The 144,179-nt window shown below is 37.8% G+C and overlaps 6 protein-coding genes across 6 annotated transcripts; 3 read left to right on the forward strand and 3 right to left on the reverse strand.

Annotated features, from left to right (window-relative positions):
* Positions 1-28,145: 28,145 nt before the first annotated feature.
* LOC140242181 (cytosolic Fe-S cluster assembly factor NUBP2-like) lies at positions 28,146-35,655 on the forward strand. The gene is made up of 9 exons (XM_072321949.1): positions 28,146-28,199; positions 28,678-28,741; positions 29,463-29,546; positions 30,706-30,767; positions 31,958-32,061; positions 33,095-33,246; positions 33,753-33,958; positions 34,538-34,627; positions 35,512-35,655. The coding sequence occupies exons 1-9, from the start codon at positions 28,146-28,148 to the stop codon at positions 35,626-35,628; spliced, it is 933 nt and encodes a 310-aa protein (XP_072178050.1). The 3' UTR covers positions 35,629-35,655.
* A 3,305-nt stretch (positions 35,656-38,960) lies between these two features.
* On the reverse strand, positions 38,961-39,821 carry LOC140244529 (uncharacterized). The gene has a single exon (XM_072324159.1). The coding sequence runs from the start codon at positions 39,819-39,821 to the stop codon at positions 38,961-38,963; it is 861 nt and encodes a 286-aa protein (XP_072180260.1).
* Positions 39,822-51,874: 12,053 nt separating this feature from the next.
* Positions 51,875-82,704, reverse strand: LOC140244540 (DCC-interacting protein 13-alpha-like; the record flags this gene model as incomplete). The annotated part of the gene is made up of 16 exons (XM_072324169.1): positions 82,497-82,704; positions 77,221-77,319; positions 76,363-76,422; positions 72,358-72,429; positions 71,129-71,258; positions 68,164-68,279; positions 66,489-66,664; positions 64,782-64,952; positions 64,158-64,239; positions 60,951-61,057; positions 59,465-59,564; positions 56,900-57,030; positions 55,218-55,465; positions 53,890-54,076; positions 53,142-53,228; positions 51,875-52,112 (listed from the first exon to the last, which is right to left on the reverse strand). Coding segments are annotated over exons 1-16 (2,058 nt in total), but the record flags the coding sequence as incomplete, so codon positions are not given.
* An 815-nt stretch (positions 82,705-83,519) lies between these two features.
* Positions 83,520-92,630, forward strand: LOC140242194 (N-acylglucosamine 2-epimerase-like). Its single transcript, XM_072321952.1, has 10 exons — positions 83,520-83,635; positions 84,153-84,350; positions 85,071-85,146; positions 85,972-86,047; positions 87,251-87,420; positions 88,129-88,353; positions 89,098-89,179; positions 90,072-90,379; positions 91,042-91,129; positions 92,315-92,630. Exons 2-10 carry the CDS (start codon positions 84,238-84,240, stop codon positions 92,380-92,382), a joined length of 1,206 nt encoding a protein of 401 aa, XP_072178053.1. The 5' UTR covers positions 83,520-83,635; positions 84,153-84,237; the 3' UTR covers positions 92,383-92,630.
* A 12,422-nt stretch (positions 92,631-105,052) lies between these two features.
* On the reverse strand, positions 105,053-124,028 carry LOC140242210 (uncharacterized). The gene is made up of 5 exons (XM_072321957.1): positions 123,747-124,028; positions 109,566-109,683; positions 107,790-107,969; positions 106,690-106,735; positions 105,053-105,876 (listed from the first exon to the last, which is right to left on the reverse strand). Exons 1-5 carry the CDS (start codon positions 123,996-123,998, stop codon positions 105,657-105,659), a joined length of 816 nt encoding a protein of 271 aa, XP_072178058.1. The 5' UTR covers positions 123,999-124,028; the 3' UTR covers positions 105,053-105,656.
* Positions 124,029-124,532: 504 nt separating this feature from the next.
* LOC140242221 (DNA-(apurinic or apyrimidinic site) endonuclease 2-like) lies at positions 124,533-134,509 on the forward strand. Its single transcript, XM_072321968.1, has 8 exons — positions 124,533-124,647; positions 127,759-127,767; positions 129,508-129,591; positions 130,003-130,198; positions 130,776-130,922; positions 131,722-131,794; positions 133,199-133,293; positions 133,378-134,509. Exons 1-8 carry the CDS (start codon positions 124,533-124,535, stop codon positions 134,456-134,458), a joined length of 1,800 nt encoding a protein of 599 aa, XP_072178069.1. The 3' UTR covers positions 134,459-134,509.
* The last annotated feature ends 9,670 nt before the right edge of the window (positions 134,510-144,179 follow it).

Consider the following 144,179-nt stretch of genomic DNA (forward strand, 5'->3'; position numbering starts at 1 on the left):
GCTTGGTGCTGTGTGAAGTTAAAGGAGACCTCTGGGTGATTTTCAGAATTTTTCTTATAACAACTATGAATTAGTTATACCGAGTACAGAGTTTCAGAATCTATAGTGATTGGGTTGAGGAATAAGAATGTTTTCAAAATTTACAACAAATTGCAATGAACAAGGATGATGACGTGGCAGCCTCACCATGAGAATACATGCGTTGGGGCTCAAAGACGCAGAATAAAGGAAGATAGCATGCATACATTCTACACAGGTGAACTTGTTAAGCAAGTGGTATTGTAATGGAATTACACTGCTACATTTCTGCAATATGTGAGGTTCCTTTGTCATCAATACTGTTCAGTGTAATTTGGTTAAATTTTTTCAGAGTATTGTTTCTCTGCTCAAACCACAATAATTCTACAAATCTACATATGGAGCTGTCAATTTATGTACTACATGATGTGAAATTATGAAAATCGTCTGGAATGCCCCTTTATCGACTCGTCAGTTCCCCACCACGGAAAATTATTTTGTTAAAAGTGGAATATCATCTCCTTTGAGTTGGGTTGTAACTACTTTGACTAGGGACGTTAATAAACGTCTAAATTTAATCTATAATGGGCTTACTCTGTCATGAGCCGGGTGATCAAGGACTAATTTAAATTTGTCCAGAGCGAATGATATGTGTGATGTTCTGTTTCACAATCACGACAATGATTGCGTTGTGGATGGGAGTAATAATTGGCAAGAAACAGAATCAGCATCGCTTGTTGGGAACGCCTTTTAAAGGGCCTTTTAAAGGGGCACTCCAGACGATTTTCATAATTTCACATCAGAGTACATGAATCGACAGCTCCATGTATAGATTTGTGGAATTTATTGTGACCTTTGAGCAGAGAAACCAATACTCTAAAAAATCTTAAACAAATCACACTGAACAGTGCTGATGACATAGGAGCCTCATGTATTTCAGAAATGCAGCAGTGCAATTCCATTACAATACCGCTTGATTGACAAGTTCACTTGTGTAGAATGTATGCATACCTTCTTCTTTTGCTCTGTTTCCTTGAGCCCCAACTCATGCATTCTTACGGTGAGGCAGCCATGTCATCATCCTTGTCCATTGCAATTTTTTGTAAATTTTGAATACATTCTTATTCCCCACCCCAATCACTATAAATTCTGAAACTCTGTACTCAGTATAAGTAATTTATCGTTGTTCAAAATCTGAAAATCATCCGGAGGTCTCCTTTAAAGTATCACGATTTTTTGCCGTCCGCGTGTTTATGCAGGACCAAACAAGACATACGCGATATATTCACCAAGTTTAGTTTCCGTTCTAAATTCATAAAACCACAAAGGCAAACAAAAACGGGAAAATTCGTTTAGCGGGCAGAGGCAACAAATCTATAAAGAAGAATAAGCGGTCTGAGTGTGTGGTATGAATTGCGTGTGTCGAAATTTGTTTTTGTAATGAGGCAAGGCCAATTAAGCGCCCTTGCTGTCTGTATGGTAGAGTGTGAATTCTGCATCACTAACCCTTAAAAGAAACATTCTCAGAAAATCAAAGTCCACCGATATCCCTTCCCACGCACGACTTAAACATCACCCCCTTTCAATGTTGCGGTTACGGTCTCTTAGTACATGGTACATCTCGTCTTCCGTAGAACCACACACCTGTACCCATAATATGGGCAAGCCATGACCAGCTTGGTTTGTCCCCGCTGTCTGTGATGGGGGGTAAAACGCCCACGAACCATGACGGAACTGTCCCGTCTCCCCTCGATCTTCCACCGAAACTGTCGCTGATTCCTGCTGAAGGAAAGGAATAGTTGAACCGACTCTGCCAGGACAAAATGTCATTCCCCCCTATTAAACAAGAATATGCCTTGCTCGTGATCTGAACATTTTATCACATGTCTTAGTTCCTCTTTGTTTCCAAGGTTGCTGGTTTTTTTTTTTTTAATGTTTGTTTGTTTGTTTGTTTGGGGTGAGAGTGATTATCAGAGAAGATAACGTACTCCTCAATTTGCGCATGATGTGTACTCATCGATATGAGCTTGAGTGTTTTAACCATGATTCCTATAAGCAAAATGTAACCATGGCAACAACCTGTAGATTGTCTCCTCGTCCCCCCCCCCCCCCCTTGAAGAGCAATGATATAAAGTCATAGTTCTGAAGTATGCTGCATTTTAGTTGAATGTGGTGCAGTAGACTCCCGTTATAACGAAGTCTTCGGGACCAGCAATTTTCTTTCGTTATATCGAAATGTCGTTATAACCGAACAAAAAATAAAAATCAAAGAGCGGGTACGGTAGCAGCCTGAATTTTCACTTTTTTCATTTCCTTCAACTTCATTTTTACAGGAATTTCGTTATAACCGTGTTCGTTATAACGGGAGTGCACTATATATAGGGGAAGAGGTACTTCAAGGTTTACTTGCTTCGCTGACTCGGACTTTTTTCCCTTAATTTTCTTTCAATGCGATGTCGTTTTTGTTTTTATTTCTGCGTCTTGTAGCGGAGTAATCTACCAGACTATCTACCTGTGATGCACCTATACCGCTAAAGGGAAGTAAATGGTTAAGTCGAAGCCCTGCACACTGCGGAAGATACAGAGCTGATGGGATTCTGGTCCTTGGTCGAAGCTGATTAACTTATTCATGCTAGGTCTTTGTTCTACGGGATTACTGACGATGCAAAAGCGTGGTTTAATGAAGTGATCTGCCTCAGGCCGCCAGACAATCTAAAACATGGCGTGTATGAGTAATCCTTTGTTTAAACCCTCTTGACTAGGGAACTCTGGCTTGATGTTGCTTTGTTTGAGCCCGTTTTTTTTTTTCAGACCGTTATTATTGACGTTGAAATGCAAACGGAACTACTATCTAAATCGTGCCAAAGCCCGAGGGCACCCTTGTTTTTGTTTAATCCCTGTTCGATCTTGTTGACTGGGATTGTTATGCAATTCACTTATGTATCTCTAGGGTTACATCGGAAAAACTTTCTCAGATTAGATTTCATCTCAGTCACTGAGAAGATTTTGAAGAATTTTTGGAGAAGTGCTTGTCAGAAACTTTCGAAATGGAAAGACAATATTGTGCGTAGAGTCACATTTAGTAACGCGATGAACCAACTGTTTACTGTATGCATTAAAATTGCTATATTCAAAAGTGCGTTTGGACACCTCAAATTAGGAGCAGTTATCATCAAAGATGCTTGTGGTCATCATATGATTTTTGTAGTAACCTTTGTGACATCCATCTTAGGGTGTGTTTTTTTTTTCGGGGGGAGGTACATGAATTATTTTTTTTCTTTCTATTTTGTCTGCCATAGAGTGAATGTTCAAGTCGTTTCTTACGGCATCCTCAAATTCCCGCCGACTTTGTACAACCCCCACCAGGGTTCAATATGTAATTTGTCAAATTTCAAATCATTATTCATATACAAAGGCAAAAGGCAAAAGTGAGTCAATCCCTTCACACAAGGGGCGGGCAGAACTTTTTTTTTGTGTGTGTGTGTGTATCCATGTAGGCCTAATATCATGAGCATTTTCAAAATAGTGACGTTATACAATCACATGATCAGAATGGATATTTCGGCATGCTATACTATGATGAGTTACAGACATTGAAACCGATCTTGGCTTTCTTCGTATTGTCATAATTTGAATATCTTAGCACCTAGTTGGTGTTGCACGTGTATCATATTTACTCCTATGTCGGCGATTCCAATATTCAGAAAACGTTTAGCACAAGTCTTCGAAAAATTTTGTTTTGCTCTTTGCAGCGATGTGATGATAGGCGGGTTTATAAGGGATATTAACAATGTCTCGAGAAAAAAAAAAGATGACAACATTGCACAGTTCATTTAGACATGCGGGTCTGTATCATTCACGGTCTGTGGAATCACTGTCACAGGGGGTCTACGTCGGCGCCGTACTCTCTGACTTTCGTTCGCTATCCCGCGTTTCCGGATTGAAGAGATAACGCTTGGAAAAGGTGCGGGGAATTATACGTGGATTAGCAATGGCGGGACCGAGCGGCGGGAGAACCCTTCGGCAGATGTCGGCACACGATCAAGTCTGTCGTTCGCACTAAGACATGTACGACAATGAGGAACGATGCCGCATAACAATGGATGAAGCAACAGCTGCACTATAAGCTGCATTGATGCAATGCGACTATGACTTGTGGCAGAAAATATTTGTATAAGCTGCGATGGAAGCATTACTTTATGAAAGAGTATAGACCATTAAAATGTATGCATAAAATATAATGCCGAATTTTGTAGGCATAGTATGATATCAGAGGCATGTCTTACCGCCGCGCAGGAGTAGCAGAAGATGCGAGTAATGCATTTCAATGGTAGCAAAATGTTTGTTTTTTTTTTCTGAAGACTAAATGTGAATGTGTAGGGGGAAATTAGGATCTATATCATTATTATACGCTGCAAAGCATAAAACCATTACTCATGCTTCAACATGTACACGATGTAAAACAAAATCTATCATTGTAAGATCCGCGTCATGAAGGCAGAATCCTGTAATTCATTTGGGCAACACATTATCATTCTCTGACGCACACACACACACACACACACACACACACACACACACACACACATAAAGTACTGTATTAGAATCAGTTCTTGGAAGGAGAGATTTGAAGGTATGTAGTAAATTATCCATTATGTCTTAGCACAAATAGAGACGTTCCTATACTATCTTTTCTTCTGTTTTGTCAGTTTTTGTACTATAAAGCTTTTCATGAATTATCTCCATTGGATTGCCGCTCACCATACAGGAAATAAACAAAAGCGCAAATAAGGTAGGGGAGGAAGTCACGAAAATGCGCTCAATCTTATCGTCGCGCTCAGGTCTGTCGGAAGTTTTAAAGAAATAATCCATCGTGTTACGAAAATATTGCATGAGTAATGTAGATGCATCGTTGAGCAATGCTGCTATTTTGGTTCATCTGAACGCAACCAGTGATGCTGCTGTACGTTGTATCATACCCGCATGTCGTAAAAATAGAACGATTTTGGTCATGTAACAAAAACAAGCTAATACTGTATCTTTCTCCAATCTCAGTGGTATAGAGTGCCAACTGGCGAGAGAGCAAAAGTAGCGGCATGACAACGTGTACATTTTTTTTTTCAAAATGAAAATTCGGGAAAGTCTGATACTTCTCAGTGCTTTTTAGCTTCAGTCAGTATGTTATATGCACACGTAGTGAAATCAAAACAACAACACACAGGAACATTGAATTCCGCAAGTCACTTTCTTATGGATTGCTCATTGTTACTCGCAGTTACTCGATGATGTCTAGACATTCAATTTTGCAGGAACTATCAATCGGAAATGTAGTTTCGAAAAGTGCTCGTTTGTTATAAATCGGTGCTTAAGGAACCTAATATAACCATTGCATTAATTTTTCGTTGTTTTGGTACAGGACTGGCGAATGACTCCCGTAACAAACTAAACTGCAGTCTAGGGAATATATCAGGGAACGCCGTTGCTTCTGAGGTGCGTGACGAAGGATTGAAACAAGTGTCTCAGTTTAACGTACAAACACTATAAAGTACAGCAGATCTTAACCTTCTTAAGACGTCGTGATGTAGATCCCTGTTCCGTTCTTACCTCTTTTGGCAAGATTTTTTTTTTAAGCAAACAAATTGCAATTCCTCTTCACTTTCCACTCATAAGCCCTAATTCATAGCCCTGTTATTTGAATGAAAAGACTACCACCACACGGTGGAACCGCAAATCTTCGACATTCACGATTATAGATTCTGATCTCTGTAAGTAGCAATCGTTTAACAGATTTATAAACCCTTCTTTGTCTGAAAAGTAGTAATGAGATTCGTTACAATGCAACAGCTGTACTCTCACCATAAAGGTTCATGACGCTGTTGTGGGTCTTTTTACAGTAACCATGGCAACCTAATGAAAACACTCGGGGAAAACATAACGGATGGGCTGGTGCATGAAAACGGTAGAACTCGAAGTGCATGTCCTTCCTTCGAAATCGAGTGTTTTAGTTCAAAATATCTCGTACTATAAGTAATTTCATTATGAAGGCCTTTTCCGGTAATGTTACTTTTAGGAAAGTAAAATGGACCTGACTGTTTCCCATTTCTTTGACTTCAGATTAAGCTCATTAATTGCGTGTGAGTGTGTGTGTGTGTTTGTGTGTGTTTGTGTGTGAAATTATAGAAATCAAATAGAGATTAAAGAAAAACAAAAATAGTGTGTGTGCTTGTGTATGTGTGTGTGCGTGTGCGTGCGCGCGCGCATGAATGATACTATCAACATAAGCAGTTTTCATTGTGACATGATTACGTTGTAGGCCTACTAGTGACAAGTATGAACCGTCCATCGCAAAACATGGCGCGTATGGCGTATGTCCTTTTGTACAGGCAGAAAATGAAGAAGTCATAACAGAGCATCATTTACTTAGGCGTTGTTAAGACAAGATTAATTTATCACGATTAGATTGAATCGCTCTTTTTCTAAAATATTTACTTCTTGACAGCAGTGTTTGCAAACGTGAAAATCTCTTACGAGCCTATATGGGCCTAGTTGAGCAAAACTCTGTTCTTTACCAACAACATAATCAGTGTACATGACTACCTTGGGCGCTTGGATGAGAGGGCCAACGCCCTCTCTGCTCAATCCCGTGGCAGCCAACAAGTTGGTACGGAATTGGTGGGTGAGCATTTTCCTGCTCCTCAATTTGTCACCCTGAGTTGACTGTCTAGTGGTCTAGTGGCCAGAAGAGGCTTTCCATCGCTCAATTTAGACCGGGTCGTTTGATAAATCGACTAAACAACTACACACCAACAACTCATGTTGTGGCGAGCGAAGCTGCATCCATCTTGAATCTTATAATCCCTGAACACGGAAATTATAGGGAAATATAAACACTTGGCGTACAACGTATAACCCATAGGTGAGTTACTCATCAATACAAGACAAAGGGAGTGTAGATTAGTGCAAAGCCACAGGTGTGTTTAACAGAACTTCACATCCTATACTTACAAGACTCGAATACATAAAACCTGACCTTTAGTGAAGAGAAGGCAGCGCGTATACGGGTGGTTTACAAGACGTCCGTCTGTCTGTTGGTCATCGGTGGGGACACTGACCACTCACTCACTCACTCACAACACTCATATTACCACAAATCCTGCATCCAGGGACTAAGAACAGACAACGGACTCAAGTTTACCAGCGTAGCATGAAGGACGGAGTCCGAGCCGCGACCCGCCCCTATGACACAAGATGCTCCATCAAGTCCCCCTCACATCTTGCACTGCCCCACTCCAACCATCGTCACTTCTCAAAGAGAAGGGACCCGGGGAAATTATAGAGATCGTTAGGATCATCATGATTTTGGAATCCCCGACAGGCATCTCCCATAGCCGAATTCACACAATAATTGCCTCAACCCTTAACTTCCGATTGCAAGCTATAAGTATGTGATTTAAACCCCCGAGATCTTGTGTTTTGATTTGTTCTTGTTTGTTTGTTTTGATTGTTTTTGTTTGTTTGTTTGTTTGTTTCCTTCCTTCTTTCTTTCTTTTGCTTGATATGTTGACCATTTGATTCGATCAGTCTATCGATATTCACTTGTACCCACTAGCCGAACGCAACAGTGGTTTTCAAAACACATCCACTAGGTCGTTCACTGCTCCTACTCGTCGAGGTAGAGAAGACGGGTTAACTGCTTTAATTCAATAAGGATCTGGTTTGTTACGATATTACGTGGTAATTATCGTCCAGTTACCGTCAGCCTCGCTCCAACGGAATATAATCATAACGCGCTCGCAAAGGTAACTTTCTTTCTCTCTCCTTCTCTCGTTATCTCTATCTCTCTCTCCTTATCAATCAATCTGTCTATCAATCAATCAATCAATCAATCAATCAATCAATCAATCAATCAATCAATCAATCAATTCATCTATCTATATATATCTATTCACCTATCTATCTACCCACATATCTATCTATCTATCTATCTATCTATCTATCTATCTATCTATCTATCTACCTATCTATCTACCTATCTATCTACCCATCTGTCTACCTATCTACCTATCTATCTCTCTATATATCTATCTATCCATGTACCCCTGTTTACCTATCTATCAATCTATCTATCCATGTAACCCTGTTCAGTACTGGATCTGTACTGGGATACACCTTCCATTAGGTCTTTCAGGCAGGAAGTAAGCAGGAACCCGAAACAGGTGTAGATTGTGTGCCAGGGGGAGAAGGCCGGACAACGAACGCGACGGTCAGTTTAGTGGTCATCATAGCGGACTATCACAGTGGACTGACCCAATCCACCTGATGACCAACAGGTCTCAAGGCACGTCTATAGATTACCAGGGGCTTTACACCATGTATGTTATACGAATAGAGGGACCCAAGTGGCAAATGCCTGCAAAGAATGATATAGGATGAACGGATAAACGTGTAATTAAAGCAAAACTGCAACTGATACCGCTACTGATGATGACGACCATAGCAATGGCAATGAAGATAACAGTGAAATGATTGGAATAATAATTAGAATGATGACGCTATACAACATACTTCAAAGGGATCGTATAGTTTTGGTTGTTTCTAGCATTTGTTGGTGAGATAATGAGAAACCTCTTATGAAACATGAAAGAGCATGTAATTCAAAGAGGAATTCAACATTTTATTTGATGAAAATTGATTTTGAAATAGCTGAGATATCCAAAACAGAACATACTTAATCTAAGGTGGGATCCACCTTTAATTACGGTCGCTTTGTTTCACTTTAAGTGTGGATGTCTCAGCCATTCCACAACTGATTTTCATCAAATAAACTTTGAATTTCTCTTATAATGGTCATGCTTTGTACTATATCATAAGTGGTTTCTTGGCATCTCGCAAAAAGTTAAAAGCCCAATCTTCATCTCCACTAATACTATACCATCCCTTTAACTCGTCATTCGACAAGGAACAAGCTGTACTTGGGGGAGGGGGGTAGGAGAGTGGGAGGGGAAAGGGGGACAGAAGTCGCGAAGAGGTCAGCTCGACACGAATTCTTACAGATACATAAACATGCTGGTCTTGAGCGCAATGGCAGCTTCAGTGCCGTATAGAAGTTCATGCGAAGGTGCCTCTGAGGATGATAGCAAGTGTTACCGAGTGAAGTTTAAAAAAATAATTAAATCACAATGTAGAAGCCTTTTTTTTTTTTACTGCGAGTATGAAGTTTTAAGTGAAAAGTCCACGTATTAAGTTTTAAGTGAAAAGGAGAAATGTCTACAAGAGTCAGCAGTCTTTGAATGAAGATGTGATGAGGGAGTTTCACAAGGATGATGAGATAAACTTTAAATTTGTGCACATAGTTACAGCTTTTAGGTGTTACACGTCCTTTTACTTCCCCAGCACAATCTTCGATATGGTTTAAACGGGGAGGGAATAATACACAGGTAGCATTGTGTGTTTACGCTCACTCTTGTATAGTGGGAGGGAGGTATTTTTCAGCGGTACTAACTGTATAACAGTAATTGCATGAGTCCTTGGTTTAGTAAAAACCTATCCATGTCAATACAAATATTTTGAGGAACGATTAATTTGGTGTTATACTATACGCAATGCTCTCCGACGATAGATGTAAAAGAAAAGAAACACGAACCTGATAATAAAAACATTTTGAAGGTACCTGAACGAACGACTTATTACTGTTCTAGAAATAAAACCGCGCTCACTTTGGAAGAAGACGAGTGAAATTGACATTGTATATTTTGGATGCGTGTCTTCTTGTGTTATTGTTAGTAATTGAGTTGATGTTGAAGTGTTGTAGTTTGTCTAGTCTTCAGCCTTGCGCGTCCGCTTTGCTTTCCATCAAACTGAGTGATGTGCATGATGTGAGTTGATGCAGTATCATGTGTAGATCGGAAGTTAGTCATTAACGCAAGCCAGTGGAATAGCATGTACGGACTATGGGAGAAGACCATGAAAAATATACCTTTGACGTGAACAAAGACTTATAAGTACCAGTGCCGATATGACGGAGCAAATTCATCAAGAAAAGATGGATTCATATCACCAGATCAAGGAGAAAATCGAATATTTTTATTTCATCCAAATAGTGCATGTTGCCATGGCAGCATAAAGTGAGACCGTCGCGATGTGAAATTGCGTGTATCCTGTGCGGGGCCCGCGGGCAGGCCAGTCTCCCAGCATCATACACTATTTTGTATTTCCCTGAGCAAAGCGCCGATGTATTATGACACTGAGATTCGGCTGGTCCAATTTACTTTCAGACTTACAAAATCGCTACTCGATTAGAATGAAATGAGTTTCTAATGACTTCTACAAACGATTTCTGCCAGTACCGATGAAGGGGCAATAATCAGTAGCAACTATTCCGCTTCCTGTGCATTTAGACCTGCATGCGCTCCATGAAAAGATTTAGCGAACCTACAAATTCTACTTAAAATCACTCATTAGAATCATGAAATTGGCGCATCTTAAAGGGATGGTATGATAATAGTTGAGGTGAGAATTCAGCTTTTAACCTTTTGAGAGATACTTAAAAACCACCGTATAGTCAATGTTCAAAAGCATTCAATTCTAAGAGGAATTCAGAGTTTCGATTATTTTGATGAAAATGGGCTTTGAAGTGGCTGAGATATCAAAAATTATTAGGATCGCCGTATTGTACAATATTCTCAATCATTTTAAAACCACTTTTCATCAAATAAACTTTGAATTCTTCTTAGAATGTATTATTTTTTTTTTCATATTTCATGAGGTTTCTCATTGTCTCCAAAAAATAATCATAAAAAATTGTAAACCTCAAGCCTCATCTCAGCCGAGACTGTATAATTTCTTTAAGTTCACAAACCCTTGCAACTTTGGTCAAAGACGGCTGGTCTGCGCTTTCTTGGTTGTTTTTTTTTTTATGAATACAGTGAACGACAGTAATCAGTAACGGTGGAGACGACGAACATACACGTGTAGGGGTATATGCCTATATAAACGGATTTTTTTAATGTGCGTGTGTGTGTGTGGGGGGGGTGGGGGAAGGGGGGCTGGTCAAGGGTATAGTAGTTGAGTCACAGGTCGATGCCCCCCCCCCCCCCCGGTCGGAGCGAATGGCATATCGTTTCGGAAGCGCTACACTGGTACCATTATGCTGTTTGTCATATTGTGTAGAATAATAATTTATAGCATTAATGATACCGTTGATCCTGAAGTCTCTTGGTTTTTTTTTTCTCTCATTTTTTTTAGCACATACAGAAGATAGCTAAAGGTAATCATTTTTTTTTTTTAACTGTGTGCAAAATCTATGATCTAAGTCATCCTGCATTGTCCTGTAAAAAAAAAAAGAGGAGATGATGTTATGTGCTGTCATTCTCTTAATACATAACATTTATCAATAATTATCTATAACATTAAAAATGATATATTATTGCCAAAAGCCCTGCGCCACAGGACGTGATTCGTTACAAGCAATTAGCGTGAAGGTAAACTGTTTTAAGGACAAGTTCACCCAAATATATGTGTGCATTGATTGAATGCAGCAATTAGTAGAACGCATCAGTGAAAGTTTGAGGAAATCGGACAATCCGTTCAAAAGTTATAAATTTTTAAAGTTTCTATGCAGCCATCGATCATTGGATGAGAAGACTCCTACAGTTTTTGATGTCACGTCTGTGCAACGATATAAAAAGAGAGAAAAAACAAAGAGAATTCATCTTATTTTCAAACTTCTATAGCAAAATGAAAGAGCGTTTGACTTACTGCTTTCAGATCGCAGGGGGAACAAAATTACCCTTAACATGTGTCAGTATACAGGTCAAGAAATGTGTACTTTCCGAAAGAATTTTTTTTTTTTTTTTTGTGGAATTCTCTTAATATTTTCTTTTATTGCATATACGCGACATCGCAAACTGTATAACCTTCTTATCCAGCGACGGCTGAACAGAAAGTTTAAAAAATCATAACTTTTGAACGGATTATCCGACTTTCCTCAAAAACTTTTACTGATGTGTTCTACTAATATTGCTTTATTCACAATCTATACACATGATAATTTGGATGCACATAATCCTGTAAGAGCATAATACTTCCGAATGCATGAAAATCAATTAAACTGCAGTGAGTCTTAGTATACTTGCAAGTAGTTTGACGTTTCACGCATGCGCATGGTATACATGTCTTATGCTTATAAAACTAGAATGATGTACTGAAATCATAGGGGATTCAATGATCCATAAACTGCCATGAATGCCCTGTGAAATGTATTGGAGTCTGCTAAGTCTGCAACTGAATCATAAGATTTTACAGAAAATGTTCTATTGTAAAGATACCTGTTTTAGGTTTGACATCCATGCATGTAGTAACTTTGGGCAGCGCTGCGCAGCATGCATGCAGGATGTGCGAGCAACATAAATTATGATGGATATTGGCCGTATGAAAAGTTCATCACGATCAGAGATTATCCTATTAAAATGCGGTGTTCACTTCCTTCTCTGCATGATACTAAGAGGAAAAAGATTGTTTTGTATTTTATCTTCTCAATTAAAAAAAAGAGAGAAAATGGCAAGGAATTGCGATAAGACCATGTCAGCCAGCTTCTGTGAAATGGAAATCACATTTTAGTTTGTGTGCTGGTAAGAAACCTTTCCCCATGCAGTCATCATGTACCCTCCCTACTCTAGCGGGGAACAGGGCTGCAGCAGGCCTTGGCGAGTGGCCAAATTCATGTTCCTTCTCCGTGCTTTCGCCTCACAACAGAATGTTTTGTCAATGGGGTGCAACTTGAACAGTTTCCTCGTCGGCAATCGAGGAGGCCCTTCTAAATTAATTTCCGGTGCATCCAACCTACTGTTTTCGAACACACACAATACTGCACACGCACGGAGGAGGTCATAGCATGCCTGTCTACTAGTCAACTGTGTAATAAAAGTTTTATGCATCGGTTTATTATAAAATAAAGGCTGCGACAGAATCATAATTATGATGCATAGGTCGACGCAGCTAATGTGCCCTAATTCTTCCTTACTTCTTTGCGTTTTCTAGCTCGTAAATGATTTCAATTTAACCCATTACAAAAAAAAAGAAGAAAAACCCTTACGGATTGTGAACAAATTCCAAGACGATTTCCTTATATTGAAGGTAATTTTAATTTTATAGTTACATTGCTGCCATGTCTGGCTTTCAGCCAGTCTGTCATGTCTGTGGCATACTGAGCTATTCCATGTACACTGCTTGAGGGGCCAGTCATCATTGCTTTTTTATTTTCTCATGGGCCTATTGCCCTGGTGGTTGATGCTGAGTCAAGCATATTGTAAGTGTCCATCATCTCTTAATTCAGTTCTATCTGGTCGATTATGGGTTCAGCAAAATGCCATGAACGAATAGTAGGTTCTCGAGATAACGTACATGCATATCTTATTCAGAAAGCTTGGGTGTACGAGCAATGCTATCAATCAGTGCTTTGGTGGTAGTTTTGAAGTAGAGAAAATGTCAGGCTGTCTGAAAATGGAAAACGTATACCGTATACGTGTAAGCGAAGTCTGATGTCTATAGCGAGTGGATATACAGTTGTTATCTATGCTCACTGTAAGTCCAATTAAAAGTGTACAGGTAAAGGTAATGAGAAGTTCGCATACGAACATGGCAGAAAATATCCGAGCTGTATAGAGGACGTTCATGTCGTTTGAGAATCTCTACGAAGAGGATCACCTATAGCCTCATGTTTGCCAAGTTCAAGTCCAGTTTGGTCGAGTTATGATTTTTTTCCTCTCTGATATTGAGAAAGATGGGCGTCCCTCGGTGACAGGCCTAATCAAATTCCGCCCTTAGTCACTGCCGTTTTAGCGGAGGCTCTGCTTGCGGAAACCTCGGGATCAAACAGAGTGATAACGTAAACACACGCACTTTCATATTTACGCACACACGCACAGACTATGTTCGATGCTCATTCAGAACAACTTGCTGTTCAACATGGCGCTAAGATTTTCTTCTTTTTTTTTTTTTATTTGGCTGTGGTGAACAACATCTAGGGGGATTGTCATCCGCACATGTCATGGTCAAGCCATGTCCGAATCTGGGAATTGCTCAAGAATATTAAATTCCATACGAGCAGCGTAATAGGAAGACCCTAACTACAACGCGATTTCACTCTGGCGCCAAACAAAAATAAATGTCAAAAGTGCTTAAATGTCGTAGGCCTATATTTGCAAACCCGTCATGCCCAGAGCAGTGGCCATTTGTCCTTGCATACAAGGACCATTTCCCCAGTGCAAAGTTCACTTTATACACGAGATTTTCCTTTCTGTAGAGTTTGCAAAGAAGCTTCACGGCACATAATTTTGTCGAGAAAATTTGTCTCATTGAAAATTAGTAAACATAAATCTTGCTTGACAACAAGATGGGGTGATGGATTTCACCAGGTTTCAGTTTACACAGTGGCGTTAACGTTATCATTGATATGTCCTTGTCGGAAATATCAATCCTAATTGTACATCATTTCAACTTGTTTTGGTAATCCTACTTTGCCAATTTAAAGATATCAGAATAGAAACAAGCATAGCCTCTTGCGCGATCTGCCGATAGCATGGAATCGGGCATTTTCGACGTGTTCTTTGTCACCAACAGTAACGAAAGGTATTTCTTCTACCGGAGCTGTTTGTGGCGTTAATGTTATGGCGTATTGAGAGGAATGAGCACCAAATTCTTGGTGAAGATTTTACATAACGTAAACGTGGAAGGGCTTTACAGGTAATAATACCATATGATACGTCAATGTCTTGCCATCGCAATGTGTGTCTGAATAATACCTGTATGCGTTGCAGCTTTGCAGTGCGTTGCTCCATTGCTACATCCGCTGGACCTTAACCTGATAGTGACCAATGGACAATGAAAGCCGACGAAATTGTTTTCTCCTTGAAGAATGTCAAAAGGATATCAGCCCTGAGGGAGAACACAACCGATGACTAACAATTTGAGCCAAAGTCACGAACATACATGTTTATGAGTCACAATATGTTATGACATAATTAATAATTACTTCACCTCAAAATAGAACGTTAGTGAGGTAAATTGTGTCGTCACCTGCGTCAAAATATCAAACCTTATTACGTTTCTTTCGTCATGTATACCTGTGCTATAAGATATCCCTAAATCAGACATCTCCCAAGAGATAAGCTGGTGCCCTTGCATATACTGGAGAAGATTCATTCTTTTTCAAAACAAAAAAGGATATCCTCGAAACACAAGCATCATCTGCACTGTCACGCGACTTCAGGGGCCTCCCTATATTATAGATGACATGAATTATGAATCAAAATCTCGAGTTTTTATTGTTCCTTTTTTATATGGGTTTGATATCTTTCGGCACTCCTAATTCGATATAACTGATTTTATGAAGCACAACAATTTTCTCTTTGAGCTGCACTTTCCGTTATTCTTTAATTTGTTTAGCAGTGAGTTTTGTTTGTTTGTGTCTTTTTATGTTTTAAATTTTATTGCGCGTGTGTCTTTGCTGCCTTTCCTGCTGCTGCTGCTGCTGCTACTGTTGAGGCGTTGGTATAAATTTATCGATGCGCCGCTGTTGCTGCAACCGTTCCCCTTTGTTGCGAATAATTCTTTAAAGACAATTGTTCAATTTGGCGCCATTTTATGATTTCTCTGCCAACTTAACAGACTGTGCATATTCGCGGCCAACAGTTGGGGCCAGAAGTTTCTTCGCAATTCTTTCCGACTCACGTCTAACTTATGATACTTTGAATTTCACAATAATCATATCAACTGTTTCTGCGCGAGAAGAAAACGAAGGGATTATTCATTCCTTTGTGGATGAAGAGCCAAGAAATTGTCGCTGTCAATCCGACCATTTCAAAGTCTGAACTGTTGTGCGTGGGGGTACCCCAGCGTAATATACATATAACGCGGCCATTCCTCATGAGAATATTTCGGCAGGAAGTTTGGGGGCACACGCATACTGGCTTGGAATTTTCAGGGCCTTTTTCCCTTTGCCAGATAGAGGACATGTGGTCACAATTCACACAAAATGAATGCAGTGTGTCGTTCGGTCCCGAGTGATTACCATGTAACCACAGAATATTGTATTTCCAAAATGAAATCTCGCATGCATAGTTTATGATACTTATATGCAATGTTAAGATGGTCGTAAATAGAGATAATAGGAGATTTGCTCTGATCTGAAAATGTATTAAAAAAGGCTAACCGAAAACATTCCTGCCCATGGGAAAAACTAGTTTATATCAAAACACAATTGATATCTCTACCGACAGGACAACGGTTTAGTAGAAAAAATAACAATATTCATACTGATATAGTATATAATACTGACATTAAACACCAATATGATGAAAGCGTCACTCAACATATCCTGGAGAAATATGTAGCAAATCGTATCAATTTTGCATTTTCGCATAAATCTTCGATTTTGATTTTGACTTGATTCATCTTCCAATATATCTTCCAATCCCCTTCTCTCTTGTACGTACACAGTAATATTATCAATGTATTGTGTATGTACATAGGCGCATATATATATATATATATATATATATATATATATATAATAGTTATATATTATATGTATATATATATTGCATTAGCATGCAGGGCACATCAGATGCTCGTATAGCATTCCAGAATGTCATTGATTTCTATCATAGTAGATATATAGTGTTCAAAGAACCACCATGATATATATATATATTTTTTTCAAATTAAAGTACGAGTAATCAATAATGATTGTCGAGTTATCGAATAAAATCCATTTCCCGGTAGGACCTCTCTTGGCTCTCTCAGCAAATCTTATTGTGTATAGATCACCCATACGAGCTTGCAAGTTCATTAAAGAGATTCAGAATATCGATAATCCTTTTCGTTTTGATTACTTATTAAACACAGAATTTAAACACAAATTCTGTTATGTTATGCAACATATATTACAGACTCGATAAAAATCGAAATACGATTGAGTTTTGCAAGATTTTGGTTTCTTACCTGGAGTTTGAAGTGAGGGATTTCACATTTTATTTTCTTTACACAATCCTCTGATTTTGGGTCGACATGGAATAAACAGTGGCTGCGAACCGAATCCTGTGACTCTTATGTCCAGTTATACAGAAAGAGAGAGGATGCTTCCTTAAATGTGGAAGGTCTCGCGCCGTCTAGCGATGCATTATCGGCTGGCTAGCAAAGCGAAAGTGGCATTGTCTTCGCCCAAAACAATCACAAACAGACCGACCTAGACTCGGGCGCAGTGTCGCTAACATTCCTGCTTACCATGCTCACTCTCAGTTACTGCATGTCCATCCGCGTTTTAAGTGAGCGCTTCCCATGCATACTTGGACAAGTTGCGCCGTTTGACGTGTACGGCTGACTATCCTATACATATCCGTGAGAAGGGATGGGAGTTGGGAAGGGGGAAGGGGGGGGGGGGGTCTTTATCAGAAAGTCTCTTTCCCCTAACTCACAGCTTTGTGCAGGGATCGGCTTGGATTCCACCATAATGTGCAGTTGGCAAAGCATCGCTTCACGAATACTGATCACATCAGCAAGAGTAGCGAACAGCTGATTTGGGATTTACCGGTTTGTTTGTTTGTTTGTTTGTTTTTTGTTTGTTTGTTTGTTTGTTTGTTTGTTTGTTTGTTTGTTTGTTTGCTTGCTTGTTTTTTAGTAGACAAAGTGAAGCCAAAACATATTTCAGTTACTTCGATACATTTATGGCACAGCAAATTCTAAATTAGTCCTTGAAACATGATCCGGATGGGAACATTTTGAATGATAAACTTGATGAGGATAATGAGGATGATGATGGCGACGACTGACGATAAATGATGATAATGTAAGTAACACAAAGTTTTGATTATGATTACGATTGCTTATATATCTATCATTATTACTCCAAAGACTTCATCATGACGAGAATGACAACATCCGTGATAATGATGAAAAATATCATCAAAAATCATAATTTTCAAAGTCATTATCAGCATCACCAGCATTTTCCCTGAACAAACAAAAACACACACAAATACATAGGCATGCGTATCTCGGTTGACTTGACTCGACAAGCTTTGCAACTGGTTGACAAACACTGATCAATTCAGTGCTTATTTACGTCGATGTTGGGCAAATTGTCAATCAGTAGCAATGAAAACATCTCGACGGAAGAATTTCAATAATTTGAATCGACAAGCTTTATTATCATACAAATAGGCACATTTTAAACCACTTGTATGAATCGTAACATGGAAGTCCCCTTCAGGTCTAGACTGTCTGATTCATGTGACTTTTTCGCTAGCAACACCATAGCTTTCTGCTTGATTTTGATGTTGACGCCAGTATTTGTTTTTGAGTTCATGACATCATGTGTGGACAACAATATAAAGAAAATATGAAGAAAATTCAACATCCTTTCACTTTTCTAGAGTAATGAAAGAGCACTTTATTAACCGCTTTCAGAAAGCAGGGGGAATAATTACTATACCCTTAACATTATGTCACCATCAAGTAGATGGAACGTGTAATGTTCATGAAAAATGAATTTTTGTGGAATTCTCTTCATATTTTCTTTTTATTCAATTGTTGTCCACACATGACGTCATGAACTCTAGTAGTCTCCTTTTCCAGTCATTACAACATCAAAATTTTAATAATTAATAACTTTTGCATCGATTTCCAATTTTTCTCATACTTTCACTGATGTGTTCTACTACTTTCACTCAATCCACATTACTCTTTGGGTTTTGGTTTCCTTTAATGCGGGAAACCGGAGAATGCTTCCAACTTTTTGGCCTGCAGTGCCTGGCTGGAAAAAAAAAATCGTATCGTATTCGGCGGAAATGACTGTTGTGCTGTACTTTGAGGCAAGAAATTCTTATCGCATTGCGATCTCAAGCCACGTCTCTCCAAGCATGCCAAGGTTTGCATGCTTTTATCCTCGTCATCATTGATGCCGCCAGCGTCATCAATGTTGCAACAAGCCCGAAGATACACACGAAGATACTCCCGGGGGCGGGAACATCTCTACCTCAAGAAACAGGCATGCTCCGGGGTCGGGGGCCTGGAGTGGGATCGGCGGAGTACTTAGTATGCAGGAAGTACGCCAGTCCCTGGCTACCTTAAACCTGTGGAGATACGCGGTGAGTCACACCTTGTGCTCTCGGCACACTCACTTCAAGGCGCGAGGGACGGTCACCCTGGTCGTGGTTTGATGGCCCATAACACCACAGTCAAGTCAGCGACTCGCAGGTCAGTGGGAATAGCCCGTCCAGGGGTGTACACTGATGTCACATAAACATTCCTGCATAGTTCTTAGTGAAAACCTTATGAGGAGACACGGGACTCTGCCACAACTTTGAAGAGAGCATGGAGAAGGGATGACAAGTTCTTTTCTTTTTTCAGTTCGTTATAATGTTGTGATAGAGGAATGGGGGTGATTGTAGCTAATATTCAATTCGTTGCAACTTTGTGCGACATTAAAGTCTTAAAATACGTTGACGCATAATGATTCATTATCAACAGTGTAGCTCGACAGGATATACAATGTGTTTTATGATTAATAGTGTGATAAAGAATCAAAAATACACTGCAGTAGCATATTCCGATTATTGTGATTATGATGATGTCATAATACGTCACTAAATATGATATTTTAATGAAATAACAGGCACCAATGTCACAGGAAACATAATTATGATATGGCATTTTTGTTTTGTTTTGTGTTTTTTTTTTTTGTTGTCGTGATGACAATGCTTCTACAGTACTCGATTTTCTGTCTTTTTCAAACGTTTACCAACTGCTAAAACAGAATTGCCTTCACAATTAGTTACAAACAGGATATAAAGCGTTAATCCGATCACAGAAGTGCAAATTCATTTGAAAGAATATCACTCTGCATCCAGAGCGTACTACTTTCTCCACTTAATCCTTGAAGAGTAAAGTCCTGTGATTGCTCCCGCAAGGTTGGACCATATAGACATAAACAACACGTCTTGAAAATAACAAAATTACACACACACACACATTATCATCATCATCATCATCATCATCAAAAACAAAACTGAAACTAAGTTCGTGCTGTATTTATCAACAGTTTATTTCGGCACGCATTCGTTCTTTCTCAACACTTAATTTAAGAAAAAGTGAATCGCTCGAAAATTTGTGTGCCGAAATAAACTGTTACTGAATACAGCATGAACTTGGTTTCAGTTTCGTTTTTTAAGATATTATCACGCCAACACTTGGACAACTTACTCAATTTATATATATATATATATATATATATATATATATATATATATATATATTCATTCATTCATTCATTTATTTATTTATTCATGTGAAATAACCGTAAGAATCTGTGTTAATACTCACATCATACTTCAGTCCTTTGGGTGAAATAAATCAGAGTTATTTTTTATTACCCCCTGATTCCCTAACTTAAGAGACTATTCTGCATTTTTCTTCAGATAATTCTTTATCAGGTGTAATAAGCAATGTCTGTAATCCTTTGAAAAAACCCCTACATGACCAACACTGTGAAACGGTCAGGAAAACGTTTGGCATGATACCAAGGATCCCGACTTCGATTTCTTGACAAAGCTACTAATAGCTCGCATCCAAGTCTTCAGTAAATCCCTCTTTTCCTTTTACGTGACTTCGAAGAGAAGAAATCTAATCCTTCGCACCGAAATATTGAACGAGATTGGTATATGGTAGGGCCTAAAGCACGTGCAGAAAGATCAGTAACTATAACTTTTTACAGAGGGATTACAAATACTAGTTTTCATCACAAAGATGACGTGAAGCTATTTTCATACAACAAAAACAATAAATGTGATGCATCAACCTCATCAACCATTTAATTTTGGATCCCGCATTTGATGGTGACCAAAATCATCTTGAGCCATTGAAAGCATTTGTGTCATTTTAGACAAACAAAACAAAAACAAAACAAAAACAAAACAAGCATTTACTATCTTGTTTGTTTGACTTGAATACTGAAAGAATCCACTTTAATCTATTAATTGCTCTGTCTTTTTACACTTCAGAAATGAATGAATGTGTACATATCAAATGTGGGCATTTGATAAATGGATTTGAAAACTCTCAAACAAGCCATAATATAATCCGTAACAGCACAACACATTGGCTTAATATCTAAAACAAAAAACTTATTATGATACTATATCATGGAAATTATCATGGTATGCAAGTTAAACCTTTGGATACGGTTTTCTCATGTTTAATATGCATATGGCTTGGTTGCCAACGTACATTATCTAAAGTGCATTTAGGAAAACATCATATTCAAAATCATAAATTTTGTTGTAGACTTCGTGTTCCCCTTTACCCAGTAACGTGGGAGACACTTATCAGTTTCCATCACGATTGAAGAGACAGAAAGCCTGTTCAAACCAAAGTTGAATTACTGACACCCGATGACGCCACTATACACCCATGCCATTGATGGCGCAATTAAGCCGAGGCCACACCTGTCTGGGGCTGAGAATCCCCGTTTGTCTGCTCCAGTCCTCTGAACCAGAATTAGCCTCTCGTTATTTTGACTAGCATCCAACAGTTTAGCTCACTACTTTCGCTCGATTTTAACTGGGACCTACGCTCGACAAGCTTGCTTGTAAGTACGTTCCTTCTTTCTTCATCTTTCTTTAGCATTCATTCTCAGATTCCAACTTTCATAGATCGCCCACTATTATGTTTGCAATATTATGTACGTCTCCTGGTTTGATAGCATATTGTATTTCATTTGGTAATATTATGCCTCCTAGCTGATATCATGTATTATTAATTGTGTTATATTTGATGTATTTTTTCATCGAGAAATATGAAAATAAAATCGAAATTGAAATTAACGAGATGATAAGTAGATATATCAATATACCCACATCACCTACACACGTGCGTGATCCCCCCCCCCCTCCCACACACACACACGTATAATAGCAGCAACAGTCTCTTTTCATCAGAATAAAAGTAGACATAGTTATTATAAAAATATCACAGTGAAATACAGGCTTACTGACAGTCTGGGAGTATCTCTATGAAAATAATAAATTCATATAATTATATGGTATGTTTATATCAAACAAAATTTGATACACTTGTGGATATTCGGATGTGTTCAGGTCTATACTGAGTATATTTGTTGTTTTTTTGTCTTTTTCTACTGTGGCTGGAGTTTCCAAAGAATCTGACTTTTCTTACCGCATATTCACCTTAGATTCACCCGTATTATTTGAGAAGAGGGGGCCATCACCAGAAGAACTGAAAATAGTGAGTGTTTACCAAGGTATAATGCTATACCACAATGATAGAAAAAACAAATAAACAAACAAAACAAAACAATATTATACAATATAAATCAAATCTCTAGAATACTTGTTTAAAAACATTACGGCAAGAGCGACTATGGTCATCGCATGATAGGAAAGAAAAAAACCCGCACCACTCTTTAATGTCTATACATTCATCAAAGGAAACAACTTCATGGCAAGAACTGTATAGACGACTAAAATGGCACCGAATATCACCGGGTCACGTGATCCCACAAAGTACTCGCGTTTTGGCAGACTTGCCTGAGAAATAGAAGCTCTACGAGTAGACTAGCGTTAGGCATATGGAATTGAAACATTGTTCACTCAATTCCTTCCCCTTGTTATCCTCCCCCTCCACCTCTTCCCCCGCTTCCTCCTATTCTCCTCCCTTCCTCGACTACCTCAATTTCGTTTGCTCTTCTGCTATACCGTTCCGTCTTCTTTTTCATCGAATTTCTTCTCTCTTGTCTTCATAATACAGCTGATTGTTCCCTACTCATCCTGCATGTGCTTTCGACGTGTCACTGGTCGTTAGAGCGGGCCATTTTATAAGCGAGGGGAAGAAAGTTGGATAAAATGTCATGATAAATCAGGTCGCAGTGAGAAAGTGCTTGGCAAATGCCATGCCCCTTGAGTGAGCTTGCTGAGGTTTAATGACGCAAAGGATGCAGTTACGGATATACGTATTCTAACATTCACCCTCAGAAATTTGTCGTCATGGCAACGATGTTTAATGGAAAATAAAATGATTGGGAGTCAATAAAGTGGGGCTGCCGCGGGCATTAGGTAACGTACGTTAGTATTAGACATTTATAAATGATTATGTTCTGGCACTATCGACATGGTAAGTGTTCCTGCGAATAGAAGTTGTTTTTTGACTAATCATCCATTAGCTGGGAGGGTATGATGCAAAATGAAAGGAAAGAATACTCTGTGCTGATTGAATGAAAATAAGCTGTTGAAGATTTACCTCTTGAAAGATGATATTCTTACTATGATACAATTTAGATGGATTGCAATGCGTCCTTCTTCTTTTTTTTAAGAAAATGTTTTTCAAATTGGCCCGGAAATGATATGAAACTAAGAAACAACAACAACAACAACAACAACAACAAAACCTTCAAGAATGACTGAAAGGAGTACAGCGTACGACATGTAGAAGAGTGACACTGGATAGAAAATTGTCATCGATGATGGTGCAAGCTTTATTGCAGGCTTTCCATAATTTATAATGAGTGTTATAAAGAGCATTTCAGAAGGCACTACACAGCGTTATTCTTTATCTAAAATTTTCACCGCCTTGAGAGATAATCAGACTACTTATAACCCATTATTTCCTTCATTTATCCCATTTAGTTCTTTCCAACAAAATGCAGTTCCTAAACGTCTGAATACATATCATTACACAAAATCTACACAACCTTGTATAAAAGAATATTTTATGAATTAAGATGTTATTATGCCTTTTATGACAAGTACAAAATTAAAATAGATCTTGCCACGATTTATAGTCCCCATATTCTCTCCAGTCCCCCCCCCCCAAAAAAAAAAGAAAGTGGACACATCGTGCTATAGTCTCATGGATCCACGATTTTCATAATGTGAAAACAATTTACAACCGTGTGGCTTCAAGATCATTATAAATTTGTGTGCGGAGTCGGTAAGTCAGAACAATGGTTAGTTTGGCAAAGTCACTTTACTTTATATAGACAATGGCTTTAAGTTTATTAATTTGCATCATGCTTTGTGAGAACTTTTTATCCAGAATTTGCCATGGACCTGCCTATAGGCCCTCGTAAGTAATGCGACTATACATCTAATGTAAGTTGCATATTCACATGCTGTCGTCATGGTAACATAATTTATATATATGTATATATATATATATATATATATATATATATACATACATAACTTTGATAATAAATAATTTGCCACAGTTAATCAGTAGGTGAGAGCATATAAGATGTTTGTGTTGGTTTTTTTTTTTTTGCATAAAATCTGCTTTTAATAAGTGTTTCAGAGAACAAGCTTCAGGCTACGAATGAGTCCCTGACGCTATTTCCTTTTGTTTCTTATTTACTGTCAACACATCGAATTTCATTAGGGGAAAAATGTTCAAAATCGCAAGAAGACAGCCTTCGCCTTTTCTGAACAGTAGAACAGTTTTTGACTTTGGCTATAATGTAAGAATTAATAACAATTTGTTATTTCCGGAAATAATCTCTCTACCCTGTAACTATTATCTTTTCATGAATGTACGCAAGACGTTTGTCACTTTCTTTTCATAAACTACGATGGTGAAAGGGAATTGTCTTTTAAAAAGAAAAATAGAAAAGAAATACATCATTTCTGCCCTTGATGAGGATTTCCAGGCTTGGCTGCTAGGTTTCAAAACATTGCCAAAGTTTCTGACCTCGTTTTACTCATTGAGTGTGTTGTTATATATTTCTCTCCAAACTCGCCTGTATAGGTGTGATTACAGTGGTTGTGGCGTGAAAGTCGCAGCCAGTGCCAAGATAAGTAACCGCGAACAGACGTCGCTACATTGGCATACACTCATTTAGCTAAACAATGATGCTGCGATGGGGGAAAGGGGTAACGCTGTCCTTATTTCACAAGGGGAAAATATCTGAAACGACACCTGTCAAAAACAAACAAAGCAAATGGATGACGATGGCAAATCCCACGACACGCAACAGCAGTAATTGTAATTAGTTGAGTGATTAATGGTAGGATTGAATCGTGCGTCATTTTCGATTGTCTCGAGATTAAAGTGAGTGTTCAAAGTTTCACTGGTGCAGGAAAACGCAGGATATGTACAATCCAGTGGAATCTCACTCTAAAAGATGCAATGGTATTTTTTAGATCAACATCGCAAATATTGTTGCATGGGTTTTATGTATAATCCTCCAACCTATATGAAGACCTGCATGTAAATCAACACTCAAAATGTTGGATTTACCATTTCTAAAATGGTAAGTTCAACATTTTGAACGCAAAATTTAACATGATGAGCGATATTCATAATTTAACAAAAGGTTGGAGGAGTGATACCTATGACTGCTTATGAAATGCAAATCAACACAGACAATAAAGCCCTCGATGTTGCAATCTCACGAACTTTTAATCAAAATGTTGATTTCCCATATGGACCACAAAATATATGCACCAGCACAATATATATCAGGCATATACATTAGATTATAGAATGAAACAGATTCATCACTATGCAACTAAAGTGTGGCTAGGCTTATAATTTCCTTGGATAGAGCGAGTAAGTGCCTTTTTCAAAACATGTTCAGGGGGGCATTTCATGAAGCGATTTGTCAGACATTTCGTCTGACAAACTGTTCAAGCTACTGAAATCCTTGCATCTGATTGGCTGAGAGCAAATTTGTCCGACAACTTTGTCAGACAAAATGCTTCATGAAATGCCCCCCCCCCCCCCCCCCCCCCCCGTCTGAAGAATTACCCAGCTTCAAACTTTTTGCAGAAGTAGATATGTATCTATTTTATGTATTGATTCATTGATAGAAGATTATAGAACGGTATGATATGCCAGCATTCTTCGAAATGCCAATAGGGTCGATTACCTAGGCCTAAATAATCGGTGACATCGTCATACCTTCAGCTGTTGCCTATGGCTAGCTAGAACGATCTAACAAAGGTTTTTGTAAGATGTTGCTTGTTTCACACTTAATGTAGAATTTATATCACGTTTGCACAGAAGTCTGTTATTCTGTGTGTTTTGTTTGTTTGTTTGTTTTTGTTTTGTTTTGTTTTGTTTTGTTTTGTTTTGTTTTGTTTTGTTTTGTTTTGGTTTGGTTTGGTTTGGTTTGGTTTGTTTTGGTTTGTTCTTTTTTGTTTTGTTTTCTTTTCTTTTCTTTTCTTTTTTCATCTCAGAGTATTTGCCGGCCTAAATACCTAGCGCACTTTCCTCTGAAATGCTGTTTGGTCATGATCATGTACAGCTTTCCATAATTGATAAGAAACACTTTGGCATTCCATACTTACGGTAACTCCTTCATAATGCCATGGCCTGGGACTGCGACCGACTGACGGCTGTACCAAGGAATACTTTACTGGTACGTTTTCAGTATTCTCGCTGATTATTCCACTCCCATAGCTATCTAAGTATCGGCTAGCCTATCTTTCAACCCACAAGAATGAAAATGTGCTGTGTTGGGGGAACAGTTCATGCGATCAGTCGAGTCCATTTTGACAACGTGTAGTCTAATCTGCTCCCATAATACTCTAACCGGGCGGATATTGGTCGACATCCCTGCCGAGGTGTCCGGGCGCGCGGGCTGGCCAGTACTGTTCGACAGGTGGATACTGCTTGGTTGGTACAATAGTACTCAGACTGGTCATAGAGAGCTTTTTTTTTTTTTTTTTTTTTTTTTTTTTTTTTTTTTTTTTTTTTTTTTTTTTTTTTTTGTGGGGGGGGGGGGATGTCAATAACAGTTATGTTACACACGTTACTTTGTGTAAGATAGCTAGAATTTCGATGTCTTGATTTGTAATAATTGGAATGATTACTAGTAAAATAGGAATCAGATTACAGCCTATACAGGGCCAAGTAGGGGATCAATCTATATTGGTCTATGGGGGGGGGGGGGGGGGGGGGGGGTGTACCCGGACACTTAAGAAGTGAGATTTAGATGAATTTTTCACATTGCCATTCTCAATAAAAGTATTCCAATACACAATGATGAGGTTCTGAAAATGATACTTTAACAGTTCTTCCAAAGCAAAGCGAACAAAATCAATTTTTGTCGTAATTAGAGAACTTAACTGAAACCCTTGCAAATATATTATATTTTGAACGTTGTAGCCAGCCTGCATGTATTGTCTGTGGGAACGGATTAACACTGAAGTTTGTTGTTTCTGACTTAAACATGCGCACAAGTTTCACATCGCGCGTGTGATAGAATATTGCGTGCTTCTAGTTGACAGATCATGAAACAAATCGCCGAATTCTGCTTTAGAGAAGTTACAGTTGTTCCTCAAAAATTGGTATAAAATATTTATTCAAAAGCCATTGCATTTTTTGCTTATTTTGTGGGATTTTATTGTGTTTGTGGAAGTAAATTTTTAGTCCGGTCCCACAACTTGTCCCGTCCGCGTCCGACCACGTATGGTCATACTTGTTGTACAGTTGTATAACGGCAGATTCTATTAAAACCACAGTGTGTCTATTGAGTGAGTGATCTAGTAGTCAGTGTTATCTGCTAGTAATAGTAGTACAGATCCAATACTTTTGTGTGCCATCAGGATCATTTTGCAGGCAAACATCATTTTCCTTTAAAATTCCCCCTTCTCCTTTTTAGTCATTCTTTTCTATTAATTATGGAATCTACAGATATCCAGTTTTCATGTTTGATCTTCAAGTTTGTTGGCATATTTGAAATTAAACAAACTAATCCCATACATAGTGATTTGTCAATAATACCTCTAGAATGCAATTTGATAACTTCCTGAAACTCAGTGGGCAATTAAGTGACTGACGTTCTAGACTAATTGCAGGAGAAATATTGGACAAATACTAACAGTTTGCATCTGATTTGCTTAATTGCTGCTTTATAGATATGTGAGAAGACTCAAATAGAAATAGGTAAGATATTCAAAGCAGAATGGCATTTTTAAACATCCATACTATGGCATTTGATTAAAACGTCCAAACTACCTGTCGCTGTAGGGGTGAGGGCAATGATTAGGTAATCTGTCTTTAATTTCCCCTAATATAGATGTGTTGAATGGAACCAAACTGCTGAGAGTGCACAAATGCAGCATCAAGAAGTGGAAGAAGGCAGCCTGGAAGGCTGTCCTTCCGAAAGTGTAAGTACATGTAATATGATTGACTAGGTCTTATATATATGCTGAGCTTGCTCCACACATTTGAGAAGTGGAAGCAATATTAATTCTTGTCATAATACCTCCATGATATAAACCAGTATACTGATGTATAGGTTATATCAATACAATATTTATTTTTAGCTTGTGAGTTCTAGTAATGATGTATGCTCTACCAGTTTATGGAAATGCAATTAAAGGGTACTCTACTGAAACAAACTTTATGACTTCACCCAACTACTTGACAAATGGCATCATTAAATGTAATTGCTATGACTATGAGATCTATTGGAATATTAAATAAAGTTTATTTCTTTTCAATTAGGAGCATGAAATTTCTATCATTTCTATCATTTGATTACACTGTATCAGTGAGTTTATATTTAATGGAAAGTTTCAAAAATGCATTTACATGTTTTGTAGTGAAGTTTATGTTCAGATAGTATTTGCTTCTTGCACACAGGCCATGGCTGGGAGAGCATCAGTGTGTGAAGGATGTCCAGGGCAGGCTTTGTGTCAACAGCAAGGTCAGTTCAAATAATGCCTCCATCATGTTTCATCAAAATATAGGACTTTGTAACATCCGTTATTATAAAACAGAAGTTGTGTGAATAAAGATAATGTGTGTGTGTGTGTGTGTGTGTGTGTGTGTGTTGGGGGGTATAAGCATAAATTCTTACTGTTCAAACTCTCTTTAATATTCAAGTTTTACAATATATGTAGGCTGAATACAAGTTAATACCAGGTGATCAGTACAAAATGTAATATTTTATGCCAATGTATGTTCTTGCAGTTAAGTACATGTATGTGAAGTTCTCTAGCAGAAGGCTCAAATGCTCTCTGATGTGCGCATCCATTATCTCAGCTAGATTTCTGTTTAATCTAAAAATGATTAGTAAAGAGCATCTTTTGTGCTTGTGTCTCTTGTGACCATTTGTTACATTTCTTACCCAAATCTTTAATTATTCATATGTTTTTTTATATGCATTTACCTTCAGTAGACTGTGATGTAGACCCAATCTTGACTAGTGTGAAAATTCAGGTCTCATTGAGGGCCACTAGGGAATGACTGTCATAATGCAATATGCCAAGTGGAACTGCAAAAGTAAAAACAACATCCACTCATCTGCCAGAGGTACTTCAAAAAAAAAAGAAAAAAAAATTGTGAAGAATGAATAAGTGTCTTTGCAAGTAGACATGATGACATGATTGGTTAGATGAAGTGTCTGCCCTTTTTCTGACCACCAGGGGCTGTGGATCCCGACCAGGAATCTATCGATGTGAGGATGGGTGCCATCAGGCACAAACTACTGGTGGTATCTGGGAAAGGAGGTATGATTTTGCTGCATTGTTCCACTACAGACACCCTCACAAGCTATGAAAGGAGTGACAGTTAAAGAGGAATTCCACCCCCCCCCCCCGAAAAAAAAAAATAAAAATAAAAATAAATAAATAAATAAATAAATAAATAAATAAATAAATTTCAAGAGAAAGAGAAAAATATTCCCTACAGAACGATACGAAAATCACGATATGACATTTTGAAATTTCATATTTTATTGGAAAACATTTCTTGACCAGTCCTTATGAATATTCAAATCAGCAAGTTGGTGATGTCATGCTCTCACAATTTCTTAAGTTCATATACAGAAATGACAAAAATTTCCTATTTCAGCTACAGGTGAATATAAAACTTTTCTCAAAACCACCCAAAAAAAAAAAAGAGTCAATGTTAACTGATATATCTTGGTATGGGACATGCTTCTACCTGTATTAGTTAAAAATAACAATTTTTCTGAATTTCATCTATAACATACATGAAAAATTGTGAGGGTATGACATCATCAACTCACTCATTTGAAGTTTCATAAGGACTGGTCCAGAAATGTTTTCTGAAAAAATGTGACATTTCAAAACGTTATATCTTCCTTATTTCCTATCCCATTTTGTCATTATTGTATCATTCTGCTGCAGGAAATATTTTTCTCTTTCTTTTGAGATTTATTTATTTTGGGGCAGATTTCTTCTTCAAGAATGCAATGCTGGTGAACTGAGTATTCTGTAGGCTTTGTTGAGTTGCCTGTGATACATTGTGCAGCTGTTCTCTGAATCGTTACACACATTGATTAATTGCTGTTTTGGATGAGTTCTTGTATTCGTTTTTGTAGTGGAGAGGACCTGTCGTGTCCTTTCACCAATCAGTGACACAAAATGAAGATGGGATGTGCTCCTTCAGTTGATTTATCCCTCGACCATGTAGAATTGTTCATATATTTTCTGATGTTCCTCTTTCAAGAAAATGCAGTGTAAAACAGCTTTCACCCAACATATTTGGCAACGAGTTTCAAAACGTACATATTCAGTGTATACAATTATGACAAATTTGCTGATTGGATGATCAGATTGAACCATTAATTATTGTGGCCTACATCGTATGTAGGTCATACTGATTGGCTTTACTCACACAGCATTGTATGCATTGTGTTGACAGGAGTTGGAAAATCAACTGTGACTGCCACACTGGCCATGGCACTAGCAAGGCAGGATAAGAAGGTAACATGGAATCTGCTGCCAAGAGTTGAACCAGAAATCAAGACTAATTTGTCAATCCATCTGCTTTAATTCCTTGGCTATGTAGTTTTGACTGACGCATTAGACCAGTTTTTTTTTTTTTTTTTTTTTACATTTTCTTTTGTGTTTTCTCCTGCTCGTGTAATACCTAAGATTTTAGTTTTATTTGATTGTTTATTTGTTTGCTTGTGTGTTGTTTGTTTGATTGTTTGTTTGTTGGGGGGGGGGGGGGGGTCAAGGCGAAAGAGTAGAGAGTAAATTTCACAGCTGTTGCAATTTCTCCTGTAAGAATTACATTAAGTATATAGGATGGAACTTCAAGCATAGTTGTATGTAAAAGTATGTAGTGAGGGAAGGTGACAACATATAGTGTACAGTGCACTCCCATTATAATGAGCATGGTTATAACAAAATTCCAGTTAAATGAAGTAAAAATTCACGCTGTAACATTATCTGCTCTATGTTTTTTAATTGCTTATTTGTGCGGTTATAACAGAATTTTGATATAACAAAAAAAAACTGCTGGTCCCAAGGACTTCATTATAATGGGAGTCCACTGTGTATATCAAAATGATTTCATCTAATATATGTTTCACTTTATACTTCAAGGTTAAAATATTTGTTACTTGCTAGCAACTGCAAAATGCAGGGGCACAAATCTATGTACCTGTCTGACAAGAGGTGTGTCTGTCATTCAATCTTTCTTCTTTTTTTTTCACTAACAAAACATAAAGCGGGCATTTTGCTGTCCAACAGAAACAGATCATTCTATTTTAAATTAGTTTCTTTGTTATCTACATTTTCTTAGGCCTACTTACAGTATGGCTATAAATGATAAGTCACACCTAACCTCAGTATTTATTGTAACTAAAATTTTGTCACATTAACTACAACTATTTTTTCTGAATTATGAATAGATTACTAGATTAGTTCAGTCAAGAAATTCACAGATGTTATTTGAAAGACTGGACAGTCTTATGCCAATGGTTGAACTCTGTAGGCCTACATGTAATACAAACTTCATTTGGGCTTTCTTCTTTAGTTCCTCACTGCATCATCATCATCATCACCATCATCATCATCGTCATCATCATCGTCATTGTCGTCATCGTCATCAATAGATTCTTTATCTCATTCTCCACTCTATCTTCCCTCTCTCCTTCTGGAGACAGGTTGGTGTTTTGGACGTTGATATCTGTGGTCCTAGCATTCCTCAGCTGCTGGCAGTCCAAGATGGCAAGGTTATCAGCACCCAGTGGGGATGGAAGCCCCTCCAGTAAGAGTCACACCCTTTATTGAGTGCTAACAGGCCCCACAATTACTATCTGACTGTACTCAGAATGAGTGGTAGATGGCTTAATGAAGGCTTTATGCACACATATTCTTTCTTGGATATGTATGTGGCCCTGAAAAGGGCCTACCCACTGCTGACAGTTCAGCAAGCATGTTCTTGCTGTTTTCAACAGAACGCCTCTCGAGCAAATGGCAAGAATGTTTCAGAGGCACTGACATACCCGAGAAAGAATATGTGGTGCACTGTTAAACCTTTTACTACTCAACGTTCCACCAGAACAGAAACCTTCAAAGAATTCATCGTATAATCAGAATGTTATGCAAGCAGAAACGTTGGGAGTAGGTAGGCCCTTTTCAGAGCCACATACATACCTGAGAAAGAGCATGTGGTGTACCGTTAAGTCTTCTTCTACTCATTGTTGTACCGCCAGGGAAGCCTTCATGTAATCAAATAATCAGAATGTGTTGCAAGTTGAACAAAGTTCATATATCTTCCCCCTTTCTCCCCTGCAATGTATAAAAACAAGGCAACATTTTTAATAAGATATCCACCATATATAATGTTGACACAGCACACAGTTTAGTACTTTACTGATACTTTTAATGTTCTCCTCCCGCTGTTTGTACATCAGATTCTTTACATATGCCCACGTAACACCATAATGCCACATCTCAGGGCAATAGCAATATATTTTCTTTAGATTCCCGTACTTCAACATAAGAGCAGGGCGCTAAAACTAAATTGATCAATTAAAAAAGGCCCCACACTTTGTATGTTCAAATTTGTCACAAGAATATTAATGCTGAAACAACTTGTCACAATCTTACATGCCACTCCCCATCTTTGGGCTGTGTTTATGGCTTAATATCATACAGGTATTGTAATATAACATACATGTACATGTATATAATCTTGTAGCAAAGAATTTATGCTTGTCAAGATTCACTTGTTATTGAATACCAAGTTTATAGAACTTTGCTGCCTTTTCATACCAATACCATCCATCTGTACCTAGGTCCAGTCACCGGGGTATTAAGGTGATGTCTGTTGCCTCACTACTGGACCAAGCTGACAGCGCCGTTGTGTGGAGAGGCCCAAGGAAGACGCAGCTCATCAAACAGTTCCTGAAGAACACTTTCTGGGGGAAACTGGACTATCTCCTTATAGGTACAATAGCGTTATTATAAATACAATGATGGTCATTATTAGGAGGATAATTGTGGTGATGCTGATGTTAAATATGATTGTGATTATGTTTGTGATGATAGCTGTGATTTTGATTTTGATTATGAGTATGGTTTATGATTATGGTAATGATTATTCTAATGATTATGACTATGATGATGGCTATGACTATGGCTATGACTATGACTGTGACTGTGACTGTGACTTTGACTGTGACTATGACTATGCCTGACTATGACTATGACGATGACTATGACTGTGGCTATGACTGTGACTATGACTATGACTGTCACTGTCACTGTCACTTTCACTATCACTATCACTATCACTATCATTACAATGTATGAACATGAACATATTTTTGGAATGGCAAATTCCACAATTTGCAGGTCACTGAAAGTAAAACAACTGTTTCGAACAGCCAGCACTGATGTATCAAATCAAAATGTTTTGTGTCAAGTGAGTGTCTTATGGTCTCTTCCCAACAGATACTCCACCAGGTACAAGCGATGAGCACCTGACAGTCCTCAAAGTGCTGAAGAATGCCAAGCCCGATGGCGCCCTCATCGTCACCACGCCCCAGCAGGTTGCCATGGACACCATCCGCAAGGAGGTCAGCTTCTGCCACAAGATGGGGCTGCCCATCCTGGGCCTGGTGGAGAACATGAGTGGATTTGTTTGTCCTTGTTGCCAGGTGAGTCTCATCTCCCAGGTGAGGGTAAGGCAGGGAGGAGGTGGAGGAGGAGGAGGAGGATTTGGGACGTCCTTACAAGCCAAGCATTGCAGGGATGGTATAGCCTTGGTTGAGATGGGGCTTCAGGTTTTCAACGCTTTTGTGAGATAACAATGAGAAATCTCTTATGAAATATGAAAAACATACAATTCTAAGAGGAATTTAAATTTGAGTGCTCTCACGTCTGAAAGTGAAATTATTGTGCACTACAAGCTTTATCACAGAGAATGTTTCAAGAATATATCATGAATCAGAGTTTAAGTAGGGACAAAATGATAAATAGTCATAAAAACATTACTTTAAAATTTAGAGAATGATGAATGATACAGAAAAATGAAAATGCACTGTCAGTCACTTGTTGCAACCATTAATTTATTGACTTTGAAGAATTTTTTTTTTGGTTAAAATGCATTTTGTGTTACTTTTCTGTCAGTTGTACAAAAAAATAGTTTTTATCAACTCGCACATTTCATGGAATGGCATTCTTGGTGCATTATACCTCTTGTGTCTGGGCATTTCCAATCTTGTCAAACTTTGCAGGAAGTGACAGATTTATTCCCCAGAGAAGGAGCAGAAAAGATGGCAGAGGACTGCAGTCTACAGATAGTGGGGAAACTCCCCATTGATCAGGTGTGTGTATGAGTGTGTGAAAGTCATTGTTGGTCTTTTACTGGCATTAGCAGTTCTGTCTGCCTGTACTCTGTATATGTAGCAAATTTTGCTTGTTAACCCATCATGATTACCCTTAACCGTAAACAGGCGGGCTGTTTTGGCTATGCGAGATCCAGGAGGGGGAGGGGGCTCTGATTTCCCCCCCCCCCCCCCAATCTAGCATAATGAGATCTTGGCCGCCAGTGGCACAATTGCAACGCAATTTAGCATGCGCAACACCCATGTCATAATCTACACGATGGTGTCTTAAAATTTTTTGAAATCTTCGATTTCTAATTCTAATCAATTAAGTATGCAAATTAAGCCCAACATCTTATTTTAGTCTGTTAAACAGTAATTTTTTTTTTCTTTGTCTTGATTGAGAAATGGGAGTACTGCAGGTTTTGTCACATATTTTATTCCCATGTCACTGGGTGAACGGGGAAAGAATATAACTCACAATCTATCTCTGAGCCACACACACAAAAAAAAAAAATACAACAAATGTACAAAATGTTTACTATGTCAGAGATGCTAGTGTATTGATCATGTTGATATAACCATTATTGACCCAATTGCACAATGTTGTTGTGGCTGGACAACAATATGTGCGCTGTATTCTTTCTTGTTTATTTTCATGAATTTGCTCTACCCCTCACCCCTCAGATGTTTTGGTAATGATTATACATGTAGGTGTATGCACAAGGATGCCAAGAAATAGACAAGAAATACATTTTCAAATCTACATAAAGTGTGAAGAATCACTTAACTCTCGATTCCCACACACAGGCATGGTCTGGTTGACACTAAACTATCATATTTCTCTCCTTTCTTTGTTTGTCACCTCTATTCTCTGACATCAGGCCCTGACATTATGCTGTGAGGAAGGAGAAGACATCTTTACACGCCATCCCGAATCCAAAATTGTTGAGTCTTTCACAAGCCTAGCCCTGGAAATTCTGAAGCTTCCCAGGAGGTGATATTTGTCGAGGCTTTGACGGAGGCAACGAAGGTCGTTTCCAACTGAAATGACAATTGAACGAGGTACACAGCTGAGGACGCTACAAGAATGGGATGTGCACTTATGGCACAGATATGTTAATATTGTTGTGTGTTGACCAAGTGTGATTAAGTTGGTCATGCATGAACACTAGCTACCAAGTCCTGACTAGGTCAGCAGAGTATCCTGGTGCATTTTTTTCTAGACATACACATAAAAAAAAAGAAAAATGAAATAAAATATTAACTGTTATAGTAAAAGAGAGCAAGACAACTTGGCAACTCTGTGTTAGGTAGATGATGAGCAGCCGTCTATTCCACTTGTGCACAAAAAGTCACAAATTTTCACTCTTCTGGGCACAAGAAAAACCTCCTTCAAATTTGTTCTTCTTGTGTAAAAACAGGAATACATTTTTGCATATCCTTCTTAGTGGATAAGTTATATGTCTGTGCCAAAATATTTGGAAAGAAACATGGAGCTAATACAGAAAGAAGAAAAGTAGTGAAATTTTGTGTCTAATTTAAAATAAAAATGGAGAGCTGCTCAACTGCTACGTCATAGAGAGTTGCCAATTTTCAGTTCATGACTTTTTTTTTTGGTCCGATTTTTCTGTCTTCATAAAAAGCAATGTAATGTCAGGATAGACTTTCCCTTTAATGAAATACAGGTACTGTGATTCTGAATAGATCAGTCTCATAGATGCACGTGTGTTATGAAGAGATAAACAATATTTGTAGCAGTGCTCTATTTTACCATGTCATAACTCTATTAGATTTTCAAGTTTTTGAAACTGAGACTTTCCCTTTAATGAAATACAGGTACTGTGATTCTGAATAGATCAGTCTCATAGTTGCACGTGTGTTATGAAGAGATCAACAATATTTGTAGCAGTGCTGTATTTTACCATGTCATAACTATTAAATTTTCAAGTTTTTGTGTGTTTTTTTTTTTCGTTGTTTCAAAAGGCTTTACTGTGCCATGCGTAGTTTGCATTCGGTAAAACATCTTTACATGATACATTATTTTGTAGATTAAAAATTTGTATAAAGATAAAATGCCTGTGATTTCATAAAGTGTGCAAATATTTTGAGATAACCAAATTAAAAATTTGTATAAAGATAAAATGCCTGTGATTTCATAAAGTGTGCAAATATTTTGAGATAACCAAAGCATATAGATCATAATGATAATAATACAGGGTACTTATAATGCGCCAGCTCCACATAGTTAACGTGCTCAAGGCGCAGTAGAAGAAGTAAGTTATGAAATACAAAAATCCTTACACAAACATGCACATGAAAATGAATGACACAATAATGATAATGAAAAAATATACATCATAATATGCAATTCTACTGGAAAATGGTCATGAACAAATGAGTCTTGAGGGCAATTTTAAAGGAGTCAACATTCGAAATGTGACGGATAGCTTGAGGCAACTGATTCCACAGGTAAGGTCCAGCATGTGCAAACGACCGATCCCCCCATGATTTCTTCGTTTTTGGAACAACAAGCAATCTACAATCGGATGACCTTAAACATCTGGAAGGATTATAAAATGTCAGTAAATTAACATGGTACTCTGGGGCAGATCCATGTATGTAATGAAAAACAATAGTAATAGTTTAAATACAATGCGAGATTCAACAGGTAACCAATGCAATGAGGACGAAACGGGGGTAATATGAGTATTTCTCCTGGAAAGGGTAGCAATGCGGGCTGCTGAATTTTGCAATTTTTGTAAACGTGAAAGTTGAGATTGTGGTAGCTGAAATCATGCCATGCAATACATTGATACACAGTGGGCAAGAATATTGTGTGGAATACAATTTAGATAGTTGTTTTAATAGGCATTATTCTACCTCAAGGGCATTGTGCACTTCATTGCTAATCTTAGACAAGATTGCATTTGGAGCACATACAATATTTGAAGTTATGTCAAAATGCATCCCAATTGTTCTTTGCATGAGATAGTATCATGTTGTATGTCAAATACATATATGTAGTTTTTGGCAAAGATGTACACATTTTGTCATATATATGCAATATCTGTCCCCATTCCATTGCATTACTCCACAAAGTGTGGTTTGTAGAGATGTAGATAGATATAGATGGGTAAACATACATATACCAAATATGATATTCTGTAGATTTAAATCTGATTTCCTTTTGTTTTTCTTTTCCAGTCTCTACGTGTTTTGATATTTCCATGTATGAAAATCACTACAAAATTTTGAATTCCTGTTTTTGTTTGTTTTTGTTTGTTTTTGTTTGTGTGGTTTTTTTTAAGCCTTAATATCATCCATGATATAATTGTACCTTGTATATATTCCTGTCAAAAATAACATGTGAAATGGATATATCATCAACATTTCCGGTATTATTCTTTTACAGAAATGCAGGTACTTCCTGCCAGTTTTCTTAGCCATTCCATAATATGTGAAGATGAAAGATGAACATTATTTTATGCAAAGATACTTACCTCTATATATTCAATGATACATTTTATAAGTCTTGTATGCAAATACCACATTTGAATATATATTTTTGTAATAAAAGAATTAGATCGGAAAAAGAATTAGTCTTCTAGTGTTTCATATACTATCCTGTGATGAAGACTGAAATCCTCAGTACAGTGGAAACTCGATATGAAGAGATCTGATATAACAAGATATCTAATAAACTGTACAACAAACTAATTTCTTCGGGCCCAATGAATTTATTTCCTTTGTTTTATATCATTTATTGACCTCCGATATAACAAAATATCTGATATAAAGAACAAATTGTCTTGGTCCCAAAGATCTTGTTATACTGAGTTTTCACTGTACATGTAGTACATTTCAGGAGCCGTAGCTATGTCTGAAAGGGCACTCTGTCCCTTCAGTGGAGAATATGTGAATACAAATACAGATTCTTATATCGCATGCCTAGATAGCACTCAATTATGTTTAAAATGTGGCACATAGAATTCTAATGTCAGATAAAATTTTCATGTTTGCGAGATCATTTGTCAACTTTCGCGATGTAGTACTTCAACATAGGCCTGCGTGAGGTTTACGATACCGATATTCCCCAGATTTTGCAGCTTTAGGTATACATGTATTTTCAATATCAACAGTTGCTAGAGTATGTATACTCTTCTTTTTTTCTTTCTTTTTTTATTTCGTCCAGCCTAGCTTATTAGCATGTAGTTATATACCGTACGACTGGTATATTTTTTTGTCTTATAAACTGAACATCTTGATTCTGTTCAGCGCCCCCATCAGAAAATTACATGTATTCATCTTTATAGAAATCATGTAATAAAACCTATGGGATACACATTCTCTTGGCGTAAAGACGGTCATAGAATGGCTGACATTCGTTCACACATTGTAGCCAGTCATCAGGTAATAAGTCTTCTAATGTGTCTGCCTGACATGACGGTGCTTGAACTCCAGTGCTGCTAAGAGCTCTCTCATAGCTACCCGCTTGTTGTGTGTGCTTCCTGAGAATCTCAGAGGCATGCCATTCCTCTGGAATGGTTTGCCGGCTCTCCCACTTCAACATCGTTTCTCGAAATGTGATTTTGGTCTCGTGGCAGTATCGCTTCAGGATGGTTTCGGGCGACGTCGCGAAGTCGTCTGCGTCGATGACGAGTAAAGGTCGTTTGTCCTCAGAGGCAGAGAAGAAGTCGTAGAGAGCGCACTGTTGTCTGAAGCTGTTCGGTAATTTGTGCCTCAATTCTGTGCAGTACCCGTCATCAAAGGCGCACCTGTTTAAGAGTTTGAGGTATGACCGCACCACCTTGGCGGGCGAACGTATCAGGAAAGTATGATGGAAAGTTGAAGGAATTTCTGCAAATCTTCCTTCCACCGCGTATGCCATATCCTTGAGAAAAACTGCTTCTTTGGTCCTGTAACTGCTGCGGAGCATCGTGCTGACATTCTCGAACGTGAAGTCGTCGTCGATCTCGTAGTTGCGACTCTCCCTGGCATGCTGGGGGCCGTAACGGAAGGCGGCCAGGTAGACTTCATGAAAGACCTCCACACCGCCACCAGCCGCTATACATCTCTCAAAGAGTGTCGAAAGCGATCTCTGGCAGCACCACAGGGCAACACGCACATATGGAAGTGGTAGGAGACATCCAAGGTTTGTACATGTATCCCCATGTTGTATTTCTAGAGACATGATCTTAGAGTCAAAGAGTTTTACTGTACCACTAAGGCTTGGGAATCGATCTAATATTCCAAGAAGAGGTGGGGTTCAACCTGGATGTCCTTTACTATGCGTTAGTCTTCTATTGCCAAGCTACATGTTTGACTGCATGATCTTAACAGACATGCTCTTTGGACTTTGTACCCTGAAGTCCAGTGGACTTATGCTTCACCTATTCATAAACATAGTGATGGACCTCAAGCTTGTGTAATGCAGATGTTTGCCCTAAAAATCATAATGTGGGTCTTGAGTGTAAATAATGGAGTGCAAGAAAGTGTGCCGGTCATTGTTTACACTTTAAATACATTGTAAATGCATTCACAAGAAGGGCATGGTGGGGAAAATACAGTAGTGTGCAAACAACGAATACACGTAGATAGCATTAAGGCACCTGAATTCCCACTACAAGTACTCAACCTTAAGTTAATTCACCTCGAAGCATAAGAAAAAAAAAAAACAAAAAAAAAAACAAGCCTATCCATCGATGCATACACTACAACTCCATTGGGAATATCACCAGGGAGAAATTGGTATCCATATTCAACTGTAAGCCAACAGTACTGTATTTGAATTCTTTTTTTTTAACACATAACATGTACTTGTCAATGATTGTGAATGCCTGAAAGTCATAATGTAATTTGTCCCTGTAACACATGAAAACCAATTAAAAATATTTCCTTTTGCTACGTATTATGATGTTAAGCTTAAAAAGAAGATAACAAAGAAACTTTGATTTTAAAACAATGTAGATTGTATTGAATGCTTGCCCAGTAGTACCCCTTTTTGGCATTTAGCTATATATATTTTACATGCACTCAAAAGACTGAAAAGAAACACTCAAAAGAAATATGCACAAAAGAACAGACTACTGTTGACTTGCCCTTATAAATTTAATCTTGAATAAAATACATCAGACTTTGACAGTACATAATTGACTCGCTTTGAAAAGACAAAGTATGACACTTCATCAAAATGAGAAGATATTGAAACTATTTTGTTCAGAAACATACAAATCAAAGCACTATACAAGCTACAGATATACAAAGAGAAATACTGTTTACACCAGCTATAATGTGACATCTTCTCTCAAAAGAAATGAATTGCACATTAACTTCTACTCTAATCTCCAAATGCCATAAAATATGTATGACTAGTATTGGATAAACCATAGGTCAGTCCAAATATGGACATACGCTGTAAATGACTATAGTGAGAAAGCAGTTTATGCCTCATAGCAAAATTACACATTTGAATATCACATACACGTATTGATTTCCATATCTCCATGCGAGATACTGTACATAGTGTCTTATAAGGCAGCTCATTATTGATGAAAGTAAGTAATGTGTACAGTATATCATAGTTTATTAATTCCTCTTCTCGAGGAAAAGCTGTACTTCAGGGCCCCGTTTCATGAAACTTGTTATCAAGAACAAGTTGCTACAAGCTACTGAAATCCTTGCATCTGATTGGCTGGGAGCAAAAGTGTCATAGAAATGTGGCAGTTGTTACTGGTAACAAGTTTTATGAAACGGGACCCAGATCTCTTTGCACAACATCCAGTCAACCTTGTAAAACACTGAATCTAGTTTCAATGAAGAACACAAGTCCAGAATGAAGCAAATTTTGGCCAGTGCTTTCTTGCATCACATACTGCACTACTGAATTAAACACAGAGCACACTCTGCACTCTATGGACCTGATGACAGGTTAGTCCACACATCCAAGGCTATGTATGCATCTGAACTGTAGGCCTATGTAACAACAATGAAATGTTATATCCTTCTTTTTCAGTTATAGACTTTAGCTTTCAATAAGGCAGTTTAGTTGAAGGTTGAATGACAGGCAGTTTTGGTGTCATAGAAAGAACCAGATGGTAACATTCAGTATATATTTCAGCAAAAAGTTTTTTCCTATGGTGGACTGTACAGAGAGTGATACCTGAAATTGTGTGCCCAGTGCTTATGCTATTGATTAGACTACTGGTAATGAAGATATTGTGTCTATTCCACTCACAAAACCTCTGATTTTATAATTAGCAGCAGCATAAGTTGCCACGTTCAAGTGGAGTTTTGAACTTCACAAAGAATGCATTCTACATGTATTAAGGTGCAACTACCATTGTGTAGGATGTTCTGGAAAACCCAAATGTGCCCCATTCTGCAGAATGATGGGTGTGAGGCATTGAGCATGATTTACAGCCTTATAAAATACATCTATATCTTAATTTACTATCTAAAGTCATGGAAACCAACAGAGTGCAATAATGAATATCCAGAAGAATCCATGATCCTGACATTTTATCACTGACTCGACAAACATGTAACATGCCAAATGACATTGAGTGTATACAAGCACCTGACAATCTCAAGTAGGATACCATCCCCTCAGGTATCAGCTATGACCTGATTTAATTACCTCATAAGCATGTGGAGAAGACTACACCCTTGTGAGAAAAAACAAACAAACAAACAAACAAAGAAGACAACTCCATGTATCTCGTACAAGAGCAGGGACATACAGATTTGTCTTGACTTGAAATCATACCACTGGCTGTCAACCATCAAATCGCGGAAGACCCTTTAGCTCTCCAAGGCAGCAATTTTTACCCATTCATACTGAATTCTGAAATGCCCATAGACTTGATACGCAGGCCACCAGGTTCCCGTATGGACGTACCAAAAAGTCTTCTCATGATTTATACTGGATTGCGTACACTTACTGATAAACTCAACTGCACATTATATTCTTCCATACTAGCTCAACAATATAATATTTGAAATACTACAGTAAGGAAAACGGGAGTCTGCCGTGAAACTGCTAGCTCCTATGCCAATTACACTGGACTGACTCAAAACAAAACTGTACAGGTAGTCGAGTTACTTCTCTTCAAAGCAATAGGTAAACATGAACACAGTGGAGAATTTTCAGTATACATCGTATAATTATGAAAATACAGAATTTGGTATACCTGATCTCCATTAGTAATGACTTTCATGTTAATATAAAATCACTTTCTACATATGCAAGACGAAAACTTTGGTCATTCTTGATCTCGCTCCTTTATAAATACACGTATCTCTACCTCACCTTGCGGATGATGCCACTACAAAAATAATGATTCCAAATTTATTGTCTAAAAAAACAGACATTATATCATCCATAACTGACTCTGCAGGAAAAGAGAAGACAAAAATCAAAATATCTACAGATTACTAACACTGGCTGGTTAACATGAAGCACACTGCTGGCTCACAAATATGATATGTCAACAAATTTGCAGGGTTATTCAGGATTTCTTCAACAATGTTTTGACTCCCAAAGTGGAGTCAAGATGTGACGAGATTTCAGACCTACTTATATACTCACACACGCATGTCACATCCCATCAGAGTCAACCAAAATTTTTATATTCTCATGTCGTGCAATATCCGTTTTTATGCGGCATGTCCCACAAATGTTATGCATCTAAATCACTGACAAGTATTTGGCTACGTGGGAATATAAGATGACATCACAGCAGTTAAAGGAGCAACAAAAGATATCATCAATAATAATGAATAAAGAGAAAAGAAAGGAATTAAGTACTCTGATATTTTTCCCACATGAAAGTGGATGTTTCTTTTAACAACCAGGAAATAAAGGCTACTGGCAAGTGTTATTCTAATGATTTGCCACAGAGAGAGAGAGAGAAAGAGATCTTGATGGAAGTGAATTTGTACACATAAAACATAAAACATATGTTCATTTCAGGCATTTTGCAGGCATGCATTTTTTTAAAGGTTTGACTATGTATTACTCTACTTTCAATTGTAACTTACAGCAAAGCTGCTGGTTTCTGCAAAATTGAGACTACATTGGACATAATCATGATATGTTAACCCATCACAAGATAAAGTATTGACTATGGAATAACTTTTTCTAACATTGTAGAGAACACTGATTATCATTGTTTTCCCTTTCATATTCAGGAGTACATTTATCTCTTCTAGAGCTAGGATTTATATAAATGATAACGAAATCTTCACTTCAATTTACTCAGTTAATGAGTTGCTTTCAAATGATATCATTTTTCTACGTATGATCATATATATGTGCATATATTTTACACTTTATTTACATCACATTAACAGATAGAGACACACACAAGTATTTTTCAGAGTATTCAATTTCAGCACACAGTGTGCAACTATCTATCACTTCCAACTTACAGAGAAAAAAAGAAAAGTATTTCTTTGTTTCACAAAGGCACAATAGAAAGAAGAAAAAGTTTAATTACACTTTAAGTACAGATTGCCTGAGTCAAACTAACTCCCCAATGATAAAGATGTACCAGGTACATTGTTTCTAATGCATGGACAATAAATAAAATGCCCTTTATCATTTGTACCTGCTGAAGAACGGTATTTCTTCTTTTTTTTTAAAATACATAAGAAATGTCGTAGTTGGCAGCAAATTGTGTCAGATATGCAGAGAGCACTTTGCACACCAGGAAATTTGAAATAAAAACACAAATCAACTCCAGAAGAATCTCATAGTCATTAAGCAACACACATAATCTCCATTAGCTCAGCAACGCAATTGCATATTTGTGCACATTAAGTACAATCACCTGCAAACAAATCAGTGTCTATAAACACAATCTGCTGTTAGAAAGAGTGTCAACAAGACATCTCTTTTCAACAAAGAACCTATTCAAAAATATCTCCCTGAAATCACCTTTCAAACTTGCAACTTTTTGCACCATTCAGTTTTGATAGATTATCTTCCTTTTCTATGAGACTGCACCTCCTAACTCTCTTTTTCCATTCACTTTTTGAATGGGTTAGGATGGTACAATTTTAACAAGTTGAATATAATTTTCAAGCTTAGAGCTTACTCTTTTAAACTATAAAAGCGAAAATTCATTTTGGCCTACTTTATGTGAGTTTGAGCTGAGCAGTCACGTTTATCTTCAGCACAAAATACAAATAATATAAGACAGTATTGATACCAAAAGACAACATCAGCAACAAGGATTGTTTTTATTACAACAAAAAAGTACCATACTTCCTATTTTGACCAAGGACTGACGATAACACAAACAATTCTCATCAAGCTTGTGATTCCTTCCCCGTGGTCCCGCCCAAAGTCAGTACAATGTTTTGTGGAAAGTCTGCCGTCTGGCCGTCGTTGAGGCTAAGTCCACACACAGACGGTACACCTTCGTTATCCAGTGAGATTGGGGGCGGGGGACCCGTGTGAGTTGGTTGAGCAGATTCTACAGCTGTTGACTCTGATGGCAGGCTACAATCGTTGCTGTTTAAAATGTCCTGAATGATGGATGGAGGATCAGAGTATGACATGTTAAAACAAAATATTATTAAAATCAGGCTGAGGAACAAAACAGAACGAAGAGAATTACAGCCTTTAAGAGTTTAGCATGCAATGAAGAGATAATTTCACAATTTGAATTTTGGCTCCAAAAATATCTGTACATTCATACTCTCCTGTTCTATTTTCTCCCGACTATATTGTGTTCCTATGAAATGGCTAACATTTCATCCTCTAACATTTAGAATGTTGTTTGCTTCAATGAAAAATTTACTTAGCGGTGTAATACGAAGTCAGTTTAACAATTGTACAATGATAAGAAAGCTCTATCAAGGCCTATCATCCCACAACAAAGAACTTGATTTCTTTGATATTTCTTTTCATTATCAAAAAGATTTGAAATAAAATTCCTCAAATACCTGACATTACACAGGTTTAAAATCTAATCTCAGCTCACTGGAACTTGAAACAAGGACTTAAAATGACAATTACATCCTGGCAAAACTTGCAATATAGTTTATAGCCTCATATTTGAACTATATGACAGAATAAAGGGAACATTTGAAGGCACACTAACTGTCACATGGCTGACCTAAGAAGCTGTTTGATAAAAGTTTGAGAATAAATTTTCATTTATCACTGTCTTGATGCTAAAGGCCATCTACAGAATAATACTTTCTAAACCCAAGTTTGGCTAAAGCAGGTTTTTGTTTTATAAGAACAAGAAGGGTGGTGCAAAAGTGTTTTAAAAAATGAGAAAGCAGTCAAATTTAAGGGGGAAATACACAAATCATCTTTTGTAGGACATCTTGCAAGAATGCAGTGTAAAGTGATGCAAGACATGATTCTGCACAAAACAAACAAAACAACAAAAATGCAAGAAAAGATGCAAAAAATGACAATGAGTATCCCTCAAGAGTTCATCAATATGCGGATGCCTTTTGAAAAGTTTGACCTAGTGTTTCAAAGCTTAAGATGTTCTTTTTTTGTTTAACACTGGTGACTTAATAAATTTGCAGTATTCATTGTAGCAGCTATTTACATTTAATAAACTTGCTAGAGTAGCTGTAATTTTGTGAATATGTTTAGAAATATGACCCTTCTCTTCCACACAATAATTGTGATAAATAAGCTTCAATATTATGGATAACCCTTTAGACCTTCAAGAAAACTACATGGCATCTCATAATGCTCATGAAAGTTCTCTTTTCATAAAGAAAAAGGCACTCATTAGCCGCTCAGAAGATAGTGGGACAGAGGAATCAAACAGAAAACAGAAACACCTCAGAAAATTGAAATGCCAGGAAATACAAACCCTACAAGTGATGAACACATATATGGGATGTTTTGTGTAGAAAATAACAAATGAGCAGCTGTCTGGGGATCTTTTTTTTAAAGGCAATCAAAAGTTTTGCATTCAATTCTAGAGTATCAAGAAAATTTCTGTATTCTACCTCTACAGAGATATGCATAAAATTTCTCCCATCTATCTCTAGCTATCTCTACATGTTGTACATGCAACCATCAGGTCATAGCTATGCCAGGTTCAGAAGAATGTGGGTTTTATCACTCAAAGCGCTATATGGTCAGTGAGTTCCTGCTGTGGCAGAGAAATTCTTTCATGAGAAGTTCTTTCATGAGAATGTAAAAAACGAGGAATGACTTCAGAGCGGACGTTGGAGTCCCATCACCATCTCTCAGACTGCCTGTCTGAGATGACCTCACATGACTGAGCTGGAGATGACCACTGGCCTTACAAGGAAACCCACTCCATGTCTGAGTTGACTTCCATGAGTAAAATCAGGCAAACAGTACAGTAAAAGTTTATTTGCACAAGATATAAGATCACAAGTGCAAAACATGTGAGATGATGGTATTATAAGCCTTTAAGAAACACACGGGCTTTCATATAAATCTTCAGTATGATATTTCCTTTCTTAACCTGTTGTGGACGAGTCCCAAGTATACTCCGGCAGGTGTCTATGGGAAATGCGCGTTGTTGTGGCAAAATCAGCCCGTTCTCACCGGGTTAAAAGAATTCAGAAGAAGAAATTACAGCCTCTGCACCGTATCATTTTTGGGGGCTGAAATGAAGTTGGTGCTGCCAAATAGCTGCCAAATACAACAGCTATGAAATCTATTTGTACATATGTTGTGACAAATGATTCTGCTTTCAATGTACATACATTGTCAGAAGCGTCGAAATTTCATGTTTCCACCGTTTGTGGGAGTTTCCTGAAATCTTCAAAGTTATTGTTCCATTTCTTTCTGTTCTCGTCAATTCTTGAGCATGGAATGGATTTCCTCTTTAAGGTAAAATTCATATGGTTCAGGACCTACTTTCATGATGGTGCGTTGAAATTTATGACATGCTCTGACACCCCAGGATTCAAATTCTGATGCCCCAAAATGAAAAGATGAACTTTTTGACACGTGGGTGGGATGTGGAAACATCTTATGTGACATGCGTCACTCGCCACAGCACACTCTTTACACAAAATGTGTATTTTTTTTTTTTCAATGAGTAGTTTGGAGTTACGATTGAAAGCGTAGCAATAAAGGTGCATCTTCAGTGATCATTCTTTGAGCATACAGTCCAATCTTGGTCACCTGGATAGTAAGATTTCTCACTGAAAATGCAGGAAAATGAAAGACAATTGTGTGCTCAACAACTGAGGTCCACTGACTTCACCTCCTTAAAAGCAGTACCTCGGCATAACAAAGCTTATTATAACAGGGATCCCTAATACTTTCTGGAACTATCACTAATTTTGGCTTTGCACTTCTATAAAACTTGGAAACACACTATACTGCAACCATATAGCAGAAGATCAACACGGTCAGAGAATGTTCCCTATATGACAAATGTATTAGAAAAGGGAGTGTCTTTTCAATGGCTGTGTCATATCATATCTCAATAATCACTAAATACACATAATAACACTAAAAATATTTTTTTAACTGTAAAAAATTGACTAAGTCATTTATGTTTCTAGACCTTTCACTGGTATAAAAAAAAAGAAGAGACAATCATATCTATCTAGCACTTGTGACACAAAGGAAGCAATAGGTATTTTGCTCAACAGTAACTCAATATGAGTTCAAGACTTTGCAATTTGACAAAACAGTGCAGTACAACATTGTAGTACTAGCACATGGCTTTGCACTCCATAGAGTTGGAGTGCCTGTCCTTATCATCCCAATAAGTGGTATCTCTTCACATCGACTCTATTCTCACACCAAGTCTAAACCACCCCCCCCCCCCCCGAAAAAGAGACAAAATATGTACATAACTATATGTTTTTTAATTCTCTACTGCATCCGCTGCAAGAGAATACAATATCGACAGTCGCCTCTTCATTGCCTAGGGAACTTCTTAATAAGATGCCACTGAATGACTGTACTGCAGCACACAATGTTTCCATAACTTAGGGGGAAACATCAGTTTAGCTTGACTCTAGCTCGTAATGTTGATACCTTTGTCACGGTTTGGTCTTAACCAAAGTGAAACAAATAGAAGGGTGAAAGAATGAAACAAAAGGAGATTTTAACTGAAGGATACAAACAATGCATAAACAACCATACCAAAGGATTAATGTTCCAAGAAGATGCTATTTACCAGTACGTGAGCACAGCATGACTTTCTCACTATTAAATGCAGATATGCATTTTGATCATAACATTTGAAGAAAGATGTCAGAATATTGAACATAGTCCCAAGTCTCCAATTTTATGTGTTTTGATTGCAATATCTTTTACAATAAAGACTATGGTACATTTCCAGTTTGGCACAATGGGTAGAAACTGGTTCTTCAATCCAGAAAATAAAGTGATTACACACTGCATGGTCAACATGGTTGTCATTCACACAACTTGAAAGACAGTAGTAATAATGGACTCAAATCACTCTCAAAAGATGCTTTGTTCCTGTCCCTATACGATAATACCACTATCAATGGACATGGAAGGACAATGATCAAATTTAACACCAACCAGACCAGAAAGCCAACCAAACTTCACATTAGAATTAACGCTGTTGCGGTGAGTGCATCTCAAAGGCAAAGCATTGCTGGAAGTTTCAAAAGGAAAACAAATTTTGTGCGATAGTGTAAGATAATGACCGTTTGGCATAGATTCCACTTTTATAAATCAATGGTCAATCTGTTGTGGCAATATCAAAGAATTCACATTCTGTATTCTAAAGCACCTAGAGGACATCTGAAGCATTTATAGAAAGGTAACATCAATGTCTAGATTTCTCTCTGATAGACAGGCTACTAGTTTCATCTGTAATGTGGCACATTTGCGTTAAATGTCAAACAACTTAAAGTCAAGTTTGGAATTCAAGATGGGTCGGCTTTCATAAGAAGCTCATCTATCATCTTTGATACCAGTTAAAAATTTGGGATATTATCAAACAAATTATAGCATAAACTAGACTAGAAATGTCGCTTTGGCGACTGGTATGCCTCCGCCATAATGCATGATTTTCCCAATAGGTCTAGATAGTACATGTGGACAATGTGTGATTACATTTTCACAAAATTGGCAAAATATTGAAATGACAAGTTTGTCACAAATGTGTTGAATGTTCACCTTCCTTGACCTAGGTTTAATTGGATGAATAAGAGAGCATGTATCTAGGGATTTAAGGACTTTAACTCGACTTTGACCCATTCATACATTTAGGCATTGAGTAATTTTCAAGGTACAGGTGTGGGGAAAAAGTGCAATTTCTGAATTGAATAGTAAATTGTTACCATTTTCATCTGGCTCTTGACCCTAAAATTCATAAGATAATCACTTTCAGGTAGAACATGCATAATATGTACTAAGTTTCAAGATAACTTGATTCACTTCCGAGATATGGAGAAAAAAGTTAGATCAGCACTTTCACTTGATCTTTGACCTTTCGACCTTTGAGGCAAAAAAAAAGAAGAAAAAAAAACTTTCAAGAGAATTTCTATTAGGTTACACATGTATGCATACACCAAGTGTAAAAAAAAATAACCCTGCTGGCATTGCATGATAGGAGGGAAATAATAAAGTTTTGAAGTGTTGCACTTGACCTTTGACCCCTGACCTTTGACCCCATGAACCCTACATTCTCTAGATAATCACTTCCAGTCAGTATATGTATATACTATGTTCCATGAAGATACCTTGAACAATTTTCCAAGGTATGGAGAAAAAAAAAAGTTTTAATATTTTTACTTGACCTTTTGACCTTTGACCTTTGACCTCATGACCCAAACTTTCACCAGAGAATCTTAATTGGGTAATACATGTATACACTAAGTTTCAAGAAAATATCTTCAGGCATTCAATAGATATGGTGGAAATAGTGAAATTTTATGTATTTGACCCTGACCTTTTGACCTTTGACCTTTGACCTCATGACCCAAACTTTCACCAGAGAATCTTAATTGGGTAATACATGTATACACTAAGTTTCAAGAAAATGTCTTCAGGCATTCAATAGATATGGTGGAAATAGTGAAATTTTATGTATTTGACCTTGACCTTTTGACCTTTGACCTTGAGCATGTGCACCCAAAAGTTGATAGGCACAACTTCACCCCCTAATACACATACATGCCAAGTTTCATTAGGATACCTCAACGGGTTTTGATAGTTACCTTGTCCACAAAATTCATTACGGACGGACGGAAGGACGGACGGACGGACGGAAGGACGGACGGACGGACGGACAACCCGAAAACATAATGCCTCCGGCACCACTTCGTGGCGGAGGCATAAAAACTCATATGATTATCTTTATTTTCGCTGTGATACAGTATTCATCAAGGCATACACTTGTGCACATGTAAACATGAAGAAAAATATTGACATAAAACAGGTACTTCCAACAACCAATTTCCAACAACATACCCCTCTTCAACAAAAGATGATAGAACAGGAGTCAAACATATCTACTTCAATTATTGTTACACCTAACAGTTTCTTTTTAATATTTCTTAGCTACATATTTTTTGGTAAATGATCAGGACAAAGAAATTTGGAGAGTGCAAACATTCTCAGTAAAGATGAGCCAAGTTTTCTCATGATAATTTTCATAACTAACTTAGACTGAGGCCGTAAAGGTCGTATATCCCTTTTGCAAACATCTCAAAATTTTGCATGGTTGCAGAATGTCTCCCAACATCGTTTATGAAATCTTACGGTTAGACACCTCAGAGTTTGTGTTTTTTTTAGTGAAAAACTAACCCCGTGTTACTCAAGAATATCAGTGGGAATTTTTCCTGGGTCTACATAAATTCACTGGCCGTCTATAGTACTGTTTCCCCCTCCATTAGAAATGAGTTTTCAGTCTTATCATTCTGAAAATAGGACTGACTTACCTACACTTACAATATACCAGCTTATGAAAGCAATCTAAATTTAAGGGTTGCAAAAGGGATACACAAACTTTAAAGCACATTTGTGAACGCGAATTTAAACAAAAACAAACAAAAAAAAAAGAAAAAGAAAAACAGTGCTAACACAAGGCATCAAAATAGAGACATGAAAATAAAATGTGTGAGAAGAGATGCGCGACATGCTTACTAATTTGATCTAGCTTGCTCGGCACACTCATGCAGGCAATGCACAAGAAAAAGAAGAAGAGGGAAGGATGCAGCAGGAACCCGTCATGAGGCAAAGTAACCGTAACCACCGGCTACCTGACCGGTAGGCACACTCCTGGCACCACCACCACCGCCCCCACCACCCACCAAAGTGTCCACGCCGCCGCCACCACCGCTCCCGGCTCCGGCTCCGTCGACCACGCCCGTTCTGATCTTCAGCATCGCCTGGAAGGAGATCTCGGCCGCCAGGCTCAGCGACTGGCAGATCTCCTCGGCGGCGATGTCTGTCTCAAAGACGTGGCAGGTGTAGGTGGGGCGCCCCGAGCTGTCTGCAGGGCGGGAGATGGTGATGAATGCCAGTAACCTGATGAGATTGAAAGGAGGATGAGATTCTACTGTAAAACACAATATTTTCGCGGCATGAAATTTTCGTGAGTTGCCTCTAACATTCAATGCATATAGTGTAGACAAGACCTTTCACATGCAATTTAATTTTGCCAATCTTAGCTCTTGCAAAATTAGCAAAATTGAAATGCACGTGAACATTCCTCATTTCACAGTAACTCACTGACAGTACAATAATAAACTTTTCATTTTTATTGATTCACAGAGACTAATATGAACATTTTAGAAGACAATCACTGAACCAGTAAAAATTATGTGCATTGTTTGTCTACACATAGCACCATAGAAGCAGTCTTCATAGATGCAATCTGCATGTCATTGCAATCAAGAAGCAACTTATAAGCATAAAATCAATGCTTAGCATTACCCAGCACAGAATTAAGATTAACAAATAAATAAATAATACTTTCTATTAGTGGAAAATGGGATTCCATCGATGGAATCCCATTTTCTTTGCTCAACTTTTCCACTAATAAATAATTTTCATTTTTGGTCAGTTTTTCTGTTTGCGTTTGCTAAATAACACTTTCAACACTTCACTGTACTGAGCACAGAATAGCTGCTCTGAGTATCCTTACACTGAAGTTCAGTATTATACATTGAACATAAAGTAGACTCTGCATAAGTAAAAGTTGCGTACCAGGTAGGGTAAATATCGCCTATTAAAGTTAAACATATTTTCCAAGACCCATTCCTCTACCATATTTTCTTAAGTTTTTCATCCTGAATAAGTCGAGCTTTCTCTAGGTCTAAAATTTTTCTTCATTCCCAAGAGATTCAACTTTAGCAGAGTTAACTGTATGTTGAAGGAAAACAAAGTTTTTTGTCCACTTAATCCCCTTGTTGTAACACAATATGTACACAACATTCAAAAACTTCATCAAAGATATACAGATTTTATGCCTTTTGCGAGGTTTGGGTAATGACATGTGAATCTCAGTTGCAGCAAAGGAAATTGGTGATTGCAACATTCAGTCACTTTTTCTACCTCTTGTTTTCTTGATGAGCAGCCCAAAACGAAATGTTCTTCAACTGGAAGTACGCCCTCAGGGTGTTGCTGCCTGGATCTTCAAGTCTACAAAAAAAAAAAATAGCAGACAAACGAAAACTATCCAGCTGTGCCTCAAATGAATTTGCTACCAACATGACAATATAAGGGAAAGATTGCACATGATATTGAAGCTATGTCATACATGTAGATATCAAAAGATTTTTCAACAGTTTATAGGTCAATCCATGTAACTGTCAACTGATGCACAACTGCTTACTACACAACTCACATTAAGTTGCAAAATCAAAAACATACCAGGATTCACAGAGACAGAAAAAAAAAAAAATCACACAGCGGCAACATCAAATATATGATAATCAGTAATTCAAATTTGCGATGGCCCATGTGAGCCTGATCTGTTGCTCTATTCTAGAAAGAACATAAAGGCTGCAAATTGCAGCAGTCAAGATTTAGCGTCAAGGAGCATAATTACTATCTGCACCTTCGAGGTTGTATTAGCATCTGACATGGATTAAGATAAAACAAAAAAATGCATGACTTTACCCTCAGATCAGCCACAACTTTCATAAAACATGAAAAGGTCAAAAGTGTTTGTGAATCATAAAGAGTCATCATGTAATAAATGAGGAATGGTAGACTAGGCATATTAAGTTGATAATGTATGAGAGAAAATGTATTTCAATAAAAGGAATGAGAATGTTTTCACTTGGCCTTTTCCCCTGACCTTATACTATCGCTTGTGATGATGAGGTTGCACTCTGTCATTCTGAATACGTTGTGTATCGCCCTGGCAGCCATGATGTGTCGGATTGTCTGCATGATGATCTCCAGGCCCTTGTCACGGTTGACCTCCATTGACCCCAGGAAGCGAACGTCGTACTGCTGCATGAAGCCGGGAATACTGGACTTGCCTGAACAATTGAGAACAGTCAATCATTACATTTGAACGTGTGTTTCTCTAATGAACATTCAAGGCTCTGTCTGACTGGAAATTTTTGCCTTCACAAAAGGCAAATTGTTTGCGGTTTCCATAGCAGCAACTACTGAAATGCTCACAGCTGACTGCCACACTGTTGTAACAGTGACTGCAATTATGTATTGTTAAACATGCAATAATAGCAGGGCTGTTTATGGCATGGATTGTGCATATGGAAGTTTATTTTGAAGGCATACTTAACCCTAACTAGGCCGGGCTATTTAGGAAGATCATAGAGCCGGGGGGGGGGGGGGGGGGGGGGCCTCCCAGGCCCCCCCCTCCAGATCTCGGCCGTCGACCGCGCGATCGCGACGAAAATTGGCACACACATTGCCTATGATGTAATCTAAAGTACCATGAAGTTAAATTTAGAAAAAAATTATCATTTATGCTAAATTATGCTAATTTATGCGTGATGAAGTATTTTATTGTTTTTTGAATTTCTTATGTATTTCTTTGTTTTTTCGACTTTATGTTTTTCATTGTTTTTTCGATGAAACTTGTTTGCGACATTGATCCGAACAAGAAAATATATTAATTGATTTTAATCAATAAAACCCCCAAATAATCATGCTTTTGTGAAATTTGCCTGTAAGCACAGTTTGCATTGAAATTGTACACAAATTCACGTTTTTGAGCAATTTTTGGTCTGACATGCACATACATATTTATGCGCAACTTCGAAACTGCGCGCCCGCGCATCGCAAATTTGGTGTCAAAAGATGCGGGAGACTTGAAAGAAGAAAGTCATGAAACGTCGCAGCGATAGCTTTTCGCGTTAGCGATACATCGCGCGGAACGTCGAGGGGGGGGGGCCTCGGAGGCCCCCCCCGGCCTAGTTAGGGTTAATCCTACATATATTCTAGCAATGCAATTCGACACACTTAATCCCAGACATATTCTAGCAATGCAACTCTGCAATTTGAGTGTGTGCATCCAACATTTATTCCACAAAGTTTATCACACAGTGAATATACATATCTATTTATTTCAAACTGGACTGAATAAGAATGGCTTAATTTGTAAAGGGCTGGTCTGGTCAGACAGGTCTAGCCAAGTGACCAGTATCAACTTACTCTGCTCCACTCTGATCTGTCCGGCTGGCTCGCTGAACGGATTTATCCGCCTGGGTGGGGCGTCCCTCTGGGTGGGGCTAGCCTTTACATGTGAGGTGGGAGGGGGCACCTCCCCCGGCGATATCATGTCAAACGAGATGGGAGTGTCGGGCAGCATGCTCTCAAACGGTGATGGGGGCGGGGTGGCTGGGACATCTTTGCTTCCCGATCGTGGTCTGTGGCCGTCCATTCCACTCATACCCTTGGAGCTAATTGTGAGGTAATTCAAATGGACAGACGGTATCAAGCACTGCTGAATTGAACACTCAGACATTTTCCCACATGCACAACTTTTTTGAGAACCCGATGAATGCAGTATGGTGGTAGCAATGTTGAGTATATTATGTAAGGAAAAAAAAATTAAACTGCAGTCATGTATCTTAATCCGCAAAATAAAAAAGATTAAAAACTAGAAATGTCGCTATGGCGACTGGTATGCCTCCGCCATAATGCATGATTTTCCTAATAGGTCTAGATAGTACATGTGGACAATGTGTGATTACATTTTCACGAAATTGGCAAAATATTAAAATGACAAGTTTGTCACAAATGTGTTGAATGTTCACCTTCCTTGACCTAGGTTTAATTGGATGAATAGGAGAGCATGTATTTGGGATTTAAGGACTGTAACTTGACTTTGACCCATTCAAACGTTTATGCACTGAGTAATTTTCAAGGTATGGAGAAAAAGTGGAATTTCTGTATTGAATAGTAAATTGTTACTATTTTCATCTGGCCTTTGACCCTAAAATTCATTAGATAATCACTGTCAGGCAGAACATGCATAAATATGTAGTACGTTTCAAGATAACCTGAGCCACTTCCGAGATATGGAGGAAAAACTTAGTGCAGCACTTTCCCTTGATCTTTGACCTTTTGACCTTTGAGGCAAAAACAAAAGAAAAAAAAAACTTTCCAGAGAATCTCTATTAGGTTATACATGCATACACCAAGTGTAAAAAAAAAAATAATCCTGCTGGCATTGCATAAACAAGAGGGAAATAGTAAAATTTTGAAGTGTTGCCCTTGACCTTTGACCCCTGACCTTTGACCCCATGAACCCTAAATTCTCTAGATAATCACTGCCAATCAGTACATGTAAATATACTATGTTCCATGAAGATACCTTGAACAATTTCCAAGGTAAAAAGAAAAAAGGTGAAGTTTTAATGTTTTTACTTGACCTTTTGACCTTTGACCTCATGACCCAAACTTTCACCAGAGAATCTTAATCGGGTAATACATGTATACACTAAGTTTCAAGAAAATATCTTCTGGCATTGCATAGATATGATGGAAATAGTGAAATTTTATGTATTTGACCTTGACCTTTTGACCTTTGACCTTGAGCATGTGCACCCAAAAGTTGATAGGCACAACTTCACCCCCTAATACACATACGTGCCAAGTTTCATAGGATACCTCAAAAGGTTTCGATAGTTACCCTGTCCACAAAATTCATTACGGACGGACGGAAGGACGGACGGACGGACAACCCGAAAACATAATGCCTCCGGCACCACTTCGTGGCGGAGGCATAAAAAGGACAAGAAAAGACAATGTTTTAAAGGTGTAATGATAGACAAGATGTACAGTGATCAATAACTGCTTTCAGAACAGTGAAGTCTGTCGGGCATTTTTACTTGTTAAGTGATGTTGGTCTCTGGGCCTGTCCCGACTGCTTGGGCCTGGTCCCAGCAAAGCTGCCTGATGGGGAGCTACTTCCGGAGCCTGCCGTCTGACCTGAGGCCGAGTCCTCACTGACGATACTTCCCTGCACAGAGGCACAAAGAAATATTCACCTTTTAAGATCTCTACACTCTACGTTTTATTTTGTGTGTTTTTTTTTTCTTTCTTTTTGAGCAATTTACTCCTTACTTTGGCCAGGGAAAATGGTATGGTAGGTGACAATTTAGACAAACCTTGGGAGTGCAAAAGTTTTATTAGTTGTTACTTAGTCAATACAGAGCACCTCCTATTTTCCTATGATTGAACAGACCCTATATTAATATGCTTCAAAATTTCAGAGTGCATTAAGTAAGCCAAATACTTTGATAGGCATTTTCAACTTCAAAATGCAGAGAAATCAAAATGAACAAGGAAAAGTAGAAATTACGCGGTGCGTAATATATGTCCCCGCCGGAAGTAGCATTTTGTAGCAAAATGTACAATATAGGTCAAAAATCAAGGTCAAAGGTCAAAGAAGTCAAAGGTCAAAATTTTGTGCAGAAGTTTTGAAGCGCTCACCTAGTGCCATCACATAAAGCAAACGGAATCGAAATCGGGTAAGAAATGGCGAAGGAGTAGCATTTTGTAGCAAAATGTACAACAAAATGTAGGTCAAAAATTAAGGTCAAAGGTCAAAATTCTGTGTAGAAGTTTTGAAGCCCTCACCTAGTGCCATCACATAAATCAAACAGAATTGAAATTGGGTAAGAAATGGCGAAGGAGTAGCATTTTGTAGCAAAATGTACAATACAGGTCAAAAATCAAGGTCAAAGGTCAAAGAAGTCAAAGGTCAAAATTCTTTGTAGAAGTTTTGAAGCCCTCACCTAGTGCCATCACATAAAGCAAACAGAATCAAAATCGGGTAAGAAATGGCGAAGGAGTAGCATTTTGTAGCAAAATGTACAATACAGGTCAAAAATCAAGGTCAAAGGTCAAAGAAGTCAAAGGTCAAAATTCTGTGTAGAAGTTTTGAAGCCCTCACCTAGTGCCATCACATAAAGCAAACAGAATCGAAATCGGGTTAGAAATGGCGAAGGAGTAGCATTTTGTAGCCAATGTACAATATGGGTCAAAAATCAAGGTCAAAGGTCAAAGAAGTCAAAGGTCAAAATTCTGTGTAGCAGTTTTGAAGCCCTCACCTAGTGCCATCACATAAAGCAAACGGAATCGAAATCGGGTAAGAAATGGCGAAGGAGTAGCATTTTGTAGCAAAATGTACAATACAGGTAAAAAATCAAGGTCAAAGGTCAAAGAAGTCAAAGGTCAAAATTCTGTGTACAAGTTTTGAAACCCTCACCTAGTGCCATCATATAAAGCAAACGGAATCAAAATCGGGTTAGAAATGGCGAAGGAGTAGCATTTAGTAGCAAAATGTACAACAAAATGTAGGTCAAAAATTAAGGTCAAAGGTCAAAATTCTGTGTAGAAGTTTTGAAGCCCTCACCTAGTGCCATCACATAAATCAAACAGAATCGAAATTGGGTAAGAAATGGCGAAGGAGTAGCATTTTGTAGCAAAATGTACAATACAGGTCAAAAATCAAGGTCAAAGGTCAAAGAAGTCAAAGGTCAAAATTCTGTGTAGAAGTTTTGAAGCCCTCACCTAGTGCCATCACATAAAGCAAACAGAATCGAAATCGGGTTAGAAATGGCGAAGGAGTAGCATTTTGTAGCCAATGTACAATATGGGTCAAAAATCAAGGTCAAAGGTCAAAGAAGTCAGAGGTCAAAATTCTGTGTAGCAGTTTTGAAGCCCTCACCTAGTGCCATCACATAAAGCAAACGGAATCGAAATCGGGTAAGAAATGGCGAAGGAGTAGCATTTTGTAGCAAAATGTACAATACAGGTAAAAAATCAAGGTCAAAGGTCAAAGAAGTCAAAGGTCAAAATTCTGTGTAGAAGTTTTGAAGCCCTCACCTAGTGCCATCACATAAAGCAAACGGAATCAAAATCGGGTTAGAAATGGCGAAGGAGTAGCATTTTGTAGCAAAATGAACAATATAGGTCAAAGGTCAAGGTCAAAGGTCACGACTGAAATTCTGTGTAGAAATTTCAAAGCTCCCATGTAGTGCTATCATATAAAGCAAACAGAATCAAAATTGGCTCATAAATGACAGAGAAGTAGCAAATTGAAGATTTTGATCACACACGGACGCACACACAGATGGACACACGGACGGACACACGGACACACACACGTACGGAGCCCGTTTCATAGTCCCCTGCTCAAACTCGTTCGGCGGGGACAAAAATGTTGTCATCACACAACCCTTGAGTAGCTCTCCTATCCAGTCTCGACACAACAGTGCATTTGTCTGGCATGATGCAGTACTTCATACTCTTCTATGTGCACGGAAGCAAATACTAGAAGCAGCCACATAACAGGGATATACTGTCAACTTAACTGACAGCTTTCATTCACATTAGGTGGCAGGGCACAGAGATCCGGTCTTCCGTTTGATACAAGTGTGTTCACTCACCCGATTGCTTCCTGACCCACTGTAGTCTGAGTAGATGTTCCTGATGGTACAAATCCATTCCTCACGGTCCAGGGTACTCATGGCTTGCAGGATTACTATCCTGGGTTGGAAAACAAAAATAAGATATAACAAAGCACATATCTAGTGCAGTAGTGTGCAAGCTGAACTTTTAGCATACACATATTTTTCGCATGCTGTTTATTTGTGGTTGCAAGGGGTACAGTAATCATCGACCTCATCTTTCACAAAATTAACAGGAAATTGATAACAAGCAACAACACTCGTACTGAATGTTTTTACTCAGTGATTCCCTGTACACAAACAGATAGTATGCACCCAACATCATAGCCCATGTAATATGCTAGACCTGCAGCAGTTACAAGTTGCTTTCGATCCCACGCAGGCATGGCTTGATTTTTTTTAAAAGAAATTACATTTTTCAACATCATTGTTTTATGGAGTGTTTCAATATTAGTGCATTGTTATTTTTCAAAGCTGATTCGTGAAATTTGCAAAAATAAAACTATCACAAAAATTTCTGGTCGTACATTACGTCTGTTTGCCTCTTAAGCCGTTATGAACATCATTGTTGTTTTTTGATACTCATGCTACAAACAAAATACCCAAACAAACACACAACCGTGATGTTAGATAAAATTTTGCCATGAAAAGTTAACACTGTTACATATAACCTTCAATGATATTATACAGGAAGTCTGCTTTGAGTTGGAGAGATAAAAAACAGAAAAAAAAGCATTGTTCTCAAAAACAGCATTGACGAGTACTGCATTCATACTACCCCCTTTTCACACGCACACAAAAGAAAAGATCACTGGAAGTATTGAAGAATAATGTCAATGGTTTAAAGGGGATGGCTAGTAACTGATCAGTGGGAATCAGTGGGAATGCTGGAGGATGATTGTTCCAATCCTTGTGGGATTTATTTAAGAGTACATTATAATATATCTATTGTTGTGTGAAAATTATTTGCTTCTGAATGGTCTCATATTCAAGTAATGTGCAGTTAAATGTTTCCAGGTTATTGTGCCTGGTCAGTGACGGGGCATTAATTTGCACATTACTTGAATATGAGACCGTTCTGAAGCAAATAAATTTCACACAACAGTAGATATATAATGCACTCTTAAATGAATCCCACAAGGATTGGAATAATCATCCCCCAGTATTCCCACTGATTCCCACTGATCAGTTACTAGCCTTCCCCTTTAAAGCCCTGATACGGCATGAATGTTATGAATATGTCACAAACATGTTAGCTATCAGTGATGGATAAAAACAAAAACAAAAAATCAAAAATGTACTCTACATTCTGTTTCATGAATAAAAAACAAAAAAAAACTCTACAATGAGCAGACTTTGTTCTTACCAAAGTAAATCCCGATGCACCCTGCTAAAGCCTGATAAAGACAATGAATGAGATGATCGATGGAAGCTTCTCACTTTATCAAGGAGTAGGAGAACTCACTTTTTGCTGTCCTTGATGTGTTGTATCTGGAAGACAAACCTTCTGTCATCGACATCTGCTGCCTGAACCATGCACCCTTCTAGGTCAACAACGAGACTTCCACCGATCTGTGCAAACAGATAAAAAAAAAAAAAAAAAGAAGCCAAATTTTACACAAAATCACAGAGCTTGATTTCCTAGCACCACCAAGTACCACGATAACACACACACGAAACTCAAAACATGACAAAACTTCCAGCAATTTATGACCCCCAAATCACTGTAACATTCATCATTGCTAGGTTCATTATTCCATTTTGTTGATAAAGCCATCAGCATATTTTGTCTGGAGCAGTACTAATGGTTAAACCTGTTCCCTCCCTAAAATTGCAACAGACTTTGCCTAGGACTCATCAGATCCCTACTGGCAATGAATTAAATCTCTCGTCCTAACAATCCAGAGCACACAGGAATACTTAGTGACCATGATAATCAATTCAATGTACAATTTGGATTTTGGTGTTCTCTTCTCTGAAAAGACACTGTCTTATGACTACAGCTTCTATCCTGTGCATTTAATGAGTGGAAAGAAATTCAGACTAAGGTGTCATGGCTCATTGATTTGGATGCTTAACTTTTAACCTGAAAGTTACAAATCAAAGTTTACAGAAAGATTTTTTTTTTCCTTTCTTGATATTATCATTCAGCAGATAATGCATTTTAATCACTGACCTCCAACCAGGAATAGAAATTGGTACCATAAAGATTACCAATAATGTTTTATGAATACATGGGATTCTCAACCGAACAAAGAATCATTTTGCATGAGTATTAGAGCACTCAAATTGTAGTCAATGATTAAACTAATATTTCATTAAAAAAGAAACCCCCCCCCCAAAAAAAAAAAAAAAAAAAAAAAAAACAGGTCCTTTAAAATGTACATTACCAAATTCATAACTGACCACACATGGATAAGCAGATGAGGAATGTGTATTACACTATCATCAGAAAATAGAAACCAGTACAGACCACACTAACAGCTGGATCTACTGTAATTCACTGAAAGAGTCACTCAAAGGTTACCAAATAGTTTAAACATTGCGCCAGAGATGAACCACAGCATCAAAACTTGAAGTACTAATGGTTGAAAATGTAGATCAGAAATTAAACACAACCAGTAAGACACAACTATGTTTACTAAGCAACTTTACGGATGCACACTGAATATTAATGCTACCATGAAAAGTTCAACTGCCAATGCAAGTTGTACATTATATACTCTCACTGCTCAGAGTAATGTATTCACTCACCAAAGAGTACCAAAGATTACACAAGCACACACAAAGCAGTCCAACTGATCTGATCAAACTGATGCACCACCAAACGTATGCGCAAGAAACAAGTGTACCTGTCTGTGCCAGAAATGAACTCCAGTCTACTGATTAAGTTTTCACTGACACCCACTTGGCACATCGCATCCGTGTGAAACATCAGCAAAAAAAAACGTGCACTGCCGAACTCAAAACATCAACAGTCACTTTTTTTCTTTCTCTTTTTTTCTTTTTGCAGCGCTCTAGTCTATTTACCATAAAATGGTCACCCCGACGGGTTCACGCCCTTGCCTTAGCATCCCCTCGACACCCGCCACTGGAAGTGGTTTCGGTGATTAGTGAGAGGCGGGAGTTGGGAGCTCCGTCACTGCGGGGCGGTTGCCAGGGGCGACAGGAAGCGGGGATTAGCAGGATATCCACATTACGAAGGCCACGCTTCACGGTGATGTAAACACACACTGGTCACTTGTCACCTAGTCTCCCTATCTACCTATCTCTTCCTCTTTTTCTCTCTTCATCTACATCTATCTTTCCATCTCTCTCCTCTCTCTCTCTCTCTCCTTTCTTTTTATATTTCTCCATCTTTCTACCTTTCATTTCTTCTCAGCTTATTACTCCTTTAACATACAGCAGAATTGATTTAGTTCCTCTTCTCTGATGAAACATTCAAAAAGCTGGGTTAGTCAAAACTGCCACATTAAAGAAGACTACTGAAAATGATTAATACTATGACATTTCGATTTCTTTTAATCATGCTTACTAATCCTTTTATAGCTGATTCAGTTCCTCTTCTCTGATAAAGCATATGAAAAGCTGGGTTAGTCAAAACTGCCACATTAAAGGGTGTGTACAGTTCTGGTCAAGGTGAGTATTTAGCTTTTAACGTTTTGCAAGATATTCAGAAACCACTCTATGAGATGTCAAAGAGCATGCGATTCTCAGGGGTATCAAAAGTTTATTTGATGAAAATCGGTTTTGAAGTGGCTGAGATATCCAAAAACAAGGTGAAACAAAGAGATCCTAATAAAGTTGTGGCATGTAGTCTTTTATTATTATCACTTTTTGGATATCTCAGCCATTTGAAAAACAATTGTCATCAAATAAATGTTGAATCCTTCTTAAAATTACATGCTCTTTCATATTTCATAAGAGGTTTCTCATTATCTCACTTAGGAATGTAAAAAACATGAATCCCCATCTCAACCAGTACTGTACAGCCCCTTTAAAAATGATTCCTACTATCACATTTGAATTCCACAAAGTCAGCAACCCATGAGTAAATAACTGACAAATACCTGTTAACATTCCACAATGTATTAAAGTCCTGATTATCTGTTTACCTAGTAAGCAGCAGGGAAAATAGAAATTAAGTTTCTTAGAAATTGAATTTCACACAGGTCAGTGTACTTTTGCACCAAATCATGGATATGAATTTAAGGAGGTTCTACACTGTATGTACCAAAAAGGACACTTTTTTCTTTTCTTTTTTTGGTCATAACAATGCTGATAGAGGTATTATGAATGCAAGCATTCAAGCTACCGAAACACATGAATACAACTCAAACAACCATGCAAGTCTTCCAGGTGTAACATCACTTATTGGATTTCTGATGCATTGGTACTGTTGAGACATCTATATATATACAATGTATACGTTCTGCATAAACTGTGTGTTTTTCCCAGCTATGACTGAAAGGTTGATTGCAACAAGAACTGACCCACTGCTGGATTTCAGAAGAACTGTAACTCAATACATACAGGAGAAAGGGTCATAAACACACACCATCAACACACGCACAGAAAGACACATGGATACACACAAACACAAAAACAGGCACACATCATGCTTGCAAACATCAGAAAGAAAGAAAAACATAAAAGGTTTAATATTACTAACTTCAGTTTTTGCCTGGCTCATCAAGTTGCTGCCTTGGATGAAAAAGTACTGTCTGTCCCATTTGTGCGTCAGGCCCGATTTCCTAGATAAACAAAATCAGGGGGGGGGGGGGGAAAGGTAGACTTAGAGCAAAAAATTAAAATTGGACTAGGAAAAATGCTGGTAACTCATCCAAAACCATATAAAACCGATTCTCCTTTCTCCTTACTCTCTACTACTGTATGCACAAAACTTGGCCCATGTTCAACTCTTTGCTTTCTCCCCTCTTTTTCTAACTTGCCCCTGCTCACAAGTCAACAAAGCAAAAACAAAAAACAATATTAAAGTAATGAAACTACAATAAAACATTTCACAAACTGGTGCAATTATGAGAAGTCTACAGGCTTTTCCTAAGTTATTTTCAAACAAAAATTATATAAGAAGATAACATGGAAAGTAAGACAAAACAGTACAGAAGATGGTGAACATTAAAAGAGAGGGTATGCAAGAAGGTAGGAAAGGTTTCAGATTTCAGCTGATATTGTAGCAAAAAAGAAAAAACACACACACAAATACATGTACACAGACACTCAAACAAAGAGAACCCCTTCCAATGAGAGCTGTTTAAGAGATTTGCATTCATACGTTCTGATCCACAGATATCCGCCAATCTGGTGCCGCCGCCTGTTGATGATGCGTGGGGGCATCTGGAGGTCGGGGGTTGGCTCGGGCACGTAGTAGTGGGGGTTGTTGGCGTCCAGTTCTCGTACCCGCTCCCGCGCCCTCTCGCACGTGACGCTCATTTCTGTCATCACTCTGTACGATGGAGATGGGATGGAAGACAGCAGGGCTGCACATAAACCACTGCAACATCCACTTCCTCATGCAAAACATTTCAGTTTAAAATGAAAATTAACTGCAACTGACAATGAAATTCACTATTATTATAGTCAATGTACAGTTTTCAATACTTTTGCTTCACATATTAGTATTCGAGAGTGGGAACACTCATTTACACAGTTCCTAGCAACTCTGTCAGTATTCATTCATTTGAAGTGTAGGTCTCTTCAATTATGCAGTACAATGTGTCTGTTGTATTTTCAGAAGTTTGGAGTCTTGCAATGTCAAAACTCTGCTCTTTTAATCCTAAAGAACAAAATCTTTCAACAAAATGTAAAATACCATGATATGTTCCAAACAATCGACCACATATGCCCAGCAAATGTTCAAAATGCTTAAGAAAACAACAGAGGGCAGCAAACAGCAATATACTCGGTCACTGATCAACAAAGAGGTTTTATACTCACTAGCTACAGAGGGCAGACTATGCAAAATGTCTGTGATCACAAGGAGGGTTGGCGTGCCCTATTCAGCAATGGTGGACTTTGCTCAGCATGCCTGTACTTTGCACACTCACAGAACAGTTGTACCGGGAAAACTGAAACCTTTGAAATGCCATGCAAGTCCACATTCCTTGGTTGCTCCTTGGATGCTAGAATGTAGCAAGGAGTACTGTTTGCCCTGAGGAGCTAGCCTAGCACTTCACTCTGCGCACTCATAAAGCAATCATACAGGGCAAGGGCATATTGCGAATAAGCACTCTAGTTTAGGTAACTCTTATTTATATAAAACCTCTTTGGTGATTAGCCACTTGAGTTCAGATTTCATCTTGGCCTTGAGATGGCAAGACAACGTATGTCGAAAAATCAATGAAAATTGACTTAGTCACATATTTCAGCTTACTTTAGTATAATCTAACTCTTGAACAAATCTTGATATCAGAACTCATTCCGTTACTGAGATATGACGCTCCCTCTCAGTGAGAATCGTTCAAATTTTGTTGGCAAAACAACGTAAGCAGCGATACACTTGCCCCTGCTCAACACATGTCGGGCATGGACTTGGCAAAACAACATGTCTACGTGCAATACGTTGCTTTGCCATCTACATGTTTACGCAGTAATAGGCTGCGTGCAGCTGCAGAAGCGTGCGCATATTGACATTGTAGGACATTATACGCGCTCCAGTGATCGCGACTTATGTTGTTTTGCTGTAGCAATGGCAATAGCGTGGTTATGTTGAGACGGCAAAACAACGTGTGTTTTGATTAAATGCAAATTATTCTAAAAATAAAGGGTCTAGTGAAATCAATTTGCATTCACTGTATTACCGATACTGTTGGTCCTTCTCCGGTAAGATATGAAGTGTTTAACAAAAACAGAAAAAGAGCAGTAGGTTTGCGAAACTTCAAACTCAATTTACTGGAAATGATGTTTGATGTAGATACATTGTTTTGCCATCTTGTTTATTACGTGAGAGCAATACGTGTGATGGCAGGTTTGGGTTAATTACCCCTGAACGCTGATGTTGATGTCAGAAAGGTACTCCTCCGTCTGCCGAGTAAACATCTGAGGTCCCATCTTGACGAAGGCCATGTGGGCCTGGAGGTAGCCAATCATGGGCTCCAGCAGACCTATGGTCCGCTTGTATTGCAGCAAGTTGAGTGCCGTGTAGTAGTTCATGGCCGTCTGTGGTGGGAATTCAAAAATGTGCATATAGCCATGAACATGTCATGCACACTCTGCTCATGAAGTTCACTACCAATAATAGCAAAGCTTTAATACTATAGGAGTGCCTTACATGACAACACTAAAGTACAAAAATGCACAACCAGCAGTTACTAATCATAAGGACCCAAAGGACTGGAAGCCTGAAGAACCCTTTGGACATGGTGAACAAACATCTGATAAATTTGAGTCAAAGAATGAAAATCCATAATCTTTCTCATGCAGTCACAGTGTATAACTCCCACTTTATCCATATAATGTAAACCAACTAAGCAAGTCAGAGTTTAATTGAAAACAGAACTGATTGGTACTTACCATTAACTAGAAATTAATGCATACATGTTTCAGAATCTTTTCATAATTTATACTAAACAGCAACAGTTATACCTATCCTGAACAAAGCAAGAATTGAAGGGGTCGGTGCAATATAGTGCTAACCCACACTTCTGTCAAAACTGAGTTACATGCATTTTCATAATCCTTATCCTTCACTCTAACCTCCGTGAAAATATCATGTTTGAATTCAACCAATAAGATGGTAAAAAATGCATGCATTCATGTTTTATCAATGTACAATGTATGGACTTTCCAAAAATTCAACAGCGATTATCTCAAAATGAACATTGTGTGGGTTAGCACTATATTGCACCGACCCCTTCAATTACATCATCATGCAGAAAGTACACATCTTGCCCTCTTATTAAGAAACCATCTGGGCTATTTATAAGATGCAGGTCTGGAACCAAGGCTAAAGTGAGTTGGCTTTGAGTAACTCTCTATAGTATCCTTGTATGCATTAGTCACAGCATGTCATTCCGACACAAGGGCACTATGCTTCCAGACTTGTGGGATTAATTTGCATGATGAGTGAAAGCCACAAGCAAACAATAGGTCTTGTGCCATGATAAACAAAGAATACACACGAGTGAGGGAATTAGTAAGAAATGCATTGTACACAAGGTAGCTTTTGAAGAGTCTAACCTGCTTGAGGCGATAGCTGAGGGTGTTTGAGGATGTTGCTCTTTACTGAGTGCAGATAATTATACTAATGCCCAAACAAAATCTGTATTATTTACTTTATAGAATTATGAAGCAGGTCCTCATGATTTGATAAATCACCTTCATCTTTAAAAAAAAAAAAAATACATATGTTACTAGATCTACATCTAACTTAGATCTACCATTAATGACCAGTCATTGTACTTTACTTGTGACTGGTCAGAAGCAAAATTATGCGTTAGGTAAGTGTCTGGTCAGGTGTATGCGCTGAGCTAATCATTTTATCAGAAATTGCTTAATCTCTTCATACATGTAGATCTTACTAGTTGTATATGTAAATAGGCCTTGCAAGTAGGTTGCTGATGTGCTCTTTCCTTAATACATACAAGGCACAAGGAAACAAAATATGACAAAAATTAAAAGTTTGGGCAGTGCGCAAAACGTCTCGCTGAACACCATACCTGTTGAAGCTTCTTCCGACATGAGTAGAGTTCGTCGTTGACTTCAATACACTGTTTTGTGTCATGTTCCCTCTTCTTGGAAACTTTGCTGTACTTGGATAGAACATTTTCATGATCTGCAATGTAGGAGAGGAAAAGGGATGTGGCAAAAGACTATGACTGCATGTTTTAATACATATTTTTGTGTTCTGTGTTTTGTGTTCTGACTTCCGGAAACTATTCAACTTTAAAGAGCTGTTGGTGAACACATTATAATTGTAGAAGTCACTTCTGACACACTCAATACTCAAGTTGTACGATTTGGTCATTTTGGATGTGTCTGAAACAAGTGATTGATTTTCATTTTCTGTGTCGTAAGTTTCTATCTTTCTCAGTCCATCCAAATGTAACTAGATATCTCATACATTTTCATCAATTACTCAATGACATGGTATCCTTGCAATTATCATAATATCACTCCTGACAAGTCTATAAACACACAACATCTAGCATTTTTCATTTGGAGGCATCAAGAGATCAAGAAAAAAGTTATTTTTCCTTCCTGATGTGACATCTCTTGTATTCAAAAATAGCACTTCCTTTCACCAGAAATCTCTGGATATAAGGATTTGCAGTGAAACTCTGCATTCATTGAACATGACTGGACCACTTGATGCAGTCCAGCATTTCTTCTTAACAGACACACCATGCACATTTTACCACAAATGCTACAAAGGTGACAGGCTGAGTCATTGCTGTATCATTGGCTGAGCGATCAAGATATGTTGCAAACAAGACTGGAAAGTTTATAATAACCCTCATAATAGATACTCAGAATAGCTATCCAAAAACTCTCAAGTACATGAAGTAAATACTGATCCTAACAATGATGGCATTAAATTTGTTGCATTGAAAAATGAAATCACTGTCCCTGGTATAACAATGATCTGCATGAACACAGAAATGTGAATCACAATTTCAATAGTTGCAGATATGATCTCTTTGTATTACTGGACAAGATGTCCAAGACAGATCCTTTCATTTAGAAAACAATATTCATTTAAGCCCTTATATTCTAGCCATGAATGAAATTTGTGTGTATTTGTATCCGTATGTCTGTGGGCTCACACAGTCTTGAGTGAGTGTCTTCTTGGTGTGTAGATGACATTTTATTATTTATTATTTGATCTATCTATTAGTCAGTAGGGACCCTTGGAGTTCATATCAAAGGTCTATTTAACTTTGAGTTCTTATCAGTAACACAGTGTCGATATTCGTGTAATTACAACCTATGTTTGGGTTTCCTCCTCTTCTTTTTTCTGGCACCAATTATCAAACCAATTCATCACAATGTCAATACTTCAAGTGGTATTTTGAAACTCTCTCTCAGTCTTGTCTAGACCAATATGGACTGGACCCGCTCTTTTATGACGGCAATTCCCTGAAGGGTGTTCTACATTGTATTTATACTTATTTAGCAGTTAATATGAAATAGTAATAAAAATTGGAACAGGCATTCAAGAGGTTACATCTTGAATGCCTACAATGCACAGTGAATCACAAGCCAACAAGAAAGCACACCATTACATAAATGATTATTCCTTAAACTATCTTACTACTGGTAAATCTCTACAGAAAACTTTTACTGTAACAAACTCTTTAGGGACCAGAGAAATTGGTTTGCCATACCAAAATTGTGTTTCATCATAACAGTGGCATGCAATGAAACTTGGCATTACTGGGCAAGATATAAGTGTACTTTGTAATAGCTAAGAGTTTGTAGTATCAGTGCTCTTTATATCAGAAATCTACTATGTTGAAGTCTTGCATGCAGGGGTTGGAGGCAAGTCCATGTCTCTTTACATTTAGGACTAGAAGGTCTCTAACTATCATTTCAGAGGATTCTATTAAATTCCAAAGAACTGTGGAGCGTACTCTCTTCCTTTAATAGCACAACATTTTTGGCTGCATGTTTTTGGCTGCAAGTATTTGTGATGATTTGGGGAAGTGTTTTTTTTTTTTTTTTTATACATCTTGATTGAATTGGCACAGCAGTGTGCTTTTCAAACACTGGAACCAAAGGGGCACTGAGAATTTCTCCATTTGTGTAGAAATGGACCCAAACATTCTAACATTATACAGTCTTTACAACAACAAAAAAATGGCATCAAGAGAATTGACATAACTCTGGCAGTGTAAGCTACAAAAGTACCTATGTGATTGTAGGGTTCAAGGTCTGGAAGGGAGATAAAACTTAATTTCCAGCCATAGGACTAGCAGTAAAAAGTTTATTACAAATTGTACCTCTGCCAAGGGAGGAGGTTATGTTTTCATTACCATTGGTTTGTTAATTTGTTTGTCCGTGTGCAAAATAACTCAAAAGGCTGTGCATGGATTTGGATGAAACTTGCAGGAAAGGTTGAGAATGACACAAGGAACAGATGATTAAAATTTGGCAGTGTTCAAGAAATTTTTTATGGATTTTATGAAGGATTTTTGTTATTTTGGCAGGTAGGGTCAATGAACTTGGAGTTCAAGCTGCGCACTTTTGAGGTTTTTAAACACGCACTAAAGTGCATGCTCTAGTTTCTGTTAGGGCGAGGTGTGCGGCGCAGCTGAGGGTTGATGACGTAACAAAAGTCTTCTATACTGGGAAATGGGGCGATTTTCAGCATGCATACGTATGGGTGGAAATCGATGATCTCTATAGGAGAACAAGATCTTTGGTGGAAATTAATATACAACGTGTAGCTGCTTGGCAGAGGTCTGTGCTCTCAGAGTGCTTCTCTAGTTATGCATGCAAATACCAACATAAAGTCAAAATAGTTAACTTTGACCACCACAGGATCACTTCTTTTTTCTTTCTCTTTTTGAAAGTCAACCATTTTGCTGCTTCTTTACCATACAAAGTGAACACTGCAGCAAGCCATTTTCTTCCAACTTTCTTTTATTCTTTATTTTTTTTTTTTTTCAAAGCCAGGCTTACCTTGTTCATTGGCCTTATACAGGGCCTGCATGCTCATAATTTCAGCCAGGTCTCCGTTGACAAACCTGGACAGTGGCTGAAGCATTGTGTCTTCCAGTGAACTGGCCAAAGTTGTGTGCATGGTGCTGACCTGGATTTCAGAAGCCAACAAAGGAAATAAATTTCAGGTTGATTTACCTCAGTAGTTACAGGACCTGAAACACTTAGAATAATTGCATTCAGGATAGGGTCACATGTTACAGCTCAATCAATGTAAGTAAAACATTTACAGTTGTTCTCTGGGTTGGCAATATTATGTTTCCTTGAATAATCCAGACTGCATTTATTCCCAACTTTGTAATATGCCATGGAACTAATTAGGGTACTGAGATGTTCCAATGAGTATCCATTAATTCCCTCATATTCTACATCAGATTCTACTATTTTATAAAATGTATATTTAGATGATTAATTCTTGATATCAAAATATATCATTTTCATTAATGTTTATCTGTCTCTACATGAAAAGAATTGCATCGAAAATAGAAAGTCTACATGAAATTCAACGTGAAGTAAATATATCCAATGATATCACATCCTTGCAACAAAGGCCTTTTGGACCATCCATACGAGGCCTTAATTACTTATTACTAGGGCTCATATCATCACACAACATGACTTTCTTTGTATCGATTCACCTCTCAAAAATTTCAAGTTTGCTCTTTTGGTTGTTGTTATAATCTTTATTTTTGAAGTTGTGGAACTTCAAAGTATCTCCAGTTCTGGATGATTTATTCCTGACACTTTGAACTTAAAGGCATAATTTACCATTTGCTGATGAAATAAAAACCCAACATTAGTGCTTTAAAAATAGTTCTTAAATGTGAGTTAGGGATATAAACAACCACTGCAAAAATTTGAATCTGTATAATTGACGTTAAGTATTGTTAAATACACAAAATATGAACAATAGTTATAACAAAAATGTTTCCAGAGTAAACCGTCGACAGTTATGGTTTATTAAGAAAAATACTGATACCTCCTTATGTTTTAGGCTTTATTGCAAAAATTTGATATGGTAGGATGTTTTGTGATACAACAGACTTACACATATGCATCAAATATAATATCTTGAAAATGTTTTAAATCACTGCTCCAAAAGGTAAACAGGACCTTTAATACGTCTGAATTATAATGCATCTTGTGTATTATGTGAACAGAACTGCACTGGAACACGCCCAATATTTTACCTGATCGACATTGCCAGCAAATTGCCTGAGGGTGGAAACCAGGATACTGTCATCTCTTCCGAGCTCAAACCTCTGAACAAAAAAGAGAGAGATACAACCAAAGAATGACAAGAAGGCAGAGCATAACAGAAGACATTTCCCTTTACAAATGCTGACAATAGGAAAACACACTAATGTATTGAAAAGCATTTGTAATTGAGACATCATAAAGGATTGCCAGCTTGACAAGTCTTGACATAACAGGTGCAGAGTAAGACAGGTTCTATAAAAAGAATTTACTTGGAGACCTAAAATTCAAGAATCATATTTCTGACATACAATGTTCACACGGCATGTTTGAATGACAGTTGAATGCTAATTAAATAATAAATTAACCCTTTTTGCCCAAACAGTGTTAGTATTCTTTCAATTCAAAGGTGTAAATTTATTTAGATGTCAACACGTTTTAATGCTTCATTTTCCAAGTGTTTTGCAACATCAAATAACTAAGGAGTTTAACTTGAACCATCACAGCAGTAATGCATAATGGCCACAATATTGGCCAATACTCTATTGGCCATAATGAATATGACACCAGTGTTGTTGTGGCTACTATTGTAGTTGTTTGCAGAACTGGTCATTTGCATTTGTGTAATCATCAAATATTTGGTACAGATGGAGTTGTTTGTTCTTTTCATGTACTGTACAAGTGTAGCTTAATAATGCAAGACAACATAATGCCTATGTGTTTTTATTTTCCTCAAATTATAGTTTTTGAAATTGCAGGATTAAATGCATCAAACATGACATACATGTAAAAAGCATGAAACTGCTAAATAGAAAAGACATTTTTGAGAACAAGTCTAGGTTGAAAATTGATAATGGGGCATACTTCTAAACAAATCACTATATGGATGTATAAAGATGTGGATATAATACATGGAGAGATTTTCAATCACTAATCTTAGCCAGGCAATGACAGATGAAATATTGAAACCAATCATTACTGCACAATCATGACTGCTAGATATGTCATCTTGATAATTTTCTAAGCCTTTAAATATGGTATTTATAATTTACTAATAATCATAATAAGCAACCCAAAATGAATGTGAGCATTTGTACTCACTCTGAATCAAATATTATTCACGTACATCAAGGCTGCACACTAACTCATTTTTTTTTTTCTACTGGTCCAACCTGTCTGTCAGACCAGTCGGTACAAGTTTGTACCCAGTTTTTACTGGTCCATTCCTTAAAAAGTTACTGGTCCGACAGTGATCTTTACTGGTCTTGGACCATTGGATCAGTGCTAGTGTGCAGCATTGCCTACATGTAAAGGTTGTGGAAATGACTTTCTCACAAAGCTCCACATCACCATATGACAACAGAAGCTCATTAACATTGATAACAAAAACAAAGACAGAAGGGGGGGGGGGGGAAACAGGTGCAGATACAAGAAAACCATCCCCACCCTCATCCCCCCCCCTACCCCCCTGAGTGCTAGGCAACCACCCTATGATGACACAGCCAGACACACACTAGTCACCACAGCCTGCCTTGCCTGTGCAAATACTTCAATAAAAAACATCAATACATTCCTCTCTGCCGCACATTGCTCAACCTTCTCTGAAAAATCGACTGTGCTTCATGCACTGCGCGGCACATGCTGCATTACAACGTATAATGCCACTTTAGTGCTTTCCTTGCCAAGTGACAAATACAATTATCTCTGGAAATTAACTGTTTATGAAAATAGATTATCTAATTCTCCCTAATCCCTCTTGCGTGACCATGGCCTTCCTGTACGTTGGACAGAGGGCAGTGTTACACCCAAATGGACGGCTACCGGACAAGAAGGTCAAATGGTGAATTAATTGCTAATAAAAATGCTCTGCCAGTTGCAACTATACCTTGTACACTACAGTTGTATCATGTGCCTGGGCATGTAAAGGATTATGGTTGCATCCATAAGGTAGTATTAGAACTTGGAAAATTTTACAATCTTTTAATATGGCTGTCACTTTTTTCCATGTAATGTCATGAGCTACACCATCAAATAATATCTTTAGGAAATGCTACGTGTATGTCTGTGGATGAAATGGAAGTATTCCTGGTACCGGTAATCTTATGACTTTATGACAAGAAATCATTTCATATGTTGACACTTAGAACCTAATCTAAGACATCATTGTCTAACTACAAAAATATCATTTTTATGTGATATACTAGGTTTTATTACATACTTTTATACAAAACAGCGAAAAAAAAAGGAGTGGAATGCTCATCTCATTACAAATTGATGCATTAAAAACACTCTAAAAAGATGAGAATATTCTAGTACAACTGCAAATTAGAGAAAATTGGACACAGGGCTATAAATCAGGCAGCTTTTTAATACATTCTTGAGAAACTGCAGTAAGCAGCTAAATTTCACTGAAAAATCTCACAAATTCTAGCGATTCTCTTAATCTCTGCTTCCCATTTGGGGTGTAAATAAACCTATTATCAATTACAACGGCATCCTATCTACCCAGGTTCATTTCAGCTCCTTTCAAACCCTGGTACGACATAGATACACTGGGCCTCATTTCACTCAGCACATAAATAGCAACAGCTCCATTCCTTGCAGAAGATACACTTTGACAAAGTCTGCAGGCACAGTTTAAAGCGATCACACACTTTCCTTCAAATTCCCAGTTTATATCTCCTACAGTTTCACTTCGTCAAAGGATCTATAGTAGACATTATACCTTAAATATATAACAGAGACGGGATACTTGATAACAACAAAGGAAGTATATACTACTTAAAAATGTAGCAACCACACTATATTACAGCTACAACTATTTCCACTTCATAAATCTGTGTTTCATACTTTCTTATATTTTTTCCCTGCACAAATTCTTCAGCTACAGTGTGACATATTTTTCATTTTCACATGATGGGTGACGACAAACTGTATGTCTAGTAGACCTTCATTTAACACAACTACGAAATCACAGCAAAAATGTGTGTGATTGTTGGTGATTTTCAACAAACATCACAGAGATTTAACTGCCAGTCAGTGCATATCCACTCATCTAAGGAGCCATAATCCCACAAAGGGTTTCTATCACTCCCTGTGCATCTGGCTAATCCCCCGTGTGACTACTGCATTCTTTACAGAACACACTTTCATACCCATGTGGTCTGAGATTAGGCCACAAATGAGACTAGACACTGTCTTTACACTGCACCAGTTGACATAATGACAAAGGTGAGACAGAATATACATTTACTCAATTGCGCATAGGGTAAAAAAAAAAGATAAGATTTTAAGAATTCAACAAAATGAAAATGGAGGTTACTACACACTGAAGATCAAGTAAAACACAAACACAAACATACACACACACACACACACACAAACACACACACACACACAAAGGAAAAACAGAAAATACAACCAAGGCCTACAAGGAATCATATATTTCTAGATTCAAACACTAATATCTCAATATCTTAAAGAAAGGAAATGTGATATGATTTTCTTTTCTTTTTTCTTTACTTTATATGATGATAGACAGAACACCTTTACTCCCTGGCAATGAGCAGTACTTATTTCCTAGGTATATGCCGTTGTGATTTTCTATTACTACTTTTATAATTATTGGTTTTGGATGGGTTTTGTATGTGTGTGTGTGTGTGTGTGTGTGTGTGTGTGTGTGTGTGTGTGTGTGTGTTTTGCAATGTATAAAGTTAATCCCTACAATTCTTCACCAGTCCCAACTCTCCTTCACTCTGATGGATGTAAATGATAAACCATTGCACAGCAATGGGTAATATTTTTCTCTTTGCAAGAATGTGATGTGAAGTGTGCAGTACTTTGGCACTGAAAAGTACCTTGAATCGACTTATTGTAACCGTTATATCTACAGGTATATCCAAAAGAAGCTATACAACAATGATTGGGAGTTCCGCCCTGTTGCCAATAATCAAAGCTGAATGCAAGTCTCATGTGGAAATATATCACACATCACTTACCCAATTTTCAAACTCTCCAAGTTTCTCTGAAAGAGATTGTGTAGCTTTTGTCAGTGCATTCTGTAAAAGAAATAATGGTCAGAAACACATTCAATGATTACAAATGATCACAAATTTGCCACATAACAACATGTATTGCATTCACGTCTAAACTGATATTTAAGTACATTGCTTATAAAAAAATAATCAGGCCATCCCTCAATTCTCAATTACTCACAGAGCCAATCAATCAATCCATCTGTCTTGAACATATCTAACCTATTATATGAGTTTAAATGTGATGCAGTTATGGATTTTTGTAGTCTTGCCATACAGAAAAATAAAAGAAATACACTTTAAAATGGAAGTAAAAAAAGCACCAAGGTAACAAACCTGTATTGGAGGAGAACCTCATTTTTGACATTACTGTATGTGCACTCTGTTCCATAAATCCTTTTATAATGCCCTTGGTATGTGACATGCTCAATAGTCTTGATGTTGGTGAATCATGGGGCATTCTGTTCACTCTTTCTCTCTTTCTTGGAGGAGGCTGGCAAGTTAGGCATGGACTTAGCATCAACTGGTGGACATTACATTGTACATCAATATCTTAAACAAAGCTTTGATTTGAAAAATGGCTGTCATAGAGCGGTGATAATTCCTTTTCCTTAATTTTCCTGTATCATTCATGTTCTATACAAGTTTGACATTTTCGAACAACATACAAGGCATTTGAATGGGTAAGAATTTCATAAAAGTGCAATGATTATTAGGGTGGCATTTACAAAGGACCATTTCTAACAATTTTGTTGTGTGTTCATTATTACCACAAACTTGTTTCATCTTATTGAACAGTACTCGGACCTTTGCAAAGCTTACCTCACAGTCAACAACATTCTTGCAGACTTCTAGAAGACTCTGCATGTACTTGTTAAGCTGGAGAGCATCTGTTTCAAAAATATTCAGCAGAGATCTTGCCTGAAAAAAAAAAACAAAAACAAACAAACAAACAAATATTGAAACAGAAATAACAGGTAAGCGTGGTGGTTGTCCATATTATATATTTGAGAAGAAATTCAATACATAATTCTTTCCCTGGTGCTGTGTACAGGCTATTACCTGTAAATGATATTCCATCCTTTTGCAACTTTTGTGTTTTACTACACACATTTCTTTATTTCTTCATTCCACTTCTTCCACTGTCTTTTCTTTTCACTGCATTCTCTGCAGTACATACTATCATCTACCCCATCACAGATGATGTTGCCAGCGTAAATTAATATACTGGGTACAGTGTAGATCCATAATCTCAATGAAAAGTGACAAGTGTCCCTTCATCTATTCAATAGCATACATATGTACAAACGGTATCAAAACACAAGCACCACTGGTTATAGGCTTACACTATATAAACAATATTTACTCTGGAATGTGTCTTTTCCATGAAGTCCAAGACACAAACTACATGAATGTACAAGTACCAGTTCCTGACAGTATACAGCAAACAACATTAAAGCAGGTGTTCATAGTAAAGCTCAATTCTAACCTCAAACATGGTCAAACACCTGACCAAGACAACATGTACTTTACCCCAAGTACTTAAAGAACTGACCCACAACTTTCCCCTATTCCAACTATTTTTGGTGACCCTTACCGGCAAAGAATCATATGATGTTGTAGCCTGTATATTACACAGGTATACATGTAAGCATACAATTGTAGCTTGGGTATTAAAGGCTTAATTTACCATTTGCAGAAAAAAAAAAAAAAAAATCCCAGCATTAGTGCTTTAAAATACATGTACTTCTGAAATGTGAGTTAGGGCTAGAAACAACCACTGTAAAAATTTGAATCCGTACAAATGATGTTAAGTATTGTTAAATACACAAAATGTGAACAATAGTTTTAATAAAAATGTTTCCAGACTAAACCATCTACAGTTACGGTTTATTGAGAAAAATACTGATATCTTCTTATATTTTAGGTTATATTGCAAAAAAAAAAAATATATATATATGGTAGGATGTTTTGTGATACAACAGACCTACACATGCATTAAATGTGATATCTTGAACATTTTTTAAATCACTATTCCCAAAGGTAAACAGGACCTTTAAGCTCCAACATTGTAACTTAATTAATATTGCAGGTCTGTCTCATGTATGGGATAGCTGTGGTTCAATATTCAGCAGGATGCACCGAACTACTGCATTTAAAATCATTCTTATCCTATGTCCTTCACATGGGGCATCAAAACGATGTTCTAGTTGTGGGGGATACAACGCTATTATTCTGATACTAAACTTTATACTAAAATACCACTACATTGTATACATCTCCTGCTACTGTAAGCAGAGTATTAACTAACCAGAAATGATTATTTTAATGATTATTGATACCTCCTACCAATGCTTCCCTCAGACTGGCTATAGAATGAAAACAGCTCTGCTCAAAAAGAGCAAAAGCTGACTGTTACCGCAGCTTCCAGTCTGAACAGCATTTACTGGGCAGTATTAACAGGCCCAAGTTTGCTGGTTTAGTAGACCCCTGTTAACTGCACTTGTACAGTGATACATCATTAATAGCCTGGAATAATTATTCCTCTTTGTCTAACGTATGGTGTCCGGAACCATAAGGGGAAGAATTATTCAGCTTTGGGACAATCTACAACTTTATACCAATTATATACTCTTGAGGCTATCAGAGCACACTTCCCATGCACCCATCATGTATTAAAATCATGCTTTCCTGAAGTACAATATAAAGAATTCAGTCAAAACAAATGTCAGATTTGATGGAATTCAAAGGCAAAACATACTCCTCAGAAGGGCTCAAAAGTAATCTTCCACCTTTTGGGATTTGACATGACAAAAGGGTCTAGTCTACCACAAAACTTAAATCAGGGTTCGAAATTGGCGATGGTCCACTGGCCATTGGCCACCCAAAATCACGTCGGACTAGCTAAAAATCGTAAAATTCTGAAGTCACTAGTCCGTCTGGCTAGCCAAAATATTGCTACAGTGTCAAAATTGATTCTAAGTAGTCCGCCTGGCTAGTTAAAAAAAAAGTTACTTGCGACCCCTGTAAATATGGCTGATCATGCGAGTTGCCAGAATAATGTGTTGTTTTGGAGTAATTTGATTACAAGTGTAAAATAATTTTAATCTTATAAACATGACTTCTACTCCTGAAGCACCTTTCCTGTTCAGTAGTTGGTAGGGAGAATAACCACAAATGTAGGCCTACTTGTACGTGATAATCAAATCATGATCTACATACCATTGTAGTAGATCTTATTGAATAGCATTAACAAGCTGCACTCTTGCACAATGAATACTGCTATGGAATATATTGTAATGACGTAATTGTAAAGTGTTATCACTGTGTTGATTCAAACATTTCTTATACATAACTTTCCATATCAGAGCAACAATTGGCAGTTTCCGCAGTCCTATGGGAACTATGTTCTACCTGTAAATCTACAAAATTTACATGGAACACAGATGTACTATAGGTCCTACATGTATGCAGACAATTGTAGTACTGTTTAGTAAACAAAAAAATCGGTCTGTCCAGAGAAGTTTCATAAAATTTTTTGATTTTTACAAGACAGAAGCCTGTGATGGACACCGCTGTGGGGGAAATGCTCAATCACTGTCCATATCAGATGGACATATGAAGGGTGAGGTATCTCACCCTCCTTGTTTACTCATGTCTAATTCACAGTCCTAGATTGGCAAATTGAACTGAATTGAATTTAATTGAATGTTTTATTGTCCACAATGCGAATGTGGAAATGTGCCTTACACCAGCATTACATACAAGAGATACACATTTATAACAAAATTGTTCAAAGAACAACATACGTAGCGTGTCATATGACCAAAAAAAAAGAAATCAAACAAAAATATTTTGCAATGATTGTTGCAGAAAATGAAAATAGTAACCATAATATTTACATCTTAAACATACATCTCATTTAAATTAGTGCTTTAAATAAATTCCATAATCATACAATGTTATAATTATCATCATTGAAAATTCAGCATTCACACAATTCTTCCTCTTCTAATCAACATCTTCATCTTCTGCATTATTCTCCTTTGTCTGCAACTCATTGTTCATCTTCATCCTCTCTATATATCTAAATGAACATACATCTTAACCAATACATAATTTGTACATTATAATTACTAGAAAAGCACTCTGAGAGCGCAGACCTCTGCCAAGCAGCTACTTTCCACCGGTGATCTTGCTCTTCCCAAAGAGATTTTTCTCCTCTCCACCACTGGGGAAAATCTCTTCGGGCTCTTCCATAGAGATCAGTGATTTCCACACCCATAGGTATACATGCTGAAAAATCGCCTGATTTCCTAATTCAGAAGCCTATGATTACGTCATAAACCCCGCAGCTGCGCGGCGCACCTCGCCCTAGCAGAAACTAGAGCACGCACTTTAGTGCGCAGCTTCAACTCCCAAGTTCATTGACCCTACGTGTCAAAAATATCAAACATCCTTCATAAATTCCCCCAAAATTCTCGGATCACTGCCAAAATCTAATCGTTACTTGTGTCATTCTCAACCTTTCCTGCAAGTTTCATCCAAATCCGTACAAAACTTTTTTGAGTTATTTTGCACAAGGACAAACAAACAAAAAAACAAACACACAAACCAACGGTAACGAAAACATAACCTCCCCCTTGGCGGAGGTAATAATTTTAGAACACAAAACAATAGATATCAATTATTCATTCTTCAACATACATTGTAGAATTCTCTGTTGACATAACCAAAAAAAAAAAAAATTAAACACAATAATTTAATAAAAACCATCACAACACAGTAAGGTACAACATTGTCCACAAGCAAGCTAACCTCACCTATTCATTCATGAACATAGAATTCCCTGATGGTACTTACAAAGTAAAAATAAAATAAACAACTTCTAATAAATACAGTGGACTCACCAGCTGTTTGACATATTAAAAATTTGGGTGGAATTTTCATGGAAAAAGACAAAGCTACCAGCTTGTAGGCATTATTGTTCGTTGGTGATAACTGATCACTGGTGAATACAACCATTATAGGCAATCCCATTGTTTCTGTGCTACGGCAGCATCGCATATCAGAGCCTTCAATCTGTATAGGAAAGGGATTCCATGAAGACAAAGATATAAGATAGTCTCTATAGATAGAACATATCCCTGGCTATAAAATACAGACTGATCTTTCAGTCTCAAATTTACTGTTAGTATGCCATTAGACTGCTGGTGAAAATGTCAAAAAGTGTGTTGTGAAAGCGACAGAAAAAATAACAAACTTTATTCTTTAGGAAATATAATAATGCTGCACGCCTAAAAACAAGAACTCTACATTTTGTTTGATTTTTTAATTTTTTATTTTTTGGTTTGGACATTGGTGTGAAGCCAGATGGCCGGTTTATATGCTAGCATTTTTGCAAGTCAAACTCATACATGGAATGGACGGACCTCCTGTGGCTGGGTGCTATGTATAATAATGTGCTGTGCGAGCTGTGCGTGGTTGGCAGTGTGGGGCATGCATGAATGCGAGCAAAGACTAATAAATCTCTAATGATATAATAATGATATAAAGCAAGCCGCCCATGATTCAACCATAATATAATGGCATCCAATTAAAATGCGACTGCCTGCTACATAGTTAGTAGATCTAAAGCCTAAACGAATATTTGCTATGCGTTTGCGTGTGGTCAAATTTTGGCACGGGAGGTCTCAAATTAGTCTCAAACCTTGGCACTTTATAGTTTTGCTTCCAATATTTAATAACTGTCTCACTCTCAGAGAATATCATTGTGTGTGTATCTGTCAATGCAATGCAACAATGCTAAGCAGCTTCATCAGATGAAATCTGCAGACAGACAGAGATAAGAGACATTACAATTGGTCTGTGCTGTGCATTGACAACTGCAGCTGCACTCCCGCTCCCAGTTAAGCAGTTCCAGCTGACAAATGTTTCAATACATGGGCCTACAACAAGTAGGATGCACCAACACTCTTTAAATTCTTCTAACAACACATCACACTAGCAAGGAACACTTCAGTCAAGGCAAAACAACAGTTGTAAACAACCCCGATTAATTTTACACTACCTGGCTGGTATCGTTGACTGTCACTCACCTGAGGGGAGTCATCTTGGGCGTCTTCTAAGCGAAGAAGCTGAATTCCCGGCATTTTTGTCCCCTTCGATCCACTATCTTCCAAATAGTGAGATAATTGTAATAGTCTAAACACTGAGACGCAACGTCAACCCTGTGAGTGTCATTCATCAGCGGCCACTCCTCCCTGCCTTACCGATCCGATGGCTTCATCAACGAACACCACCGCGACAAGTTAGTTAGTGTAGGGCCTAGAACAAACAAGCGGATCCGACTGCATGTGAAGTGAATTCCAGAACTCAACACCATATGACATTCCCCTGAGTTTTGTTTGTGTGGTTGTATACACTGCCTTCGTGTAATGTAGTGCACTTGAGACGGTATGGCACTCACGTACATTTACTGGGTGTGTACGTGTGTGGGTATGTTCGTGTAATAAAGCGCTCACTAAAAAGTTCGTTCCTACACTATCTCCTACCACATTACTTGTGTAATCAGTGTAATCGATGATACGACTCGGGTAGTTGGGTTCCGGTATCAGGTGCAAGCGCAAGCGCTCGCAGTGTAGATAGATCTAGGCTAGAGCGAGATAGAGTCAGGTCTTTTTTCGGTACACCATGTACCTGTATGGGATCCGAAGGAGGAGTTAGGGATCGGGCAGGTCATGCAAGGTCAACCGTATTTGCATTTTCGGGAAAACAATTCCCGACTACCGAGTTGTCGCTGCGTGTAAAATTGTATGCGTGGCATGAGGTGAAGAGCAGTTACGAACAGTCAGTCGTACACTCTCCAACGAAAAATTTTACTCTTTAACAGTTACTCAAGTACATTGTCCAAGGACGAAAAATACCTCTCGAAACAGTGAATCAATACTACTGCATTGCACTGGTTGATGCGATCTGCTCCCGCTCCCGAGGTCCCACCTTCGAAGCGCGCGATCTACAGGGCATGCAGGGCCGGCCAGGCTGCCAGGTCAGGCCAGGGCTGTGATGCACGCACCGTCCACGACGTTCTCACTATCACTGACCATTGCCATTGCTCACTGAGGAGAGCTCGCCTCGAGAGATTGCTAGTGGCGTTCGATCGTTTAAATATATTGCTAATTTTGCCATTTTTGCCAACAAGTAACTTCGGCGGTTAATTTCGAGACGTCTGTTCCTTGTAAGTAAGTTTTCTACCACGGTAGTTTTATATAATGAGTCATGTCTCTGCATGGCTGTAGAATCTTGTCGTGTGGTAGAAATTAATCTAGCTAACGACATACCGTACGTTAGATCTACATGTAAATTTACATGTAATTCGTTATAATTGAATGATGTCAAGTCCGGGACCATAGTTTCTAATAGACATGATCTATCAAACAAAAACAAAATATCAATTGTGCCTCGTGCACTTGACTTTGCAAGAAATATGCATAAGTTTGTAGTGAATTTTCAATTTCATGTGCATTTTAATTTCACAAATCTTCGCTCTCGCAAAATTGATGAAATTAAAATGCATGTGAACATTTCTGGTTTTGCAGCAACATTAGACCATAAATTGTGATATACTATGAAGTGATAAAGTAACAGTGGTTATGATGCAAAATCTATCGACAATCAATTCTTAGATTGTTGTATGGTAGTCACCTTTTCAGATCTCGCTGTCCTTTTCATGCTCATCCCATGTTCCAAATTAGCACCACTCGTCACAGAGGGGGTGCCTGACTACCTGATTTGAGTTGCCATTGCCCTTTGACCTGTCATACCACTGCACTGGACACCATGACAAGCGAGGCAGTAGCTGACCAACTGGCACACTACCTAGAGAAGTGCGAGTCCGAGCTGGTCAGAGTGATGGATTTCTGGCTGAAGCATTCCCATGATGAAGAGTTCGGGTGAGTGTGCTTTCAACCCTTGGGACGTGGGCTGAAGGTTCGAAGGAGGGCACCAGCAGCTCAGTCTAGTATGAGTATTGCATCTGTGCTCACCCACCCCCCCCCCCCCCCCCCCATAAAAAAGAGACATTTTCAATTTGTCATACAGGTCTGTCATTGTTAACCCATTTGTAGTATTTTGTTACCTTTTTTTGCGATTTTGTTCCAGTTGAATAATGTTATTGTGTCTTGAAACCACAACATCTCATGGTCAATGTCGTAGATAAGACCAGAGTCTTTATGTTGCAATAAATGCTGTGTAATTCAGCTAGTGTTGGCATTTCTTTCACATGAATGGAATTGGAGATTTGTTCAGATCCCTGTGACTACTGATCAGTGTTTAAAAATGAAGCATTTGTCATTGTTTAACAGTTGTTGTTGTTGTTTGGTTGTTGTTGTTTTTTTGGGGGGAGGGATTTTATGGCATGCTATATCTCACTTCAGAGATACCTGTTTTGATCTGGTATCCAATTTTGAAGTTTATTTCAATCTTTGACCTTACAGCCAACCCCATTTGACTTTCAACAATGGCATCTCTCTAAATGCAATAAGTTCAAAGTATTATAGATTATGAAGACATGTAATGTCATCACATCAAGAAATAAGTATCTTCTTCCTTTCCTTTTATCCAAAGTCTAAGTAACAATTCACTGCCCCCTTTTCAATGTTTTATTTGCACAGCGGCTTCTTCGTTTGCCTGGGACAAGATGGAAAGGTATACGATGAAACGAAGTATTGCTGGCTTCAGGGAAGACAAGTAAGTTCTTTCAGACCTGTAAAGAGTCACTTTATGCAAAGAGGTGGGGATGGATATTTATGAAATAATCAGGGATGGTTTAGAAATCAGCTAGCTCAAAACCCACAAATAGTTTTAAAATATTTTTTACTTTTCTACATAGTTTAAAAGAATGAGTTCTGTAAGCTTTAAAATGATATGTGACTAGTTAAAATTGGACTATCCTAACCCATTCATAAAGTGATTGAAATATGGGAGAATAAGGAGGTGCAGTTTCATAGAGAGGGAAGAAAAGAGGATTTAATGATTGGATCACTCAGGCATGCTGTGTAGAAGTATCATTGAAAACATATTGTATTTCCCAGTGAGAGCAACACCTGTCTAAAAAGATATGATCTCAGATTTCAATTTTGTTTTAAGCCACCCCTTTTGACAGTAAGTAGAGAAAAGATTATTCTCCCAGGAAAGAGAAACATTAACAATTTGAGTCAATCAACCCAAATGACATTGTGACCCAGTACAGGGAATCCCAGTCTGTGACTTTCTGAGGGTTTTGTGCTGGGGCTTCACAAATTACAAAATTTTAGTGGCGGTCTTGATCACTGGCTGGATGCAGGGAGTATTTAGATTGATTTTGTATCATTGCACAATCGAGGGGGCAGTTCATAGAGAACCTTTGATGGGCAGACTGTATGAAATCACTGTGCCATTGTAGAACATGGGACCGCATTTCCGAGATTAGCAAATGAACCACCTCATCAAGAAGAGTGTGAGCATTAGCCATTCCTGCTCTGACATCTAAAAAGAATTAGTACAATATTTCATCAACTGATTTGTCATCTGCAGGTATGGACATACTCAAAGATGTACAACAGTATTCCCAGATACCACACAGATCAAGTCTTGAATGCTGCAAAAAAGGGTAAGTACTGGCAGGATTGTATTCAATCATTATGAAATTAGAGTCTCTGACTTAGTTAAAAGGGTGAAGTTTCCCCCCCCCCCCCCTTTCTGTATCACAAAGATATTAATCATTGTCAGGGGAAACTCTATGTAGTGTATTCAATTATTTATAATCTTATTTGTTTTTGTGTCTCAACACATCATATCAGCGATATGAGAAGTCATTCAAGAATGCAATGCACTCTTAAGCCAGACAGAATTTCTCTCTCTCTCTATGCTCCTACTTGGACTGACATTTATTTCTGTGTAATTGCAGTAAAGATAGCGTTTGACTGGAGCAAATGTTTGTTAGTGAAGGTAGTTGGTTATTTTTTTCTTGCGTGTCATTTTCCTGTTCCCTGTATCCTGTTGTGGTACAAGGATATCCCGTCTTCCTCTGCTGCGCTCTCTCCCTCTCTCACTGTCTCTGTCTCTCTTCTTTGCCCTCTTCCCTTATCTGATCATTCTACACTTTCTCTTTCAACGTTTAAAGGGGAATTTACATTGAAAGACGTGCATTCAGTAAATGCAGAAATAGTAGAACACTTTCATGAAGTTTCAGAAAAATCAGACAGTCCATTCAAAAGTTAGGAATTTCCAAATGTTTATCAAATTCTTCTGCCATCATTGCTGAAAGGATGCAATGAGTTATGATAATCACAGTAGTGGAACAATAAAAAGGAAATCTCAGAAGAGTTCCACAAAATTGCATTTTTTTTTTTTTTTTGGGGGGGGGGGAGGGGGGGAAGTACACTTTCCCTCAACTTATTATTGACATATGAATGGCATTATGATATCCAATGCCTTTTGAAGGAGGAAAGTCACATGCTATTTCATTATGCCTGGCAGTAGGAATGCAATTCCTTTTAAAATATAGATATCATCAGGTAAAATTTTCTTTTTATATCTTAATCATTTTCATGCTCATGTGCATTACCACCCATACCATTCATATCATCGTGTATGAGCATTTGATGCTATTTTCCCTCTCTCTCTCTCTCTCTCTCTCTTTCTTTCTTAATCTGTCTATCTATTTCTATCTCTGTCTTTTGTTCATAAATATGTTCACATACAATGAATATGTTATAAATTGTCAGGATATAAAAATATAGTATCGTATGCCCTGGATTTGATGTTACATGAAGTGATTTAGCCTGTCTTGCATGTATGTTTTGCTGATAAGGTGGTGAGTTTCTCATGGAGCATGTCAAGAATCCGGCAAACAACAAGTGCCACTTTGCTGTGACCAGGTCGGGGGAGCCCATCAAGATCCAGAGGACGATATTCAGCGAGTGCTTCTACACTATCGCCATGGCAGAGTTGGCCAGAGCCACGGGGGAGACAAAATACAAGGTTTGGATCAGCAGCTAAGACCTGTTAGAATTTAGATGTAATGACGGTAATAAAAAAAGTCTTTTAGTTGCTCTCCTCATGATGGTAATGGTAGTGGTGTTAGAGTGATAGTTGGCAATATTGTTGATGTTATTTGGATGATGGTTGTGGTTTTAGAGGTATTATTGTCATGATTACATTAACGCTGTCTATGAAGAAATAATGACTGTTATGGACCTGACTTGTGGTAATCACAATGTCCTCCTGATCCATAAAAGCCTTGACATCATGTGTTTACAAAATTGAGCTCTGTGTAAACAGGCGAGTGTGAGGAATCTTTAATAGGCAAATAGTGTTTTATGCTCTTGGACCCTGTTGCTTTGCAACTTGGTACAGCAGACAAATGCTTCAATCTTCTTTGATGGACAACAAAAGTGCATTCACTTTTCAAGTGGCGATGGTTAGTAGTCAGTTTAAGATCTCGCCGTTAAGGCAATAGTTTTTAGAGGAGACTATAGTCTTTAATTAATCGATAGTCAATACTTTGTTTGGGATAACAATGCCCCTTCTCACACGGATGAAATATGGATGGATAATGCTTTTACCCAAGGACTTTGCTAAGAACTTTTGCAACAATAAGTTTTGCTATTTGTTACTATTGTATCCAGAGAGGCAGCTGTTTACAGTGTTCCTCCACTTTTTCCATCTTTCCTTCCTCCTTGCCTTCAGACAGAGGCAGTGGCCATGATGGACCAGCTCCAACACTGGGTGATGGTGGACGACTCGGCGTTGGGGCGCCCTCAGCTGGCGGGGTCGCCACCCGTCAACTCTCTGGCCGTGGCCATGATCTTCATCATCCTCGTGGAAGAGCTGGCTCACGACGACGACGCCCTCCGGGCAAAGTACGCCCCCCTGGAGGAATGGAGCTTAAAACAGTCAATGCAGCATATACAGGCATGTACCTGGACACACCTTACTCACTTCTTTTCTTCTTCTTTTTTTCCCCACATATAGCTCTGATAGGGATGACTTCCTAGATCTACAATTTTGTTCTTGACAGTCTTGGTAAATAAGCTTGTGATTTATGTCTTCTCATGAGATGGTATTTGCTGAATTATAATCCTTGCATAATCTACTGTGGATCAGCCCAAATCTTGTCAAAAAGAGATCTGCAATTGAAGTGGAAATTATACAGATTACCGTAGCTGTGCTTTTAGTTTCTTTGTGAACGAAATGTCCTTAATGCAAAAATATTCATTCTGCTTCTGATACTTGTCATAATCTTTTTTTTTTTTTAATTCAAATTCCTCACCTGATTTTATTTCCATCAGTAGATGGCAAACTTGTTGCAGTTCTGTTTCGAGAAATTCAAATCTTCCCTGAGAACTATGGTATTGTACTGACTGCTTGGGTTTCCTTGCCTGCAAAAAAAAATAATAAATAAATGAATTAAGAAAAAAAACATAAAATGAAGACATAACTTATTTTCCATCATCCATCACAATTAAACTGACTTATTCTATGAATCATCCAATGGCACCACATTATGCAACAGGCTTATATGTTTTAACAACTGCCAAATTGTTTGAAAATAAGAGTTTTAATTACAAGGGGTCTGCTCAAGTAATCTTTTATTAAGAGAGATGTTTTGCTTTTGTGTGTGTTTTTCTTAACTTTTTTTTAAACTTATTTCTTCAGAGGAATGGCAAAGCTGTGCTGGAAATTGTCAGCGCTGATGGAAAAGAATTACCAGGTTGTCAAGGACGACTTATGAATCCAGGTAAATAGCTGCACAGTAGATTCTTCTGTCTGAAGCCTTGCTTATGTTTTTCATTGTCAAGTGGAAAAATGGGCCATCGTAAAAGAGAGATGAATATGCTCTGTGTACTGTATGCACTGAATATTTCGCAAAGTTTTTATTTGTGCAAATTTCACGAGTTGGGTGCTATTCGGGAATTTGAAGACACGCAAAAATATTGACTCTAATACCAATATGCATGCATTTATGAAAGTCCTGATTCGTGAAAAATGAGACTCACTAAATATATGGTGTCTACAGTATATGAGCACAAACAGCAGAATAATATAAATCTATGTGGTCAGTTCATGAGGATGTTGTAAGTTACCTTAATAGATTCTTTGTACATTGCTATTATCTATTTTGTAAGTATTCTTTATAAAGTGTGAGGTGTTGAATGTGAACATCATGCCAGTTTGGTTTTTTTTTTGTGTGTTTTTTTTTAAGGAATTGACTACCGAAAAGATTGACTAAAATTATCTGATATCTATTTCTCATTTTTGTAAGTATGTATCTCTCAGAAAATGCAGTATTATGCATTTATGAAGGAACAACACTAAGATGGAGGACATTTCTTAATAAATTGGGGTCACTCTTTGACTAATCGGCTCATTTTATTCCTCAATCTCCTTATTTCTAAAGAAATGTGACAAATGCATGTTTACTCATGACTATTTCTCAAATTGCAAATTTATAAGTCAAAACAGTCCTAGATACTTTTGTTACTATGAAAACAGTTTTGTTCAATCAAAATATTTGACTCTCAGCATACATTGCCTGTGTGATGTTAATGTAAGGATATGATGTAATACTCAAAATACCATCTTCTTGTACAATATATCTGTCGTATTCATAGTTTGAAAATTGCTCGCAGGTCATGCAATCGAGACAGGCTGGTTCCTGCTGCAGTACGCCAAGAGACACGACCGACGCGACCTCTATGACACGATCATCCAGGGCTTCATCATCGACCCCTTCCAGACCGGCTGGGACAAGGAGCACGGAGGCATCTTCTACTTCTTGGACGCAGACGGCTTGTCGCCCACGCAGCTGGAATGGGACATGAAATTGTGGTGGCCCCACTGCGAGGCCCTCATAGCATTCATGATGGTCTACCGCGAGACCAGAGAAGAGAGGTACCTGGACTTCTTCAAGCAAGTGTGGGACTATACCTTCAAACATGTGAGATAATCAAACACGCTCACTCTATCCCTTCTTCATTTACCCATCAGGGGTTCTGTGACTCCTTGCAGTGCCCCTGGTGACTTTAAAAGCACTTCAGTATGATATCACTATGTTCTAAAATCTCTTCTTATGTTACATTCTATTGTCATGTGTGCTCAGAGTTGATTTAGAGTTAAACCAAGTTTTAAAAATCCAGTAGGGCCATCGAAAAGGAACTTTTACCGTTACTGGTTTTGTTGAAAATAATCACCTAGTTTGAATACCTGGCATTAGATGGTAATCAAAGGAATACAAAGTCAACAGTTTATTTTCATCGGAACTATTTGAATTGTACTTCACTTCAAGGATAGTGTATGCATTGTAAAATTCTAAAGCAATCATGGGTTGTAATGCAAAAAGAAGTCAAGAAGCATTACCACAATTTCTTGTTGGATGTTCATCTCCTTCATAGCAGAATTGAATTTAGTTCGTGAAAAACATGATGTGATGTGAAAATCGCAACATTTTATCATTGCTTTAATTGTTTTGCATGATTTTACCACAATTTTTGGAGAACTCAAAGCACTAACTGTGTCTATCAAAGCAGGGTTTAAATTCTGATAAAGTGGGCCCTTCTCAGTGACCAATCAACCTCTTTTTGTACCTTTTACTGCTAATAGTTTGTTGACCCCAAACATGGTGAGTGGTTTGGCTATCTGACGCAGGAAGGCAGAGTCAAGCAGAACTTCAAAGGAGGTCCTTTCAAAGGTGGGTTGAGGAAAGTGTGGAGAGCTTTATTTGCTCTATTCCATTAATTTTCTGTTTGATATGAAAATATGTGTTGTCCAAGTAGTTTGTTTTGTTTTTGTTTTTGTTTTTTGTTTTTTTGTTGTTTTTTTTAATACAAAAATGATTGCTTCTAACAATTGCAACCTCTGGCCATAAACCATCAAAGTTACCCATCCATTGATATGCAGTTATGGAACTGTCTGGAGCTTCGTCACCAATATCTTAAGTGTACCCACCAGCTCCAAAGGGGGAAATGAGAATCTAAAGTTGTCATGGCCATGTTTTTGCTCTTTATGAACAGGATGGAGCTAGGTATTTCTTACCATGGTTTACTCCATGGTTTATGCAACCTAGCTGTTTGTCCTTGAACCACCCACAGTCACATGGTTAAAAAAATCATTGAATCGCCAGTGGTTGCACTTGTGAGCATGTGTGTTTGTGTATGTGTAGGTGAAAGAGGGAGAGTGTAAAATATGTTTGGGGATCTTGGGCTGGTTCGTATCATTTTTGTATCAACCTTCTTTACACTGTAATCTCAGAGACTCCAACCCTAAGCACCTTGTGATCGGGAGATTCTCCCGCCTGAAACCCCTAACAAACCGGAGACTCCAACTTGATGTGCGCAAGGGCACATCACGAGCACGAAGTTCCTTGCGGTCTAGGGTTCTAGATGCTCTCTCGTGCTATGTAAGGCTTATTTTGCAACATACAATGAAATTAAGTAAGAAATCATTTCAAACGGGAGAAATTAAATCTCAAGCGGGAGAACGGGAGATTCTGCAAAAATGGCCTTTCGGCGGGAGATTTCCCGTCGAAAGCGGGAGAGTTGGAGTCTCTGTAATCTCTGAACTAATCATATGTCTTTCCCCATACAAAATTGTGTGAAGTGTATTGCTTGCTACACTGAATAGATATCAACAGTGCCCCCCCCCCCCCCCAAAAAAAAAAAAAAAAAAAAAATGCTGCTAAAGGGTTAGTATTGTAATGTATGGAGAACTGTAGAATTCTGTTCATGTGAATTAGTGGTTAAATGATGAAATATTTGCAAATTGAAAAAAATAAAAGAATGCTGTCTCTCTCTCTCTCTCTCTCTCTCTCTCTCTCTCTCTCTCTCTCAGATTGCAAATGAAATAATGTGTTCCAATTGCATGTGTCCTCTTACAGGCTGTTTCCACGTTCCTCGATGCCTTTTGATGTGTGCTGAGATCATCCGGGAGATTTTGGAGCAGTGACTTTAGTATACTTCACACAAGTGTGCATACATGGGACCAGGAAAAATCTACCAGCTTGTGCAAATGTGGACCTACATGAAGAATTCGTGAAAAGTAACATTAGAAAGAGAAAACAAAAATCAGGACCTTTATTAGTGTTGACCTGCGCAATTTGTTGATTTAGGCAATGTTGACACGAGGAAGGTTTACTGTTCTAACATGATGGCCAATGCTTATCGGGGAAATAGATCTTTTAATTACACAGTCACTTTAAGAGGAGAGATTTATATTTCTTATTTTTACTGTAACTGACAAGCTATGAAGTAGTTTTCATAGTTTTTTGTGTCACTTTTGAGAAAACAATGAATGATAATTTGCCATTCATGAACATTTTGTGATTTAATTTTTGATCATTTTTGTGCAGTTAAGAACATTTGTGTACTTCTTAGAAATTGCATTCTAATCTACTCTTAATCATGGACTAAATGTATCAAGGTATTCTAAGTTTCGTCAGATTGATTATTAAATGAGGCGAACCACAATGTGCACTGTCATTTTATGATTTGTTTTGTGTGTTTTGCCCTTAGTCCAGTTGCAATTGTTACAACAGCAGCAACAACAACTAATCCCAAGTTGATACGTTGTTTTGACATGTTCCTAATTACACATGCAAATATTTTTCAGCCTAGGTAGAAAGTATGAATTTTAAAGACCTTAAATGTGAGAGTGAATTTGGCATGGCTAAACCCTAATTCTGTGTGGATATATATACACCTGCAGATAGTCTGAATGTACACATATCTCATGGAAATATGTGGCTAGTGTGAGTTGTATTTTCACATCTTGTATTTTGTGACTTAAGATGTCACTGAGACGTGGCATTGGTAGAACTCTGTAAGTTCAGGCAATATTTTTGAATATTAGATCATGAGGCTGGGATGTTCGTAACATTAATGAGCAGCACTATGCAACCATGAGTACTACATTTGTGCGATGTTGCTAAAAATATTTGACACTTACTGTATTGTTCAAACAATTATAATGAAATCATGTCATCCCCATCTGAAGTGCACTCTGTTCTGTACTTAAAGTCTGGCAAAGGCTGGGCAGATTTCAAGGAAGGATCAGTAACAAAAATTTTCTCATTTGAAGAGAATTTATCGTTCGAAATAGTCTTTCTGTACCTTTACCATACCAAGATATTTTTGTTTGGCAGTTTGTAATTTAGTCCTGTGCTGTGCATAGAGTATGGTTACAATTGTCCATTGCATTACATTTTGTGTACAGGGTTGATGTAACATGTAGGTAAGATTGCAACTCGTCATTCTCTTACAGGGTATGTGGTACTTTCTTTCAGAGAGGGGGTAGAGAGATATGTATAGTTAGTAATAACACCACTAGTTGTGAGTGGTGTAAGTGGCAAACTTCACTTGAGACTTTCAAGCTCTTTATGAATTGGTGGAAAAGCGACATATCAGTAAGTATGTTTGTTCATTTTTTTTCTTCTACATATTTTTATAGACAAGGGAAACTATAGGTGTAGTTAACTCTTTATGTGCCATGGTGGAAACCCCCTGTGTGCCACATTATTCTTAGACACCAACGTAGTTATGCTTTGAGAAAATATTCTGTTTTTCATATCTCTTTAACTTCTTTAGATTTCTGTTAAGCTGCATATGTAGTGAGCAGAGTTGTAGAGAAAATGCCAAGCTTTGCTTTGATGGAAATTGCATGACAAATCATTGATTGTTTTTCTTTGAAATGACCAATAGCTACGTTACTGTAAAGGCATGACTTTTGCACACAAAACAGTGGCAGAAGCTTAGAATTTACACGCAAATATATTAGGGATAGTCAATCACCACATAAAATGCAAGCTATATGTGATATGAACAGAAGTGCATGAAAAGCTTTCACTGTACTGTCGCATTTGGCGATTTATCGATCAGTTTGGGCGGGTTTGTGGGTTTGAGCAGAATATGCGAAGTTGGTACGCCGTCGACTGAGTCGGACGTGCGAACGTGGCACATAAAGAGTTAAAAGAAGAAGCTAAAAACCACGGCATTTACATTGTTATATCAGGTTTCTCACTATATCAGGGTACAAAAACAAAGTAATATAAAGAGTTGAGACCTGCACAATCACCTTGTTATATATGAGGGTTTTGTTGTATCGGACCTCTTCCCTGATGAGGTTCCACTTTAATAGATGCTAATCTTTACCATACGTGCGTCAAGCCATTCCGTGGTGGGTTAACTTTGTGGGTTGGTGGTGGTTGAAAGGTTGTTGGTGGGATAATCCATGTTGCTAGACCTAGGCTGTCTGTAGGTGTTACAGTGTACTACAGGCCAGCTACTGGTAGACCTTGTTATAATCAAAATGGATGTGGGATTTCATTAATAAGAGAGGATATTCTGGTAAAACTATCATTTTGCCTCTTTTTTACTTTGTCCGTTTTACTGAGATTTTATTATCTTGCCGTCTTGACTATCTCGTTATGACGGGATTCACCTGTATTATTCTATAAGCCTTTCATTAGGTTAAAAAAAAATATTGGAATACACCCTGCTTTGATTCTACGCAAGTAGCAAAATGTAGTATTCTGTTAAACATCATTTTTACTGAAATTGTCATAACATGTTCGTTGCATTGATTCAAAGAGTGGAGTGCATTCTTGTCTGTCTTTCAGTCGTCATGAAAGGATGAAATAGTTTCTGATTATGAATGTGTGAAGAAGAGGCATTTTAGTGATTATGTGTGTATAGCAAAGTACTTGTAATTTGTTTTTACAATAGCCAGTTGATTAAGAATATGAATATGTATATTTGTTTTTCACTTAAGGGTGCAGTAGTTTGTACTTACATGTATTATATTGGGAGCTAATCATTTTCAAATACACTGCATATACATGTACTGAAAGTCCATTCCAATGGAAGGATCAGTAGATACAGTGAAGTCTAATGGGAAGATGTGGAAAAACTGTGCTTGAAAGTTCAACGATGAAGCAATTAGTGACCTCTAATAACCTATGACCCAGGTCGTAAGTCATATAGCGTAGCATATAAAAAGTTTTTATGCCTCCGCCACGAAGTGGTGCCGGAGGCATTATGTTTTCGGGTTGTCCGTCCGTCCGTCCGTCCTTCCGTCCGTCCGTAATGAATTTTGTGGACAAGGTAACTATCAAAACCCGTTGAGGTATCCTAATGAAACTTGGCATGTATGTGTATTAGGGGGTGAAGTTGTGCCTATCAACTTTTGGGTGCACATGCTCAAGGTCAAAGGTCAAGGTCAAATACATAAAATTCACTATTTCCACCATATCTATTGAATGCCTGAAGATATTTTCTTGAAACTTAGTGTATACATGTATTACCCAATTAAGATTCTCTGGTGAAAGTTTGGGTCATGAGGTCAAAGGTCAAAAGGTCAAGGTCAAATACATAAAATTTCACTATTTCCACCATATCTATTGAATGCCTGAAGATATTTTCTTGAAACTTAGTGTATACATGTATTACCCAATTAAGATTCTCTGGTGAAAGTTTGGGTCACGAGGTCAAAGGTCAAAGGTCAAAAGGTCAAGTAAAAATATTAAAACTTTTTTTTTCTCCATACCTTGGAAAATTGTTCAAGGTATCTTCATGGAACATAGTATATACATATACTGACTGGAAGTGATTATCTAGAGAATGTAGGGTTCATGGGGTCAAAGGTCAGGGGTCAAAGGTCAAGTGCAACACTTCAAAATTTTACTATTTCCCTCCTATCATGCAATGCCAGCAGGGTTATTTTTTTTTACACTTGGTGTATGCATACATGTGTAACCTAATAGAAATTCTCTGGAAAGTTTTTTTTTTCTTCTTTTTTTACCTCAAAGGTCAAAAGGTCAAAGATCAAGTGAAAGTGCTGAACTAACTTTTTCCTCCATATCTCGGAAGTGGCTCAAGTTATCTTGAAACTTAGTACATATTATGCATGTTCTACCTGAAAGTGATTATCTTATGAATTTTAGGGTCAAGGGCCAGATGAAAATCGTAACAATTTACTATTCAATTCAGAAATTGCACTTTTTCTCCACACCTGTACCTTGAAAATCACTCAATGCCTAAATGTATGAATGGGTCAAAGTCGAGTTAAAGTCCTTAAATCCCTAGATACATGCTCTCCTATTCATCCAATTAAACCTAGGTCAAGGAAGGTGAACATTCAACACATTTGTGACAAACTTGTCATTTCAATATTTTGCCAATTTTGTGAAAATGTAATCACACATTGTCCACATGTACTATCTAGACCTATTGGGAAAATCATGCATTATGGCGGAGGCATACCAGTAGCCAAAGCGACATTTCTAGTTATATTTACCTGTGGTGACTGGAAACTTAGCAAAGATTGTTTATGTCCTTGTGGGCAGAAAACAGACACACTGTATTTGGCTTTGACATAGTACAAGTTAACAGTGCAGGTCACTTTTAATAAGACTTACAGACTTTATGTTGCACCCATTTGGTGATGTTTTTATGCCTCCGCCACGAAGTGGTGCCGGAGGCATTATGTTTTCGGGTTGTCCGTCCGTCCGTCCTTCCGTCCGTCCGTAATGAATTTTGTGGACAAGGTAACTATCAAAACCTGTTGAGGTATCCTAATGAAACTTGGCATGTATGTGTATTAGGGGGTGAAGTTGTGCCTATCAACTTTTGGGTGCACATGCTCAAGGTCAAAGGTCAAAAGGTCAAGGTCAAATACATAAAATTTCACTTTTTCCACCATATCTATTGAATGCCTGAAGATATTTTCTTGAAACTTAGTGTATAGATGTGTTACCCAATTAAGATTCTCTGGTGAAAGTTTGCGTCATGAGGTCAAAGGTCAAAGGTCAAAAGGTCAGGGTCAAATACATGAAATTTCACTATTTTCGCCATATCTATTGAATGCCTGAAGATATTTTCTTGAAACTTAGTGTATACATGTATTACCCAATTAAGATTCTCTGGTGAAATTTTGGGTCATGAGGTCAAAGGTCAAAAGGTCAAGTAAAAATATCAAAACGTCTTTTTTTTCTCCGTGCCTTGGAAAATTGTTCAAGGTATCTTCATGGAACATAGTATATACATGTACTGACTGGAAGTGATTATCTAGAGAATGTAGGGTTCATGGGGTCAAAGGTCAGGGGTCAAAGGTCAAGTGCAACACTTCAAAATTTTACTATTTCCCTCATATAATATGCAATGCCAGCAGGGTTATTATTTTTTTACACTTGGTGTATGCATGTGTAACCTAATAGAAATTCTCTGGAAAGTTTTTTTTTTTTCTTCTTTTTTTGCCTCAAAGGTCAAAAGGTCAAAGATCAAGTGAAAGTGCTGAACTAACTTTTTCCTCCATATCTCGAAGTGGCTCAAGTTATCTTGAAACTTAGTACATATTATGCATGTTCTACCTGAAAGTGATTATCTTATGAATTTTAGGGTCAAGGGCCAGATGAAAATCGTAACAATTTACTATTCAATTCAGAAATTGCACTTTTTCTCCACACCTGTACCTTGAAAATTACTCAGTGCCTAAATGTATGAATGGGTCAAAGTCAAGTTAAAGTCCTTAAATCCCTAGATACATGCTCTCCTATTCATCCAATTAAACCTAGGTCAAGGAAGGTGAACATTCAACACATTTGTGACAAACTTGTCATTTCAATATTTTGCCAATTTTGTGAAAATGTAATCACACATTGTCCACATGTACTATCTAGACCTATTGGGAAAATCATGCATTGTGGCGGAGGCATACCAGTCGCCAAAGCGACATTTCTAGTTATGTTATGTTACAGTTAGGTTACTTTCCATGAAAGATGAAAAGTGGGAATCTATTTTGGTACTAGAAAGAAATGGGTAATAGTTGTGACAGAAGGCTGCAGAGATTGTTACATGTTAAGTACTTTCATTACACTGCTTGCCTGCAATATCCTGTGAATTTTTTATACTCTTTACTGTTATGACATTAAAAAAAGGAAGAAGTTAATACCAAAATAGATGAACATTCCAAAGTGATGATGGCTGATTATGTATGCTCAAAGGATAGCATACCCATTTGAGTGTGATCATTCCATTTTTATTGTGTACATGGTCTTAAATCCTCAGTGCTTAAAAGACTGCCATATCTTATCGCAGACATTTACTGTATAAGCTGTTATTTTCGTGAGGGTTTACTTGTCACGAATTTTGCGAGTCACAGTTGGATCGCGAATTTAACAACACACAAAATTGTCTCCATGCGCTTTGGTGATAGAACGTTAACATTACCATCAGCGTCAATTCGCAAAAACAACATCTCGAAAAAATGTCCTTGATCTCCACATTCACGTGAAAATAACAAGTGTATACAGTAAGCCTTTTAAGATACTGTATATGCTGTTATTTTTGCGACAGATATTTTCACGAATGACAAGGTTATAGACATTTTCGCGAGATGTTGTTTCCACGAATCGACGCCGACCTTTACAGTAATACTCTATTAGCATAGCGCGTGTATTGACATTTTCGTGGGTTGCCCAATTCGCGATCCAACTGTGATTCGCGATATTCATGAAAATTAAACCCTCACGAAAATAACAGCTTATACAGTACATAGACCCAGGATTCAAGAGAGCACTTTTGGATGGAGTGATGATCACTGCCATATTCATTACAAAGATCAATCAAAGTAGCTCACATATTCACACACAAGTTTCCATGGCTAACTGAAAAGCAAACTTTGTTTTTAAAGGATCCATATCCGGTATGAAGTGGGCAGAACCAGGCGGGAACAATGGCCGAATCAAGAGACGAACTGAGATTGACATTGTTTTGACAGTTTTGATATCCTCATCGCACAAATGGCTTTATTATGACATTCAGAACATGACAGGTGCATAGGCCAAAAAGTATGGATCCATGCAATAGCGCCCTCTTGAATTCTGCAACATTGTGGCTGTCTTAACTCTACCATTGTATTTTTCCAAAATTATTTGACAGGAGTGTAAAAGTCTGTGTGCATAGCTTCTGTGAAGATGCTACCTTGTACTGTAATAGAAGTGCCAACACCATTTGAGTTTAGTACAGTGTGTACATACGACCTACTAGTACACGTACATCACGTAAGGTCAGTGCATCATGAGGAAGTTTAGCAGCTGCCAGTGTGGATGTGCAGAGAAAGAAGAGAAAACATGTGTATATACAATGTTTATCTATATATTGTGAGAAAGAGAATGTTTTCAGTAGAATGTTCTATCTAGATTAGACAACTCAATTGAGTCCCTGGGAAGCATGCTGTAAGTGCATTATGGACCACAGAACTTGCCATGTAATGGTAGAATTGGGGATTTTCACCTATAGCATACATGTTTTATTTCAAATAGGCACGTGTGCTGATGTATTCATATCTGAATAACTTTCCCTTCTTTCTTTTTTTCTTTTTTTAGAAGACCTAACAAGAAGCCATTTAATTCATTTTGTTCCTACTTGCGACTTGAAACACTTAATCTACAGTTTGCGATCATTACCCTTTCCTGCAAATGGGTTTCCAATAACTTTACACAGGGCTTAGGCCTATACTGGCCTATTGCCTTGTGAGTACAGTGCCTTTGTACCAAGATCTTGGAGCAGATCAAATTTAAACTTAGGGTGAAATGGATGTTATTGACTTGTAAAATGTATATCTGTGACCCTGACTCAATAAATTACTGACACAAAGAACTGGAAAAAAAAAAGGCTGATGTTGCTGTGTAATATTTTTTCTTCACTTCCTTTGTATGCTGGATGGTTGTTACAACTAATCAGTTGAAAATCACACTTCAAATATTTCGCTACTCTTCCCTCACTCAAATATGAACTATTTTCTTGTCTGGTTGGCAAAAATCATTCAAGCCCAAGGACACAACTTGGCTAGAATCATGCTTCCATGTGACAGTTGTGACAAGTACCCTCAACTTAAAATCACTGGTATGACTCCCCCGCCCCCTTCAAACACAATGACAACTTCAGATAATCTGAAATGGAACACTGTATCTTGTGGCTGGTGCAACCTGGTGGCCTGATTTGAGAAGGGATTTCTGATCAAATTGCAGTTGACCGTAATTATAGCCTCAATTCAGAACTATGTGCAAATTAGTTCGCTTTAATAGATCAAGTGAAATCAGACAAATTCATGTACAATGGGAAGTTCACGTGAACCGGACAAGAAATAAAGAAATTGATGGAATTTTAAAGTTCGACTTGTTTTAACCAAATACAATGTAGTGGTATTGGTTGCAACCACACAGGAAAATTTGGCAGATGATGTTGATCACTTTGCAACTTTCCAATAGCTTTTTACACGAAATTGTACATGTTATGGTACAGTATTATAATCAATGATTTAAGCAGCTACAACTCCTTTCCCCAAGTCATTGTAGAAAATGATTTCATGTCTGAATATAAAAATGTAGTGGAGATCTATGTACAGGCCAATTGGAGCCCAGTGAGGTGAAATCATGGTTGTGACAATAACAATGATGATGATGATGATGATAGTGATGTTATTGTTATCATTATCATTACTATTATCATCATCACCACCATCATTAAAAAACTAGTAATTACCATCACATAACTTCTACTGCTACCATTACCATCATCATCACTATCATCATTACTACTTACGGAAATGACTGCTCATACCTCAAGAACATTTGACTTTGATCAATTATTATGTATTATTATGTACTTTTCTGTAAAATATATATTCAACACAAATAACTAAAGGGGAAAAAATGATGTAACTCACATGAACTGGGTAGTCCATGTGGACATAACACTGGGCATAAGCTTTAGGAGAATCTAATAACTTGAAGATAAAGCTAATGTGGTGACTACCAAATCTATACACATACGGAAAATGCAATGAAGATGAGGTTTCAGAAAAAAAACAAGCAGTATGTACAGTTTTATTAATATATCCTGTCTATTCACATCATTCAAAACTGACAAGTAATGTGATGTAATGATTACAAGTTTCTTGGAGAATGGGGAAGGAACAATCACGAAACAATCAAGGTATTCTAACACTGTAATTCAAAATCTGAAACGTTCCCTTATGATTTGTCCCATGCACCTTCCATCAGCCAGGTAACACATACTGACAGTTCAAACTGGCAAATTTTCTTACTGGAGGCACAACAGGTAATAAATTACATCAACTGCAGAAATGCTACCGATATGGATTGTGCAATTTGGATTAAGCTAAAAGTCAACATGCAGTCCACCATGTCATAAGTCCTATCAAGTTTCAAGGGACAGCTGTAATTAATGTGTGCCAGCAATGGAACCTTATGACAATTGTTTCTGGGAAGGTTAACTTCTGGAGTGGCATTTTCACAGGGGCCCACATTGAGCTCCCCCATATTTGGCTTGTGAAAACTTTAGCCAGTACACAAAACATTGCACTGCCAAAACACAGTCTTAAAACAATGTGACAGTCCACCTAAGCTGTGCAGTATGGCATAGCGCAGAGAAATAACCACTAGTTGCCAACTGCTATGAAACTGACTCAATAATAATTAAAGATTTAAAAAGAGACCATAACTACTACCACTATGCAAATTACTTATAATGGCTGAATTTCAAGTAAAGTATGATTAAAATCACATCCAAGGTGATTTATTGCATATATTTCAGATCTCACTTGATATTTTCATTTTGAACATTCGTCAAATTGAAAGCTATGCTCTTTCCTCAATATGACAGCCACATGAAAATTACCGACTGTGACTAAAATCTAATTTTTTTCGAATTCATTGAGTTTTTATCAAATCATAAATCATGACTGAATACTGGCACGACATTCAGATTTATATTCTTAATTCGGCAACTATTACACAGTACTGTACTTTCATCAGCATCTAGTATTTGCTCCAGCACAAAAGCTTCACACATCAACTCCTATCATATACAATAATAATTGGGAGCAATACTTAATTCATGTGAGTGTTTGTAGGATTTTTTTTTTTTTAAAAATCCCCATTTCCCTGTTATTATCAGATTGAACATTTTTATTTATTAATTCATTTTTTTTTTTAAATCACGGCAAGATCATGTCCGGATAACAGAAAGATCCGCATAAAGAAAGGCTGGATAAGAGAGGTCGGACTGTACAATGTACATTCGGAAAGTTCTGCTCAATCAAATTCTCATTATCAAGGTCTTTAATGAGTGACTGAGAAGCAAAGAGATTTTCCCCAGTGACTGCTAGAGTGCGGACTCTTCATACAGCATGTGCTATTGTTTTGTGAGCGCTCGAGGGGCATTGGCGGTAGGCTCACCCCTCGTGCTACCACGCTAGCAAATGAGCAAACGAGGAGCAGCCAAATCAAGAAGTGCGTACTCGCGTAAAAGTTCAAAAGTTCGCGTTATATGTGCTGTAAAAATGTTGCTTCAGCACGCAAGTCAGCCATTACTAAGTGGGTCAATGGCAGCCCCCATGAACTCACTGACACCATTGTAGAGTCCGCTCTCTAGTGGTGGGGAGGAGAAAAATCTCTTTGCTGAGAAGGCAGAGATAAAATGAACAAAATAGAACAATGTCTGGAATGCTCTGCAACCTGTCAACACAATATAGAATATGATTTTAACAGCACAATTTTAACAGCACACTGAAACGCACCAAATTTCGCACTACGCTTGTGAGCCCAAGCTGTGAATACAAGCCCGTTCTTATGACCACCAGATACACTACCATTTACTGGAGCTTGAAGCAAATCTGATATTATCCCCATCCCCATTATGTAATATTTTGGTACATCCTTGTGAAAGTTTTGCAGTGCTCCAATTCTCTAGTTTATAGACCAAGGGCACATTCAGTTGATCCCTTGGCAAATACAATGATAAAAATTTTACTGTTCCTTTCAACAATAAACATGTACATCTGACAGAAGATCTGACAGAAATTACTTCATGTAAATGTGCAAATGCTTTAGATGTAATGCCAATGATATGGACATAAAAGACTGACACACTGCATGAACAGCACAGGTCACCTCTGAGTCAGGTATAAAAACAGTTTCCCAGCTTACTCCAAAACATGCATGCACAGTGCTGTGAAGTGATCGAATGATAAGATTCTACCACTACCAGGACATGGTAGCTGTCTTCAGATGTTCTCGTACGTTGCCATTTTGCCATAGTTACTGATGACTGGAAAGGTAATACTTCATTATTCACAAATTTGGCAAACATGACAATTATATAATTTACTGCCATATGCATGAGGCAAGCGTACTATTTTCGGCAAGCCTTGAATAATTGACTAACAGTACACTACACAACATACTGCTTTTTCATGCCAGGATTCTGGTTCAGCACTGGAAACACAACCAGAAACAATGAATTTAATCATATGAATGCTATAATGTAACAGGCATCATTACATCTAATTCACACTGCCACTTCCACTATTTGTCAATGACAGTCACTACCATTTGGAATCTGAGGTCATATGTGATGCGCCATCAAAAAAGCCATATAATGCTGAAAAAACATTTTTGGGTTCTTGGGAAATCTGAATTCCTTAGATGCTAAGCTTTAAATTGATATATTATTTGCCCCCCTTCATTATACTTAAGATATTTTTATAAAGAATTTAAAATCAGAAAACTGTGACATTTATATTGCCAAAGTAGTCTTTGTAAGCATTTTTCTTCCTGGCATGATCTCCGACTTTATACGGGTAACATGATGATGCACTACATATTTGTTCATTTCTTTATAAAGACATTTCATTGAATGAGCAGCAACAAGTGCATAATGAACTTTTTACTTTGAAGTTTGATGACGGGGTTTTAAAACAGATGCCTTGTATAAAAACTCTTACCTTATTCTCAAACATCAAAATTAATTCTCTCTTTTTTTTTATAACATAGCCTTGCATTGTACAAATTAGTCCCATTTTAAAATTCTTCCCATGAATTAAAAGTCTCACTACATAGTTGGCAGTGGAGTTAAGTTGATACTCAATATGGAAACACAGGCCCATTGCAATTCAGCACCTGTCTACAAGCCAATTAAACCAATAGTAACTACTGAGGGCACAAGTAAACCGTAGAAATGAGGACATTAAAAAAGAAAATCTAAAATAAAAATATCTAACAACACTCCTCGCCACTAACTCCCTTCTCAAACACATCCTATATGTTATGATCTCTTCTCTTATCAAGGAAGCTCTGAAATTCATTTAGACAATGAGCTGAGTGCCCAAACATATTCAGCACAATTGACATATTGGGTGATGAACTAAACTTTAAAAAAAATGCCCCCCCCCCCCAAATAAAACATGTTCACATAAACAAAACAAAACACAGCACTGCATAAAACTGATAAATAAAGATTGTGATAAAAATTGGTATTCAAAATTCATTGTACAAGAAAAATTCTCAAACAGTACATTAAAAAAAAAAAAAACTCTATCTCAACAGCAGAATCTTTATTGCAGATCACCTACCAATGAACCGTCCATTAAGAATATGTACAAAAACCTTGTGGAGCAACTGTTGCCTCAAAATGTTTCCCTGCTTCCAGTGAGCATCAACAACAATGATATCACATTTGCTATTTGTCTTAATTTGTTTGATACACAAATAATACGTCCCAGTGACAAAATGATACAATCACCGAATCTCTTTTCTCCAATGTAATGTACAGCTATCAAAATTGTAAAAAGTTGATGTCATATGCCAATTTAGATTTACACTTAAAAATCCAGGTGATGTATTCAGCAGAGGTACAGCACTAATCAACCTCACATTGGCACTTTACCTCCCTAGTCTCCAAATTCAAGCAGAAGTACTCAACGTTGGTGTGACAAGCATGATAGCAATCTTGTACCTCTTCCGGAATCACAGGAAAAACTGGATGAGATTTCTCGTGCAGAACTCCACCCCTAAAAACAATTGTCCATATCATCAAAAGCCCTGTGATTCATAGAGAGGCTCGTCAATGTTAACGGATATGAAATGTCAGTTCTCTTCATTGTCAAAGCAATTTGGGGGTTACGGGATTCAATACTTTCAGTCTGCATTTATAAGCAAACCAAGTGTTGCATCACTAGAAAGTCTCTTAAGAGGCACCAGCCACTAACAGCCACAAGAAGGAATACCTTTGACTGGTAATATCCCTCATAAAGTTTTAAGATGAATCACCTGAGATATTTACAACAGTAATGATATTAATGATAACAGAATGTGAAGGAATGCAAAAAATAATGATTATAATCTTTTTTGCATGTGTCGGATATTATACATTTTGGGTCAGCTTTGGTTTCTCTGCAACATCCTGCTGTTGGTTGAAGTACCAGACGGCAAAGATGATGAGACCAACGAGGAGGAGGATGAGGACCTGGACCCAGAATGGGATGCCATCCCTATCTGCACCCTCCACCCCCACCTTCCGTGGACTTGTCTGCTGCTCCTGGTTCATCAGCTCCACGGCCTGCGCTCGGCGACGCAGTTGTGACCTGCCAGGAGAGAGAGAGGGGGGGAAATTAGGAGGGTGAAGAACAGGGGGCAGGGGTAATGGGTCCTGTCTTGAACAAAGGAACTGTTATACACTGCAACAGCTCTTTTTCAGAAACTACATTGTATCACATTTCACTGACTGAGCCATGTAGTATCAGTAGTGTCCTATAATATGTAATACCACAAAGTGGAATTCTTTCCTTGTGACCCTATAAATGGCTCACAGAATACAGTTGTAGGATCTATATCAGAACACAACATAACAGACAGATTGATTGATTCACTGATTCTCTGTTAAAGAAAATAAAGAAGTAGCACATTCTGGTCACTTCTGCATAGAATAAAGAATAATCTTTGCAAGATCATTAGTAACAGAACAAGAAATGACTATCATTCTTTTAAAATAAAGAAGTAGCACATTTTGGTCACTTCTGCATAGAATAAAGAAGAATCTTTGCAAGAACATCAGCAACAGAACAAGAAATAAGTATCATTCTTTTTCAAGGAGAAAAGTTAGCGATTTCCCACCCTGGAAAAAAAAATACATTGTGCTTCTGGTAACCCGTTGAGGATGGACTGATTTTGCTACAACATGCATTTCCCACAGACACCTGCCTGAGTATACATGGGACGTGTCCTTAACAGGTTAAGGGAGGAGGCATTTTGGTAAGTTGGCATCTTATGAACATCAGCTGACTCACACAATTCATACAATTAAAGCCACCATGTGAGCACTTGCCAACATTCCCCCTGCATGAATCCATGGCTTCTGTTGTTATGGCAACTAGAATGCTAGCTACACGATAACTCACCTGCTGGTGGCATCTCCTCGAGCCGATATCCTCGGTGTCACGTTATCTGAAAGAAAAGGATCCACAGATGGTTAAATCTACTGTTTGAATCAGTTACTGCACTTATAACTCATCGCAAGCACCTGACATAACTTGTGTAACAGACATCCTCGTGGAGGGGAAATCACTTGAGCAATTTAGAGAAATCATTTGTTACCATATAGTGTCAGATGAACTCACACAATCCTTCACTCTCTTGAAGAGACGTTTTCTCAGCACTACACACAAAATGCTTTGTGATCATCTTTTCACTTATACTTGTACATTTATTAAATTTCATTTACCCTACCAAATAAAAAGTATTATATATATCAGCTATCAAGTACAATATCTAATGTGAATATTGTCTAACTGCAGCAAGTCTGGTAACAGTCAGGCTGCGTGCAAGAACATTTTAATATAGCTCTTTGCCAAAGTGGCATCTTCTGATTAACTTTCACACTTCGATGTGCTCATTACCAAGCATGCTGACAATTTCAACATCCTGTATCTTGTCCAACAAATGCAATTGAGAGCATGCTGCATGAAATATACACAATCAAATGTCCTGAATTTGCGTTTGCTACTGGCCATGCTACTGGCCACATTCATTAACCAGTCTCACTCAATTTTCACTTCAATTTTGTTTTATGCCATGGGCACCCATGGCAGTTATAAATGAGGGTATTAACCTCAAAATATAGACACTTTTTAATAGTACATAGGTTTAAAAAAAAATCCAAGCAACCACAATTAGCCATATGGAAGACAGGTTTTAATCTTGCATCATCTTGTAAGACGATCCCAAGGTTGCCAACATTTACACATCAAAATCTGGGGGATACTACGTGTAGTGTGTTAATGCATCTCAACAGGCCCGAAAATATTTCCAAAATCAGGGAGGGGTTTCTATCCTTTTGTCAGGATGTGAAGGGGAATATTGGGCGTGGGGGGTTGCGGAGGTGGAGCCTCCTGCAAAAATCAGGGAGACTTTGCAGGTCCGCAGTATCCAATTACTTCTAGACACATGTGCATGAACATATGATTGTAAAGACGGTCTTTTACACTCCACACTCCACTACCTTCATAATCCGATGCGCTGTACTCTCCAGCATCGTCTTCTGGTTCCTCCTCCTCCTCCTCCTCCTCTTCCTCCTCCTCTTCTTCTTCTTCTTCTTCTTCTTCCTCCGTGTCCTCTTCTGCTGGTGGTGGATTTCTCATCAGGGCTACCAGTTTCTTTTCATATGCTCCCCTTGTTGTACCTGACATAAATGACATAAGAAATATATGTTTTATGTATTTTTATATATTTCATACATTTGTATATGGCATACATTAAACTATGTTTAACATGGGATATTCATGAGTACTAAATTATCTTATGACATATTTCCATCAGTTCTCAATTTAATCCTGATTACACTTTGCAGTCTGCTACTCAACTTGGAAGGATATTGCATCATGGGAGCTCATTTATATGCAAATACATATATAATGCTACTGTGAACAATAGTCAACAAGGCATGACGCTAAGTATCAAAATCATGCATACAATACTGTGCACTATACATGACAACCTCACGGCCTAATCAAGGGTTCACAGCAGCTTAAGAGAAGAATAATGATAAAAAGAAAATAGTGGGGCCTGATAAATATACAATTTACAATCTCCAGAAGGTGGTTATGGATGGGAATCTTGAAGGACTGAGCACCTCTGTGACTCTGTCACTGATCATGCCTACAATGTCTTCCAGTAAGCTATTCCAGACTCTGACTGCAGTGTGTACAAAGCTCCTGCCAGTTGAGTGTGTTCTGGATTTGGGTTCCATGAGAGCATGACTTGGAGTCGAAACACTAAGAGCGAGTTGTTCTTCTCTTTGTATAAGGTGGGGGAACCAGCTTTTTTAGGTCTTTTATTTTCATGACCAAGATTTGGGCAGAGTCAAAAAGCTTGAATGGCTCTTAATTCCGCAATCATAAATTTCCCCAGGATACCTGAAGAGGTGCAAAGAAGGATAATTTGCCTGAATGTTATCATCTTTAATAAAATCACTGAAAGAAGAAAGATATTCATCGATAGAACAACATACAGCATACCTGAACAATATCCATGAACATACACTTTGCATTTCAGCTTCCATCATCAAGATTTGCATTTCAGCTTCCATCTTCAAGATGGGTCATGCAAGAATTATTTGAATTCTGTGAATCGACAGGGCAGCAAAGAAATTGGAGATGGAATGTAAACCATGCATTCACCACAAAAACCATTAGAACTCAAGCATATTTAGATGCCATGCCTTTAAAGGAAACCAAAGCCTAAACATAAATGTGGATTGAATGAAAGCAGCCATCTTAGAAGAATGCATTAGTGAAAGTTTGAGGAAAATCGGACAATCGATTCAAAAGACATGAGTTTCGGTGCTGTCATTGCTGGATAAGAAGACTGCGGCAGTTCACGATGTCATTCTGGACAATTTAACAAAAATATAAGAAAAATGCCACAAAACTTTATCTTTTATAAAAAAATTAACTTTCATCAATTGTTACTGACATACATATGACAAGAGAATATTTTTCCCCTGCTTTGTGAAAGAGAAAGGCCAAAAGCTCTTTCATCATGCTAGAAAACTGAACGTATGTTGAATTTTCTTAAAATTTGCTTTACATTGTTGTCCAGATGGCATCATGAACTGTGTTAGTCTCCTTGTCTAGCAGTGGTGACACTGAAACTTTAAAAATTTGTAACTGTTTGATCATTTTCTAAAACTTTCACTGATGCGTCCTACTAATATCGCTGCCTTCACTCAATCCATATCTATATTTTTTTTTCTTTCCTGATGTTCTCTATTACTCACCCGTGATGGCAGCAGACACCTTGTAGTACTTCAACTCCTCTCGTAGCTCGCTGTCTGTGAGAGTTCTCACAAACGCCAGCTGCTTGTCTTCTACCTTTCCTTTCCCTCGGCTAGGCATCTGTCAATTACAAAAAGAATCACACTGTAAACAAGTGCAACCCCCTGAAAACATTAACCCGTTGAGGACGGGCTGATTTTGCTACAACACGCATTTCCCATCTAGAAACTTGCCGGTGCATACTTAGCTCAGGACTCATCCTCAGCAGGTAAGGTAGAGAGTGGAAGGCTTGGCTACTGGCCACTAAGATAAGCACATGAGACCAAGAGGCCTGACAATCACCCTTATGAGACAGATTTAACTTTTATGCGACTTCTCTGTGGCACCCCTTGATGGTTTGTTTTTTATAATGAATTTGAATTGATTTGATTCGTTTCCTAATTAGCAATGGATGCTTGCAATCCAGCAGCCACTAGACTGGTGGCTTATGATCCTTTCACAAGGTCAAAGGAATGAGGATGGCATGCCTTGCCCATGAGGCTCAAACCCACCATCACCCTGTGATTGACGGTCTTATCACTTTATACTCACCACAGGATCTCAACTGAACTGTACAAGGCTTGTAACTACTGGCTCTTCCGCTTTTGCGCTGAAATACTCATGCTTGACACTTACAATTCAAGTACTTGGTTACTTTTATACGTTTGTATGTCTGCAAATACCTACTAATAAACACGATCCCTTGTACGTATTACTGTAAAACATGATATTTTCGCGGCATGAAATTTTCGTAAGTTGCCTCTACCATTCAATGCATTTATAGTGTACACAAGAACTTTTGCATGCATTTTAATTTCATGAATCTTGGCTCTTGTAAAATTTGTGAAATTAAAATGCACGCGAACATTCCTCGTTTTACAGTAACCATGTACGTCTTTGTCGCTGTTTTTCATTTCTTCTGAGATGAAAATGTAAATAAATAACAAACATTTTTCCTCTCTCCAAACAAGGAAATCCTCTGTGGCCAAACTGGGCCACCAATGCACTGTTGTACTTGCATAATGATCTCTTTCTTTCAGACAATAATTATCAAAATCTGCAATATGCCTTGGTTGTTTTGCAAATCTACACATATTTCTGAATTTGAGAAAGAATGTATATTTGACATTTACACCCTTTAGGAAATTTTTAGGCTCTGTCCCTGTCCCCTAATTCAACCAAACTGAAACAGTTTGACAACTTTGTATCCTTTCCCCTCTAATATGCCAGGTTTGGTGAAAACCTGTGAATTGCAGGGGATAAGACGAAAAAGAAAACACTTTTCTCACCACCCAACTCCTGCTCAGTTTTCCTTTTCTAATCCTGATGGTCCTTTCGAGGACTACTGTCATTTGGTGCAAATACAAAACTCTTCATCAGCCCAATCACAATTGTCAACATATTACATGTAGGTACATGTGTACTAAGAGTATCTCCAATATACGTGTACATTGTACTGTGGTCCCAAAATAATTCACAGACACACACTCCGGATCTCTCTCTCTCTTTCTTTGCACCATGTGGCACCTGAACGTGTGCCATTGAGAATTGTCACGGTTCACTATCCTTGAACGTGAACAGAACAAAACAGGGCTTGTGATCTGTTTCGTGCAGTCTTTGTACAGGATGTGTGATTGGTCTGTTTAACCACAGATATCAAAACTTCCCTGGAATGTCTTTTGCTGTATACAGCTATCACACATCAGTATCTAGAGTGTGCAGTGTGAATGGTGAGGTATGCTGTAACCCCCTATTCAGACGCAAGCCAGTTTATACCAAAACTCGATAAAGAAATGACATACTAAAGAATCATTGTATAGCCGATAGACCGTTCAGACGCTAATTTCGACCATTCCGGAAAAACGTCGTATAGATGTGCAGTTTCTCACTGCGCATGTTGTTATGGTCATGAGTGACAGGTACATTGTACAAGGTCACCTTTCGTGCTCACTCCCATTAAGCCCCGCCCAGTTATACCGTTCTATGGTCGCCATACGTTCAGACGCACAATGGATACGATGGAATGCTGATTCGTTATCGAGTTCTAGTTCGAAACGATGCTCTGACCGTTGTTTCGCTATACGTCATTTCATTATACGTCGTTTCGTTAGTCAGCGTTCAGTCGTATAAACTTATCGTATAGCTATACCGTTTTGGTATAGCTATACCGTTCTAGTATAATTTTTTTGCGTCTGAATGCCCTGTAAGTAGGATGAGACTATAGAAATGCAAAAGCACTTGAGATATTATGTCAATGCCAATGGGAAAACAGAAACAACATACACATGTACTGTGCAATGTAAGAATATCTAATGAGTAGATGCAGTGGTTTATCACATGTATACATGTACATAACCACTTACCCAGGTATGGTTGGAGAAATACATTTTGCATCCTACATCCCATAAACCAAATTTTGTTATGCACCAAACTTTATGCATGTGGCATGATTCTCTGAGAGCATCAGCTACTTAAAATCCTTAAATAAAAAGCTTCCTTGCCATCTAACTTTGGTCTTTCCATTTCAGCTACAATCATGAAGGAGATAAAGAACTGGTCTAAGCTCCCATGACAAAAGTATACATCTAAAACAAACAAAGAAACAAACTAACTGACTAACTTGCTCTTTAAAACTCTGATGTACCCAACATTTGTGTTTCTGCATGTGATGTGAATCATACCATGAGGCAAGAATGAAACGTCCCACTATACTTATCATACTTACATTGCACTGAAGTGTCAAGTCACAAATCACACCGACAGAATGTTGTTCTTATGAATACGGACTCCAGTATATGTGTTTCCCTTTGCTGAGAAGAGGCAGACCGAGAATGCCTAGGATATCAGAAATATTACCACGATACTCCCCACATGGCTGCCAGTGACTGCTGAGAGCGTACGTAGAAAAGAAAATGAAAGCAGGTCTCTCAAACCAATGCAAACCTACAGCCAACCAATGGGATTGCTCTATAATGGGGAAACTCCAAACCCAGATGCACAGGAAGAGGCCGGGAAAACCCAGCGATTATTTTAATAGTCTACAAAACTAGACCACCACGGATGAATCTGCCACCATCGCCTCTGTTGCATACAAGTGTATGCACAGCCATTTACTGCGTTCAATGCCAACAACCTGTCAAAGGCTACAAAAAAAGTATGCACACTGCATATATCCATGCCATGGGGATATCCTCAAAGCTTCTCCATACATCTCTGTTTTCATAATCATCTTTACAAATTTTGTCTGGTTATTACTGGTATGTATTTGTTGTAGGCCTATATTTGTGAGTGTGCAACTAGAATGTACAAGTTAGAATGTAAAGTTGTAAATCTGTGCATGAAATGGTAACTAGACTACTATCACTACAAACTTGGGCGGTAGGCTGAAATGCCAAAGCCCTTCAATTCAGCCCCTCATACAATCACACACACACACATACACACACAAAGTACTGTACAATATCATAATTCTGAATATACCATCAGATGATGAAATTTCGTTTAGTGGAAAAATGAGCAAAGAAAATGGGATCCCATTTCTTTGCTCATTTTCCACTAATAAATCATATTCATTACTGGTCAGTTTCCTTCTGCTTGCCTTTGTAATTTCTTTTAGTCACAAATTTGTGGTGCTTTCTTCTAATCAGTATTATCCATACTCTAATATTCAATTTTGCTGGAAAGAATTTTCTAACAATAATTGTGATACTGATGATGGCAATAGTGATTTATTGGTGGCAAGAAAGGCAAAAAAAAAAGAAGAAAAAAAATGTGTTTTTGTATACAGTAGAAGGAGAATGAATGGCATGGCAACACCACTGTCTATAACACCATGGAAATTTTCGCACATTTCTAGTAACAGAAGCAAGCACAAAAATAAAAGCAAACAAATAAATTTGCATGCAATATGTTCCAGTAATCGATGTCCTGATTCTGGGAAATCAAGAATACGCATACTGATTCAGAAATGTCCGAACTCAAGTAAGTTTAGAGGTCTTTAGTGAATAGATCTTACATTGCATTTTGCAGAAAAGCTAATACAATTGGCACTTTTATTTATCTCTTCTCAAAAAGTTTGGGAGGTGCATGCACACCCATCCCTTAAAAAAAAACAAAAAACAAAAACAAAAACAAAAAAAACTCTGCAGTAATAAATGATAATATGAAGTAAACATGTGTGTACGTACATGCAGCATTGTAAAATGAAAGAATAAAAAACAACAAAAAATGACTGTAAATTTGGAAAATTTATCATATACAGTAAATCCCATGCACAATGATTCACATGTCGTGAGCTCAAATGAATAATCAATACTTCAGTGTAGTGGGAATGTCCCATAACAGCATGAAGAGCAAATATGGAACAACAAAAAAAGTAGGCCCTACTGTCACTTCTAATTCATACATTTGTATTTGAAGTCTTTGTTGTCATGTATGAGAGCCCCCATCACCCCTGACACTACTCAGTAACATCAAATGGTGATCTTGTGAAAGTCGGTTTGAATTGTAAGTATTTATATTTATATTTCTGACCAAAAATTTACCCTCTACTGATTGGTTGAAAAAGCTTCATGTGATTATAGGTATTTTCAGCTATGCATATACAATGTATAGAGATTCACACTCAAACAATTTATCCCAATTATTTTCCGAACAAAAGAAAAAACAAGATCCTCTATTCCATCGTTTAATAGACAATTGAGCCGATGGCCGATCTAAAATAATAATATTAATAATGATAATTAGAATTTGGCATGGGGAGTAATATCTGCACGCCTAACGTTAGCCGCCTGATGTTCGGTTGTGACAGAGAAGAAGACCTACAGAACTAGCAAAATCTGGTCAGCCCGGCTCGGTGTATGTTGAGCAGGGCTTCTCGGTTGCGGTCGTGCAATGAATGACCTAGGTGTAGACCACTCATCTACCAACGAGGGCGCTATACCCAACACATTATTTGCGAAGCAGTTTCCTGATACATGTATCATAATACACCAGAACAAAACTAACTAGGCCTACTTGTAGATACTTTGTACAAACAGATAAACCCAATAGCAGGTAAGTGCCGTGCAGTGCAGTGCATCAAGTGATATTCTCCTGAGCCAACCCTCTAGCCAACTCGGGGGGGGGGGGGGGGGGGGGGGGTGTTTCACAAAGAATTGAAGACAATTTTTATGATAGGCTGTCTGTGTCTTTTCAATGATATAAACTTCCTTATAAGAATAACAATTTTGGCAACTTTTTCTAACATATCTACAGTATATCATCAATTAATAAAAAGTAAGGGACCACTTTGGATTTTTTTCTGTAAATTTTGATAACAATTTGAAGTAGATTCTGAAAACATTAGATAAAGCTGAAAACAGAACCAACAGCATACCATAGTTTGAAGTCGATCTTAACTTTTAAGTTCGACTTTGTACACCCCCCTCTGCAACTTTCCAATACTTGCATGAAGAAGTCCCAATGTAGTGTAACACCAACACTCAATCAAACCAAGTTTGTTACTCTAATGTGTGTACTGTAAGCGTGCAAACCAACATGTGCTGTTGTCATGTCCTGCGTGTGGACTCAACGAGTGATTTTCTGCATCACTTTCTTATATCTTTTGAACTCTCATTTCTGGCAAGCAAAATTCATGTTTGGGAAAGTGTTCTACAACAATTTGAAAATCTGCTTGCCCAACTGGGCAAGTGGTAAAATAAATGTAGCACCTTGCTGTTGGACCAGTAACTTTTTCAGGAATGGACTGTCAGTAAAAAATAGAAAAACTGGGTACCTGCTGGTCTAACAGACGGGTCAAACCAGTATGACAAATGGGTTAGTGTGCAGCCCTGTCTGGAGGGATTATGAAAGAAATTATACAATATTTCAGCTGTTCTTAAAACAGAGGGCTGGGTTTGAGACATGTGCTTCAGGGTATGGCCCCCTATGAGGCTGTAGAAAAGCATTATTTTGCTGTGAATATCTATGGATATGCAAGAAAGATCGAAGATTTAGTTTAAAATCACAGTTAGCATGGTTCATTACCAGGATTTATCAAATAAACATACTGTACAGTATAATCAATATTATAATTTTAGCTTTGTTTTGGATATTACATGCTCTCATATACAATGTATTTCATAGCACTTGTATGGATTTTCTTCAATACCTTTCTATAAAAGGTGGCAACAAATACCCCAACCACAAGTTTATACTTTCTTTTTGTACACTGTATATAATTCAACTGTACGTTTATTCATTGACTGTGTATTCATATAATTAGAATATTATTTACCTCTTTTATATAATGGTAGCAAAGAAAACATGAAAAAGGGTGATGTAATTACCCCAATCTTTCTTATATTTTGTGTGTCATTTGTCTCTTCTTTGTGATAGGCTTCAAAGTCCTAATATTGCCATATATATCTATGTTACAAAGTTTAAGAAAGAAGAAGAAACCCAGATCAGAATGAAGTCTGCTGACATCACATGGCCTTTTGACACTTGTCAGCCATGATTGAATAGTAAAGTCAAAGCAAAAGGGGATCCACATAGACCAGATCTACAGGGTTTCCCAGACTCTCAAGTTCAGTATGTAACTTTTAGAATACCAAATGTATCTTGCACTTCTAATAGAGAAATCTCTATCCTAGAAATGTAGAGTCTAAGCTATGTTAAAAAAAAAAAAAATGATGTTCCTTTCCATGCTCCATTATGAGAAGCACTGTCTAAGCTCAAGCTCTGTGGGATAGAAGTCTATTCTCGAACAAGATTTCCATTCATGTGTATTTAAGTTAATTTCAAATTTTAGGGATACCAGTAGGTTATATTGGTGCTTCAAGAAGAAAAGTAAACAAAAATGCTTTTAATCAAGTTTATACAATAAGTACAAGTACAGTCAACCTCGCGTAAGTCGACATAATCGGGCCTTAGCAAAACACGTCGACTTACGCGAATGTCGACTTACGCATAAGTCGACATTTTGTCGACTTATAAATGAAAATTAATTTCCCCTGTACAGAGTAAGATTTGGATCACGATGCGGATCGCTACCCATATCTTACTCTTTTTGCCGCCAAAACATGCCTACTGACATGAACAACAATAATGTTTTAGTTCATGCATAAATCTTGCGCGGGTTAGTAACGACAACGCACAATTCCCAAATCTCTAGAGAGATTTTGAGAGAGCGGGATCGGAAACCTAGGCCCTTTTCTAGACACTTAACGTTTTAAACTTGATTTGAAATATCAAAGGCAAATTCCTCAAAATTGCATTAAACTTTGCGATTTAAATTCAAGTGCATTGCTGGGAAGATATGCGTGTGATTTCGCATGATTCTGTTGAGATTATTTTTCTGTGCCGACTGAGTTGAAATATGTGTGATTTTCCTTCCCTAAGTCGCCATATTTGTTCTGCTTAAATTTGTATTGCCATAGGGTCTACTCTGAAAATGAATTGTTCTCGCGCTCCGATTCGCAACATTACCACTCTGTACGGCGCGGGCCCGTCTGAAATAAGAAGGAAGAAGAAAAGTTTGTTCATCCGAAAACGACATCTTTCGGACTACTAACTTCGTAAAAACAAACTTCTTACCATTGTCGGACTAATTTAACTTTGGACTGAGATTTAAAACTTTGGAAGTAATTCGTTATCATTTTTTTCATTGACATTTTGTGAAGCAGCATGCGTTTCAGTAGTTTGAAACGTGTAAATGTTGCGATGTCTTTCCCCTGCAAGTGCAGACTAAGTTCGGTCAGGGCGAAAGTTCCGTTACGAAATAAAAAATAATGCGAGCCTTTTCAACAATAAGGCACTTCCGTACATTTTTATGCGTTTAAACGCAGTTTCTACTTTCGGAAAAGAACCACAATTCTTTTCTGCAACGCTCTTGCATTTTAAATACAGCGTTGCTTGTGATTTGACGGACTTGCATTTGATTTTTAGAGTTGCGTTTAAACGCAATTGAGTTTAAATTTCATACAATTTTCTAATTTTGTGTGATTATCAAACGCAAGTCTTTTCAGCGTTCCGTGTGATTTGATGGACTTGTATTTGATTTTCAGAATTGCGTTTAATTTCTAATTTTGCTTACGATAAGTCTTTTAAACAATAACACAAACAATAACACATATTTAGAGATGCGTTTAAACGAAATTTCTTATAGTTTCGTACAAAAAAATGCAAGTCTTCTCTGCAACGCTCTTACGTTTAAATACAGCGTTACATGATTTGATGGACTTGCATTTGATTTTTAGAGTTGCGTTTAAACACAATTGAGTTAAGAAAAAGTTCCCTACAATTTTCTAGTATCGTATGATTATCAAACGCAAGTCTTTCAGCGTTCCGTGTGATTTGATGGATGTCCATTTGATTTTTAGAGTTGCGTTTAAATGCAACTGAGTTTAAGTTTCCTACAATTTTCTAGTTTCGTATGATTATCAAACGCAAGTCTTTTCAACGTTCCGTGTGATTTAATGGACTTGCATTTGATTTTCAGAGTTGCATTTAATTTGTAATTTTGTTTACGAATAAAAAAATAATGGAAGTCTCTTAAACAATAACACACTTCCGTAGATGTTAGAGATGCGTTTAAAGGACAAGTTCACCTTCATAAACATAAGGATTGAGAGAATGTACCAATATTAGCAGAACACATCATTGAAAGTTTGAGGAAAATCGGACAATCCGTTCAAAAGTTATGAATTTTTGAAGTTTTAATGCAGTAACCACTGGATGAGAAGACTACTGCATTGTATGAATAACTTAGATGTCACATGCGTACAACAATATAAGGAAAATACAAAGAGAATTTCACAAAATTTCATCTTTTGAAAAAAGTACACATTCCCTTGACTCGTTACCGACATATGTTAGGGGTAATATCATTCCCCCTGCCTTTAGAAAGAGGCAAGTCAAGTGCTCTTTTATTATGCGAAAAAAGTGAAAATATGTTGAATTTTCTTTACATTTTCTTTATACTGTTGTACGCATATGACTCACAAGCTGTAGTAGTCTCCTCATCCAGCGGTTCCAACACAAAAATTTTAAAAATTCATAACTTTTGCATCGATTGTCCAATTTTCCTCAAACTTTCACTGATGTGTTCTACTAATATTGCTGCATTCTCTCAATCCTTATGTTTATGAAGGTGAACTTGTCCTTTAAACACAGTTTCTTATAGTTTCGTACAAAAACCGCAAGTCTTCTCTGCAACGCACTTGCGTTTAAATACACCGTTACGTGTGATATGATGGACTTGCATTTGATTTTTAGAGTTGCGTTTAAACGCAATTGAGTTAAAAAAAGTTCCCTACAAGTTTCTAGTTTCGTATGATTATCAAACGCAAATCTTTCAGCGTTCCGTGCTATTTGATGGACTTGCATTTGATCTTTAGTGTTGCATTTAAATGCAATCAAGTTTCCTACAATTTTCTAGTTTCGTGTGATTATCAAACGCAAGTCTTTTCAGCGTTCGGTGTGATTTGATGGACTTGCATTTGATTTTCAGAGTTGCGTTTAATTTCTAATTTTGCTAACGAAATGAAAACAGTAATGCAAGTCTTTTCAACAATAACGCACTTCCGTAGATGTATATAATAGAGATGTATTTAAACGCAGTTTTTAGTTTTGTACAAAAACCGTAAGTCTTCTTTGCAACGCTCTTGCGTTTAAATACACCGTTACGTGTGATTTGATGGACTTGCATTTGATTTTTAGAGTTGCGTTTGAACGCAACTGAGTTTCAGGTTCGTACAATTATTTTCTAGTTTCATATGATTAGCAAACGCAACTCTATTCAGCAACGCACTTGCGTTTCAATGCAAAAGTTGCGTGTGATTTGATACACCTGCATTTGATTTTTTGAGTTGCATTATTAGTTGCATTGTAATAAATCTTTTTAGAAAGGGCCCTGGTTTTAATACCGCTTCGGAATAATCAACGTTAGAATATTCGGATTTACAAAAACACCTATTTCATGTTCGGATAATGAATACCTACTGGGACATATAAGTGTACAAAATTTGTGCGTTTTGAGAAAAACGAGAGGGAGAAAAGGGGTAAAGTGAACTGTCTTGGGTACTACATGTAATGCTCCAGTGTAAATGAGTGTACATGCCCTTTCTATATTCTGGCATACAAGACAATGGACGCATGGCGCGAACGCTACCGCGCCGTACACTAGCGAATTACCGAGTAGAAACGCAGCGAATCGGAGCGGGAAAACAATTCTTTTTCAGAGAATGGCGATAAGATTTTGAGCGAAAAATTATGTTGACTTAGACGAGGGAATTAACACGTATTTCAGCTCAGTTGGCACTGAGAAATCAGGTCGACTTACGCGAGTTGTTGACTTATAAATGTCTACTTAGACGAGGAAATTTTCAAGGAATAACAAAGGCAAAAATCGGGGCTTTTTTATTGTGTCGACTTAAGCGAGTTGTCAACTTATGCGATGTCGACTTAGGGGAGGTCTACTGTACTGTATTTAACAGAAGGGAAAGCTAATATTCAAATTGGGGGGGGGGGTAAGATTTGTTACACTTCAAAGTGATTGTCTTAATTCTCTGTGACTAGCTGGCATTGTTGGATATGATACGAGGGAATTAACACGTATTTCAGCTCAGTTGGCACTGAGAAATCAGGTCGACTTACGCGAGTTGTCGACTTATAAATGTCGACTTAGACGAGGAAATTTTCAAGGAATAACAAAGGCAAAAATCGGGACTTTTTTATTGTGTCGACTTAAGCGAGTTGTCAACTTATTCGATGTCGACTTAGGGGAGGTCTACTGTACTGTATTTAACAGAAGGGAAAGCTAATATTCAAATTGGGGGGGGGGGGGTAAGATTTGTTACACTTCAAAGTGATTGTCTTAATTCTCTGTGACTAGCTGGCATTGTTGGATATGATACCACATACATGTATACATACATATGTAAATAATGCATTCGGGCCTTCATGCATTGAGGAAACATCATTGCAATTAAACTATTGGACATCAGCTGACACAAACTATAATAGATGACTTGCCTGTAAAGAGTGATTCTTATTGATCTGTACAGGAGTGTGAATCACACATATACACTTGTACATCATGATTTAATGCAATTGCGAAAGAATCTAATATTTTTCAGAGTCCATTGCTCAATCAGAGAAGATTAAAAGCCTTGTACATGCATGGCAAAGTAATAATTTGAGTTTCCTTTACAGACCATCCTAGTACTGTATTCAAGAAAAAAAAGTGGTTCAGGAAAAAAAAAATGTCAAGGCAGGGCAATGCCTCTGAAATTCCTGTAACATTAGGTGCCTAAATGTGTTTCCTCCTTTTTCCTTCATAATTCATTTGTGCAATTTATTGTTGCCGTTGGTCATGGTCATGGGCATTTGATTTGACTACAGTAGAACTCAAACAGCTGTGGAAATATTTAACCTTGCCTCCATTGAATTACATCATGTACAAGTGCTGTAGTTACAGTGCATCAGCTCTAGTTACTGGCAGTTGCTGTTCATAACAAGTAACTCTGTACTTGTTTCATTACAGTATTTTTTCCCCGTAGTTATCCAAGAAAGAATATCAAAATCTGGTATAAAGTGTTGGGAACTTGACAGTAAATGTTGAACAAAAAATTCAAGCAATAATAAAGTTCCATCTTACTCTCTTGTGTCATGTTAACACACGGTAATGTCTGAATCATGAGTTTAGTTCAACCCCCTCCCCCCCCCCCCCAAAAAAAAAAAACAACAACCCACAACAACAAAACAAACAAAAAAACAAAAAGCAATGAAATCTGAAATATGAAGCTGAAAAAGAAAATCTTCGTTTTTTTTTTTCTAGGAGCAAAAATTCATCCCCTATTTTTTTCATTTCAAAATAATATATCACCCATAAGATTAAAGTTTTCTTTATTTGATATTCAGTGTATCACTAGAATATGTTCACTTCTTGAATTTCTCTTTCTATATGAAATAACCAAATGGCAGATCAATCCTGACAATGCATTTTGATTTCAGACCTTGAATTTTACAAATCTGAAATTAAGTTCACATTCTATCATTCTCATGTCATTTCTTTTAATGTATTCCATTATAATACACTATTACATGTGCATGTTCATTATATCAAGAAAATTTGATCTCTACCTTTACCTTCACACTTTTAGGCCAGACAACTTGGGCAAAAAAGTGTATTTCATGTGTTGTAAATTGAGACTTGTGATAAGTGATAGTCTGATGCTGAGGTTGGACTGTAGTATACAAAATACTTTAGTCTTTACCTTTCTGGTTAAAACTATGGGCAGAAGTGGCTCCTAAATAATACTATTTACTCCTTTAATCCTTTTGAATACCATCAACTTTTTGATTGAACGATCTCTTTCCGTTCATCCTCCTACTGCTTTCGATCTTCTGTGGTGTTATGTTATTAACATCACTGTACATTAAGGAGCTTCGTAATACAATTTCAGTTGCCTTCCTTTGACAATATAATCTGTTATCACTATATACATACATAAACTCTTGTGCATATAAGCCTCTAATATCTGTTGAGGTAGTCTTCGAACTTATAATTTCAGTATTATGATCGGTACTCAAACTGTCAAAACTAGGAGTGTTCGCAATAATATGTGCGGTGCTAGTGCTTGAACTGTGACGAAAGTGCTGATCCCCACAAATGAACTTCTTGGCTTTCTTAACGAAAAGCCTTACTGGTTGGGGGTTTCGACCCATCTATGCCAGTTGCTCCGTGGCCCAATTCTCTATTTTGTGCTTTCAGTTGGATGATTTTACCACGCCTGATGACTAGGTCAATCTCACCGTCTTCCTTCCTTTTCTTCAGTTCTGCCAGCAAGTGTCTGTTTTTTTTCCCTTTCTTTGGGCGAGTAGTCAGGTGTGATGAAAATATTATTCCATCTCTCAGTGTCACGCAGTTTCCTCGCTGCACCAAGCACTACATGCTTACTTTTCACAGAGTCCAGCACAACTTTCAACAGCCTGTTCTTGCCATCCTCTCTCTTTCCCAATCTAATTACCGATCCCACTTCTACCAGGTCACCAACTTCCATGCAATCCTGGAATATCTTTCCGATCGTCCGATAATCCTCCTCTTTCCTGCCATTGGGTTGGTCGCATCTGATTCGGGTACATTGTGTAGGATTACGTTACATTTCCTCACCTCCCTTTCCCGGAACTCATCTATGGCTGTTTGGATTTTTTCATCAACTGTGTCTTCTATCCTGTCAACTTTATCTTGTAGCTTTTTCATCTCATGTCTACTATCCCCTTGTTCTTGCTTTATTTCATGCAGCATTCTACTCATATTTCTGATTGTGGGGACTGCAGCAACACAAGAATCACAGGTCCACATAAAGTTGGGTACATCATTTCCCATAATAGCATCATACACTGTTTCATGCAATCCAGTACAATGGAGGCAAACCCAACTTCCACAAAAATCACATTGAAGAGCTTTGATATAATTGTGTATTATCCCATTGCACTTGGTGCATGGGCAGGAGTCAGACTCTGAATCTGCTTCATAATTGCTAGATCTCTTATTCATATTCATTGGCATCCCTTCCCTATCTTGGCTAGATCTTTCATAGCTGAATGGTCTAAACTTATCGTTTGAAGATTCATTTCTTCCCATCGTGGTAGTATTTCCTTTTTGATTTAGTACCATCACGACCAGCAGCATACTACATGTATTTGGAAAATGTTGTCTTTAAAAGTGACATCATTTTGCAAATAGTATGCCATGGAGGCTCAAACATGCCAACATTATATACATGTATAAGATTAAGAATAAGATAAAGGCGTAAATATTCAAAACTGAATGAAGTGCCTTTAAGCACCAACAAACAATGGGCAACAACAGAGACAGTTACCAACATTGCAACATAGCACAGGCCCGATACTACACACTACTATTGAAACTGTGACACACTAACTTGTTAGACTTCTCGGCCCACTAGGTAGGGGGATCCACTTCTAGCTTGTCACTCGCATACACACACTCAATGTGACACTGTCAAGGCAATGCTCACTGCTGTCTGCTGTTTTCACTTCAAATTACAATAACTTCGTCATAATTTTTCTTTCTGAAATATTCGTCTGTAAGTTGTATTCTAGGGTATACATCCCTGCCAGTGATGCATTCTCACCTTTTGCATTTTAGAGGTGGACTGCGACTCGTCATCGTCACTCGAAAACTCTGATCGCTGCTGGGTTTTGATCGGTATCCTCGGTGTGGCCCTGCCGACTCTCTGGCTGCGTGAGTCTTGGATGCTGGCAGTGTACAGCCGAACATATTCAGCTTTTCTGACGTTTACAGGAGGCTCAACTCCTAGCTTCTTTAGCTCTGCTTTCAGCTGGCTAATCGTCAGCTTTGATGGATCACGATTGATTGGTGGCATTCTTCTATTCTGGCCGGGATGGCGTTGAGACTGTTGTGACCAAGTTGAATATCGCTCTAAAATAAAATGACAGATAAAACGCGAAATCTACCTGGATGCTTAGCAGTAATATTGAGCGGCCCGCGCGAAGCTTGGGGACGCCAATATCACGGAATAAAAACGCCGTACGCGATTGGCTACAAAGAACGGCCGACTTCCATTCGGTCCAATCAGGCACATGGTATAAAGAAATCAGCAAACGAGAGCGCAGAGTGCGCGATCTCTCGCAGATTCCATTGTATTTCAGTGCTTAGTGCCTGCGTCTTCCTTCTACCACGCACGAGATAGGGATTTTCCCACTGGCAGCGTAGCGCCGGCTACCAAGTAGCAGTCTTCGGCTACGGCCTGACCAGACGCCGCCGCGCCGTAGCGTCCCGTGTGATCGAAGCTAGTTGCGCAGCTCAGTAGTGCATCAATCAGGCAGGCCCCTTCCAATCTAGCTGCTTTATCTTTCGGTTATGCTGAACTGTAAAATCTCAACAGTTATATTTCAACATGAAAGTGCTAACATGGAATATCAACGGAATAAGAGCATGCAAGATACCACTCAGACAGCTGTTTGATTCCTTGGACGCTGAAGTGATTTGCTTGCAGGAGACTAAACTTACACGTGAGTGATCACAGTGTAGTGATGCAACAAGACAGACAGTTTAGTTGATAAACTTAACCCTGCTCTTTCAAAGAAATCCAAACCCTCTCCAAGCATAATAACTTAATAAGTGTATGTAGGAGCAGGACTGTCTATGTCACTGTCACTGCACTGTTAATTAAAATCAGTGTTACTAGTACAATGGTGGTGAATAAATGCAGTGTTGTGAGGCTCACGTTTATTGACCATTAGGCCTAGTGTTATAGAAATTGTAGAGCTCTGCAGGGGCGGATCCAGAGGGGGGCACACAGGCCGTGCGCCCCCTCTATTGTCAAAACAAAAGAAATAAAAAGAAAAAATGGGGGCGCTTGCACCCCCCCCCCTTAATTTTGTAAAGGCGCCTCCCCTTTACGGAATTCCTGGATCCGCCCCTGCTCTGACAACCTAAATATAATTGCACTTCCAGCTCATCAAGATCTTGGAGCTTACTTGCCTGTTCTTGTTAACTTGGATGTAGAGATGTAAAAGCACTAGTATTGCTTATTTTCCTCCTCAGGTTTTAAGATCATTCCTCTGATATGGGCTGTACTTTAGCCTCGTTATAGTATAGGGGATGGTTGTTCCAGGATATATGATATGACCAAGCGTTGTGGGACCGGACAGGTTGTGGGACCGGACACGTATTGTAAGTGCGTCTGTAATGAAAATTGACGCACCCAGGAATAAAACCAAACCTTTGTCTTTGAGGTACATGTAAAGAAGGGTGCATATTTTATGTAAAATATGTAAGTTTTCACGCGCGAACTTAAGTGTCCGGAAACACAACCTCCCATCATACTATAAAAGTGGAAATTTTCTTGCATTTCGTGCAACAAGCAAAAAGCACGAAAATAAAAGCACGCAAAAATTTTTGCCGGCCATATGTTCCCATACTTACTGTCTTGATTCCGTGGAATTAAAAACACGCGAAACTCTTCTTACTGGGCTGAGCGCAAAAAAAATTTGTTGCGAAAATATGCACCTTTACAATAGTTTTGAACTGATGTACACTTGATTCTCTGATTGCACGATTGCTGTGTCTGACAAGGACTTTCAATTGTTGCAACCATAAACAGGGAAGGACTTGTGATGTGACATATAATTATCTGGATCTTGATCTTCTAAACTTTCATGCTGTGGACTCTGGTTCTGGATCCCTCTACCAATTAAAAAAAAAAAATGTACCACATCAAGATAATTCAATCCCATTCATGACTCAATGAGGTTGTAGATTCAGAGAATCTCTGCTCTTTGTCACAGCTTTCAATCTTTCTGGATACTCCAGGTGGTGAAGATGTGGAAGTTGTCTTGTGGCTCTTTGCTGCACTTTCTCTAACAAGTCCTCATCTTTTTTTATTTACACCAGTCTGCATTACAATATTCTAGTGTCTGTGCCTGTGTGGGTCTGATGATAGACTTGTAGAGCTTGAGCCATCCTCTTTCATTCAAGCTGGAAAAGGATAATCTTGTGATAATCTCAGCTACATGGTCAGAGGACGTACAAACTGTGTATTAAAGTGCAGAATCAAAGGTTATTGTACAAGTGAGATCTTTCTCTTGTTCAACTACAGGTATTCTTACTTTGTCTTTGATCTGCAGTTGATGATATGTTGTGGTCATACTGTTGGTTCTGTCTCCCGTAGTGAACAACCTTGCATTTTGTGATGCTGACCTGCAATTTTCATAATTTTTCAGCCCAGTCTGAGACAGCATGAATGTTGTTTTGTATTACAAGCATTCTGCTTCACTTTGACTATCGACAGCATGGTATACTTTGGCATTGTCAACAAACAATTTAATTTCAGATGTCACTTCTTCTGGCAGATTGTTAATAAAGCAGAGAAAGAGCACTGGTCCTAACACACAGCCCTGGGGGATCCCACTGGATGCTGATTTTGGTGATGACAGCTTGCAATTTACAATTGACTCTCTGTCACCTTCCAGTCAAGTAGGCTGCTTTATCCAAAAAAGGACGTTCCTAGAATGCCACAGGCTTATAACTTGCAAAGCAGGCATTTATGATAAACAGTGTCAAATGTTTTCTTATAGTCCAAGTAGACACAGTCAATACCATGACCATTATCTATCTCTGAAATCTACTTTTCCAGAACCTTAAGGAGTTGCTTCCCACATGAGCTTGCAGAATGAAATCCATATTGATTATCAGTGAGTAGGTTTTCTTCTAAATGTTCCAACAGGACTATTCTCACAATTCTTTCCGTGACCTTTAAAGTGCACACTATTGATGTTAGACTAACATGCCTGTAGCTTGATGGGTCGCTTCTCTTTCCTTTCTTAAGAAGTGGAACAACATGAGCCTTTTTCCAAATATCTGGAACTTTTCCTTCCCTCATCAATTTAGAGTTCTAAGATAAAATTGGAGAGGTTCAGCCAGCTTGCCATGCAGCTCTTTCAAGACTGTAGAATGTATTTCATTTGGTGCTGAGGATTTGTTTGATGTCCAGGTTGGAAAGCAGAGCATTAACGTTATGGTAAATTAATTCCACATTGTCGAGCATTGCAGCAGTTCTCCTGGGCATATCATGGATTAATGCCATATCGTCTTCAGTGGAAACACTACCAAAGAAGGAGTTAAGTGTGTCAGTTTTCTCCTGATCATCTTTGGCCCATGATCCATTTGTTTTCAACAGTTCTGGAATACCACATCTAGCTTTGGTTTGACTCTTCATCTCCAAAAGTTCTTACTTTTACTTCATCAGCTAATTTGTCTTGAAAGTCCCACTTTCTCCTGTGTTGAACACAAGTGTTCCAATCAGTAACAGATCTGCTCTTCTGATACTTATTTCTAGAGTTGTGTTTCAGCTCCGTTGCTTTCTTACAACAATGATTTAGCCATTCAGGTTGTTTTCCCACTGCCTATATTGTAGGTCTGAGTGCATAAACCCGTTCTTTTGTGCAAAGAAATTCCAGGTCTCCTCTCCTGAAAGATTGATCACCAAGTGTCTCCTTCCAGTTAATCCTATTCAGTGATTTTTTTGTTGTTGTTGTGTTGTCATAATCTGCATGGTAGTAACTTCTACTGAGTGATTCTCCTTCTTCCTCATTTGACCCAATCAGCAGCTCTAAATACAGAGAAATATGGTCACTTTTTACAGTAGGTGCATCAAAGCATAAATGAGCTAACAACTCTTCTTCATTTGTGAAAACCACATCAAGTAAGCTGGGGGTGCACCATCTCCGGTATCTAGTTGGTGACTGCACGTGCTGAGACAAGTCAAGATCCTCTACACAGTCAAGAAAACTGGAAGAGTCTTCACTCCCACCAGTGGTCCTGTTTGTGCTCCAGTCAATGTCCTTGTAGTTAAAATCTCCCATGATGATGATGTAGGCGATCTAAAAGTTCCTAGTTATTCTCCCAGCTACTTGAAGGGGATCTGTAGATACTTCCAATGATGAGAATCTTGTGCTTGATCTCCATCTGTACCCACTCTGATTTCATACTTTAACAGGTATTTGTGCTTTGGTTTCTCACATGAATAGCCACTCCATGCTGAGAATGATGAATCTCATTCAGTAGGAACAATTTGATAACCCTGCAACTCGAGCTAACTGACTGTATTTCTAATTGAACTTTCTTTTCTTTTTTTTCCTTCTTTTTTTCTTTTTTGATATGTCTCGGTTTTGGTTATCACATCAGGGTTTTGTTTTAATATATTTGCATCTTGAACTCTTCTCCCTTGTTCATGAAGGAATCACAGTCATATAGACAGCTATACACTATTGAAGTAAATGTGAATTACATTTAAATGTTAACAAAAGAGTCCAAATGTGGATAATTCCAAGAATTTGTAGAGTGCTCTGTAAATCAGAGCTTTAAAGATTGCAGGAGTAAACACAAGTAAACACAACATTGTCTTGGAGGCTCTTTGACAAGTTCATCACTGTATTGGCTGTAAAGTGCTCCTTAAATTTCATCCATGGATGTGTATCATCCTAACTTTCCAGATAAATGCATTTCCTCCACAAGTCCAATCTTCATAGGAAGGAATACACTCCATACAGTAGCTCAACTCTTTCAATAATCATCAGCAATCATTTCATCAGTAAAGAGACAGTATTCTGTCTTATGGTATGGTATTTACATACGAGTATGATATTGATGTTTATGTAAAAGGGATTACGTTTGTACAGGTAAATCATCAACCTTAAAAAAAAAATAAACAGGACAAGATCAATATGTTATTCATATTTTAAAAAAGGATGTAGTTGAATTTGTAAAATGTAATTCATATTGCTGAGTTTAATCATTCAGTCTCTGTGAAGTCCATAAGAGCAGTAGCAGTGTCAGGGCACAAAACATGTATATATCGGAAGATCATCATTTTCTAGTCTGAGGATTATTTTCTAGTCTGAGTGATTGTGAAAGTGTGGAGCTCAAAACCACATCCATTGTGATGAAGGCATTTTTCTTAGAAATTGAAGAGACTGGGTAAACTCCACTCTGATTTCAGGGGTGGGTGAAATAAACTTGTGAGGGTAAATTTCCCTATTTATACAAATGCATGTATCTAGAAACTTCCAAAAAATTTAGGGGGTTCTATTTTCTTGAGGCCTTTACAATTGTACATTTTGTGTGCTTCCAAGAGAGGCCTGCTCTCTCAGTGAGTGTCCATAAGTACATATGTACTCATTTGTGAAGATATATGGGTGTATATACAAGTAGTCCCTGCTTGTATTTTGTATGAACAGTTTTCTCACCATTACCATCTTTTACTCATCTCCAAGATGGAATAGTTCCGAGTCACGAATATCAAGATATACAGTCTAGAAATATCAGAACTATATAAGTGGCTGTGATTCCTTTGTTTCATTTTATCACAGGCGATCAACTAGATGATGACATAGTGAATGTTGAGAACTACAATGCCTACTTTAGCTTTTCCAAGAAAAGAAGTGGATATTCAGGTAAGACCTTGGTGGTTTCTTCTAGTGTCTATCTCTTTTGGTATCTTATCATCATGTTGTTGTTGTTTTTTCTTTTCCCTCTTTGTAGGTCATCTTACTTTTGTTATGTTTGGTTTGTTTTATTTCTATTTTTTTTTTAATCTCTTGATCCTCTTCCATCTCTTCCATTAGCACCTTCCCCCACCTCAATCTTCACCTTGTAATCTGTTGGCAACCATTTCATATTTGCTGTCATTGATATCATATTGTAATATAATTGAGCAAATTTGTTCCCCAAAGAACCACATAATCAAACCTGTTGCAGCTTTCCAAACCACGAGTTCTAAATTCTTAGTGCAGCATATGTGAGCATCTAACTTTGATATCAGATGATGAGTCAGTAAATTGTCTATTTTATATCACTGTACCTAGGGGTGGTCACATACTGTCGTAATGACTACACTCCAGTTCTGGCAGAAGAAGGCATCACCGGACTTCTGTCTTCCAAGTCCAAACAACTGACACATGATGTTGTCGGTCACTACGGCGACCAATCATCATTCACGGAGGAAGAGCTCAAAGCCCTTGATGCGGAGGGTCGAACTATCATAACGGAGCATCGTTATGTGTAAGTCATTGTAGGATGTGAATAAATTGTTCTCTTCCTTCCCTTTCTCTATATCCCCCTTCTACCTTTTTATATATGTTGTACCCATCGTTGGTATATTGTTGGTATATTTGCACTTTCAGGAGGGGATGATTATGGCTATCTGCTTTGGCAGTGAAAACTTTTCTCCTTGCTCAAATAAAGAGAAGGTGAATGCATGTAACACGCATGGCCAACATTATTTGCATAGAATGCAAAAAAGCACAACAAAATGTGTTATTATGTATACATTGGTGTTAATGTGCCTTCATTATGCCTTCATCAGTAGTGAGATGATTTCAATTCATCTTTGAGAAAAATAAGTAAAATCTAACTCTAAAGTATTTAAAATGAATTAGAGAAAGTGTTTATAATGATTTTCATAGTGTTAAAAAAAAAGGATTAGATGAAAGACTGTGAAGAGAATTCATTTCCAAAGATAGCTTGAATATGAGTTCATTGGTGCACTACTTCACACAGTATGATTTAAAATCATTGGGAAGAGCTCCCTCTAGAGGTTCAGCAGTGCACATGATCTTGATCTATATCTGACTCACAGGGACCAAGCAGACAAAGTGTGGGATCTCGTCATCATCAATGTCTACTGCCCTCGTGCTGACCACGAGAACCAGGAGAGAGTGAGCTACAAGCTTGGATTCTATCGGGCCCTACAGCTTAGGGCAGAGGCTTTGTGCAAAGCTGGGAAGTGAGTTTCTGTTTGCAAATCTTTACTCTACAGTGTGCAGAACAAAATTTCAGAGTCTAGAATTGTGCTGATACAGGCAAACCCCATTTTAACAAGATTATTAGGACCATACACATTTTCTTGCTGCAACAAAATCCCATTGGATCAGATGCTCAGAGGTTGCTTCCATACCTGAATACACACAAGTAGGACTACAGATGGTCATGACACATTAAGCCCCATTTGCAGATGAGAGAGAAGTAGGCTCTCCTTTTGGCATTTTTGTGTCAAACACAAAGTATCTTGGCAAGTAAAAGTAAATTTGCATGCATGAGATGCGACATGCACCACATGTTTTTGTGCATGGGATACAGCGTATACAAAATTTGTGTCTGGTTGTGAAACTTTTAGTGTGTATGAAGAAGTCACATGTTCTCTCCCTTTGTGTTCACTCTCGTTGCAAGCTTCTGAAATTAGCTTGCTATATCAATTGAGTTGTACCACATCAGTAATGTTGAAAAATGTGTTGCATAAAAATATTCTTGTAACAATGAAATTGTGTTGTATTCTTGTTCTTGATAATGGGTACACTTGTACCGACAAACAATTCTCACTATGTGGCCGTCCATTTCTTGTATTATCATTGTCCAGTTTGCTGTAGGATTTTAAACTGAAATATGACTTCATGAAACCAGCACAATCCAATGTATGACAACTTTTCTAGCTAAAAATTTAATTTGTTACAAATGTCATGAAAACTTGCTGTAGATGATCCATTTGTGGTTTTATTTTGCTTTCATGTTCTCAATTTACATTGTAGGTCAGTGATCATTGTTGGTGATGTAAATGCTTCTCACAGACGCATAGACCACTGTAATCCAGATGAGAGTAAGGTAGGTTTTGCTTCATGTTGTACTGGTTTTATTGATTATTCTCATGGAGAAATAAATGTTTCAGATTATTCTCTATTTCTTTAGGACTGAGTGTATCTATGGGTACATGTATGTGTGAGGATATATCTGTCCATTACTTCATTCAGCACATATTTGATTGTATATAATTCTATTATTGCTATGATTACTATGAAATATTAGCTAAGAATTATGATAAATGATATTACTTTATCATAATCTATCCCATCACATGGGGTTAAAAGTCCTGTGTACCTTTGGGAACAGTGATTTTAAAGATTTTCAAGATATGACATTTGATGCATATGTGTGTACGTCTGTTGTACCACAAAACATCCTATCATATAGAATTTTTGCGATAAAGCCTAAAATATAAGGGGGATATCTGTATTTTTCTCAGTAAACCATAGCTGTAGACGGTTTAGTCTGGAAACATTTTTGAACTATTGTTCACATTTTGTATATTTAACAATACTTAATGTCGATTTTACCGATTCAAATTTTTACAGTGGTTGTTTCCATCCCTAACTCACATTCTAGAACTTAATATTCTAAAGCACTAATGCTGGGTTTTTGTCTTGCCTGCAAATGGTACATTATGCCTTTAACTGCCTGAATCATCCTTTTTTTGAACTGCTCTGTCCATTACATCTCTTTCTTTTTACCCTTGATTTGCCCACTGAGTTTTCAGCTAGTGCCAGTGAGCTAATCGTCCAGTGTCAGATTTATTCGATATTCAGGATAGTTGACACTTATTATAATCATCAGCAAAATTTGCTTGACTATGACTGAGTGTGTAATAAAAAATACATTTTACAAATTATCTCAAATATCTCGTAATTCTAAATACAGTACTAAGTGCTTAGAATACAGGAAGAACTAATGGGCTTTTTCGCAAAACTGAGATTCTTTGTTGTTTTTATATGGTTAATATTTCTTTGTTTTCCCCTGCATGCTTTGTTAGGTTATCCTATTTGGGAATTACAATAATTCCTTTGGAATTGATAACAATCATTTGGTGCATTGGTGTATGCAAGTCAAATTTTGTGATACTGGTATATGCAAACGTAATTGGATATTTCTCACTTCTGTATAAGGTATAGTATTTGTTTAGCAATGGGCTAGTAAAAATACATTGTCCCCTTGTTCAATGAGTGTTGTTGTTTTTTTTTTAAGTTTTCTCTGTTTTTAATTTTCTATGAGAGCCAACATCATCAACCCCACCCTAACATACCCTGCAGTGTAATCATGACACACAGCTAGTGTAAAATGTTCAATAAACATTATCCCTCCAAAGTTGGATGTAACATTGTATCCTTTATGCTTTATTTTGTTTGGTATTTTTTTTCTCTTTCTCTTAAAAAAAACAAACAAACAAACAAACAGGGCCACTTTGAGTCTCACCCAAGCAGGAGGTGGCTAGATGGCTTTCTCAAAGATGTCCATTCTCCCATGGCCATCGCAGAGGAAGAAACACCAGAGTCCTCTCAGGAAAACGGCTCTACATCACCCTCTGGTGAGGAAGATGAAGGAGAAGCAGAGCATCCAAATGGCGAGTGCTCCAGGAGTAAGGGTGATGCAGAGAAAGATGAGGGAGAAACAAGTTTTGTTGGAGGTGATGACAGTTTATTAGAAGGGGATGCCGTGAGATCGGAGGAGAGTAAACTCTTTGTGGACAGCTTCCGCTTCTTTCATCCAAAGAGGAAGGATGCCTTTACCTGCTGGTCTACCGTCACCAGCGCCAGACAGACAAACTACGGGACAAGGATCGACTACATCATTGCCAACGAGAAGCTCTGTGTGGAGGAATTCACAGACTGCGACATCATGCCAGAGTTTGAGGGATCTGACCACTGCCCAGTAAAGGCTACCCTGGCAGGACGCTGCTCCCCGGCCAAGCAGCTTCATCCCCTGTGCGCCAAGCTCATGCCCGAGTTTTCCGGGAAGCAGCAGAAGCTGTCTAGCTTTTTCCAGAAGGTTTCGCCATCCAAGAAATTTGAACTTCATGAGAAGCTCCTTGCCAGTGCAGACCAGCAAAAAGGTGGAAGTTTCATGCATAGTGCAAAGCGTGGTGCGGGGCCACTGAACGGAAAGCCAAGCAAGAAAATCAAGACAGATAAGAAGGGTGTCAAATCTGGCAATATAGCTAGCTTTTTCAAGCAGAGGACTCCCTCTGTAGGAAATGTAGTGACTACATCTACCACAGTAGGGCCTGATGTGTGCCACACTTCAGCTGTCAGCTGTGGCATTGACAGTTATGCAGCTGTTTCACAAGATTCAATCAAAACTCCAGAGTCTACATATCCAATGCGCTCCAGCAGTGACACAAGGGAGGAGCCTGGCTCGACATGCAATTTGACAAGCCAACCCAAGTCGGAGGCCGGATCCGACAAGAACGCAACAGGAGAGGCATCCGATGCAAAGGTGAAGGCTCGCTCGCAGCTCTCCTCCCAGTGGCGAAACCTCCTCAAGGGGCCCCCAGCAGCCCCCCTGTGCAAGGGACACAAGGAACCCTGCGTGCTAAGGACAGTCAAGAAGGCGGGGCCAAACGTCAACAAGCAATTCTTTGTCTGTCGACGCCCAGAGGGTCACAAGAACAATCCCGAGGCTCGCTGCAACCACTTTGAGTGGGTCTCAAAGAGGTGATACAGAATATCTTTTCCTCCCCCACTCTGTATGATCTACTTTCAATATGCACTTGGGCAAGACTAAAATCACTGAAGAGCACTGTGAGTTGTATGTATGGAAGTGTACTTTATTGCATGACAAATGTGACAATCAATAAAATGTTGTATGGCCAAATTTTGAGCTGGAATTTTCCTACAATATATAGGAAAAGGATATAGGTGCAGTAATGTACAAAGGATATAGGTGCAGTGATGTCCAAGAAAGATTTGATGACGATTGTAATTCACCATAGTTGTTGAAGCCAAGCCAAACGAGGCAAGCATTGACTGTGTTCCGTTTGTCTACGGTGCCTTTATAGCTTGTGAAAGTCTTTCGGTCTGTGATCGTAACACATTTTATGTCGAAACTGTAAACACTCAAACTGATGCATCATGCATCACAGCACAGTTTTCAGCTTTTATGACAGAACTGATTCTGAAAGAGAGTGAAAGTGAACTAATTAAAGAGAGCGAGAGAATCTGACTTGGCAAAGTCCGGGAGGTTTTCTCTCATGGATGAGTCCACTGAGTGAAATCATACAGACAACATATTATGTGCTAAAGTGAACAAAAAGTGTGAGTGATAAACAACTAAGGAAGTAAAGTAAACTCTGCATTAGTCAAGTTCACTTGAGGTGACAATCACTTTATCCAAAGCAAAAAAAAGATATGAATTTTTACCTCACTTTCATATAAAAAAAAAAAAAACACTGGTTGAGTTGCAGAGGCAAATATTGAATAAGTCTAAAGAGAAATCCTGTTTCGTTTTGTGTTTTTCTTGCGGAATACACGAGAATGTCATTACATGAGTCATAATACAAATATTGCTTCACCAGATGGTTTAGATGCTAAGTATTTGTGAAATGGGAGTTGTAAGACAATTTCATAGTTAGTTCAAGCATTATATGTGCACATACACATGTACATGTACATTGTATATGCATGCAATGTGCGTGCACACTTGTAGCTGCTGCCTACCCGTGTTGCATGTATGTATACATCACTCTGCATAGTATTCACCTGGTGGATGATATTTCAGTGGGCTACTGAATTCACTATTTTATTCTATTATTATTACTCCTAAAATTTGTGAAAATAAAACCATAGCAAAATATTCAGCATTACAGTAGTTAGCTGACTTTAACATTTGAGGAGCAAAGTCTGCCAATAAGTCTCATAACACAAACTTGTGTCACACCAAGTTTACTGCACATAACAATCCATTGCATTCTTCTTTGTTTCACTTGGGGGGAGGGGGTCATTTCCACATGCTATGTTTGTATATGACCAGTCAGTCCTGCTACAAGGCTTAGGCAGCATTTGATGTACCAAGGTACATACGTTCTTGTGCTATCATGCAAAGGAGTGATATTTGTGGATAAAGCCATAGCGTTACAACTTGAGTGTATTCAGCATTTTTCTCAGACTGTATCTGTTGCCTAATTCTTTTATTTTAATTGAAAAACAATGAAGTTTAGTCGACTACAGTGACTGCGGGCAGATTTTTAGTACAGGCCATTTTTTGTGGCCCACTGTCTGCAGTGGGCATTGTCAAGAGAAGGGGTAATGATCCATGATTAACCCGTTGAAGACGAGTCCCAAGAATACTCAGGCAGGTGTCTATGGGAAATGCATGTTATAGCAAAATCAGTCCCTCCTCGACGAATTAAAATACAACGTGATACACACACATGCACATGCACACAGATTTTAATGTATAAAATGAAATGATTTGTGTGAACTCCTTTGTGTGTGTGTATAGTACAGTGCCATGTTGTGTTGCCATTAAATTTTCAGTCAACATGACTCGTGGAAAACGCGTGCACTTCATGGACAAAATTTGTCTTGTGAATGGCAACGTACAACCAGAACGTGCGTCAATACCAGTTGGTGCAAACAGTGTACACCACATTCATGTAACTGCATCATGAACAAGCAATAAGATATCAACAATTATAAGAGAAAACAAATTTGGCTCTGGCAAGAGTTGTATTTATGTAATTAACTTGAAACACTGCCCAGTCCCCAAGGTCTTTATCTCATGTGAAAATTCCTTTTTTCTCTCTTTTTTTTTTTTAACACAGAAATCTTATCATTCCCCACAGCTGTGGCCTTTACATGAAAATATGTGTTTACCAGAATGATGAACAGCAAAGATTAGTCCTAACTGTTGCGTCTTTAATCGATTTGATGTCGTTTGTATACCAGGAAGTGCTTGCATTTTCTCTCATTCTCTCTCTCTCTCTTTTTAATCGTATACGCTCCATTTGCAACTGTTTCATGACATACAGTTGTAGGACTATATGATTTAACAGGTAAATAGTAAAGAAGGCAGTTTGCTGACAAGAAGAGGGGATCATTTTACATTTGATGTCACACGAATAAGCAGAATGATTATCATATGCATTGCCAAATAATGTTGGAACACTTACAGTGAATGTCATAGAAGACATAAAGAGATGTACATGGCAAGTGAAGAATATTCTATAAATCATGATCACAATCTGTAAGGAATAACTTAGTCAAGGACAGTGAGCATTTTTATGATGTACTGTGTATCAGCATAATGTAGCATTATGTGTTACACAAGACTGTCAAAAATAGGTATAGTGACAAAATGCTAAAATCTAGTTTTTAAAAAAAAAATGTAATAGTTTTTAATGCTAGTGTTTCTCAACAAAGTTAGCAGACCTGTAATACCCATGCTTTAGGATTTTTGACTGCTCGGTGGGAAGATTGTTTGCTAGACACAGAAAGTAATATGTATTTTTTTTTTTACTTTATTTGTCAAAATGTGGAATCGGAGGTGTAAAAAAGTGTCACAGTGTAACTTCCTGAGGATGTTGATAAGAGCACACATGAACTAGTGTTGACACAAACCCAAGGAATACTGTTATTCCAGGGTTACTCTGTATAAGACAACTGCTTGTATGCATGTCTATTACATGGGGGGGGGGGGAGAGAAAGGAAAATGGCAGAAATGAAATATAAAAAGTTTATAATGAAATGTTCAAATTAAGTCAAGGATGAAGAATGAGATCAACTCTGAATAGTCACAGTGTGGTAATCGAATCAATGACACAGTGTGGTTCTGTATCATGATTCAGATGATATATGCCGGGGTTGATTCCTGTGATGACAATGCACTTTCCAAATTACAACCCACATACTTGTTTTGTTTTGGTTTTGTCTTATGGGTTTTTTAGTTTATTTGGTTGTTTGGTTGTTGTTTTTTTATTATTTTTATTATTATTATTTTTTTTTTATACAAATAGTATCAGAGGGTGTGATGAGTGCCATCAATGTTAGAAATACAGTTGACACTGCAGCAAGTTTGTTAATGATTGGTTGGTGCAGATGCGTTTCAGTTTCATCATTTACATTCCTATATGCATAAAAATTTTGCATACATTAAACTTTCATGAATTTCTCCAGGAGCCAATAAAATAAGATGCATGCAAAAATTCTTGTCTACTCAAAACATTGAATGCCACGAGAAAGGCTGTCAGCTCCAATTGGCAAAACTTTCATGCTGCGAATGTTTCAGATTTTACAGTACAAAGTTTCTCAATGTGAGCAATGGCACATAGATGTATGCAGGGGCGGATCCAGGAATTCTGTGAAGGGGGGGGGGCGAAAAAATATTTCTGGTGCCACTTCCGGGTTTAATCAGCTGACAATTCAGTGCAATTTTCTGATGCCACTACAATAAGAATTTAAAGGGGGGCACACACGACCCCTTCCATTTTTTTTCTTTTCATTTTATTTTAAGGGGGCACACACCTGGTGCGCCCCCCCCCCCCCCCGATCCGCCAATGATACGCTGTTGCCAGACAATGCCTACCTCAAGGCCAGTGAACTAATTTGTGGTACTGAATGCTTCAAGACGAGAGTGATGAACATCACCTCTGTGATTCCTAGCCCACGTTTTTCATCCTTTTGCTTTGGTCTTCCTGTTTGTTTTCCTTCTCTTTTATTCATGTGAGCGTCATATTTCCTTTACACTGATGCTTTTCTATTATCAGTGGGCAAGTACTGTATACGCCATATAGTTGGCGAGTCTAATTTCGCGAGTGGTTAAATTCGCGATTACGAAGTACAGTAATAATGACAGAAATTTATGCATGCATGTTGATATTGAGATCAGAGTTGATAATTTTGCGTGTTTAAATTCGTGAATGGCACTTGACTCACAAAATTCACGAAAATTTAACTTTGCAAAATATTTGCTGTATACAGTATTAAGTACATGTAGTACGTGGTATAGTAATGGTATAGTGGTGTAGTAATAATAATCATAATAGTAATGATACATGGAAATTTGTCGAGACTGACAAATTAGGTGATCTATTCAATCCATGATTGGGGATGATTGACCATATAATTTTTGTAATGTTCATCAAAGAACAGATTTGTCTTGTAAATTTGCATATCGACAACGGTATTAAAAAATGTATTTAACTGCTTTCATTATAAAATCATGTTTTATAATGGAGATATAAAGAGACAATAATGTGATTTTACAAAGTGACATCATACATACGTCACGCATCAGTGAGCGGACTAAAATTGTAACCATGTCGTCAAGAGGTCAAGTGACAGAAGTTTCCAACTAAGAGATACTTGAGATATTCTCTGCACAAAAATATATCGGAAAAGAAATAAAAATAGATATAAAAATAAAGAAATAAAGACAATATCAATATGTAATCCGAGTGGAGAGAGATCAGGATAAGATAATGATAATAATCGTAATGGCATGTATAATGATTGTGCGCATCATTGCGACATCCCCCATCTCTTTCGCAAAATGATTATATAGGAACGAAGAAATAAAGACAGATTCTGACAATATCAATAGGCAATCTGAGTGGAGACAGATCACGTGATAAGATAATGATAACAATCATAACTACATGTACAAAGATTGTGCGCATCATTGCGACATCCTCCATCTTTTCCGGAAATGATCGACATATTAAGATTACTGAGTCATTCGATCGAAAGAGATAACAAGCTTTCGATATTGATGCCACGTAAAAGCAATATACGTGGACCAGCGCACGTCAGGACATTAGTGTAGAATGTCACTTCTGTGAATTCTTTGCCCCCTTATTTCTTTTGTGGTTTTTACCATTCTCTTCAGTTTCTTTGTTACTTCCTTGCAATACTGCATATTTCAGGGTTTGAAATTGGCAATGGTCGGCTGGCAATTGGCCACCCGAAATCACGTCGGACTAGCTAAAAATCGTAAAATTCTGAAGTTACTAGTCCGTCTGGCTAGCCAAAATATTGCTTCAGTGTCAAAATTGATTCTAAGTAGTCCGCCTGGCTAGTTCAAAAAAAAGTTAAGTGCGACCCCTGATATTTATCATTTGTCATGAGTATGTCCCTTTTTTGCATTGTCAGGAGTTTGTTTTTCATAATTGGGCAAATGATAGATGATGTACAACATTGGTAAATATCTCTAAACCTGCTATTGTATACATGTACTTTGAATATGGAGAGAAGATTGTTGGACTGAATAATGATTATGATACATACATAATGATTATGGTATGATTTGTAAGCATATGTGTTGTTTGCACATTGTGTACATTGGATTGACAGAGATTTCAGAGAGGATTTAGATGCTGATTCTTTTGAAAGTGATAGATTTATCCCCTCATCTGGTGCTTTATAAAGTTGAACAAACTCTTTGTGCATATTAGGGCACTGTCGGTCACAAGCTACACATGCCATTATCCATGGGATATGTTTGTCATTGATAGCCTGTCAAGGGAAAAAAAAAAACATTGAGCGGTTGTAGTGCCAGGAAGGAAATTGGCTACAAAATTCACACATCACCGCAGTGTCCTGATACTGTAAAATGAGGAATGTTTGCATGCATTTTGATTTTGCCAATTTCGCGAGAGCCAAGTTTCACGAATTAAAAATGCACGTGAAAGTTCTTGTCTCCACTATATGCATTGAATGTTAGAGGCAACTCGCGAAAATTTCATGCCGCAAAAATATTGTGTTTTACAGTACACAATATCCTGAGGTACAAACATCTTGATACCCAGGAAAACTGTAGTACCGGTATGTTATTTAGCTTGAAAATATGGAATAAAATATTTCTTTTAAGAACTGAAATTTTGATGAATATAATAAGTAGGAATTGTTAATATTAATTTGACACCTTTTTCACTGGATACATTGTACAAAATGCTTTATGATGTCATCCCTGGGTCATTATTGGAGTAAAACTAAGTATAAACTACCAGCCAGTGACAGTGCAAGTTCAATGAGTACAAGGGGTTTCAGAATAGATATGTCCTCAAACTGTGTCTGAAATGTTTGACTGTATGGTGAAGATTTTAGATGAGAAGGGATACTGTTCCATAGTTCCAGAGCAGTCGAGGTGAAAGCTGTATCATATGTCATAGCTATATCCTTTTTGAATGTCTAAGTGAAAGTGTGTCCTGAAATTAAAACCTTTAAAGGGGAAGGCTAGTAACTGATCAGTGGGAATCAGTGGAGATGCTGGGAGATGATTGTTCCAATCCTTATGGGATTCATTCAAGAGTTCATTGTATATCTATTGTTGTGTGAAAATGATTTGCTTCAGAACGGTCTCATATTCAAGTAATGTGCAGATTAATGCTCCGTCACTGACCAGGGACGCTAACCTGGAAGCATTAAACTGCACATTACTTGAATATGAGACCGTTCTGAAGCAAATCATTTTCACACAACAATAGATATACAATGAACTCTTGAATGAATCCCATAAGGATTGGAACAATCATCTCCCAGCATTTCCACTGATTCCCACTGATCAGTTACTAGCCTTCCCCTTTAATGGCTTTTTTGGACTGTGGAGTTTTGTGTGTGTGGGTCTCGTATCCTGCACACACACACATGCATATCCTATGGCCAATGTTCTCATAATTGTGTTTATTCGGTGGCACACTTGTTTACCGTTTGTCTGGAGATTTTGGAAATTCACACACCAATAAAAGATATCTACATTTGGGACTTTTACAAACTGTCCTTATGGCAGGTCATAATCACAAATTCCTCATCAGAAACATGCACAAGTCACCTGTTTGTAAATATTTGCAAGTCTCTGTCATGTATCACTCCCTGTAGATTCATTTAAGATCTCCATTGTGCCTCTCAAACATTCTTTTTTCCAAGCAATGCCAGATAGATATAGCAATTGAAAGAGGCCAACAAACTTGAAGATTGAGTACCAGATAATACTCTTTAAAATGCTATATATTTTACATTGTAGTTCTATATTCTAGAGTTATCGCATTACAATATACATGTATTGTATTATTGACCTATATGCATTTGTGTGGGTATGTCAATTTGTCCTTGACCATTTCAAACCAATTCCATGTAATGCCAGTATTCAGTATCGATGACACAATAAAACTAGTCATTAAAGACAAAACAGTGAACAGGATTTTGACATTTTTGGTTAAATATTTATTGTTACTGTCATGTATAACATATTATGATACAATGCACCTTATTTGTATTGCCTTTTACAAACACACTGTGAATAATATAAGGAAATTAGTAACAAAACATTGACTGTACACATTGTGACTATGAGGCAAAGTTTGTGTGCTTTGGTGAGCGCAGCCATGGACATACATGTACCATGTTGATAGGTCCATGGTGAGAGCATCAATGCACGAGCGTACAAGAATTCTTATCTAACCTTGGTAATATGGCTGCCAACTTTATGGCACAGACTGTGACAGACTTTGTAGCCTTGCTTCAAGACTGCAAGACTGTAAGAAGTAACACTTATACCTGGTATGCACAAACATAAAACATGAAAAAGAGAAGTAGCCAGACGACATGTAAATAGCACACAATAGTAGTAGCCTTGCTTCAAGACTGCAAGACTGTAAGAAGTAACACTTACCTGGTATGCACAAACATAAAACATGAAAAAGAGAAGTAGCCAGACGACATGTAAATATAATAGCACACAACATGTACCAAAGCTTATATTACAGGCAGCGTACATCTACATTCTTCTAGTAAAATGTCAAGAGAATAAATATGAGTAAATAGAAGTAAAGTACAACTATAGTACATGTTTACCAACAATCAAGTTCTAAGTTGCAATTGCCACATTGATCGCCATTGGGTATAATATGTAACTATAGTACATGTTTGCCAACAATCAAGTTCTAAGTTACAATTGCCACGTTGATCCCCATTGGGTATAATACATGTATGTACAAAAATCATGCCAGATCTCAATGGAATGATTATGTGTAACCATTAAACATTGTTGTGTGAATTTTTGTGATTGGTGATGATTTGACTGAAACCACATTAGCTTCTCTGTCCAGTCACACAACCCTGTTATCGAGGAAGACCTGTGATAATAGAAACACATAGTGTACAAGGATACTTTCAAATGTATAAGTAGAGTAGGTAACTATTGTAGGAATATTGCACTTCAAAAATCAACACGTATATCGAATCGCCCATATCGGGTTTCAATTGTCCAAGAAGCGGGCGGTTTCATTCTGCATAAAGGCGGAGTTAGGCAGACCCACATTTCATTAGTTGTATCATACTCAAACACACGTACGAGTTTCATGGTGGTGAGATACATAGTTACAGGTGGAATCTCTCAGTGGCGGATCCAGAAGGGGGCGAACCGGGCAGGCGATCCCTTTTTTGTTCAAACAAAAGAAATAAGAAAAAATTGTAAAGGTGCCCCCCCTTTACGGAATTCCTGGATCTGCCCCTGTCTGTCTCCTCTTCCTGGTTCAATCAAGACATATTGGTGGCTTGGTGCTCTTTGAAAAACAAACCTTAAGTGCTCAGTCGAACATCTGAAAAGCATCACAAGGAAATTATTATTTTATTGCATGTCATGACGTATCCATCGATGCACTAGTAACATGCCACATTACGCTGAACTAAATATAGAAAGATAAAAACTGTTTTACATAACAGATCTAAGGATTCAGCCAGCTCATGTTGCAAGTGCAGAGAGCATGAAATGATAGCAATAAAAAATTAGTTATGATAATAGAATGGTTTATACGCCACTATTTACAGATAAAGGACAAGTTCACATTAATAGACATGTGGGTTGAGTGAATGCAGCAATATTAGTAGAGCACATCACTGAGAGTTTGAGGAAAATTGGACAATCCGTTCAAAAGTTATGAATTTTTGAAGTTTCTGCTCAGTCACGGCTGGATGAGAAGACTACTATAGCTTGTGATGTCACATGAGTACAACGATATAAAGAAACTATAAAGAAAATTCAACATATTTTCACTTTTCTCGCATAACAAAAGAACACTCGACTTCTCTCATTCAGAAGGCAAGGGGAATAATATTTCCCTTAACATATGTCAGTAACGAGTCAAAGAAATGTGCACTTTATTCAAAAAACATAGTTTTTTGAAATTCTCTTTTTATTTTCCTTATACCGTTGTACGCATGTGACATCACACACTGTAGTAGTCCCCTCATTCAGCAGTGATTGCACAGATGCTTTAAAAATTCATAACTTCTGAACAGATTGTCAGATTTTCCCCAAACTTTCACTGATGTGTTCTACTAATATTGCTGCATTCACTCAATCCACATGTATATGAAGGTGGATTTATCCTTTAACTCGGTGGATTCTAATCCACACTGATTCTTCTGCATTCAGGAAATACTGT

The sequence above is a fragment of the Diadema setosum genome, chromosome 2 (genome assembly GCF_964275005.1).
Source record: "Diadema setosum chromosome 2, eeDiaSeto1, whole genome shotgun sequence".
Classification (NCBI taxonomy): Eukaryota; Metazoa; Echinodermata; class Echinoidea; order Diadematoida; family Diadematidae; genus Diadema; species Diadema setosum.

Excerpts from the sequence above, each read along its gene's own strand:
- LOC140242181 (XM_072321949.1), top strand. The coding sequence starts at position 28,146 with ATGCAGCATCAAGAAGTGGAAGAAGGCAGCCTGGAAGGCTGTCCTTCC. Across the intron at positions 29,547-30,705 it reads GGTGGTATCTGGGAAAGGAG|GAGTTGGAAAATCAACTGTG; the intron begins GTATGATTTTGC and ends TTGTGTTGACAG. Across the intron at positions 33,247-33,752 it reads ACTGGACTATCTCCTTATAG|ATACTCCACCAGGTACAAGC; the intron begins GTACAATAGCGT and ends TCTTCCCAACAG.
- LOC140244529 (XM_072324159.1), bottom strand. The coding sequence starts at position 39,821 with ATGTCTCTAGAAATACAACATGGGGATACATGTACAAACCTTGGATGT.
- LOC140242194 (XM_072321952.1), top strand. The coding sequence starts at position 84,238 with ATGACAAGCGAGGCAGTAGCTGACCAACTGGCACACTACCTAGAGAAG. Across the intron at positions 89,180-90,071 it reads AGGACGACTTATGAATCCAG|GTCATGCAATCGAGACAGGC; the intron begins GTAAATAGCTGC and ends AATTGCTCGCAG. Across the intron at positions 91,130-92,314 it reads CAAAGGAGGTCCTTTCAAAG|GCTGTTTCCACGTTCCTCGA; the intron begins GTGGGTTGAGGA and ends GTCCTCTTACAG.
- LOC140242210 (XM_072321957.1), bottom strand. The coding sequence starts at position 123,998 with ATGCCACCAATCAATCGTGATCCATCAAAGCTGACGATTAGCCAGCTG. Across the intron at positions 107,970-109,565 it reads GGTGTCTGCTGCCATCACGG|GTACAACAAGGGGAGCATAT; the intron begins GTGAGTAATAGA and ends CATTTATGTCAG. Across the intron at positions 106,736-107,789 it reads CAGCGCATCGGATTATGAAG|ATAACGTGACACCGAGGATA; the intron begins GTAGTGGAGTGT and ends CTTTTCTTTCAG.
- LOC140242221 (XM_072321968.1), top strand. The coding sequence starts at position 124,533 with ATGAAAGTGCTAACATGGAATATCAACGGAATAAGAGCATGCAAGATA. Across the intron at positions 130,199-130,775 it reads ATAACGGAGCATCGTTATGT|GGACCAAGCAGACAAAGTGT; the intron begins GTAAGTCATTGT and ends TCTGACTCACAG. Across the intron at positions 131,795-133,198 it reads GTAATCCAGATGAGAGTAAG|GGCCACTTTGAGTCTCACCC; the intron begins GTAGGTTTTGCT and ends ACAAACAAACAG.